This window comes from Sebastes fasciatus, chromosome 3, assembly GCF_043250625.1.
Source record: "Sebastes fasciatus isolate fSebFas1 chromosome 3, fSebFas1.pri, whole genome shotgun sequence".
NCBI classification, from domain to species: Eukaryota; Metazoa; Chordata; class Actinopteri; order Perciformes; family Sebastidae; genus Sebastes; species Sebastes fasciatus.
In genome coordinates, this window is record NC_133797.1 from 17080077 (window position 1) to 17224255 (window position 144179).

The 144179-nt window shown below is 40.2% G+C and overlaps 7 protein-coding genes across 16 annotated transcripts; 2 read left to right on the forward strand and 5 right to left on the reverse strand.

Moving 5' to 3' along the window:
- Window positions 1-35292: 35292 nt before the first annotated feature.
- LOC141764284 (calcium uniporter protein, mitochondrial-like) lies at window positions 35293-55006 on the forward strand. 2 transcript variants are annotated; one of them, XM_074629354.1, is made up of 8 exons: window positions 35293-35830; window positions 51260-51329; window positions 51515-51682; window positions 52637-52741; window positions 52900-53057; window positions 53218-53421; window positions 53972-54088; window positions 54706-55006. In XM_074629354.1, exons 1-8 carry the CDS (start codon window positions 35720-35722, stop codon window positions 54781-54783), a joined length of 1011 nt encoding a protein of 336 aa, XP_074485455.1. In that variant the 5' UTR covers window positions 35293-35719; the 3' UTR covers window positions 54784-55006. The 2 variants fall into 2 exon arrangements, with proteins under 2 accessions (XP_074485455.1, XP_074485454.1); XM_074629353.1 differs by having other exon boundaries at window positions 35297-35830; window positions 52897-53057.
- A 713-nt stretch (window positions 55007-55719) lies between these two features.
- On the reverse strand, window positions 55720-63470 carry LOC141764285 (caspase-6-like). 2 transcript variants are annotated; one of them, XM_074629356.1, is made up of 9 exons: window positions 63369-63470; window positions 63052-63093; window positions 60526-60568; window positions 60261-60410; window positions 60069-60145; window positions 59264-59439; window positions 58981-59125; window positions 56242-57705; window positions 55720-56163 (listed from the first exon to the last, which is right to left on the reverse strand). In XM_074629356.1, the coding sequence occupies exons 1-8, from the start codon at window positions 63397-63399 to the stop codon at window positions 57470-57472; spliced, it is 900 nt and encodes a 299-aa protein (XP_074485457.1). In that variant the 5' UTR covers window positions 63400-63470; the 3' UTR covers window positions 55720-56163; window positions 56242-57469. The 2 variants fall into 2 exon arrangements, with proteins under 2 accessions (XP_074485457.1, XP_074485456.1); XM_074629355.1 differs by having other exon boundaries at window positions 55720-56158; window positions 56225-57705.
- Window positions 63471-64697: 1227 nt separating this feature from the next.
- Window positions 64698-70593, reverse strand: pla2g12a (phospholipase A2, group XIIA). Its single transcript, XM_074629357.1, has 4 exons — window positions 70151-70593; window positions 69169-69245; window positions 68123-68288; window positions 64698-66074 (listed from the first exon to the last, which is right to left on the reverse strand). The coding sequence occupies exons 1-4, from the start codon at window positions 70365-70367 to the stop codon at window positions 65956-65958; spliced, it is 579 nt and encodes a 192-aa protein (XP_074485458.1). The 5' UTR covers window positions 70368-70593; the 3' UTR covers window positions 64698-65955.
- A 951-nt stretch (window positions 70594-71544) lies between these two features.
- Window positions 71545-83283, reverse strand: dnajb14 (DnaJ heat shock protein family (Hsp40) member B14). Its single transcript, XM_074629346.1, has 8 exons — window positions 83060-83283; window positions 77017-77191; window positions 75243-75388; window positions 74858-75061; window positions 74419-74504; window positions 74135-74244; window positions 72631-72803; window positions 71545-72516 (listed from the first exon to the last, which is right to left on the reverse strand). The coding sequence occupies exons 1-8, from the start codon at window positions 83196-83198 to the stop codon at window positions 72392-72394; spliced, it is 1158 nt and encodes a 385-aa protein (XP_074485447.1). The 5' UTR covers window positions 83199-83283; the 3' UTR covers window positions 71545-72391.
- A 5614-nt stretch (window positions 83284-88897) lies between these two features.
- LOC141764258 (tetratricopeptide repeat protein 39B-like) lies at window positions 88898-94247 on the reverse strand. Its single transcript, XM_074629300.1, has 17 exons — window positions 94213-94247; window positions 93328-93432; window positions 93056-93187; window positions 92791-92867; window positions 91999-92128; window positions 91775-91880; window positions 91607-91672; window positions 91405-91513; window positions 91232-91299; window positions 91077-91136; window positions 90805-90966; window positions 90629-90720; window positions 90426-90546; window positions 90221-90332; window positions 90015-90132; window positions 89227-89343; window positions 88898-89050 (listed from the first exon to the last, which is right to left on the reverse strand). Exons 2-17 carry the CDS (start codon window positions 93420-93422, stop codon window positions 88936-88938), a joined length of 1680 nt encoding a protein of 559 aa, XP_074485401.1. The 5' UTR covers window positions 93423-93432; window positions 94213-94247; the 3' UTR covers window positions 88898-88935.
- Window positions 94248-97589: 3342 nt separating this feature from the next.
- Window positions 97590-104331, forward strand: snapc3 (small nuclear RNA activating complex, polypeptide 3). Its single transcript, XM_074629301.1, has 9 exons — window positions 97590-97860; window positions 98946-99029; window positions 99126-99204; window positions 99300-99404; window positions 99507-99656; window positions 99842-99924; window positions 101769-101927; window positions 103729-103836; window positions 103920-104331. Exons 1-9 carry the CDS (start codon window positions 97625-97627, stop codon window positions 104065-104067), a joined length of 1152 nt encoding a protein of 383 aa, XP_074485402.1. The 5' UTR covers window positions 97590-97624; the 3' UTR covers window positions 104068-104331.
- Window positions 104332-105107: 776 nt separating this feature from the next.
- On the reverse strand, window positions 105108-120035 carry psip1a (PC4 and SFRS1 interacting protein 1a). Of its 8 annotated transcripts, none has more exons than XM_074629307.1 (18): window positions 119900-120035; window positions 119685-119774; window positions 119036-119112; window positions 118157-118295; window positions 117599-117688; window positions 116210-116260; window positions 116090-116164; window positions 114869-114928; window positions 114718-114778; window positions 114350-114449; window positions 113962-114136; window positions 113788-113861; window positions 113405-113460; window positions 112957-113027; window positions 111399-111500; window positions 111075-111276; window positions 107592-107688; window positions 105108-105826 (listed from the first exon to the last, which is right to left on the reverse strand). In XM_074629307.1, exons 2-18 carry the CDS (start codon window positions 119754-119756, stop codon window positions 105796-105798), a joined length of 1533 nt encoding a protein of 510 aa, XP_074485408.1. In that variant the 5' UTR covers window positions 119757-119774; window positions 119900-120035; the 3' UTR covers window positions 105108-105795. The 8 variants fall into 8 exon arrangements, with proteins under 8 accessions (XP_074485408.1, XP_074485407.1, XP_074485406.1 ...); XM_074629306.1 differs by having other exon boundaries at window positions 114350-114452; XM_074629305.1 differs by having other exon boundaries at window positions 116090-116167.
- Window positions 120036-144179: the final 24144 nt, after the last annotated feature.

Here is a 144179-nt window from a genome sequence, read left to right on the forward strand (position 1 = left end):
CTCATTAGGCCCAGGACTCCCAAGCTGGAGCCACATTAAAGAGCAGCCATGCCTTTCAACATGTGCCGGCTGGTCTCCCTTCCGCTTTCTACTCTGCTGGAGCAGTCGCTCACATTTCAGATGCATCCACACACATGCACAAAATGTAAGGGGGGAGAAGGAATGATATGGCGCAGTACGGGGACGAGGAGAACAAGTGGGACGGCATGAGAAAAAGTGGAGGTAATTTAATATAATCCTGGTGTTTGGTGTGACGATTGTGATGTTTGATTTGCCAAGAAACATCATGAAGATCTTCAGCAAACTTGCGACCAATGATGCTCACATTTAAATTCAAAAAGTACAAGAAAAGTGACATCAGGGAAACAATGATGGCAGCGACGGATCCTCCTTATATCCTAGACTTTCAGCGCAGACGCTCCCTTGCGTGCGCCAGCCAGGCAGGGATCCCAATAATCCAGTAAAGCCCTCCACCTCTTCACACACTTGACAGAAGTGGAGGGAGCTCCTCTTCCCTCTGTGAAGTTTGTCTTCGGAGGCTGCACGAGGTCAGCCCCGTTATTATCGTTGTTATATTGATAAAACACTCATCTAGCAATCGGTTCACAGCCCGCCCAGGTTTCAGCTGACAGCCCGGCTCGCCTCTGAGAGGAGAGAGATTAAGTTGCTTCCTTCGCAAAGCGCGTAGAAAGAGTCAAAAGGGGTGTTTGTCGGTATTCAAATTGCTGAGGGAATTTTGCATGTGTTTTCGCTATCTGCGTTGACGGTTTAGACGGGGGTTTTGCTGTAAACAAGCAACCAGCTGTTTGGATGATGTGATAAAACGCACGGCTCTTTAAAGCGCTGGAATCAATATCCCCCATAATCATAAACATGAGGGCATTAGAGAGCGATGTTCGTCTTTGGTTGGAAGGACATACAGTAAGTCATATTAATGCAGTTTAATTCAATTAGCTCTTCGCTGGGCGTGCCGCGGAGGCCCAGAGGGATATTTTGTTGATGTGTGCAGCGAGCAAAAAGTGAGCCAAGAGAGGATTGCCAGTTAATATGATGATATGATGAGAACATTTGGTGCCATAACAAGCAACAAACTGAAAAGTTTTAATTAAGGGCAAAACAAGCCCGCGATCTTTCACACAAAAAGTTGGCTATACAGCCGAGGAGTGAGTCTAATAAAGGGTTGAAAAAGGTTTTTAGATGGAAGTAATAATTAAAATCAGACTCTCAGTTTGTCTGTCTGTTTGTCTGACTGTCAAACAAAGAACTCGTTTTAAGGGTGAAACTCTCTGTGCAAGCAAATTCAAGAAAAAACAGCGACCGTCACCACCATAAAAATAAAACACGACACAAAGGAGAGCCCAAAGGTTTTTCCTCTGCAGCGAGTCCCCGTCACAAGTGACACAAGCAGTTATTTTCCTATTTCCACTGTATTTCATTTAAATTTCCATTCTGTGTCTTGAATATTTGATCTTTTCCCCCCGAACCTGTCACCGATGGGCCTTTGAAGCTACGAGACACCGCATTGTGTTTGTGACACTGCGGGATATACAGGAGAAAAAGATCAAACTCCTCTGCGGAGGGAGAACATGAAATGGTAAACACGGTGTCCTGGCGGTTTACCTGTTTTAGAGGCTTTGTTTCAAATGTTCTGACCGCAAATGTTTAGGGGCAACAGCGTTGTACAATGTTTGCTTTTCTGGAAATGATTGTCTGCTTTAATGTTTGTTTTTTCCCCTTACTTAGGCTGTGTTTGTTCTGTGAATGCTGCTGTAGTTTGCAGAAAAACTTTCTCTTTCACAGTTCTTTATGTTCTGTTGACTTTTCTTGTGTTTTTGTGTTACGCGCCGCGCGTGCATGTGTCTGTATATGTGTGTGTGTGTGTGTGCAGTGGCAGCAACAGCAGCACTCGAGGTCTGCGCGGTAGCAACTTGTGGAATTCCCCTACCTGAGATCAAATGGCAAAGAAAGATATATGGGCTCTAACTACTCGCCAATTAATACTTCACCTGCGTCTACGATAAGATGAAAAGTGATAGCAACAGCGATGGGGACAGCCAAGGGGTTGAAAGAAAGCGTGTAACAGAGACGAAATAAGCTTTATAGGTGTTTTGGAAATCTTGAATGTGCTCTCACGTTGATCAGCAAAACTCCGACGTACCAAGCGTGGAGGAAATATACTCGAAGGTGTGTAACAAAAATGTTGATTCTATGCCCCAGATTATATGTAAAAATAGAGAAGAACATGATAAGCACGGTCTCATAAAAAAGTGGAAATTGAGCACCCTAGTTAGTCATAATTGGCTAATTTTGTTTGTAAGGTCACGATAGCACTTGAAGCCTCTCTGGATCCCTTCCCGCAGAAATGCAACATGCAACACAGGCAGCCCTTTTGTGTGCCAGCGAGCGCTGATGTGCTTTCTGTTTCCATGCCAACTCACTTTCATCTTTCATCTTTCTTACCAGCTCATCCTACGCTTCAGATGAATTAGGTTTGTTGCAAATTCTTTTGAAGTGCACACACAGCCCCCCTATACCACCCCACTTCAGCGAAACAAAACAAAAACACTGAGGAGCTACAAATGTAAGCCAGTAATCTTGCTCGTTTCGGCTCCTTGGCTAACCAATGGCACCACGGACAGGGTATTTCCACTTCATTTCAATTTGGAATATGTCCCTTGCTCCTTCTACCTCTTGGCTTCCATTTTCTGCCGTTGTGAGCTGCTCTGCGCCACACAATTCATTTCCATTATGGAGACGGTCGCTGAGAGGGTTGCATTGTGGGTTGGTAATGATCTTCAATTACACTGATGCCTGTACCTAAGGGGTAAAAGGAAGGTGGGGGTCTCTTAAGGATCAAAGGTTCAGACCTGAAGAGGACTTCTGTGTCCTTGCAGATGCATTTTCTCAAGATGCTCCAGTGAATTCTGCCTCTGGACACAGAAAGGCAATTTCAGGCCCTGGGCTGTGTGTGCCAGTAATGGAGGTGCTGGAAAATCTGGTATCGGCTGGAGCACTGGCCTTTTGAGATATCAACGATAAACACATCAACACCGCTTCCTTCTGATCCTGCATTTTTTCCTCGTATTTTGAGCTTAAGGTTGATAATATTAAAGATTCACAGCTGCTAATCAATATTTTATCTTAGTAATGGCTTAAATGACTATGTGCAATGTGTCGCTCATAGGGACGAATCGCTACGGAGCATTTTAACGTCTGTCAGCTTTTTTTTTTTTTTTTTTTGGCCCAATCACTTTATTGAGCAACCTTTTATTTTACGGGTTTTGCAATTTCTTAATAATTTCCTAAGACAGTTCGACAAAATATGAGGATAATAGAGACTATGTTCTGAGACAGCACACGTAGAAAAACCAGGTATCTTATTTAGATTTTAGGAGGAACAAAGAAATGCGTGTAGTTGCAGTTGTGAAGAGTAAATAAGTAGTTGATTTCCAGAAGAATTGAATTGAAACAGCTAAAAGTCAGTTAAATCAATTTAAACAAAAGTAAATACAAACACATTATTGGAAACTTAATTTTCCATATTTGTTGAATTGTATGCTTGCCCCTAAATTATAATTGCACAGAAAGACTAATTTTAAATTTTTGCAAGCTCAGCTGTGCTGCTGAGTAAAAGCCTCTTTCACACATAATTCCCATTAAATGACTGGGATAAACTTTCCACTAATGATTTTCACTATTCACACATGCACTACATTCAGGAACATTTCCGTCTTTTCACACATGCAATGGCAATGCCGAAATAGACGGGGCAAGGGACGGTCCAGCAGATACTTCTGGATGCCAACCGCCATAAAAACTCAACAGAAAAGAAGAAGATGAGGCAAGGCTGCATGTTGCGTGTACGTGGCGGAATATGCCTCTTATTATTTTCAGGAACATCGAGGAGCTGAATTTGTCCGGTGCCTCTTGAAAATAGAAGCTTGTTTGCAGACAAAATAACTTGTGTTGCTTGTTGGTTATCAAATCATCTGCGAAAGCATCGGCGTAAAAACTAAACCAGAAACAAGTTGCAGAATCAAATACGTCATCGGCGGAGTCTTGCGATTGGTTTGTTCGCTCACATGCTTGTCCCTGCAACGTTTCATTCACAACACAAACGTACCGGCATTTTTCCTGAAATGTTACTAGGTCTGGAGGTGGGAAATTGGTGGTACAGATTTCTCTGAATATCATTTCCTGCTCTCATTCACACACGACCTCATGCAGGAAATGTTCCTGAACATTTCAGGGATAGACTTCATGTGTGAAAGGGACTTTAGTATGTTATACTACAATTAATGGGAATTAATAATTGAAAGTCTATCAATGGAACAAGATATTCTTAACCAAATAAACAAATTCTTAACCGATAACCGACCCTTGTTAACCGATTATTAACCGTTAACCGACAAGATGGCCTCTTAAGGTGGATCAGCTTTTCTCCTTAAAGAGACGAGCCGCTCCTCTGAGTTTTTCTCAGCTTTTTAATTCATTATTAATATTTATTTGAACCGTTTAACCAATAGCGTTAATGAATAAAATGCTTAATGTTGGTTAAAGGTTAAACGGTTAATTATTAACATCCCTACTGTGGAGAAAGAAGTTATTGTTACGTGTCAGCTGCGTCTTATTGGTTCACTCTCACCGCTCTCATACATTAGTGTTGTTTTCAGTGAAAAAGCACTAAAAACTCACTGAATGTTACCTGCAGAGCACCTAAACAGCAGACCGACAAAACATGCAACTAGCTGGTGAACACACAGTCAAGCATTCAGCAGCTAAAGAACCACATATTTTGCTCAGGTGTTGGTGAAGACCAAAAACAGATCTAAATGGAGAATGAATATTAGACTTGTATTCATGAAGTGGCCAGAAACATGAGTCCATATAAATGCTACTAATATTCTGTGAAATGTATAAATAGGCAATTGCTTGCTAGCACATTTGCCAGAATAACTTAATAAGGTGATAATATGTCAATGTTGCGTTTACAGCTTGTTCTGCTGCCCCCAAGTGGACAAAAAACATTTGAATACTGCTTGAAGGAGAAATTATGTTTGCAAGAATATATCAGCTTTAAAAGCCTTGTAAAGTGTGTGTTTAATTTCCTGAGTCAGAGCTTGATTAGCAGTAATTAAAACAGTCTACACATGGTGTTCACAGCCTGTTGTAGATTTACAGCACCATGACGTCGAATTATCAGTTCAAGAATTGAAATATGAAACTGCAGCGGTTGCAACTGATCAAATCTGCCTTTGAAGCAGAGAAAAAGTCATGGAAAACAATTAAATTAAAAGCCGCAGAACTGTATTTTATGGTGGTTCAAACAGGAAACCTATTGCCAGAAAGCCAAAAACACTCTCACAGCTTTCATTCCCACAGTCATTAGTCTCTATAGAGCAACACAGCACCAGTCAGTCTCATTTCTGACTACAGCAGCTGTTTGTCACTGCTGACGTGGTGACTCACAAAAACAGACAAAAGCTTGTTTCAAAGGTCAATTCAAAGATATTATAAATTGAATCTAAACTCATTTCACAACACAAAGACACAATTCTGCTGTATATGATGTACAGTATATATAGTGTCTCTCATATTGAGCTTTTCACGGCACCTTCTCCAAACTTTACATCAGTCTCAGCTGCAATATTTGTCCCTGGTGACATCAAACGTGCTTCACACTATCTGGGCGTTCGTTTGAAGTTCTCTCTCGACTCAAGGAAAAGAAGGAGAAATAAATAACATGCTATCTGGAGCTTCAGTGTATCTGGGAAATGAAGGTACTGATTTCTTTTGCTTTGGAAGAAAACAGAGAAGATGCCAGCTTTGAGCAACTGGAGTCTAAGAGAGAAGTGAAGGAATAAAGAAAGTCTTCAGGTCATCTCACGGTGAGCAAAAAAAAAGAAAGAAAAGCACTCGAGGAAAAATCAGACTGCAAGAAAGAGACTTGTGTTTGCTTGCAAATTAAGATTCATGGAGGTCAACAAATCACAGCACACACTGTAAAAACATTTATAGTCTCCCAGCCGGAGAGACTTCAATCTGTTCATCAACGCCAATGTTGGCAAAGCAGTTTGCATCTCGTTGTCGTGGCTGGTCCCGCCTGCTTCTCTTTGATTTATTCTACTCATAATGTTCAGCCTCTAATTATTTTCCTATCTGCTTTAAAACACTGACAGCATATGGACACGATGGTGAAGCATAAGCATGAGAGAAAGGTAAACGCCATGGCGACCATTGACAAAGCACGCAAAACGCACACAAAGGAGATGCATGTAAACCAGCGAAACGCGTGTATTCAAAAGATCAGCCCGTTTAACGCTCGATAATGCCTGGTAGTTTGTGACGAAAATTCGACAGACTCAAATTCCTTGGTCAGCCTTTCAAAACTGGGATGCTGTGGTAATTTACTTGATTGGAATACAATTTTAAGGGTTCAATTAATTCCAAGCTGATTTAGGAATACATTACAGGAAGACTGATTTATTTAGGTTAAGCTTCCATTGGTGTCGTGCGGAAGAGTAAGGAGGCTTTAACAGAATGATATTTCATAGTACAGAAGTGAAAAATATTCAAGCCCCTTGAAAAGGCGTTAAAGGAGCATGAAAGGAGCCACGGGTGATACTATACCCCTACAACATTTGGTTAATTGGAGATTGGTCACGGGCTGTAATATTTGACTGTAATCTGAAAGGCCTGTGAAAGCAGGAGTGTGCAGTGAGAGAGAGAGAGAGAGATCAGCACAAGCTGTGAGGAGCAGCCAGTGATAAGATTAAACCCATTCACATCCTATAATGAAAAATGAGCAGCACTGGCTTCTTTTTTATCAGCCTCATTTCTTACATCGTCACTCCTCTAGGTTGTTTTCATGTAAATGACTCCACGACAACACGTTACATACTCGCTCCCTGGCATAACACGCAATAACATACATTCAATATGGTGCCGAAACACCAGGAGGAATCGGAGGTGGAGAAATAACAGTATAAATATCAGCCCTGGCCTTATTTTCTCCCTGTTCCTCCGCGTAACCAAACTGACTCATTATGAACTTCAAAGACACAGATAGGAGTTTTAATTAAGAGAAATGCTGCGGAGCAGTGGAGATAAGTCACATCCCCCCTCCCCCATTTCCCCCCGCTCACATCCCCACCCCTCGGTGCTCAGACAACATCATTAGGACAGCACAGAGGCTGGTGGTGCGCAGCAGCCAACCGTCGTCCCACCGCATGAAACCAAAAGCGCCGCGTGGCTTCTATGTGGTAATCCGCACATCACAGGTCCTTTGTACTGATGTGGAGTGACACTGTGCATGTTTCAGTATACACATGCAAACATAAACACGGGATTATCTGGCACCAGCAGAAGCCGCAGCACCGCCGTTTCCACCGGTGTTATCAGTCAGCTGTGCCGTATGTGGAACAGAACCAAGAGGCTCGGGAGGCAGAGAGGTGCATTGTTTTCCAGAGCATTATCTTGTTCAGATTATGTAACTCTGCAAAAATCACTGCTCATCCTTCCTTTCCAAACCTTCAACCAAAGAGGAGTGATCAGATCAGATCACTTGACTTTTAGCCAGTTTAAAGTTGATTATTGAGATTTTAGTGAACATGCTCTTGTCACTGTTTAGCTACCAGCTGTATCATACCATGGAAACAAGAGTGGAGCTGGAAAGATTAGTAGATTCATACATATAAAGAAAAAAATTTGGTGACAATTTTGATCACCAATTTATCATTGAAGGCATTTTTCAAGCAAATTTCCCTGAAACTCTCTTGTTCCAGCTTATTAAATGGACATTTGCTGGTTTTAATCATCTTCTATGACAGTAAACTTAAAATCTTTGAGGTTTGAACAGTTTGAAACTAAAGGCCTTTACTCACCGGTAGACGAATAAACAACATGAAAATGTGAAATACTCGCCTGTGAATATTATATGTCCAGAGCTTTTATTGTGAAAGGTAAGAATGGAAGGAGTGGATCTGGTCTGTGCTACCTTTGTGTTGGTTGAAAGGAGTAATAAAATCTGTCATCCTGGTTCAGACTACGGAGCCTCCGTGTTGTTGTTTCATAAATATAGGCGTGTGGAACTACCCGTTCCACACAATGTGATTGTTTGAAGCTTTTATTTGCAGGGCGAAAGCGCAGAAAATCAACCTTGTTCGCCACGTAATACTCACGATCTGTCTCTGTGAGAGTACTCATGACAAAAACAGTTCTAAAAAATATATTGACGTGTGATTAATCACACACAAAAAAGCGTGTAATGGCCTTAAGGCTGCAACTAACGATTCATCGGCCGATTATTTTAGAACATTAGAAAGCAGTGAAAAAATATGCATCACAATATCCAAAAGCCCAAGGTGACTATATCAAATGTCTTGTTTTGCCCAACCGACAGTCCCAAACCCAATAATATAAAATATATTATAATGTAGGACCAAGAAAAGCAGAAAATTCTCACAATTTTTGGGGCATTTTTGCTTGAAAAATTACTTAAACAATTAGTTGATTATCAAAATAGTTTCAGATTGATTTTCTGGCAATCAACAAATCGATTAATTGACTAATTGTTGCAGCTCCTAACAAGACAAACAATGTCAATTTGGGCTCTGGGAGCTTGTGATGCCCGATCTCATTTCAACTTTCTATTTTTATCAAAGAATGATTTAATTCTGAAGGTCAAATACAAATGTGTGTGTGTAATGTTCAAAGTATAATAGATAATATATACAGTACAAATACCTACAACTATATTCATATTTGTACTCATTTGTCTTTCACTGCTGATGTTTGAAAACTTTGCGCCTCCAATCCTGATGTTGTCAGATCATTTGAAGAGTTGAGACTCCGGAGGGGCTCGTAAAAGCCTTTTTAAAACCCATCGGATAATGTCAAAATGCATCGTCATCAAAGCAAAATCCGCACTGTTTGACTTCAATCCTAAAAAAAGAAGTAATGCTTTGCAAAGACAAAGTTTTCACATGGCAATAATGTAGTTAAAGTTCACAAATAAAACTTGTATTTTACCAAGGAGGTCAGTTAAAAGACGGATCGTTATAATGACGAATAGTGTTATGAAAAGAAGGCAGTGATGAGGAAAATAAACATGTCATGACATTACTTAAAGTGCTTTCTTACACTTAATTAGCCGCCGATCACAACTAATCTTACATCACACTATCTACCCTGCCAAGCCAGGTGAGCTGTGCCGTCGCTCATGTCTCAGGTGGATCCCCTCCTGCCTGAGTAGACTGGGTGAGCTCCCAGACCGCCCACACGCCCCCGGGCCCGCTGCGCGGCGGAGATCAGTAGCAGCAGAGAGAAATCTGCCCCCTCTGGGGGAAGGCCTGATGTCGGAGAGATTAATTGCAGACTACGGAGCTGCAGCATGCTGGGAGCACACATCGCTCGCAGGCTCAAATATATTCATCTGCGTACACACACACGCACAAACACACAATCTGCCTCTCCCCCTCACAGGCAGGATCCATCAGCATGTTGAATCCCAGATGAACATCAAACCCCCCCAGAGGTGCTGCTCCTTTGTCTCCAGGTAGCGCTGCCTGGCGCGCTGCCCACCGCCTCCCGCTTTCATGTGGCCAAGGGAATTATCCTTCCTTTTGTGTGTGTGTGTGCGCGAGTGTTGGTGTGTATGGTTTTTGCGCTAGAGTGTGACGCCTTCACAGGTACTAGCTTTCATATCTGTTTTCTGTTCTGGCAACAGGCCAGCCAGCCTACCTCACAGGTGGCTGGCTGTTTTTTCCCGGAGGCTCCTGAGCAAGGCAGCGCCACGGCTGAGGCTGCAGCCAGCCGACGATTACGAGAAGAGCAGTCAGAGGAGGGACATAACTCTCAGCCCTGCTACACTCTAGTTAGCGGTAAAGGGTTAGGAAGTGGTTTGCCATGTGTGTGTAGTGTGTGTACGCGTGTACAAGTACAGTAAATCACTGAGGCTTTTTTCATGTACACAGCGTGCCCCTGAATCTAAAAGAGTTTTCCTCTGTGCTCATGCATGGCTGTGTGTGTTTGCGTTCCCCCCCATGTTTAGTTTTATTTGTACAAGGAGAAAAATTGAAGGTACAAACCCACAGTGTGCTCTGCTGCTTATTTTGGGGAAACATAACAACTGGTATTTCCCACTCTTCAAAGAAAGCTGTATAATACTTGGTTTTGCCGTCTTCTGAGCGTGCTTTGCGGAGATCCCCACTGTGAATCCAGCTTAAATGCTTTTCCATCCCGCAAACTCCTCTCTGAGCACAGCGGCTGACTGAACCTTGAAGATGGCTCTAGAGTCTCAGCTAACTTTTCACAACAAGATCATCGGGAGCTTTGGTAGTGCCATTAGGTGTGTGTGCGTGTGAGTAAAGCCTCGTCATCAGGAGCTTTACTGTTATCTTTGGGCCTCTACGAGTCTAGCTCTATGTGTGTGTGTGTGTGTGTGTGTGTGTGTGTGTGTGTGTGTGTGTGTGTGTGTGTGTGTGTGTGTGTGTGTGTGTGTGTGTGTGTGTGTGTGTGGGTGTGTGGGTGGGTGTGTGTGGTGGCTGCAGTCTCACCATTTTTTTTAATTACTCTATAAACTGGTTCAGGTGATTCATCAGACATTCAGACAAAATGAAAAATTGCTCTTCTTAGTAAAGCCATTGCACGTTAATTTTCGTCAAATTGTTGACATATATATATATACCGTGACTTGCACGTAAAGAATGAAGTGTTGGCTAACTGCATATTAAAAAAGGAGTAGACTACTGGGCTGCCAGTTCAGCGTTTCCTGGCAGTGTGTGTGACTCACCGGCTCCCCTCACCAGCGTCTTTACTGGAATCCAGCAAAGCCAATCCTGACATAAACTATCGGTTAAATCAGCACCTGTAGGCCGCAAGAACTGGTTGTGTGTGTGTGTTCAGCCTCTCCCTGATGACCCAGTCCCAAAGCAGTGCAGGTATGTTTATGCTGCAGCAGAATGGGCCTGCAGGATAAGCAGCAGGTGGCCTCTGTCTCTAGTGACTATACAGCTGGGTCCCGTTTGTTGATACTGGGCTGCAGGATCCAGCCTCTCAAACTCAAAGTCCCTACATTGAAGAGAAAAGTTTGAAGGGTGTCTCAATTAATTTATAGATTCAGCCCTGCAGGAGGTTGGTTTTGTTTATCCAGGTAAAGTACACTTACTCAAGTAATAAAATTAGATGGAAAAAGTTGTACCATTTTGAGGTAGCCTATTTTACTTGACTATTCTTTTACTCCACTATATTTCAGAGGGAAATATAATACGTTTACCTTACTGCATTTATCTGAAAGTTATAGTCACAACATACTTTGCAGATTAAGATTTTACATAAAAAAAAAATGAATGCATCAGTAATAACAATCCAGTAATCAAATATATAATAATATAATACAAACAAGACCGATTCTGCATGATGAGTACTTTTGATTTTGATACTTTATGTAGGTTTTGTTGATGATAATTCTGTAATTTTACTTTAGTAAATTTTGTAATGAAAGACTAACTTGTAATGTAGTATTTTTACTTTGTTGTATTGCTACTTTTACTAAAGCAAAGGGTGCTAATAATTCTTCCACTACTGCTTAAATGCAAGGATTTGCTGCTTTCTTCTGTTATATATCATTGTAAATTAAATATGGTCGGGTTTTGGACTATTGGTCTGACAAAATATCCAATCTGACGATGTCATATTCAGCTCTGGGAAACTGTGATTTTCAGACTTTAAAAGAAAATACGGATTCATTTGCAGATTTGAAAAAAAGATTACACCATAATGAAAATAACCACTAATTGCAGCCTTGAAAAAAACATCGTTCACATCTGGTTCTAGTGAGCTATATGCTCAGAGCATATAAAGACAAACTAAGCCCATATCAAGCTCCGTCTTATATCCATCCAGGAGAAATTGCCAAATAATGCAAAACAAATCCAATTCATGTTTTGGCAACCAAAAACGCCGCACCTACCCCATGATGGTTTAGGATAGTTTTATTTAAAGAAAAAAAAATCAATTTTTAGATTCTGTAATATCACATAGGATACGAAAGCTGGACGCCTCATCACTTTAGTGCCTAAAGTCAATATTTCTTCCAAAATAGAAATCCATTCTCCCACCCCCAGCTCCCTTTGATGTGTGGGTGTCTGGGTCTTACATCAGACATCAGGGTCAAAGCCTGAAAAGGCAAGTCAATTTACAGACGGACATCAGAGGGAGAGGCTTCTCCTGCACAGGTAGAGCCAAGAGAGCCGGGGCTGCGGCTCCACAACCTCCTCATCCGTCAAATTTGAATGGAACAGACAGCTCGGACAGCTCGGCTAAAGCAGCCTCATTGTTACGTTCGTTACACACATCGATTTTACGAGCAAGAGCGCAAACAGTTCAGCTCGGGGTCCTGAAGCGTGGGTTGACTACGGTGTTGTCTCCACCAGCAGCCATAAAGGTTTGTATGTCGGTACATCAAAGCCCAGAGAGAGCGCGCTCCAACAGCCAGTAAACTGCTTCATGGTATTAGCAATTTGCCCATGTGCCTTTATCTTCATGGCTCTTAAATATCACTGAGTTCATTCACAGAGGCATGAGAAGGATGACAGGAAGTGAGAGCTCACTACAGCAACAGCGGTTGGTCCAGAGTGGTTGATTTCTAACTTGATGTAGCGTAAGGTACATTACACAAACAAAGCAAATCTTGTTTACATGCCTGCGGGTATATATTGGAATTTGAGTTTGACCAAAGTTAAGATTTAACTTTTCTGCTTTGATCTGCATGAGGAGTATTCAAACCACTGTAAGCGAGAAAAAATATAACATATTTTGCTTTGAACTGCATTGAAGTCAAGTGTAATATATGTCTTTGTATGAGGAGTTGTCAGACATCAAATAAATGCAGGAGCTAGTAATAATACTTTTTTTTTTTTTTTCTCGAATCAGCTTCAGTAGAATGTTTTAATCTGAACCCCACAGGAATGGAGGCTGTTTCAGAGAATTAATTGCTTTGACTGTTAAAAAATATTTAATTTCTTGACCAAAGCTCTTTGAAAATATGAAATGTGCACGCACGAAAATCTCTGAAATGTTTGGCAATATCTCATTTCTGTGCACAAGAAAACTCAATTACACACTGCCAGTTAAACATATTGCTGCATTCATTCATAATTTCCATTTGTTGATGCACCCAAAGTGAGATTGCATTAACATTTCACAGATTGTGTGCACACATGTCTGTTATTTCGAGTAAGCCGGGGTGTGAAATTTAAATATCTCAGTGTTCAAAGCAGTTTTTCCACACGGTCTCCTTTCCTTGGGGGGGTCGAATGGGCAAAGTTCTTCTCTTGTAGCTGATACAAAACAAATATGTATTATTAGTTGCCGGAGGCTTCATATAAATCTATTGATTGCAGTTAACATCAACCTCTGTGTGACGCAGATTCTACTATATAAAAAGGAGGAGAGCAACACATCCACTACCAAAAGGCAGGTCCTCAAATAAACAACTCTCCCTGCAATCTAATGATCTGGCAGGCACACATCAAATACAAACATGGATGAAAGACAGAGGCAAAGCACCTCCAACACAGCTCCTGTATGTGCCATTACATGCAGCAGAGTTCATTAAGCTGAGTATGTGCGGAGAGATAAAGGCCCCTGTATTGGGGGATTTCCCCCTGCTAGCATACTGTCTGAACATGACTGCCAGTGTCTTTGAATACTGTACAGATGCATGGCTGAGGGCGTATTCTCGTCAGGCCTCAGATCCCAGATCCTGTCTTCTTTCCACACACAGATGGAAGTTCCTTCTCTTTCTGTCTTTTTTTTACTAGCATGCTAGTTAAACGGTACATACAGCGATTGAAATATGCCTTTGATAAGGATGAAGAATTGATTTATGGCCATACTTTTATCATCGCTCGCTCATAACCCGCTGCCCCGAGCACTCTATCCTGTGGAGAGGTTTTTGGGGAGGAAACCACCTGCTTTGATTTATAACCCCCACGGATTGGATGTTGTAGTCTGGACTGCGGTGTGTGAAATCCCTGACATCTCTTCTGGGTTCAGTCGCACTGCCGGGCTCTTGGTAGTCCAGACTTTGAGCCTGATGGTCTAAATTATGAGTTAGACTTGAATATGGACAGATAATGTGAAAAAAAAAATCTACAAAACTGACAGGGTCTGAAATTAGCTGTTTTTACTGCCTGTCACAGTGTAAAATGTATTTTTTTTAAATCTGCCACTTCTTAAATTAATGCAATAAATGAAGGAATAACATTTCAGATCTGATGTCATTCAATGTTCGATATATTTTACACAAAAAACATTATATGCATGTTAAATTCCAGTGTTCGAATTACACCGTAGCTTCTGGGGGAGCCCTATTTTTCAGGGCCATCTATAGTGGTTATTTGCATAAAAACACAAAATTGAAATGATCAGGAAATAAATGATAGGGTGAAAATAGGGTGCGCCCCTCAAGAATATTTGCAGCGCGCCTTTGAGCGCTTTTTTTTTTTCTCTTCGCCATGGCCCTGGTCCCTAACAAACTCAAATATGACACAGCGTGCGTATGCCGTTATGTCATTGTACATGCGGAACTGTTGGAAAACATCAGTAAGAGGAATTGATAGTCATGGATGCATGAGATGCCAAGAAATTGGACAACTAGGAACCGGTACTCAATGGAAACCAATTCTCTATTCCCATGCCTAGCGTTTTCCCTGTTTGTCAATGTGGCGGATGGCCAGACGATTTTAGCTGCGGGGGCTAATTTTAGACCCTGCAAGTGGTAAGAATTAAAGATATTGTGCGATACAAATCAAGGTGGCAAATGGTTGTAAACATTAGGAGTGATCAAAAAACACAACCTGTATACTAAAGGGCGGGAGAATACAAAGTGTGCCAAAAAGGGATAAATCCATCATGATCTTTTCGCCATCTGAGGGTGCACATAACTGCATGAGCCAGAAGGCTTGGCTATAAAACATAACATTATAAGAAGTAAAAGCATATCCCATAGAGGAAGTCCTGCTGTTTTGATAGAACAGATACAGACAGACTGGAAGTAACTGTCTAGACTCCAACATTTAGAAAAAGAGAGGAGGGGTAAGCTGAGACTTTTAAAAGTTGCTGTGAATTTTGACTGAACTTGTCCACATATTATATATTTTCATATGAATCTATATGAAGGTTTCTAAAACTGGTCCAACAGTAAATCTCTTTATCTTTAGTGAAGAGAGGGAAATCTGTGAGAAATCTTGTGCTGCACATCAGGATATTGTAGACATGTATACTGTATGCGTATACGTATACTGTACTGTACTCATAATACATCATGTAATATCAATAAACTAGCTTTAAGCTTTGTTTTGTCTTTGTTAAGTCAACAGTTGTTTGTAATACGGAGCTACAGATGGGATTTCCTCCAGTGAAACACACTGGCAATAACCCGACAGGGGCTTCCGATACTCTGGCATCTGCATTGGAAATGCAGTTCGTCTCCTAGGGCTACAGGCCCTCCTCCATTGTTTCACGGCTATCTTGACACCCACTCACCAGAATGGAGGCATACCGCAATGAACCCTGGGATCTGTGATCCTGCCACCGATAGGCACAGCAGTGCCACAGATTCCATTAAGCTCCAAATTAAAGCAGGCACATCAAAGGGCCTGTGTGGAGGCAGCATGGAGATGTGACAGTGAGAGGGGGAACGAAAATGAGTGAGGGGAGAATAAAGAAAAAAAAGAAGAAGCCTCATTTACGCAATCCCCGAACGTGACAGAGCCTAATCCAAATCAATATCTGTGAGTGGTAGAGTGTTGTTACAATGCTAGTGTGGAACATATTAGCGGAAGATGAAAGCATCAAAGTGGTTAGCTAGATGAAATTATGTATTTTATATCACGAGAAATAATTGGAAAAATCTGGGAGAGCTGGCATACATTTTCGCCAACATGCAAATGTTCTAACTGTATGTTCCACCGACCACATGTGAACTGGAAGCAGTAGCTTTCTTTGGCTCCAGTGACATTTTGCAACCAAAGTTTCAATGATACTTGACTCACAGCTCACAGTCAGCCAGCTCGCACGAAAAGGCGAATGAATGACACGATAATGTGCCGGTCATTTATAACGTAAACGCAGCTGCGGGAAATATGCCAAGCTCAGAGCTAGTACTGTAGAATAAAAAGCGAGAAAGTCTGCTTAAGGCAGGCGGGTGGGGAGGTGGATGGGTCCAACAAACAAACCCCAACGCATGGAGGCACCCTTTAGCAACAGTGTGTGTCAAACCAGGCTTTCAACTAACTCCAATGTAAACCCACCGCAGCGTTTTTCAACGGTCGGAGCAAGTGACGTAGTATTTATAGCATGAGAGTCAGCTCAGAGCGGGAGGGAGGGTTGGTGGATGGGTCAAACAAACACAGGACTTTCAACCAGGAGACCACCGTTCGTGTCCTGTGTGAAACTGAGAGTAACGTTGACTGATTTTGTCATGTCAGTCGTTAGTCCTGTGAGTCGTCGATATCGTCAGTCCTGTGAGTCACTAGTCAGTGAAGTTAACGTCAACCACGACCGTTTCCTAAATCTAACTAAGAGGTTGTGTTGCTTAAACCTAACTTCCTGTGAAAACGGAAGTTTATCTTGAAAGGACACTATGTATGTAACCAGCATATATTGACACGCTGAGGGGCACTGACGGTATTTGACGAGTTGGGAGTGAGAATGTGTTGAACAAACGCATGACTTTAAATCAGGAGACTGGTTTTCGAGACCGTTATTTTGTAAGTTGACGTTTTTTTTTAGTGACATTTGTGACGTGTTTTCCATACTTATGTTACGTTGTTTCTGTACATATTTTACTTAGTTTACATACTTATTTTAAGCCCAACCATGACGTTTTTCCTAAACATAACCAAAGGGCCTTCTTGCTTCGACCTTACTGAGGACGTTACTGTAGTTTTGTGTGGCAAAAAGTCTAAAATGCGTCCTCATGGCACAAGGTTGTAATGTCATGCTATTTATAAGCCTTTCCGTGAGACCGGGTTGTCACAGTAGACTGATCTCCTACTTTACCAGCCAAAACAAATAGACATAATGTGCAATAACAACAATGAAATTGAATTACTTGACGTGAAGACACGCCCACATTTCCACACATTTTTTTGACAGCAGGCTGAAACATTTATACAATAGCTTTGTCCCAGACCTATACAGTACATCCAATTGTACTGTTCATGTGATCCATCTCAGAAGCCGTCATTTTTTTTTTCAGTCGATATCTGAGAGGCTTTATCTGTGTCCTCCATGCTGCGGGTAGAGTACGGGGGGACCACTGGGATCATATTGTCTCTATAGATAATCTGTATTTATTTTTCTGTCCAGGGTGGAAAATTTGCAACGAATCCCTCGGGTTTCTGCAAGTGTTTTATCACTTAGAGATTCTCCACGAGATGTTACTTGTTATTGGGGCATGGGAAGGACTCTACGTGATACCGCCCGCATAATTCCCAAGGCCTGTCCAGGAGCGTCCGCTGCTCACAACAACACCCAGGGAGCCTCGGAGTGCTCCGTACGCATCTCTCTACGGCTTCCAATGGCAGAAGAAGGGCAAAGAGGGTTATTGGACAGGAGGGGTTGTGGAGGGGGGGGGGGGGGGATGCGGCCCTACAGCAGTCTGCCTGATTGCATCGCCACACAAGCGTGCCTTCAAAGCCTTCCCCTCCCCACCGCCCAGTTTGACCAGATAAGGGCCCCCTCACGCTGTGGTTCAGCTAGGGGACAGGAAGACACACGGAGGGGTCAATGGTAGTGCCATCTGCTCCCCATGTACAACAAATACTGTACATCTACATCAACAAACTGTCCAAACACATATCCTGTCCTATATGGACCGGCTCTTCAGACTGCAGCTTTGATCACTCTATAGGCTTTATATTAGGGCATATACTGTGTAATACAACCAGGATGTTTATCTAACAAGTTTCATGAGGACAATGTCGATTGAGTCAATATGTTTGTTCCTTTATTTTGTGTTTTAAGACAAACAATGGACTGTTCTTGTGCCGCAGAGAAGGCGGTCCGTTGCCGTTACAGTGTTAACGATGTGTATTAAGGTCACGCCGATATGGGTCAGCTCGCCGTGACATCACATTCCTGTGTGTCGCTAACTGAGAGGCACAACGCACAAGACGTCTCATTCACCGAGCGAGTGGCACGTTGGAATGCAATTTAATCTGCAAGTAGCAATTCTAAAAATGGAGGATGGTGTATCATTTGCCTTGTGGCATTTTTTTGGATGAGCATGCCAACCCCGACCCCACACCGCCACACAACACACACACACACACACACACAACCATCCACACTCCCATAGTTCTTTACTGGTTCCACAAGCTCCGAGTCTACACATCAAGCAGTGTCAGCAGCTGTCACGGAGGACATATCATGTTGCACACAGGCAGCCAGGCCAGTGCCTCCAGGTTAACTTGGCTTTTACAACAGCTTTTCATCTTTTTTTCTTTTCTTTTATACCTCCTTGATATGTCTGTCTATCTGTCTTCATTCTCCCTTGCTCTTCTGTGCCATGAACGGGACGCTGGCTCCTGTTGCTAACACATTATCAAGCCAATCAGGAGATAATGACTATCATCTGGATCTACGCTTAATTAAGTAGTTTCCAGTACGTTCTAACAGCACACCTCTGTTTCCCCCTATCCTCAATCTTCCACCGCAAAACTGCTCTCTCTCATGACTTCACCTGAGAGAAAGGTGCTTTCCACTGTTTGGTAGGTAAGACCTGAGGGAGTTTGCCTCTCAACAGCCCTCCCAGAATCAGTGATAGTACTAAAAACTTCAATTACATCTGTGGTTCCAACAATTTGACGAATGGATGGTTTGCTTGCCGAGACAACAAAGGAGGTAGCTGGATACAGTCACCACGCCGGGTAATAAAAAACGGGAAATATCAAAGTGTTTAGTCAGTTTAGAGACAAGCAGGAACTCTGGCGTACAGTATGAGCTGTTCCCCGAGCATGAATCTCTGCAGTGAGTGAAACTGTCATGTGGGGCCTTGTCAGGGAGCCAAAGAAAACAGAATCAGCTTTGCATAAAGGAGAAAAGTTACACAATAGAGCCTGTAATACCTGGTCAAACAAACCTGTGATTGATGCATTTGAGACAATGGAATAGTTCAAGAGTGAATAGGCTCATGGGACTGTGACCAAATAGTCTTTAGATCATTTTTTCTGGGAGAGGCCTAGATGCGGTGAGTGCTTCACCCATTGGTAATCATGTTTTGTTTGGAAAACCCTGCTTTATGTTGCAGCTAATGGGAAACAAATTGCCCGAGCATGTTGTCCCCTCAAACTGAGGGATTCCCTAATCCAAATCCACAACCGATAGAGAGACAGCTTTAAACCTCATAACTTCTTCTGTTTGGTTTGGTGGGGAGAGATAATGACTAGGAAGATCCAGAGTACTGGACTCGTCTCCTGGCTTGGGAACCCCCCAAAACTGAATAAGTCACATTATAATCCATGACACCACAAGGAGATGAGATGAAGAAACACTAAAGAGGGCCAAGCATATGGCGGAGAGAGGAGGAAAATGAGAAGAGAAAAGACTGAGAGACCACATTCAGACAGAGCAGAACAATGAGGCTCTTTCATTGGGGTTCGATGATGAAGGGAAGATGAGAGGGAAGAGGATAGATGAGGGTGAAGTGTCAGTGCAGCTTCCACGTACAGTGCGACTAAGATCCGGGATCCCGAGAGACCACTGAATCAACGTCAGGCATGGATTTAGAGACAATGTTTCTGCAATCTTGCAAATCTTTGGATGTGGTGAACATATGGTTGCTATGGAGTACAATATGCGGGGATTGATGACGAAATTACACACGTCTTTGTGAATGTGTGTGACTATTTATGTACACACACACAAGCACGAGTGTGTGTGTGCGAAAGGGAGTGCGTGTGCATGGTGAAAGGGTGGGGCATTGAACAGAGGCCCCTCTAGCCCAGACTTGAAAAGGCATTCTTTCATCATTGCTAATCTCCCAAACATAAACATGAGAGCATCCACACAGTCTCTCTCTCTCTCTCTCTCTTTCTCTCAGGGCCGAGGGGTGACCCTCCCATGACTGGAGACGAGGGACTGTATGAGTGCAGGACTGTGCGTGCTTCTGGCTGTTTGTGTTAGGGAGAGTTGCACCGACTGTATCAATCAACATATCAGTTTTATAACAGTTGTTTGTGAACAGAGATTTTTTTTGTGTGTGTGTGCGTTTACGACTACAAAGGATGTGTGTGTTCCTGTGCTTCTGGGTAAATCAGGTTCGCAAACCAGGGCGCGACTCGACATGTGAGACAGTTTCATCCGCAACAACCGACAATTAGTTATTTTTTCCGTGTAAACCATAATTGCATGTGGTTTCAATGGGAAAAAGTATGTCAAAAGCACCTAATTCTCAGATATAAGTGGGATTTCATTAATCTGGCAATTGAGAAACCTTATTCCAAGAAGCAAATCGCCCCCTGCGCCCAACCAAAGAGGGAGAAATGGAAACTGAATCACCCAGTGTTCATTTTGTTAACTAAAACTATGACGAAATATGTTTGTCAACAATCTTTTTTTCTATGACTAATGACTAACGGTGACAATATCAAACATTCAATATCATTGACTAGATGAGAATAAAATGTAGTTAATAAATAAAACCTTTACCAAAATCTCTTTTCATTTTTGTCACCTTCCACCATCTCTTCCCCAACCCGTGCTGCAGCGGCCGCTCTCAGTCTTTCCTTCTTGTCTCACACCTCAGTCCTGACTTGTGCTACGATAATGTATTAAGTTGGTGGTTTGTGGGTCGGGTTCAGGTGGTGGATTAACGCATATGTTTGCATCTTGGCGGTGCGGATCGACTCTCATAACGGACCGGTGGGTGCCGCGCATCACTAAGGAGCACAGTCAGGAAGACTCGGAGTAACTGCAAAGCTGCATTGTTAATCATTCAACCTGTGTTTTCCATCAGATAATTATACGATAAAACTGTATGTGAAATACATTTTTCTAAAATTACAAAAGGATTCGTTTTGGCTAGAACAGATTGACTGAAATATTCAATATAATTTGACAACTAAAAAGGACATTTGACACAGGACGAAGACAAAAACTAGCTATAACAATTTGACTAAAAGTAATGGCGTGTTGCTCTGCTCTGTTTGGCGACACCTGGAAACTGCTTGACATCTCCTGGATCCATCCTCTCATATATGTTCACATAATATGTATTAATTTTTGTCATATGGATTGTCTATGTTGTATTGTTACTCTGTACACACAACATATATTGCACATCTGTCCGTCCTGGAGAAGGGATCTCTCCTCTGTTGCTCATCCTGAGGTTTCTTCATTTTCTTTTCCCTGTTAAAAGTTTTTTTTGGGGAGCTTTTCCTTATCCGATGAGAGGGTCGTACTGTAAAGGACAGAGGGTGTCGTATCCTGTACAGATTGTAAAGCCCCTTGAGGCAAATGTGTGATTTGTGATTTTGGGATATACAAATAAAATGGACTTGACTAAGAAGTAATGACTTCGTTGTCGTTGACTAAAACTAGACTAAAACTATGAAGGATAAAAATGACTAAAATGTGACTAGACCTAATAAGCATTTTCATTTTAAGATTAAGACTAAATCTAAAATAGCTGCCAGAATGAATACTGGAATCACCTGAGAATGGCTGTCAGGCTCTCGGGGAGCCAGGAGGGCTGGGATGTGAACTAGCACAAGGTGGCACTGGACGTGCTCCTCTCTATAACGGGAACACTTATTTCTCAGGCCTTTATGGCTGGCATGAAATAAGCTCAGCTCACATGACACACACACGCACGCACGCCTGCGTATGCGCACACATCCAAGCTCGAACACCGCACGATTCCCTGTATACAAGCCAAAGCTGTTTTCGCAGAGCATTTAAGAGATAAGGCCAATGAGTTAATGCAGACGTACTGCCATAATCCAGTTTCCCACCCCCCTTCTGACTCTCATCCCCCCCTCTCCGCTCTCCTCTAACAGCTTCTCTGCGCTTCAGCTGTATCTGTGACAGATTAGGGCAGATCACCAAGGATTACCTCCACCAGACACAGCCTCTACACGCTGACCATAGACGCCCCCTCAACTCCCCCATAAAGAGAGGGAGAGGGAGGGAGCCAGATTTAAATTTAATATTGAATAGTTCAATTTATTGATCATGTGTTGGAAGGTGTTTCTTTTTATCAATCTATATTTACAAAAGTAGAGAGGTTATTTGTTTTAATCACATGCACTCTCCCCATCCTGGAGGAAGTTAATGTATTGCCAGAAGGTTGCATGATGCCCGGGTACCTGTCGTTCCTTTGGGATGCTGCTGCAGCGTGAATATAGGTCAGACCTCGTTTTTGTTGTTATTTGCCTTTGATTGCTGGATAAAAGGTGTCGACAGTCCCCGTTACTCGCTAATGATCACCCTTTACTAAGAACTCTGGCAACGCTCTGTACCCAAAGCCAAATATCTGACAGAGAAATCATTACTTTATTTTCTTTGTTCCAGACTCAACAACTTCATTTCCGTGCGGCGGCACATCTCAGCATCACCTGGTGGTCTGTTTGAGTACTGCACACTGCAGGGGTGGGGGGAGAAAGGGGAGGGAAACGTGCAGTGACGGGTTTATCTCATGGATTTGATGCGAGCGTGAGATAAAACGAAACTGATATCTTACCACTTTTAAATGTGTTGCTTTTGGGCATTTTAAGGGCGACTTGAAATGCATTTAAAATGAGGGGGAAACTTTCTGCCCAACTTCCCCCGAAGTTGTTCACTGTTCTAGACCAGAGAGAATATTTTACCCGTGTCCATGAGAAGAGAGAGCCTGAATAAATTAGCTAAATCCTTTATCCTTCCTCTATGCTCAGCAAGTTGACAGCAGTGATCTTGTTTGTAATCAATATTACATGATTTAATTAATATGTATATATATAATATGTATATATTAAGTGCAGCTCCATTTGTATGTCATAGAGAGACTCGAAATGCCTTCTTATATGTCACTGAATTGAACCAAAGGATCAAACAGAATATTATATTATATATTATATATATATATATGTACGGTGTAATTAACATTATGGAAGGGGTAAATTAAGATTTGGATTGCAGGCACCAATCTGATATTAAACAAATCATTTTGAAAATGCTTAAAAATGCAAAATATGAAATGACTCTTTAATCTGTGTTTGGATGTATGGAATCAAAAAGGTGTGTGTGAGAGTGATGGAGCAGGTGTGTGCGAGATAGGCAGATAGGGGGAGGAGTGTGAGCAAGAGCGGGGGAGGGGGTGACTGAGACCCCACCTGGACTCAGAACAAGCGGGGAACCGACTGGGGACGCGGACGCTACACAACACACACTACAAAGGGCTGGCGGGGCGAGGTGCACGGACGCCATAACACAGCCAAAGTCCCATTGTTCTATCCCCGTTTCATCTCCCCTCCTTCTCTCCAAATATTTGGAGGAACAGCTCTGAATAACATACTGGTACTGAGAATATTGCACTCTGTATATTGTTGAAAGGAACTTCGGCAGTCTGAGTTTTTCGCTCTTCAAAGACGCTTGCTTTGTTTTGTTTGGGTTTTGTTTGCTCCTGTATTTGAATTGTGTACCGTGGATTTCGTGGATATCTCATTGTTCCAGGATTTCAGATTGTTGGACGGAGAAGCACCCACTGGCTCATTTATTTTCATTGCGTCATGTGACTCATTGTAATTGCAACACACTGGGAGGAGAAGCAGGCTGAAATGATGCAAAAAAAAATAACAACTGGCCCCTGTTTCCCACTGACACTGCTGGGGAGCTGTTTGTGAGAGAAGTTGCATTCTCCTTCATTATTAGAGTTTCAATAAGACGGTTCCTATATAAGACTTCCAGGGTGCACATTACCATACCCGGGCCAATGGGAAGTCAGTGATTAAAAATACAAGACCGCAGCTTTGCATCAGAGTGCGGAGCTGTGCTATTAATCATGTGATCAATGGGGGATGAGCGTGAAGCTCGACGATGCGGCGTTACAGCATCGTCTTACAGGGTCGTTTGATGGCCCTTTCCTGGGGACCCCAACATTGATTGGGCCCTGAGGGTGCCCTGCGGCGCTGCCCCGTTGCCAGGGCCTGACTGACAGCTCTAATGACGCCTGCCATCGTCGGGCAAGGGACCGCGCCAGAGCAGGCACTGAACTTCAATCGGCCTGTGTGACGTCCAAAGAGTTTTGATTTCTCAGCAGTGGTGAGGGGGTAAAAAGGAGACCCCTGTGGGAGACAGGCAGCACCCGGCCTGCCTTTGAATATTTCTCCGTTTACCGCATGTCAGTTCTCGGTGTTGGAGACGCACAGAAGAGAGATGTAAGGGGGTGGCTGCGGTGAATTTTACATAAGAGAAAAAAAGGGGCCCCACAGACCCATGGGATTAGGTTTGGATGCTGTCATATGAATGCAGACTTTGTCATTATGTGCAGCTGTCATTGTGTCAGCTTACAATAGTGTTTTCTAAACAAAGTTCTGGTGATGTAGCGGTGTGAAAAACATGTCAGGAGGCTGGACGGAGAAGTTGCAACTATCAGTGCTCTCTCTTCATCTTTCTCTCTCACAGCCGTTCTTCCCTGCGATGGAGGGATGTTGAAGAGCAGTGGAACCTCAGAAGACTCATCCTCACTTTGTTCTATTATTCACCATCTCTGGCTTCAGAACTCTCTAGGATCTCCATGGGGTTACACTCTCTATCCTGATGGAAAGACTCCTATGCCGCTGAGAGCCTGTTTACTCCCAGACCCAGCGGCCCACTGGAGTACACAACCAGTCCCTTTCACTTCCACGCTCACATCAGAGCCATCAAAAATAAATGAAAAACAGACACGGTGCAAGCCATTTGTTAATCTCATGTTCGCTGGCACTTTTTGAAACCACTTGCCGAATCAAAAAGCGCCATTTCCCAGATTGGCAGCCCCCTGCTTAAATCAACCGGCGATGATGACATTCTGGCGAACGTCACAGAAAACAATTTACTCTACCGTACCACTGTCTTCCTTTTGTTCTTTTTCAGTCAGCGGGAATCTTTACATCTTCGCCCACTATGATACAATATGATCCCCTCTCCGAATGCTCATTTGTACCAGCATAAATAGTTATTTGAAAGATAAAAGCAAACATGTTTGTTTTTTGTTTGTGTTTTTCCCTCTTCTCAACTCCCCGAAGGCATTTATGAGCACTTTGGTAATAAGGACCAGAGAAGGATTTAGCTGAAGAAGAGGAGCATGGGATGCTTTGATGTACTCTTAGATTAAGTGAAGTCTACGGCGATGTCTACAAAAATACATGCAGTGTATACACTGAGCTCGGCTAGACGGATTCCTCTCTGCTGGCCCTTCCTCTCTGGTCCCAAACCACCACAGCATGAAAGACAGTCTGTATGCTCCGTGGTAGCAGGAGACTTGTATGGACCTTGTCGACAGCTTCAGATGAACCATTCCCCAAAGAAACACAAACTGGGGAGCAGGGCTTTTTTCACAAACTTGTTTTTTTCCCCAACCCAGAAATTTCCCCCAACAAAAAAAAAAAAATCTAAACTTTTAAAAGACTGGGTTCAGAGTTGCTTTGATTTTTTGATTTATTGCTCTGCTTAAAAGAGATTTAGCAACTAGGCAATGCTCTGAAGACGAGCATTGCCCAAGCGACTCGACACAGTGCCAGTGTTTGAGTCTGAGGAAGACTGAGTGAAAGAGAGAGAGGGGAGGGGGTTGGGGAAACAGGGAGAATGATTTTGTAACTTGTTATGAAACAGTCAACATTTTCAATTTTAAAGTCATCTTAAAATTTTAAACACTTGATTCAGAGTGATGAGCTATTCAGCCAGAGCCAAAACAAAGTCTCAAATCTAACCTTTTCATATTTTATGTATTCTAATCACTCGCAAACTAGTTAGTAAGCAGAAAGTGAACAAGGCGGCCAGTGGGTTTTGGCGAGGATGTGAGATTCTCAGTAATAATATACAGTAAGCAGGTTTACAAATCAGCAAGCGGGCATTTTCTTAAGAAAACATTCCTTGGCATAGTGTGACTGTCATGATTCCCTCTATGCTGCTGTGCAATTTGTATTTGTTTAGGGTGTTAATGAAAGGTTGCATGAATAATTTAACACAAACAAAGCATGCGATTCCAAATTAGCGGCAGTCCTACTAACACATGAAGCATCTCCCACCGTATGTGGTGGATGTTCTGGTGATCTGATGCTGACCTCTACTGGACGGCGCTGCTGCTGAACGCAAGATTGTTACCAGACTAACTCAACAGGCACCACCACATGCTAGACCTAGAACTAGAAATTACTTACAATGTCAGTTTGATTATTATTTTTTTGTGCATTGATTTTAACAACAGTAAATGATACTTGTATAACCACAATCATCTTTATATTCTAGCCCCACCGACACTGGATTTTTGAGGCCGCTACCGATATTTGAGAGTGTAAAATAGATATCAATATTCATACTGTTTTACATATGAACATAACACAAACAAACATTTCTTGATAAGGATCTCTTAAAGTGACCAATATATATACTGAGAGGCACATTTTATAGCTGAAAAATAAAGTTTTTGGTGCTCTCTGGTGGATCACCTATCTACCGTTTCTGCATTACCTCAAACATCTAGTGCAGTTTCTTGGATTACATTTATGACTCTACAATACATTTATTGCAGATATATATTGGCAAATAGCTGTGCTTTATATTCACATTATCATTCACTAATCAGTCTCTACAGGGGTCTTTTTGTTATTTATGAAAGTGAGAGGCAGACTGGAAACAGGGAGAGAGGGGTACGACACACAACAAAGTTCACACAGCCGGAATTGAATCAGGGACGTTGCGGTTACATGGCATGCGCTGTAACCATTCGGCTACTGCGGCGCTCCATCTACAGCAGTGTTTCCCCCAAAAAAAATTCTGGGGACCCACTTCTAAAAAATGACAAACCATCACACCCCACTTCACAATGGGCCTTATCTATAAATCTGGAGAAGAGCAAATTTTTTGCTTAAATGTATAAAGAAGTATAAAGAAATATATACGTTTGAAAACATACATAACTAGAATGGCACTCGGAGAGCGCAGACCTCCGCCAAGGTGCCTGACTTTAAAAACAGATCACAGCTCACAGCTGGCGGTACCGTGAGGTGGTCGGCTTATTATTAACACGGTGTGTTTCCGTGTAACGTATCGGCGGATGCCTCTCTCATTCAGCAGCCTTGTTATGTCTGTATAACATTACACAGCGTTGTCTCTCATCCCGTCATCTACCGCTTTTTTCTTTCTCACCGCGGCGGCCAGCAGCTCCCGCTGCACCTCTCGCCACACATCCACACACGCATCTCTCTGCTCGAAGAAGGCGGGGTCATGCGTCATCATGGTGTCATCAACGCGTCATCAGTTACACTGCGCATGTGTTATACCCTGTGGTCTTAAGGCTCAGGCTGATCAGAATTCTTAAAAAAAATCATGAATCCGAATCATGATCGCCACCAAAATCGAATGGATTGTTCATTGTGCCACAACCCCCCCACCCCCTCCAAAATATTTCATTCAAATCCATCGCAGACTTTTGGAGTAATCCTGCTAACAGACAAACAAACAAACCAACAAGCCAACGCCGGTGAAAACATAACCTCCTTCAAGGCCATAGGCCTGTATGCTAGCCTTTCATATTAGATTCAATGTTATAAGTAGGCAACAATTATCAGAACAATACGAATATACAGGCTCCCTCATGTGGCTCAAAGGTGTACTGCAGATGTAAATGTTAAATAAAAGACTGGAAGAAATTCTGCTAATTTATAAGGCAACCCTAATAAAATCTCCTGCGACCCGCCTCTGGTTCCCGACCCAGTCTTTGGGAATCACTGATCTACAGAGGTCTCTCTATAGGTTTCCCCTATCTGTACTTTCCAGTAGGGCTGCAACTAACAATTATTTTCATTATTGATTAACCTACAGATTATTGTCCCTATCATTCGATGTATTATTTTGTCCATAAAACTTATAAAATAGAGCCTAAAGTGCCATCATCATATTGTGATCAGAAAAGTAACAACTCCTCTCATGTGAGGATCAGCAATTTGGTATTTTTAGCTTGAAAAATGACTAAAATTCTTAATTAATCATCACAATTGATTACTTTTTTGTCAATTGAAAAGATTGATTAATCAACTAATTGTTTCAGCTCTACTTAGCAGACTCAGAGCTTTCTCGCTTAAATGTATTGCTAGTTAAATATTAAAAATGTATTCATTTACCTCCCTTCCTTTCATTTGTAAAAACAGCCAAAGAATGATAATCCCGACATTATCAGTGAGCTATGTGAGGATTAAGAAGAGCTTTTCAGACCTTACTTCCGATCATAACAAACTCTGATTGATTCCCCTCTCTCACTCTCACCCACCCACCCACACACACACACACACAAACACACACACACACACACACACACTAACAGTAATGTCCAGTTGCCCCAAAGCCTCATCCCTATGGACAACAAAACAAACCTTTTCCCTTTTTTGTTGCGCTACAAGTTGAGGAAGGCCCACTTCCCATTTCCTCCCTACCTTTTACACCACCCCCACCCCCCTTCTTCCCCCACACACACATTCACACACCCACCAGCGCTGCCACTGCACCCAGCTCAATTAACACTGCGGGTCCAAGGGTGTGAATTATTTAGCGATGAATTATTAATAAATAATAACAAAGGGGCTCGGGGGAGACGCAGCCCGGTCAATTAGGAGAGAAGGGAAAAGTGAAGGCGAGCAGCAGGGGGTTGGACGCAGGGGATCTGCAGCTGATCTGATCTGCGCCTCATCATTATCGCCGCCCGTCAGACACAATTACCTCGGCTCTGCACTCCCCGCTACTTCAAACAACAGCCCGTCCCTCTGACTCTGACAGCCCTCCACTTTCTACCGCCTCTGCTCAGCCAATACACACAATACACATTCTTCAACTATCTTGGATATTAATCATAAATTGTAACATGGCCACAAAAAAAACTTTCTGATTAGCAGGTATCCGCTAAAATAATATATCCGGACACTTCAGACATGCAGCAGCTCAGGTCAATAGTTCAACTACTAATATGGATGAGTGAACAAGGTACGGTGCCCATAAAACGTGTTCACCCACTTGGAAGTTTTCATGTTTTATTGATTTACAACATTGAATAAAAAGGGAATTTAAAGTGGCTTTGATCAACGGAACAAAACCTTTAATGTCAAAGTGAAAACGGAAATTTAACAAATGAAATAAAATGAAATAATTACAAATATAAAATGCAAAATACATGTTTGCATAAGTATTAGTGATACAAGCAAAATTTCCCCTTGGGACAGTAAAGTATATCTTAACTTATCTTATCTTATTCAATGATCACGAGTGCTACCAATTAAAACAAATAATTAGTAATTAGTTAGATTGATATCACCAGTGTGTAGTCAAGGGTTTCAATTGATTACAATATAAAAACACGTGCATCTGGAAGTTAGTATTCTTTCATTTAATGTTGCAAGACAATATGACATATAAACATCCAAGGGGAATGAATAATATACATGAAACTACAGGTAACTATAGCAACAACCCTGGTTTACACCAGTTAACTCCCAGTGGTGAAACAAACCGAACTAGGAGTTATGGTGCCTTCAAATGGGGTCATGTTCACGAGAAGAGTCCATATGAACGCCCCCCCTCTTGTGGTGTTCACGACGGTAAGAGAAAAGTTTCTGAAAGCTCCAAGTTCAGGAGATGTGACGTGTGTGTCAGAAATGGCAGAGGCCATGGAAGTTCATTTTATCGGTGCATAATAAGTTCATATATTGTCATTTTATTCATATATTGTTTTTCTTCGTATTTTTATAATATGTCTTAGGAAACTGTTGATATTCCCAATGGCTTCATGTTGTCATTATGCCTTTGCATTTACCGCATTATGTTAGCCTCTGTGGCTTCTAGACGCCAACAGTAACGTTAATATTGCTGTTGCTTAGCAGCGGTTTTCTCACGACTTAACTACTTGAACGCCAAACATATCGTGTACACGACTTCCCATGTTGTAAACACAACCTCCCGAGTTTCATTTGAAGGCACCGTTACACTGATGAAAAAAAAAACTGTAAAAAGTGGATGCCGACTATCTAAATACCAGAAAAGTCCTGTAATGTTACAGAGACATTTGATGGCGTAAGACACAACCCACCGGGTGACAAACTGTAGGTACAGTACACTCTGAGTGAAAGAATCGGTACATATGAAGATTATACAGTAGTTTTCTGGATTTCTCTCTGTGTGTGTCTTTCCGTCTAATTAACTCAAATGGATTCGACTTGTCATGGTTCATCTATAATTTCCCGCAAGCCTTTGATATTCAGTCTGCAGATATTAAAGATTCAGGGTTAACTTGTCTCTAAGCCTGTGTGCCTCTGTGAACACAGGGGTTTGGGTTAGATGTGATATGCAGACAGAACTGCAGGAAACTTTTTGTGAAAATCTTTTTTAAAGATATTATCAATAAACTTTAAATTAAATTGGTTTGGAAATGTATCAGCTTTTGAAACTGTTCATGCTCCTGAAGACGGAATGTTTTACACAGACATCCACTTAGCTTATTTCAGACATTGTTACATCATTTTTAATCTGTTACTGAAGTTGAACATATTCAGAACATCTGACTGTTTGATACCACAAGATGGTGCTAAATGTAGCCTCATAGAGAGTACTGTTGCTCTTTTACTCCTTTCCAATCATTTAAACAGCAATACCTCAACAAGGTTATATGTAGATTGTTGCGGTATAAAAGTGAATCCTGTTTTTTAATTTGTATGAGTTCAATGCCTCTATAGTAGCTGTACAGAGTGTTTATTTCTGTGAAGTATTCATTGTGCATTATGGTTTTGTAATGCTACTCCACGTGCACAAGGGGGCAGCCTTTGTCTGTTGACGAAGATAGACCCCCCAAAAAAGATGACGTAAAGTGTACAAACTCACCCATCAAGCAGTTTGTGTGAGTCTGCTGTTTAGCTGAGCAGGTTCATCCAACCTGCAATATAGACCAGTGGATCAAATACTGTATAATGTAAAAACCTCATAAAAGCTACAACAAATCCATACTATAGTGTCGTTTACAATCTTCCATGGAGTCTTAAAGAATGTATTTAAGTGTTTTTTTTTATTCTTAATCAATATAACCAATGTAGAAAACTTGAATGGGAGCACATTAAAGTACTACAGTAAAACCAAATATGGTGATTTAAGATTCAAAGAGTTCTGTCATCACAAATATAGAATCACTGCGTGCATCACGATGCTATTTGATAATTAACTTACTGGACGAATCTCTACGCCAGCAGATTTAGTTATTAAAGTGCAGCATCTCTCAATGGCCTAAAGCACACTAGCCAACTCATTAGAAAAAGATACTTGGTACACTTCCCATGAATGATTTCATTAGGCAGAAGAGCTGAATGCGGTCGTACTCAGTCGGCTTGTGGCCGATATTAGAGGATAAATCTAGCAGCGGGTGATGGATAATTGCTGACCAGAAAAAAAAAAGTAACAGGGAAGAAGATTTTCTCTGCAATTTCATTAGAGTGCTTCTAACAAGGGAACCATCCACATGATGATTGACATTCATTAATACTAATGATGCACTGTTGTTTAGTCAATTTTATTGTGTACACTGATGAGGCAACATTTTCTTTCTACAGTTTCTCTGTAAAAACATTTAAAAAGATAAATCTATAAAAGAAATTTAAAAAAAGAAAGTAAGATTCAAAAGGGAAAAAACAACCTCCTTGCCAAAAGCATATTGATTGCATCCAGCCGTTCTGTTATCCATCTTCTCTCAAGGAATATTGATGACTTTTACCAATCATACAGGATTCAGTGCACTGCTCTCTGTAGGGTAAGGCATACAGAAAGGAAGTCTGACAAATGACCAACTGCTCTGATGAATAATACTTTGTCTCCTTTGTATCTGTTTTATTGGAAGAGGTATATCTTTTAGTCTGGGTGGTTCAGAGCGGGAACTAATGTCTCAATTTGCATCAGCTCGTTTCAGGAAACATGCTCTTTATGGCCCTAAAGGGCATAAACATAAACACAGCTCCACAGTTACTTTCCCATCACAACGTACCTCACAAACAACAGATTGGATTGTAGTATATTGAACATATAATGAAAAACTACACAAATGTTCTCCAAAGTAGACACATAGATCATCTTTTTTTTTCTAGAGTGAGCTCAAAGCAGTTGTCTAGTTTTGTTGGGCTTGAAGTCACTAGGTGAAAAGACAATCAGATAGCATGCTGTCTGTTGAGCTCAGTTACACAGATCTCATTAACCAGTCTCAGCTTGCCCACTGCACAGCTTATCTGTGAAAATGCTTAAAATATTAATGAGCAAACTGCAGTCACCAGAATCAATGGCATCTTAAATGCGATTTTCCAGACTGGCATTTTGTCCACCATATGATGGCCGGTCATTCTGTGAAATGAGAGCCATGGACAAATTACTCCTGGCAACTATTGACCGCACAGCTGAGGGTTCATTGATTAGTTTGGAGGCTAAAAACTAATAAGTCCATACCTATAAATCAGGAAAGGGTTTGGTAAAAACTCAAGTCATCAATAAGACTCATTAAATGATGCATGCACAAACACTCTGTGCCAATAAACATAAACAAGTATTTAATTAAAACTAATGTGTGCTATGTGACAATTAAAGAGAGAAGCTGAATTTGCTTCTGTTTTTTTCCTCTGACTGTCACACAAACACTTAAATTAAATACAAAAACACAAATATACAGAAAGTTGTACATATTTCTCAGTCAGATATGAAATACAATATGTTTTATTTCCCTAAAACTTGTTTAAGACTAACACTGCATGTGTTCCTTCTGCTTTAGTTTGACATCATAACAAAACTGAGAACATGCAATTACCAAATTAACTTGTCATTCATTATGTTAGGGTAAGTTCAGTCTAGTTCTTCCCAAAGTCCAGGTCCAAGGTCCAAGGATCAGAAGGGGGCTTTGAGGGGAGGATAGTTCATTTTTCCTTAGACTAAACCATGAGAGATTTTACGTTATTGTCTTGCCAATACAAGCGAAAGTATTGCAAGCGAAGTGAATAAAGTGAAATCTCAGAGTCAGATTAACCCTGTTTAACTTTGCATGATTAGTCAACAGTGTTGGTGACTAAAAGTAGAGAATACTTTTTCACTAACAAGTAGTGTAAGAGAATTACCAGTAGTCACTAATCCCACTAATGCTTTTTTACACCAACATTTTATAGGGGGGTTAGCTTGTTTGCTGCAAAGCCTAAGGAAAGGAGGCTGGGTCACGGGCGGACATGGGTCTTGGGGTATGGGGTATAACACATGCGCAGTGTAACTGAAGCTGCAGTCGTACGTTGCGATTGGCTCAATTTCGGCTAGATTTTACCACGCATGTGTTCTACCCCCAAAGATATGACGCGTTGATGACGCGTGACCCAGCCTCCTTTCCATTGGCCTTGGTTTGCTGTCTTACCAGGTGTTGAGTGGGAGGGTTGATGTATGTCCATCTTCACACCGACTGGTCAGGTGTTATGTTGAAGTCTGTTCCCCCGTCGAATAGGGTTCCCCTCCTGTAAAGATGATAGCGCCCCCCCTCGGTAGTTAGGTTGGTTCAGGTTTAGGTAGGTCATTTTGGCATGGGGAATAAAAGACCTCTTATATATGTTTCCGGCTCGCCTTTGGGACCCTAAATCAAAATTCCAATAAAGTTGCTTATTGAGCGAATATTGAAAGTGCAAAAACATCGAAAGGCAGGTTTACTTCTCAGCAAATCCTAATAATTCAATGTTATGCTTAGACTATGTTAACTAAGTCACAAAGGTGTAATTTACCTTGATGGAGTTACATTGTGTAACAACATCCGGGATATTTTGGCTTCACCTTTGTACAGTGGGAGGGAGTCATGGAGACACGTCGACCATCTTTGTTCTCAATAGTGATGGGAATTCCGTCTCTTTTTAGTGAGCCAGATCATTTGGCTCAGGTCACCAAGAAGAGCCGGCTCTTTCGGCTCCCAAACAGCTCTTCATTTTACCACTTCTGCCTTTTATAATTCAGCCAAATTTAGCGCTTTTTTGACCTATGATTAGTATGTGTAGATACATATCGCTTAAATTATTCAATATAATTATACTAAACCTTATAATTTCCAGAATACCTTAATTTTACATGCTGCTTCGTTTCCGACTGTCACTCATCTTGTCTGCTATTTGCGCACCACACTGATGGTATGATACTTGTCTGTCATCACCTGATTGGTCGCACAGACGTCAATAACACAACATTCAGTCACAGTCAGTGCATGGAGTGCCCGTAGCGCGGAGAGGATCGTCCTATCATTCTACCTTGAATTAAAGGGACTGTTTGTAACTTTTTACACGTATATATCTACCGGGTCGGTTTCCCATGCGCGCTCGCATGTGGTTACGCTGTTCAGACCGCTCCTCTGCCTGCCTGCTTGTCTTCACTCACACAACGTGCTCGTTCTCGCTCCACCTCACGTTCATGCGCGCACACTACACACTGCAGAAGAGTTAGTTTAGCTCTGAGAATATCTAGTGAATGTACAGTGGACGTTTTTTGCAGAAATAAATGCTGCAGCTCCTCCAGACCAACAGAGGTTTCCCAAGTCTTGTGAAGTGACGGGGCTCTGCAGCGAGAAACGTTACCGTCTCCGACCAAAACTCCGGTTTCTCCCTATTCACTCCGGCCGCGGTCGGAGACGATAACGTTTCTCTTCCTGCCCCGGAGGCTGAAGCAGCGGGGCTGAAGCAGGAAAAGCCAACACTAGGATCAGCATTGATTCATGGAGAGACCTTCGTCTGGTCAGCTAACATTACTGCCAAGCAGGTGAAATATAGAGTGATATTGTGGTTGTAGCTGACGTGTGTCACCTCACTGTTTTGAGCGATGCTTGTTCATGTCTATGTAGAGCGAGCAAGCGCGAGCCCGACGCTGACTTTCGTTGACTTACCGGCCACAGGTGTCGCTGTTAACAAGCATTTCTGAAAGTTACAAATAGTCCCTTTAAAAGAGCCGGCTCTTTGAACCGGCTCGTTCACGACCAACACATCACTAGTTCTCCCCAGGTCAGAGGGGGTTTGCATCCCCCCTGACCTCTCTGAGGGTCCTCCAGCCTGCCAGGGGGCCAGCCTTGTTATGATAACTACATGTCTAATGCATGCGTATTAACACTATATATAGTTGGGGTGTGGTGTATTGGATGTGTTGGTTGGGACGTTCAGCTGCTCCCTGTCGGCTGCTTCATGTAAAACATACCAACGAGGAAGAAAAGGGGGAAAAGGAAGCGGAGTGTGTCAGGGTTGTTCATGTTGCTCGGAGGAGGAAGTGGTATGCAGCTCAGGCGGGGCTGTTCCTCCCTCTGTCCCGCAGCTATCAGGCAGTCTCCTCTGTTTATATTTACACAGACAACATAGGCTCTTCCGAGGCTCGTATTGTGGAAGTATCTCTCCCCGGTTATGCCCCTTCGGCTCAGCTGAACACGGTTAACGGCTGACTAACGGCGGACTAACGGCGGACGATGGCTTCGGTGCGGATGGTCGCCAAAGTTACGGCGAGACTTTTGGGAAGTATTCAGCCTCTCCACTGCTGCGGACTGAAAAACACCCGTCCGGTTACGTTTCTACAGCAGGTAAATGCATCCTTTAGCTAATTACTTTACCCGTAGGCTCTCCCATCCTCATACATAAGGTGATTCTGGGTCTGGCTCTGCTTTCACACTACTGAAGTGTGTTTAATACAGTATTCACTGCGTTCACAGGACCTCGTTGTGATCTCTGTGTCAAAAGCTCAGACACAAATTGGGGAAAAGGGCTTTTGCATATTCTGCAGCCTGGAATTTGCTCCAAAATGACCTAAAAATCAAGTATCTGGTATCATTAAATGTGTTTAAATCTAAAATGAAGGCGTTAGAAGCAGACTCTATGGCATGCCAATGTGTTTAGCTCCCTTGTTGTACAGCTGGCTCCCAGAAAAGTTCATTTTTGTCCCCCCATTTGTGTTTTAGATAGTTCTCTTTTAATGCAAATGTTAGTGCTTTTAGTGTTTGTGAATTGTATTTGATATCTCTATTTGTGTCTGCAACTTTGTGTTCTTGCTGCTGACCGTCTTGGCTAAAGGTCTCCCTTGGAAAAGAGGTTCTTCATCTCAATGGGACTAACCTGGTTAAATAAAGGTTAAATGAATAAGTAAAATGAATAATTCGTCGTAGGTTTGCTAACGTTTACAACACAGTGCAACTAGTTAACTAAGAAAGCTCTGGTTTCCTGCTTTCTGTGAACGCAACACGGTGTACTTTGGTGTAATGTGGTGGATTTGAATAGCTAACTTTAATCATTTGATGGTGTCCAAAGAAGGATTTCTCTTTTTTAACACCCTATTTTATGTAACATCAGGCTTCTTGAGCTGTCAAATCAGATGTAAACTTACAAACTAAACTTACATCAAAAATGTTTTTTACTTGTGTTTGAATATGATCACATTCCCCCCTACTGGAGGTATTTAAACTATTGAGAAAGACAACTCAATTAAATTTTTTTTTCAATTAAATTTGCTTTATTGGCATGACTGTCAGGTGAACAATATTGCCAAAGCGTCAATTCAATAATAAATAAACAAAAAAGAACCAAAAAAACATATATACAATTCATTAAGCAAATTACAATATATAGATATTTAAAAAGAACATGCATGTAAATGGAAGAACACAATAAAGAAGTAATTAATGTTTGTTGTGTCAATAAAACAAACAAACAAAGAAAAAACAATTAATAACAATATATTGCAATATCAAAGGATAAATGTAAAAAAAAAAAAATGAAGTAGAGGAGTAAATAAAAGGCAGAGTGTGAGTTAAATCTATTATGTGTTGTTGTTGTGGTTGTCTCTTAGGCTGTGACATGCACTGACATATCCTGCAGCTGACACTATTTTCTCCAAGTAGATGTTGTGTTTTATTTTGGTCAGAGAGGGAATCAAAATCTCTCTCTGCCTCTGTCTGTCACTAACTCCTCTCTATTTCTGTGTGTTCCTGTAATTGTCATCCAGGACTTATAGAATAACAAATAGATAATTCAAGTACCATTACCTAGCTCTACAGGGGGGTTTAGAGACGTGACTGATCAAGCCATCGTGGCCATTACTGTACATTATCTCATCACTAGAGCAGTGCTCATTAAATTACTCCTTAGAGGAAGCCGTTCGTGGAGAAAGAGACCGTGATAACGCTGCTAAATATACTTCCAAACTTTAAGTAGAGACTGTCCTTGCCCTTCACAATCCCAAGAGAGACCACTTACATTGCTATACTCTGCAGCTGTAGGTACGTTCAGCATAAAGGTCAAATGTTTATTGTATCATACGCTGGAATTGTGCATCATCAAGCTTGTCTGTATATATATATATATATATATATATATAGTTCAACACTGATCATCATGGCCAAGCCATAGTCAAATGGTAAATGTCTGTCTGCACAAATTGATGAATGCACAGTTTTGAAACCCCACATGGCATCAGAGCATCACCAAGAGGTTTCTGTGGTGTAGTTTTACTCACTTATTTCATTAATGAACTGTGAAATTGGCCAGTTAAATGTGTATTTTATTACCCATTTTATCATCCATTGCAAAAAAAATTGCAGAGGTCAGCTAAGTCGTGAGCAGGCTGATCCCAAGCGGACACCCCTTATCTCTGCCAGTGCAGGAAAAACAGGGCCTATACTGTATTGCTAAACGCCATGATGGTCTCCATACTGAGTGAATATTGACAGACAGTTTATGGGATTGAGGAAAAAAACATGGGCACGCTGCCATGAGTCACTCCTGCATGCAAGAATGACTAAGATGAGTTCTATTTTTAGACTGGATCATATATAAAATCGCAGCTGCAGTGTTCCGCTTTTCAAATGACATGCTGTAGGGAAAGTCGTCCTGCAGCTGCTCACGGATCAGCTAACCCAATTTGAACCTCAAAGGGTAAAGACACACTGAACGCAGCCATTGTTTCAAGAAACAGACCTGGTCCTACTCATCAGTATGCTCAGCATGTTCCAACATAACATGGTTGAGGTCACTTCTTCTATGTTGTGCTGTTCCCCTCTTTTAGCATCTGACAGTACAGCAGAAGCAGTGTATTTAGCCTGCTTGAATACATGCAACAAGGGTCCCTGCAATTACATTGTCAGCACCTTTTTTTTACGATTTTGAAATCTATTTTTTAATGCCAGAATCAATATATTTGCTTCATTTGAGTCTATGCGGAGGTAGAAGTAAGTTACCGCTTTTATTGTTCTAGTCTGAATATTGGAACATCATATCCGTTCCGTATCCGCCAACCAAAACAAACCGCAGTCGGTAGCAACGAGCCGAAACAAAAAAGTAGTAAACGGCGGAGGTTCGGCGTGGATACGACCTGTACCGTCAAATTTTAAGTCCAAACGTGGTAAACACTACACAGACAGTAAATTATGGAAACACTTTGGGTTTGACACATTACCAGGAAAAGCAGAGCTAGACATTACGGCTAAAGCTGCATGCCATCTCGGTCATGGACAGGAAACGTTATCGTATTGCGGTATCGTTCGGTCAAGCAAGCTGTCACTCGCATCTCCGTGGTCAAATCAGCCGACGCTACAACTGTAGAGCACCCATATACTGACATTTATGTTAAATGCATTCAAACGGTCCCGATGAAGTTAGCGGAAGTATACACGTGTGACTACATCCCGTTTTCAGAATAAGGTGTTAACAAAGGGATCTGTACATACAAAATACATATATGGAAATAAGATTGATTGGATTATATTCACAAAAAGTATAAAACATTACTCTACCCTTATCAATTAATAAGAAAATACCACTAATTTGTGAGGGAAATGTTTTTATTCTTTTTTTTTTTGGGCTGCTCTAAAAAGTTTAATAAATAATCCCTGACAAAGACTGATATATTTGACTTCAGGACATCTCTGACTACATACCTGCTGAAAATCAAACATTTTTACTCTATTAATTTAGATATTTTCTAAAGTAGAAGTCCCTAGAAGTGTATGATTCAACTTTTTCCCATGGTCTAGTGTTAAAAAAGTGACCAAAAATCGCAATAAATCGCAATATCGAATCGCAATACTTGTAAAATCGCAATACATGTCGAATCGGCACCCAAGTATCGTGATAGTATCGAATCGGGAGATAGGTGAATCATCCCAGCCCTAATGCAACAAGGGTCCCTGCAATAACAGGGTCAGCGTCTTTAACCCCTACACCACCAAGATGCCCCCCATAACCTACAGACAGGATAAAAGTCCTGTAATCAAACAGGCTGATTTGATCCTATGTAATGTCCTGACCCAGGTTGATCAAAAAGTTTCAAGAGTGTGTTTTTAAAGGAGTGGCTGCAGCACAGTTTGTTTTGAACAGGCTGGTACAACGCCTGTTACAAGAGAGCCATTGACAAGACAGACTATATACGAATACTGCTGCAAACAAAACCAGTTTTAGGAATCAGAGAGCAAGTTTATATGAGATAATCTAGGAAGCAGTATTAGCCAGTGAAATAGCGGGGATCACTGTCTCCAGAGGTTGAGGATAAGCAACTGAAAATGCATTTCCTCTGATTTTGACTTAACAGATGTTTGCTATTTCACTGCTTCTATACCCCCGCATAACAGCAACTTTAAACAACCAAAGTCAGTGCAAGTCGACATTAGTTGAGTATCGAGCGCTCTTGCGGTACCGTAGTCGGGTAAGGTGTCATTTATGTCACATTTCATTTAAAAGATTGTAAAATGAGACATCATCCACTGAGAGTCCGCAGGAGATAAAACCTCCAGCAACATCTGCTGTCATTTTTATAGCGCCGTCAGCACTAAAGATCATATTCATATCAGAAGATTGCCACTTAGGAAGTATTATGGAGGCAAACATATTCACTTTTATGAGCGGAGCTTTAGGGAGTTTTGTCTTTTATGCCGGTGAGTGATGGTGCTGTCGGATAATGTTCTTATTTTCTACACTCCCCATGCTCTACAGGTATTATATGATGGATCTTGTCTAATACTAAGCAGGGCAGGAGTGCTGAGAGACATTTGAGAGACCTGCGTCCACCAGTCACTGCCTAGTAACACATAAAAGGAACAGTTTGACATTTTGGGAAACACACTTGTTTGCATTTTTGTCCTGAGTCAGATGAGAAGATCAATATCAGTTTAATCTCTGTGAATCCAGTGTTGAAAGCTTCAGGAGGCTAAACAGGATGAAGGGAAGACATGACAATCAGCATGCCCAAAGCTTTCTAACTACAGTAGGCTATCTCCTTTGTATCCAACAATATCTCCTAAAAAGAGATGCAATAGTTTTAGGATCAGTTGTAATTTGGGACTCATTCTGCAAATCACTGTGCACAATGACTCTTTATGTGATGTTAAGATTCCTGTTTTCATAGTGGGTTGCCAGGTTTGTGCACTGTCATAACTGTGCTCTGAACAAAACCCCTGTGACTCCTGGATGTGTTGGTGACTACCCGGCTGGGTGCTGTTACAAGAGACAACGGCTGCGTTCCAAATTGCATACTTTTTTATTTTTAGTACATACTGCAGCTGCCCTTACAAAGTATGTACTGTAGCATGCAGTATGCATACAATTGGGATATACTACTTTGTCATAGCATTGCACCTTGAACTTTGACCCTCTTGCTCATATATACGCTGCGCAGAGGATTGTGGGTCAGAATAGCATGCTGGTTTACAAACTGCAAAATGTGAACGGATGTAGCGGTACATCCTGGTATTTTTGGCATACTGCATTTGAATGTATTGGGACATAGTTAATCTTGTTCTGGCATACTAAATAGTATAGTAGTATGGGTATTGGAACACACAACAGGTGAAACATACACCTCTGGAGTTGTTGAAAGGCATATTGTTTCCATGTTTGACAGAGGTAGGGAGTAGCAGCAGCAGTATACTCACCCAACATACTGTACCTTTGCTTTGCATGCACAGACATGATTGATATGGATCACTTCATTTGATTGCGGGTGTGATTGCAAACCAGCCTATTTTCCAAAATATAACTCAGTTCCTTTTAAGCATGGAGTGACAACGCTGCACATTGTGAAAACAACAGGACCGAATCATTATGTTATGGTCATTACTTCACATATACATTTATATATTTGTACACTAAAATATAAGAACATATATGCCTGTAATAGAGACAAATTCCAGAGAAATCGTAAACCCCGAAACATCAAGACAGCTGGTACAAGAATGCCTTTGTCACTGACATTTCAGTCTGACAGCTGGCTCCATCTGCTGCACCTCACCGTGTGGCGCGGCATTATAATGCAAGATGGAAGAGGTTTCATTCCAGCAAGCCTGACTGCCGGTCTCTCAGTATCAGGATGGGATATGCCTGGCCTAGAGGCTGTTCTTTAGTAGGGCAGCATCCACAAGAATAGAATAGAAATGAACCCCTGGAAGAAGCATGTGGACATCACCCGTAGGGAGTCTTTCAGACTTGTGTTTCACTCTGTAGATGTCAAGGTGCTGCTTCAAATTCCTCAGCAGAGTTGTAGTGGGGGGAATTAGTGTAGCAGAGACTCCATTTACACCTGGTATTAACATGTGATCTGGGTCAAGAAGCATGTCCTATAACCACAGCGTCCCCAGTTTGATTCCAGCTGGGGACTTTTGTTGCATGTCATTCTCCCCTCTTGTTTCCTGGCTGCTTCTCTACTATCAGCTGTCCAGTAAAGATGAAAAATGCTGGGAAAAAAACATGCAGATTACACAGATAAGGGAAAAATGCATGTTAACGCAAAGTGTATGAATGCAGAACCCATCACAGTTGGAATGCTATCAGATATATATAACACACGCGGAGGTGGTCTGACTCGCAGTGTAATCGGATCGGAGCCCGCTGTGAATGCAATCAATAAAGTTTAAACACATCTGCCCAACAAGGTAAAAGGTGCCTTAACTCTGCCTCTTCCTCCTGTCTCAAGCAGGACTGGCATACAGCACATAGACAAGCCCCTCTCCTCTACACATGAACACTAAGTAGGGTCAGTCAATACTTGCTTCCCTTGACTTGACTGAGAGACATTCCATGTTTATTAATGAGTCAATCTGCCCAAGCAAGTCAATCTGCAAATTGCGTATTGAGATAACAAGAACACGTATTAATACCAGATATAATGGCAAATACAGCTCTGTCCTTTTTTTGGAGTAACTGTACTCGTCTCTAGATACAGATCACAAGGTAATACCAGGTGTGAGTTCTTCTTCAGTCTTTCTCAAAACTTCAAAATGACAGTAAGAAACTGTTATGCAACTCTCGGAGTATAGTATAAAAGTTTAATGTGTTTCCTGAGCATCACCCAGAGACATTTGGATGTCTTTTGTCTGGCACAAGCTTTAAAGCTTAGACTCGCAATCTGCTTGAGCCAAGTCATTATTGATTCCTTGTAGAAATGCGCATAGACGGTATAAATCAGTGTGTCATCTTGGTATGTAAGTGTGTTCATAGGACCGAGGAATCCTAGAGAGTCTTAACAGTGAAACAAGACAAGTGAATTCATTTGCAGACTTTTGCCTTACACTTTGCCTATTGAGTGAGTTCAAGGTTGTTTTTAATCCAACAAACTAGGTATCCATGGAGTGCACTTCCTGCCCTTGCGTGACCTTGTGATGAGGCATTGCTCAGCTATGTGTGACCAAAGGCGGAAAATGAGTCACCAAAGTTAGCAGAGGCAAAGTTTTTGTGACAGCTTTGTATTTTAAATCAGGACTGGAAGTTTTTTTTTTTTTTTTTTTTCTTTGGAAGAGTTGTTTTTGCTCTGTTTAAATCTGACTTTTGCAACCACCACATGGATTCCTAAGTCAGTGTCCCTCTCTTTTTAGTATTCAGCTCCTTCATTGTGTGAAGCTAGGCTGCAGGGTAAAGAACTGTTTGCTGATTTAAGGGTGGAGTATTTTGGCTGAGTAGTAGTCCTGCATAGCCAGCCCTATCTCCACAGTGCTGTGTCAGCGCTAAAGAAAGGTCTGGCACTATTATCATTCTGATATTGAGGGAAAAAATGCTTGAGCCAAGCCCACATCTTGGGCAGCGAAAAGCACAAGATGCAGCAACGGCGCCCTTGAAAAATAGATAGTTAGCAGAAGGGGTCATGAGATACGCGGCCGCTTATACCCACCGTCTACATCTGGTGAGTTTGACTACCGTAAGAGTAAAAGTCCTACTCATATAAGTATGGTACATAGGTGCAGTTTGAACTTTAAGGTTGGAGGTTCACAAAAAAAAAATCAAGAGGAAATGTAATGTGTACAACAGAGGCTCTTTTTACACCAAAATTATTTCTTTTTTGGGAGCACCAGCATCTTTCAGTTGTTCCCAATGAGGAGAGAGCGTATGGGGCCAGAGAAAAAGCACTGCACCCAGCGTCTTTTTTCAGAGTGCTCCGACTTTTTTTGTGCAGCCGAGCTCTTCTATTTGAAAATCGCTGAACTTTTCAGAACAGCGCTGGTGTCATCACCGTGGATGAATCGCTCCCCAGCACCTTGCAAGTGCTTTTCTGCCAGAAAAGAAATAGAAAAACCAAACTCGCACAAACCTCTAAACCCCACAGTAAACCAGATACAGATCCCAGCTAGAGTTTCTCCAGAGATGAGCCTCGCAGGCTCGTTGACCTTCCCCATGGCGTCAAGCCTAATATGAACCTTAGATTGTGTTAAAACACAGAGAGTTCTGTAGTGTATTGGGATCTCCTCCAGGTTAGGGATGTTCATAATTAACCGTTAACAAACATTAAGCATTTGAACCGATTAACGCTATCGGTTAAAGCGGTTAAAAGAAATATTTATAATCAATTAAAAAGCCGTGCGACAATCGCTATCGTCACACCGGGCAGACACACAGCTGACACCCTGCTAAACTAAACGAAATGTGCGATGGAGACTTTTCGATGGAGACATGCGGCCACTCGGAAAGTGGCCGAATGACCGCATCACTACACGCAGCAGCGTGGCTGCTAAGTTAACGCTCCCGGACGGTGAACTGGGGACTCAGTTGTCTGTTGTGCTCATACACTGCAGCTGGCGAGAGGCACAAATGTTGTCGGTTAACGGTTAATAATCGGTTAACGAGGGTCGGTTATCGGTTAAGAACATTTTTCAAAATGAGCATCCCTACTCAAGGTAAATAAAAAGACCATAAAAGTTATCTTGTTGGTTTCTTATTCTGTGTTATTGTAAAAAATATAGCCTAGATAATATTTAAATCCTTACATGCATTGTTGGCTACGGCCACAAGGTTGGTTCAGTGAGCCCCCTGAACCAACGCAACCTGTGGTGTACGGTATAGACAAATTAAAGTCTTGCCCCTCCTTGTCATCCTGCATCCGTCCTGGTTGTAGTGAAGACACAGCTGAGAAGGTCTTTGAAACCCTCTGCTCATGGCTGAATAACTATTTGGAAAGCGGTCAGGATCTTGTTGGACCTGCTTGACTAAAGGCCATCTTCACATTCCCAACATGAATTGAATTCATTAAATCTGGCATTCGATTTGGAGTCATACTGTGTATCCACGGTTTTCCTTTTTAATCCCTCGATGAATTGTTATTTTGACATTTTTTTTTTACCGTCTGTTTTACGGTTTGATTTGACCAAACATCTTATTTGTCGTATTGGCATGCAAAGCGCTGTATAAACACAAACCCTGTCTTTCCACCACCTTCATGCCATCATACTACAGTCATCTTCATCCCGCTGTACATGTATTTCCTCTTTGTCCTCCTAACCCGACTGCATCAGTAACTGGATAGCGCAAGACAAATGCTTCAATGCAAATCATTTTCACGGTACAGTGATTCAATTTCTCTTCTTGGCAGCCTTCATTTTTTACCCCAGCCTTTTAGGCTGTTTATCACCCTCACACATTTTCCTTTCCTCCTGCTACAAGTCGTGCCTGCAAGATATTATAAGTCGTTACCTTATTATCAAGTGTGTGTGTGTGCGCGGAAAAGCCACTTTCTCTCCCCTTGGTGGTGTCAAACCCTTGACGAGAGTGGGAGGAGATATCTTTAGGAAGTCTTGATGCAACAGGCCATTTGTGACAGGATTCATAATGGAGCAACCTGCTGGGAGACTGCAGAGAAAATGAGGCTGCTTGTCACCGTGATAACCCCGATCATTGCTGGAGCGGAGAAGCGCCGGGCCTGCTTCACTGCAGAAGAGGGAGATGGCAGTTTGGCACCATATTGCTCAGGCTTCTCTCGTTCCTCTCTCCCTGTTGGCGTGGCATAAATAAGAAAACGTATTGCTCAAGGGGTAAATATTCCTTCAGCTAGCTGATTGTGCCCATAAAGAACAGTTGGAGGAAATGATTTGAGGAGCAGGTGCGCAGCGTTGTTCCCTGCAGCTCCAAACTGACTCCTGAAATGTGTGAAGGACAATGGATAAACAGCGACCGCCCTGCATTCTGAATATTGATTGGCGGTGTAATTAGAAAGTGTGTTTTGTTTTGATAAGCAAACAAATGTTGAATTGAGAAGCGAGTGGTGACGCTCCTTCCTGCAGGCTGTGTTCGAGTCTTGAGACATTGGCATGATCACATGGGGCGTGATCGGTTTGTGTTTGCTGTGTATGGGCTTGTTCAGGCATTCTTTAACCTGCAGTGTTTGCATGTGTTTAATAATCTATGGGTGTGTCTGCCTCTCTGCTTGGGAGTAGCCCCAATGAAACCAGAGATCATATATATATATATATATATATATATATATATAGCACTGAGGTTGGACATTTTTAATTTACTCCATTATTGGTAGCCCTCCAACACACTAGCTGACCTTTCTTGCATTTGGGTGCAAAGCTTGTAATCTCTGTCTACCTGTAGGGCTGTCAATCGATTCAAATATTTAATCTTGATTAATCGCATGATTGTCCATAGTTAATCGCGTTAATTGCAAATTAATCGCACATTTTGTATCTGTTCAAAATGTACCTTAAAGGGAGATTTGTCAAGTATTTAATACTCTTATCAACACGGGAGTGGGCAAATATGCTATATTTATTATTGGAAATCAATTAAGAACACAAATCATTAACAAATATTGTCCAGAAACCCTCACAGTTACTGCATTTAGCATAAACAAATATGCTCAAATCATAACATGGCAAACTCCAGCCCAACAGGCAACAACAGCTGTCAGTGTGCTGACTTGACTATGACTTGCCTCAAAACTGCATGTGATTATCATAAAGTGGGCATGCCTATCAACCTCACATCTCGCATGTCTAAACGGGTACAATTTATTGAATAATCATCATGCGAAAAAAAAATCTCAGCATAAAAGGAGTATGACCTCAATGTCTCTTAATAGGATCAATATTACTATTATCACTATCACTTCTGGATTTTATGTTAACATAATCTTGGTCAGTGCCTGCACTGATGAGTCTTATGTAAGTGAATAAGCAATAGAAAGGGATGAATGATTAACAATACTTTTCCTTTCATTTCACCCACCTACTGTGTTATTTCAAGCACCATTAGATGCAGGGCTCTTGGTTGGACCAACACTTTACTCCAGAATGAAATATTTCAAATAAAATACATCAGTAAATATCCCACTCTTGAATTTTGAAGCTTTTACGTGTCTTAAAAAAGGCGGTTGCTAACAAGTGGCTAAATGAGACTACAGTAACTAAACATCATCATGCCGACACGTCTGCCTTTACAGCCTCCTTGTGTATACTCGGGCTCATGTGACCGCGGTGTTCAAGGGGGTGTTCATTTGTGAAGATTATCTTGCTGATCAAAACATGGAAGTATCATAAACGTTTGTTTGCCGCAGAGCTTATTTTCTGCAATAATCCAAAACCCAACGGAAAAATTCGATTGGCTTGTTGTCGAGGGAACCAGGGCGATTCTAACTTCCTGGTCGGCCTACAAAAATATGTCACCCCTGCAGCACTCTATTAGATGGATTGCCATAACATTTAATTGCCTGAATTTTATACTAAGTCCAGATTTTAATTTGTTCAGCACTTTGGTTTATGACCAAATACCTGCAAGACAAGTGATATTCAGCTTAGCTGCACTAGCATGATCCTGCACCCAAGATGACGTCCTCAAATGTCTTGTTTTGTCCACAACTCAAAGATATTCAGTTTACTGTCATAGCGGAGTAAAGAAACCAGAAAATATTCGCATTTAAGAAGCTGGTATCAGAGATGTTTTTTTCTTAAAAGTTACTCAAATCGTAGTTGGCGATTCATTTAATAGTTGACAACTAATCAATAAATCGTTGGCAGCTCTAGTGCTGACGTTTGCATGTAGGTCAAAGCACTGCTGTGCTATAGACCCACTTGAATAATAAAAGATTCTCTTTATTGGTTGCCAGTAAGTACGAAGCACTTAGCAGTCAGATTGTCCCCACCAGGCACATAAAAAGTATTAGTGCACTTGCTCCTTATGTGTCCGTCATGGAGTGTAATGAGGCCAGGGCGCTTGTCCGCTGCTCTTCAGTAATAAAACACTCAACTCAAAGGGTCATCTGTCGCATAACACTTCTCCCCTTGAATGTGTAGAGAGTGTGTTTGCTATAAACTTACATGTTGCCAAATTGTTCCTTAATGTTATTGTAGTGCTGCGTAAGGTCATTTGTAACTGCCACATGTAGGCGAGAGACGTACTTATAATGCATTGTGCTGCAGACAGTATAACACAGGGTCAGCAGCGTGTGGGCTATTATTCATCTCACAGCTCTCAGGCTGTATTATGTGCCACAGTGGTCACGTTCTGATGATTTAGAACGGGACAGGTGTGTACGCACGAAGCATATAAACCGCCAGGACTCAGCCAGCCGTTGAATTGACCCCCTCGATGATCTCTCTCGCACACATGTTCAGCAAGGAGACAAATAGTCCAGCCCTCGCCCTCGATGCTTAGCTCCAGATCTGCTGTTCTCACATTAGCAATGTGAGCGCAAATGTTGCTCAACTCTCTCTCCTTGTTAAACCACTTTGACGTGAAGTGTCTGCGGGACGAGATGGACATGGTCTATAGGCGTTTTATTCTCATACACCCATTGCCAGCGCTTGCACCACTCAGTTTAATGAGGCGCTATGGCAGTGGGGGAGGCTTATAAGATGCTGCTCAAGGCTGTTTGACACACTGGTAGTGTGTAAAAAGGAAAGCATGGTTGTGCACAGCTGTACTACAACTAACCATTATTTTCAATGTCGATTAATCTGTCTATCTGTTTTCTCGATTAATTGATTAGTTGTTTGGTCTATAAAATGGGGGGAAATGTCGATCAGTGTTTCCCAAAGCCCAAGATGACGTCCTCAAATGTCTTGTTTTTGTCCCCAACTCAAAGATATTCAGTTTTCTGTCAAATAGGAGTAAATAAACCATAACATATTCATATTTAAGAAGCTGGAATCAAAGAATTTTGACTTTTTTTTTCTTAAAAAATGACTCAAACCGAGTAATCGAATATCAAAATAGTTTGATAATTGACAACTAAACTATTTATACCGTGGTAGCCGTGCCTTTTAATTTCTCTGGTTGTTACCCCTTAAAACAAAGCAGTGTCTACTTGCAACCCCACGTTACAGGTTATGGCCTCAGTATGGACGAGAGCAGTTCAACTGCGAGTGATTTGTCCTTCTCAGATTGTTGTATTTGAACGATTTTCGAGGACTTAGGTATACTAGTACTGTGCCTGTTCGACTGATGGCTTGACCTCCAGTATTGCTGCTTGCAGCTTTCTTTAGAAACCGCTCATCCAAACCACTTGACATTCAACACTGCTCTTCATTGGGTCCTCAGCAATACACCTGTCAAGTGTGAAGTCAATCGAATGTTACATACATACAGTATGAGTAGAAAAATATTCCCCAGGTTGGGGAACCACTGACTATATAAGGTCAATGTAGAAAATCAATAAGTGGGAGTGTTTTATGGGAGTATGGATTTTTTTTTTTTTGTGATGAAGTAGCTGGCCTGTCAGGTATTTAATTTGCAAATTAGCCGGAAACTGTCCATAAACTATTTCTTAATTGATTTTCTAAAAATGAACAATATAAAAACACACACACCGGGAGAGAGGACTCTATCCTTCTGTACTGCATCACCACTTAAAACAGTATTTCAAAAAAAGAGAAAAGCCATTATCCCTTGGTAACCGTAGGCTGCAGTCACACCAGATCAGGCGTTGCAGCAATCCGCCGCAGGGTTGTGCGGCGATGTGGGAGAGTCACTTTAACGGCCCACTGACTGCGACGATAAACGTCTTTTGTTCCCTCATGGCTGGGTTGTACAGCTCTGGATCGCCGGTTACGTGATTGGACACCACAGAGTGACGTTTGGTTGCCCAAAAGCACTACCCACATTCAAAATGAATGGGAGGATTGCATTTTCACTGCACCACCGGATCTGGTGTGAATGCAGCCTTATACTTCTTTCAAGTTATCTGTCATGATTTTGGATGCTTGTTTCACTAGTATAGAAGAATATATACGTATATCCCCTAAAAATACATTTTCTCCCCTTGTCCATGGGGAGCCGGTGTGCTGAAGCGTAGGCGGTAAAGCTCTGTGACAGCTCTCAGCTGTACAATAACATCTGGAGATCTCACTGAAGCTGAACAGCTTAAATTGTGTCTCATTGGGATCACTTTGTTTGGCCGTTTTTCGGACGGAGTATTTATAAAATCCCGTCGTCCTTCACAGTGTGGTGCACACTTCAATTTAGTATGTAATCTCCAGACAACAAAAACATTGTCAAGCTTGCCTATGTGTCTTTCTGTTTCACCTCCTGGCTCCAGCCACTATAGTCCAGTATGGGCTGTGTTGTCTTCATGGTTCATGTTACCACAAGCAAAAGCCTCTGGTAATGTTACTCATTTTCTATGCGAATGTTGATTGTCCTGTTAAAGTCCCACCTCCTAACCAGCGGAGTGTGAGGGACGTCTTTCTGCACATCTGGCTCCATCGCTGTGCCTCAAGGCCTGTCTGCTTTCTCAGCCTCGTGAAAATGGATGGCTCCCTCATTCCTCTTTAATGTGATATTGATCGAACGTATTCCCAGCTGGGGGACGAAAGGGTGGGAGAGAGAAGCTGCCACAAACCTAGATGTCAGTCGGACCCCTCTGACTCTGAGCTAAATAGGAGATGCTATGGAGGAAATCTGTCTTTTAGGATCAAACAGCCAAAGTGTTTAAACACCAGGAAGCTAGTGCTCAGAGCTTTTAGTAGGAAACTGGAGGACATAATATGAATCACTACTATTCTGAATCTGAACATATAATTGTTATTAATGCTGCTATTATGATTGCATTTAGTACATTTGTGTTTTTGGAGATATTAAGCTGACTGACTACACAGTATTGTTCTTTGTTTGTGGTTTCATGCTAATAGCTGCCTTGTAGTACCTGCACATTCCAGTGGCTTTAAATATTGAGTAGAAATATGAGTTTGCATGTAAACTAAAAAAAGACGACACCCCAAGAATGTCAAGTACGGAACAGAGAAGTACTACCCGCTGACTAGAATAATGAGCAGTACCCTTTGGATGCCCTCTTTCTATTATCAGGACTGTGGGAGAGTACAATAGTACTTTTTATTGAGAGACACTCTGGCATTTCATTTAAGCATTAAAGGCAGTAGCCTAAAAGTTAATGGAAAGTTGTGCATCAGCAACAAGGAGCTGGTTTAATCAACATCTAATCTGGTCAGATCAGATTACACACCATTTAGAGAGGGGAGTGTAAAGCGTTTCAGAAGCCACCCATTGTTGCTATTGAAGAAACTCGTATTAGTGTAAAAGCACTCGGAGCAAAACCAAAGCCCTGAACAACTCAATTAATGTCGGCGGATTGTTTTTGTTCTTTTCAGGATGCTCTGGATCTGTTTACTCTTTTAATGTCAGACAGTTTACCAAGGGAGGGATGTACTTTTACAGAGACCGTGCAGAGAACAAACTAAATAAGATGATAATGATCTCTTTGTTTTTTCTTTTCTTCCTTCCTTCCTTTTTTTTCTTTTTTTCTTTTTCAGGTTCAACAGAGGCCGTCTCTGCTTGGAAATTGTCCAGCTCCTTTCTACAGCACCCTCGCACCCTCCAGTGGTAATATACAGTTCCTACATCCACATGATGATGAATTGCTTTATGTCACACAGCTGCCCCCCCGTTTGTGACCTTATAATCACTCCTGCTGGGAAAAATAATGAAATGTGTCATCTTGGCTTGATGATCCGTGCACATCAACACATATAGCATAAAAATCATTTTCCTCCCCTTTTGTGTTGCAGACGTGTCTTTGAGGTACAAATATGGCCGTTTGGTTCTGGAGGTCCCGTTGCCCTCCAGGAATGAGAAGTGTCTGTTCTTCCTCAGACCCATGCTGATGAGCGTGGGAGACCTGATCGCAGATCTGCAGAGAGAGGACTCCGGAGCCCAGACCTCCATTTTCTCCAAGGGTAGGAGACGACATGCGTAACGCACCAGACCGATCACATTCTTGAGGCTTAACTCATTTCTCTAGCACACCTGGTTTGGCAGGTTTCTTTGTGTTTGCAGTTGAATGCTGAAGAGCAGCAGAGTGGTTTGGCATGATGCCCGCAGATTTTTCCATCTGAAGTGGTTTCATTTGAAGGATTTTTAGAGGCCTGTATAGGTATAAGTATAGGTATAAGTATAGGTATAGGTATAGGTATAAGTATCCAGTATTTCATAAGAAAAAAAAAAAAAAAAAAAGATAGTTTTCGGCAAAATAAATATTTATATTCCTTTTCTTCCCTTTAATCATCTTAGGATCCCGCTGCAATAGGTGATGTAGTGTAAATGGCAGATGTAAAGTACTTTAGCTGTCCCTGTTGGGCCATAATGCAACGCCCCTGCAGTGCTTTTTCAATACGGGTTTGTGACTCACATTCTCCTGACTGGAAAAACATGCTTTTTTCTATAGCAATCAATCTGTCCATCTACACCACCGTCATTGAATGCAACTCATGCAGGCACATTGTTCAGAAGCTGCTGAAGTGTATCCTGATATCACCACCTGAGGCAGGCTGACAGGTTGATTTGTATCATTTCAGGAAATGGGCTCGTTAGAACGGAGGTGCACAGATTTGATATAATACAACCATGGAGTCCTCCTTATTCCCCCCTTGTGCCTCATTCCTTTTGAATACCTGTAACTTTGCAGTGATGAATAACTGTGTGCAGGCTGTAAATTATTGACTCACTTGTTTTATGGGTGTATGCAAGGTGATCTGTTTAGCTTTTCATTATGTGTTCGTGCATTTTTTATCTCTAGTTTCTGTTTTAATTGAGCTTATTTGGGCAGTCTGTCACAAGATCTTTTTTTTTTCTGGGCTATAAAAGTATAAAGTTATATGATAGCAATAAAAGTATTTGTCCTCTTCTGACAGATGGAGAGCCTGTAGCCAACACCACGCTGATAGACGCCCTGCTGGACAAGGACTTCCAGCTCGTCATCAATGATTCCGTTTATAATGTCTGCGCTCCTGAAAAGGGTACACCGTATTTCTCTCCGGTCATAAATGCTCCTCGTGTTGTCTGCTTTCGCAATTACAACTCAGGCCTGCAGATAAAATAGCAGCGGTTATCTCTCCAGGCAGGACTCATTTCACTTTCTCATCCCCCGTCCACCTTGCTGTGCCCTCTGTAGCAGTGTGCACCAGTGAGGATGCCATGGAGCTGGAGGATATGAAGCATGTTGTGCATCTGCTGCACACGGCGCTCCACCTGCCTGAACACCACCTGCTGAAAGAGAGGCAGCTGCTGGAGAGACTGGACAACCTCAAACAGGAGCTGTCACCTCTGGAGAAGGTACTGTCTCAACATCTGTATGCCATTGAACCTCACTTTCTCCCTCATTACATCCCATTGACAGATCTGATTTAAATACTGTTTCGAACAGGTGACATTTCCCGTTAATTTTGCTGGCTGGTAACCCATCCCTTCTTGTATTCTTACCTAACCCTGACAGATGAAAGCCCAGCTGGCCCGTACAGCAGATTTCCACAGCTCCAGGATCGTCTGGACCGGCATGGCCCTGTTATCCGTGCAGGGCGGCGCTCTGGCCTGGCTCACGTGGTGGGTCTATTCATGGGACGTCATCGAGCCCGTCACTTACTTCATCACCTACGCCACCAGCATTGGAGCCTTCGCCTATTATGTCCTTACCAGACAGGCAAGTCTCAGGGTCAAAAAGACTAAAACCTCTGTTTAGTTCTTTTCCAGGTGTGGACTTTAACTGATTTGATATGAAGGAACAGTTTCACATTTTGGATAATTAACTTTTTTTGCAGAGTTAGATGAGAAGATCGATACGACTCCCATGTCCCGTCCATTAAATAGGAAACTACAACCAGCAGCAGTTAGCTTAGCTTAGCATAAAGACTGGAAAGACTGGTTCTGTCTCATGGTAACAAAATCCGCCTACCAGCACCAGACAATTTGTGTTTTTATGTGGGGTTAAAGTGCTGAACTATTTACCGGCTGGCCACAGTGACTCCTTGTCTCCCCGTTTCCAGTCTTTATGTGAAGCTAACTGCTTTCTAGCTGCTGTGATTTCATATTTAACAGACTGGTACAACAGTGATATCATTCTTCTCATCTACTATTCCTTTAACATACTTATTTAAACCTGAGGTTCTGTTTGTACAAAATTATGCATGTGTGTGCAGACACGTTTTTTCCTCCCCACATTAATAGCAATCCCACTTTATTCTTTCCCTCAGGATTACTTATACCCAGACGCTAAAGACAGACAGTTCCTGAATTATTTCCATAAGGCGGCCAGCAAGAAGAAATTCAACGTGGAAAAATACAATGAACTGAGAGATGAGCTGGCGGAGGTTGGTTGATTGGTTCAGTTTTTACAATCCCACAGATACAAACACTTTATCTACCTTAATAACCGACTACGAAAAATGTAGGAAGAACATGTAAATTGCACATGCTACCATTGAACTATTTCAGTGCTAAATGTAAGAGCAAAAATGAAAGAAGAACTTTTGTTGTTTCTTAAGATAACAGCTATGTATATTAGCAAACAAGACTGAAGAATCCATACTTGCAGCTCTTTGAGGCTAGTGCTTTGAGTTAAATGCTAAAATCAGCCTGCTAACTTGCTCACACGACGATATTAACATGCTGATGTTTAGCAGATATAATAGCACTAAACACAAAGTATAGCTAAGGCTGATGGGAATGTCATTCATTTGGCAGATATTTTGTCATGAACCAAACAAAACCTCGTGGGGGCACTAAATGAATAGTTATGGACTCACCCGTTATTATAATAATTCACCCTGAGGTCAACATGAATGTCTTAACCAAATTTCATGGCAATCCATGCAATAATTGTCGAGACACATTTCACTCAAAACCACAAATGTGAATCTCAAATCAAACTGCCTTCTGAAAATCCCGCTGAATTAATTGTTTGTGTGACTTGTTTCCTGTGCGTCAGGTGGAGGAGGATCTGAAACGTCTGAGATATCCGACTGAATATCAGCTACCGCTTGAACAGCTCCAGCCAAAGCCATGAACGAAGCAATGCCATGAATAATGATCACTCACACTTAAAACACTCCAGAGCAAAAACAAGTTTTCTGCTTTATTTTGATAATGGTGCCTTTTTACCAGGAATCCATGTCATTCTGTGTTTGGTTTACAGTCTTGATAATGATGCCAATTATGTCTTTAAGAAATGTACAAACACTGAGGACTATTGAAATAAAAAGTATTTCCCGAACATCGGGAGAATCTCCTGTCTGCCTGATCTGTCTTATTATGGAAAGGTGTTGTGTTTGTATCCGCTTCTGCACGACAAATAATAACCCTGTTCCTTTAGAGCAGGGGTCTGCAACCTGCGGCTCCGGAGCCACATGCAGCTCTTTAGCCCTTCTCCAGAAGAAATTGTGGAAATTAATAACTTTCTTTGTTTACATTTTAATTTTATTTATCATTGTTGTAGGTCTAGGGTACGACGGTACGACGGAGTATTAGGGCCACATTGAGGAAAAAAAAAAAATCTGAGATTTCGAGAATAAAGTCATAATACTATAAAGTAGTAATTTTACATGTTATTTTCTCGTAAAGTTATGACTTTATTCTAGTAACATGTCTTTATTCTCGTAATATTGTCTTTATTTTAGTAATATTATGACTTTATTCTAGTAACATTGTCGTTATTCTCGTAATATTATGACTTTATTCTCGAAATGTTTGATTTTCTTCCCCTCAATGTGGCCCTAATAGTCTTTAGTACATTTGCTCTTTGTCCCTCACTGCATTAGACTTATATACTATATACTCAGACTATAAACTGTGTTACCTTCATCACAATGCTCAAATGTTTTGCAGCTCCAGACAGATTTCTTTTTTTTTTTTTTGCCTAAAATGGCTCTTTGATAGTGAAGGTTGCTGACCCCTGCTTTAGAGGATGGAGATGAAATGAAATAGAGACATCACATGAATACAGTTTTTGCCACAAAAAGAATGTTTTATAAAACACTATGGGGAGCAAAACAGTACCTAAAATGTCACACGGATTTTATTATACAAAGTCACAACAGTAAGACCACAAAAATACAAGATCAATGTGTGCTGGTAGCTTAGTATTTCCTGAGTCATAGATCATGCGACACAGCTAGAGGTGTTTCAGGTTTACAGTACAGCTTAAAAAAACACCTCTCCTCCCTGAGGGTCTTTCCACACAGGTGTTTGTTGCCATGTTGGGTGCAAATACGCATTATGAAATGTCGTACTGTAAACTGCTACAACACAAAGAACAGCACAAACATGAATTCCCTTTTGGATGGAGTGAGCTAGAAGACAAACAGCATGTTTATGTGGTGCCTGAATGTGAGAGATATAACTTGGTCATTGGTGCTTCTGGAGAGATAATAAAGTATTAAACCCTGACGTGAACAAAATCATTAGTGACCTGGTTGTCATGCTGTTATGTCACCTGCCTCGCGAGATACAGTTAGTTGAAAAGTATTTTTTTGGCTTGTAGACATTCCTGACACTGATTTGACATTTCCCCCGGAAATGTCAACTTCTCACCTTGTCAAGAAAAGTCGGCTGCAGAATAAGGCAACATTTGTGTCGTACCACAGTAGTTTAAACTGGATTTAAAAAAGCATGCAAACATGTGACAAAAGGCTAAGAAAAGAACACAGATTGTGGTCCACATTAATCCTGCAAGTGCAAAGTGTGTACTGATCTACAGGGGTTGGACAAAATAACAGGAACACCCTAAAACATAATGCAATCTAATCCAACAGGACCATACATCATGGTCTCAAAAACTACCCTCAACACATAAAATTCACATTATATTCTAATAATTTATTATTGGATATGAAGTCATCTTCATGCTGGACTTTTGGGGCCAAATTGGTTATCAGAGAAATAAAAGAATTATGGTAGATATTGGCAAATATATTTAAATATGAATTCAGATCTTCCCCATAAAATAGTTTATGTAAGGTTGTGAGCCACCGTGATCCTGATGTTTGTCATCCCATGATCAATTTAGTCAGTAAATGACAGTCAGAATATATGACATTTGCTGTGTAAAAGTGCCTCTGCTATTTTCCCTAAAGGTTGATGTTTTATTTTGTTAAATTATATCAACTTTTATTATGTTAGAGAGGGGTTTTTTTTCTGGCATTTTTTGCCGAGATCCTTCACATTTGATTATCAGAGAGTTATAACAGATATATACTAGATATAAGTAATTCAATTTTGCAGAACTATGAATACACATGTTTCTTACAGACTACAGTGATATAGTTCTTTGCAGACTCTGCCAAGTCTGCTGAGTATTATAAAGTTTTGAAACCAGCTGGGCTGTTGTGTTAGATTGCATTATAATATCTACTGTATGTTTGCATTCACACAGGAAACCAGAGCAGTGGAAACCAGTAAATCAAATACTGTAGCATGATTTCTGCAAATGCAAAAGCGATAAATGAATACACAATTTCGAGGAACGTGAGGTTTAAGAAGTGGAGTGGTCAATACAAGTTGTTCCTGTTATTTCATAACTGTAAATACTACAACTGCCAATTAGCTGATTGCTCAATGCATTAGTGAATAATAGTGTTCATGAGAAAAACACAGTGTAGGCCTAGAGAAAAAAAATCTTTAAAATCACCCAGGAGACTCGGTTTCCCAGGTATTAATATAAAACCAGCTCATCTTATGACTGAGGTCTGAAACGGTTACTGTTTTGGTCGTAAGTAGAGTTTCTTGGTGAGCATTGAAGCAAAGCAAGGTACTTGCTTCTTCCCGATGGCGTTCCGGTCACTACTGTTCCCAACGCTCCTCATTGACACTTTCCTGTTGACCAGCGTCAGTAATTCTGTGAATTCAAGGTGGTTCCCATACTTTTGAAGCAGCTCACACAGATCCTGGACATACCAGGAGCCGTTGACGGTCTCCCGGTGGGAATAGTATCCTAACAAACAACACAGGCGACAGGATAGGATAGTTAGTGACTGAACAGCAAAAAAAAGGACATTTAAAAGTGGAGTGTGTAGGATTTGCAACCAACTGAAACTTCTCCCGTGTGCCCAGGGTGTAGGAGAACTATGATGGCCGACGCTAAAACATTGAAACCCAAATGGCCCTCTCTAGAGCCAGTGTTTGTCTGATCTGGGCTACTGTAGAATCATGGCGGCCGGCTGCGTGAAGAGGACTCACTCCCTATGTGGATATAAACGGCTCATTCTAAGGTAACGAAAACACGACTCTTATTTTCAGGTGATTATACACTAAAGAAAAGATACTTATTAATATTATATTCCATTTCTGCCAATAGATCCCCCTAAATGTATGTAAATGACTTAAATATACGGTGGCCCTGAGAGCTCAAAGCACGTCAAATTTAAATGCAAATAGACAAAACACCAATTTGACGTCACATGGGCAGCCTTTATAAAAAATACTGCAAATAGAGAAAACACAACCAAAAACAGAATTGTGATGCAAGTAGCACAGACGACAACAGAAACTGTTTCCAGAGGACACTAAAAAATTATGAGCACACCTGGGACACGCTTGTTGTTGCCATGGTATGTGGCTTATGAATTTATTGAGCTGACAAAATGATTATTAATAGTTGTTGTCAGAAACCGTAACAGGGGACAAGCAACTACTGGTCAGGTAACAATGATGAAACTGCTGCCTGTCCTCTCATTGCAGAAAGGATATGTATACATTTTAAAACCATGGCAACAACAACTGTGCGTTACAATACCCATACTACCGTACTATTTAATATGCCAGAAGAAAAAGATTGTCCCAATACATAGTTTGTCAAATGCAGTATGATGAAAATATTAGGATGTTCTATTACATCTGGTCGCATTTTGCAGTATGCAAACCAGCATGCTTTTCTGGCTATTCTGACCCACAATCCTCTGCGCAGCCGATACATGAGCAAGAGGGTCAAAGATCGAGGTGCAATGTTCTGACGAAGTAGTATGTCCCGATTGTATGCATACTGCATGCTACAGTACGTACTTTGTAAGGGCAGCTGCAGTACATACTATAAGTAAAAGAAAAGATATGCGATTTGGAACGCAGCACAACTGTCCCCTGGAAACAGTTTGAGTTGTAGTTTGTGCTATTTGCAGTGCGTTTCTGTATTTGCTTGTGTTTTCTCTATTTGCAGCATGTGTTGCCTGCGACAAGAGCAGACTAAGAAATTGAAACATCCCCGCCGACTCACCTTCAGCCACAGAGTAGCACATGATGAAATCGGCCCCAGCAGGGAGGGTGTGTACGGCGCTGGCGTCCACTACCACCTCATTCAGCTCGCTGTCCACGGCATCACAGGCAGTCACTGGTTCATCGTGCTTGTCTCCGCGGCATGCCTAGTGACGGACACAGCCACGTTCACTTTGACTCTATTTATAAGAACTACGGATTCCCAAGTAAAGCATTAAAAAAACATGTAACGCTGCATGTTGTCATATGCTGATGGATTTGACTGGGGTTTCTTTTGCGTGTACCTGTAATATAAAGATCTTCGGCTTTCCTACGAGGCTTCTGCACTTGTCTCCTTTGAACAGGGATGTGATATCCTGAATGCTGATCTTGCCATCGTAGGTGTAAACGTGATCATTCTCGCCGTGGCTCAGGAAGACGAGCAAAAAGCAGTCTGCGTCTGAATGGTTGGCCTCTGCGGCTGGAGGGACATCAGGTATTTGTTAGTTGTTAAACTACAGTACTGATGTTGTTCTGCCTCGTGAATATACACCGATCAGACATAACATTAGGACAGCATGGGCACCCTGATCGATCTGCGGTTACGCAGACCCATATGCAATGTGTTCTGACACCTTTCTATCGGAACCAGCATTAACTTTTTCAGCAATTGGAGCTACAGTAGCTCTTCTATTGGATCGGACAACACGGGCCAGCCTTCGCTCCCCACGTGCATCAATGAGCCTCGGGTCTGACCCTGTCGCCGGTTCTTCGGTTTTCCTTCCTTGGACCACTTTTGGTAGGTCCTGACCACTGCAGACCGGGAACATCCCACAAGAGCTGCAGTTTTGGAGATGCTCTGACCCAGTCGTCTAGCCATCAAAACTTGTCCCTTGTCAAAGTCGCTCACATCCTCACGCTGGCCCATTTTTTCTGCTTCCAACACAAAGTTCAAAGTTCAAAATGTTCACTTGCTGTCTAAATAACCCACCCGCCATTGTAACGAGATAATCAATGTAATTCACTTCACCTGTCAGTGGTCTTAATGGTATGGCTGATCGGTGTATATTTAGTAATTTGAGTGTCATAAGTGATCATGCACGCGCTTACCTTCACTGATTTTATCCAACACGTCCACCTGTTTGTAGTTATCACAAGCCTGAACATCAAAGTTGAGATCCCTCAGTCTAAGAGAGAGGTGAAGGAAAGTCTTACAATCACTGAACAAGTACAGACAAGTTCATAAACACACAGTAGCAGAACGTAATGTTCCCTCTCCAGCGGGTGGCTAGGAAGTAATACCTTTTCTCCAGGTTGTAGCGGTCTGCATTGGTTCCATGCCGGTCATTTAACCCCAGGCGCCAGAAGAAGCGCTCCTGGTTAAAGATGAGTGCAACGCCTCGGTGTTTGTTGTCCATCTTGTACTCCTCTGCAGGATCCAGAGCTAGAGAGCTGTTTCATGATGAAAAAGAGCACAGAAACAAAGACAACATTAGGCGGAGTGCTAAACCAGAGGGAGGTGTGAATTTCACGCTGATAACCACACAAACAAGAGGAAACAGTTTACCTTCTGATGAAGGCATCAGTCTCTGTTAGGTTCTCCATGCACGCTATAGAAAACAAAACATACATGAATAACCCATGCAACAATGTGGAATATACTAAACAATGCACTGAAAAGTCTGACTTTACAGCTTTTTTTTAAATATCACAAATGTGTGGTTGAAGTTGCCAAAAATACAGAGGAGGAGGATTGAGCTTTTCAGGCTTCTTTGTTAAGCAGCACAACTACAGGTGCATGAGTTGCTCCACTGCTGCTGGTATATGGGGTCAAGCAGCCATTGTTCCACCAGCTTTAGAGTCACTCATGGCCTTCAATAGCTGGGTGACAGGTGGAGAAAGATGGCAAAAGCTGCTAAAAGAACAGAGGCCAAAAGTGACACCTCCATATACCCCACCCTACAGATATGTAGGTCAGACTTTGTGTGCTAAAGGCAGCAGCTAGGTTGTGTTTGACAACTTGGAAGATATTATATGACTTTTAAAAAACATGTAAATCAATATTTGCACATATCTTAGCTTGTATATAACCAGTTTTTGGCAGTTTATGAGTTACACAAACCAATAAAGTCACGCAATAAAGCCCTACCTTCATAAAAGGTTATAATGTTCAGTTTCTTTTTTTACTGAAGTGTATATTCAACCTAATGGTCATTTTGGATGCTGTACACTGAGAGGTGTTTCTAATTGAAATTGAATTGAATTGAATATATAAATATATGTACTACTTCTTTATGCACACTACAGTCCTGTTTACACCTCTGTATATGTATATATATATATATATATATATATATATACACACTGTATATATTTTAGTACTTCTCATTATTACATACTACATGCCTGTTTACACCTCTGTTTACATATATTACTTTTCATCATGCATATACATGCATCCTGTTTACATTCAGTTTTCCCATCTGACATACTGTCATCAACTAAATTACAAATGCACATTACTATTTTATATTTAATTAAGTCTATATTTAAGCTCTATATTTTAACTGCACTATCGTATGCCTTACATTATCATTTTTACTTTTACATGTGTGATTTCTCCTCTTATATATATATATATATATATATACACATATTTTATGAGTATTGTTGAAGGAACCTGAGACCAAAGATGTTCATTTCCAATGACTGCTTTGCTGGAATTGACAAATCACAAATAAACCTTGCAGCAGACTTTAAACCTTAATAATTAGTGTACCCTCATTGACAAATAAATTGGGTGGACAAATTATTAGAAATCGTTGTCAATATAATATAATACAACAACAGCACCACAAACACAGCCCTCCAATGGACCATACAATTGAATCAACACCTCTGTAAAACAGCTTTTGTTCCTTTTAGCAAGGTGCACCTTTGATACCCATTCCACCCAAAAAAAGCATATTTTAGATCCATGCTGATCAGTTGTCTAAATGGCAAACGATGACAGTATATGTGGGGAAATGACATCCTGTCTTCAGCAATAATCGAGGCAATTTGAGTAAATGATTAATCTCACTCACTGTAAATTGACTGTACTTTGGCTTCACTGATAATAAAACCTGCTTTCTTTACATATTTACCCTGTTTTGTTTCACTTTTGCTTTTTGTTAAGAGCAAAGATGATTCACCAGAAACTTGAATAACACTACACAAGCTTTAAACAGTGGTAGTAACAGTGTAAAATACTGTCATCAACTAAATTACAAATGTACATTACTATTTTATATTTTTAATTAAGTTTATATTTAAGCTCTATATTTTAACTGCACAATTGGATGCTTAGATTATCATTTTACTTTTACGTGTGTGATTTCTCCTTTTATATTTATATATGTGTATGTGTATATGACAGGATATGTGGGGAAATTACATCCTGTCTTCAGCATAATCGAGGCAATTAGAGTTAATGATTAATCTCACTGAATGTAAATTGACTGTACTTTGGCTTCACTGATCATAAAACCAAAATTATTCTTTACATATTTACCCTGTTTGTTTCACTTTTGCTTTGTTTTTTTTGTTTTTTATATATATATATATAATATATGTTTATTGGGTTTTCTTATTTTCACAAACACAATAAGAATAATAATTAAAATTAAAAAAACAACAACAACAAACAAACAAACACTGGTACAGCTCAGATCAAAAAATGTATATAGGAGGTCATAGGAAATAGTTCATAGTGCAGGGAATACAAAGGATATATGAGTTCATGTCCAAGAGACTCCTTGTGAGATAATGGAGGAGAGATCAGGTCCAATATAATTCAGATATTGTAGATCTGATCTACTTTGGCATGTATAATATTTGTGAGATATTCCAAAGGGACCATCTCAAATATGACTTTACTCCAGCTTTGAACAGAGAGTTTCTTATCACTAATCCACTGTAGTAATATATGTTTTCTAGCAGCAAATGTAAGAAAAATAAACGTTTGCTTTGGTTCAGAGCAAAGCGGATTGAGCAGAAGCTTTAATAACACTACACAAGCTTTAAACAGTAGTAGTAACAGTGTGTAACTCACCCGCCCTGTCTGTTTCGGTCTTGTTGCCTCTAGCAACACTTCCTGGGAAAGTGAGAGAAACAGAGATAAAGTCCTGACATTGAGAATGACATTACAAACCTGTCAAACATGTTGTACTGACGTTGTGACTGACTTTAATGAAACCAGACTGATAGTAAAGGTGAGATAACTCCTCTGTAAGAACACAGTAAACGATAGTAAACACAGAGCTGCTACATTAACAACATGTATTGATTTTTCTAACTTTTAAAAAGTCGCACACAGAAGTCCACAAGTTATATCTACTTTTAATTAACACATATAAGTGGATTCCTTACCTCTACCTCCGTCTCCTGCCGTGTTTGACATGTTTACAGGTTGTCTGTCTTCACTCCGACTGACTCCACTGAGAAATGAATCTGCTTCGTCAAGGCAACACCGACGAGTCACCACGTAAGCCCCTCCCCCCTCGGAATCTCATTGGCTGAAAGTGACAACCGGAGACCACGATTGGCTCTCACTGCCTGTCAATCAAAGGTCAACAGCTGCCAGGACTTCCGTGTTTGCCATAAAGGCCTATAGAAAGGAGGCTAGGACATGCGTCATCAATACGTCATAGCTCGGGGGTACCACACATGCGCAGTATAATCTGGTCTGCACTAGCCAATCAAAACGCACGACCGCAGCTTCAGTTACACTGCGCATGCGTCATACCCCATACCCCAAGACCGATGCCCACCCGTGTCCTAGCCTCCTTCTATAGGCCTTGGCCGCATTGCAACCTTGCAACAGCGACTCATCAAACATTTAAGTACAGGGATTTAATATATAGTAAACAACAAAAAAGTGAGATTAAGGTTAGTGCATCCGAAGAAATTACGAGGTTTTAACATCTAATCCACTCTTTTCCAGTGTCTTTCAATTCAATTCAATTCAATTTGCTTTATTGGCATGACTGTCAGGTGAACAATATTGCCAAAGCGTCAATTCAATAATAAATAAAAATAAAAAAAGAACAAAATAAAAACAAAAACATATATATACATATATACAATTCATTCAGCAAATTACAATATGTAGATATTTTAAAAGAACATGCATGGAAGAAAACAATAAAGAAGTAATTCATGTTTGTTGTGTCAATAAAACAAACAAATAAAAAACAATTAATAACAATATATTGCAATATCAAAGGATAAATGTAAAAAAAAAAAATGAAGTAGCGGAGTAAATAAAAGGCAGAGTGTGAGTTCCATCTATAATGTGTTGTTGTTGTGGATGTCTCTTAGGCTGTGACATGCACTGACATATCCTGCAGCTTCTATGGCGATGACATTATTTTCTCCAAGTAGATGTATTTTATTTTGGTCAGAGAGGGAATCAAAATCTTGGAGTTTACATTTAATTTTTGTAAAGATTTTTTTCCTAATTTCTTCATATGTGCTACATTGTAACAGGAAATGTTGCTCTGTCTCCACCTGTCTCTGTGGACAGAGCTTACACAGCCTTTCTCTCACATGAATAACTTCAAATAGATGTGTGTTTTTCTCTTGGGATCAATGGAAGCTGAGTCACAGATCCTCAGTGGTCCCTTGACTCCACTCTGAACGCTTCTTACAAGAAACAGTTCATACAAAAATGTCTAAGATGACAGCTGACACACAGAATTATCAATAAAAGCATGTTTATTTATTTTTATGACAGTTTAACACAGCTTTTCTCTACAGTGTTATCACATTGGCATCAATTGAGTGCACCAGTGCATTCCCCATCATGTCATATTTTACAAATATTTTACATATTTTCTAAAGGGAAAACCACCATTGTTTTTAGATGCTGTAGAAACAGATATTATTGTATTATTATTCATCACATGTTCCTATTAGTGTTATGGGTGGGGGGACGGGCAGTAATGTTTTATTTTATGTTATTTCCTAAATAATGTATTGAGAGTTTCCTGGACAGAACTATATAAATGTTGTGCTAATACAGGGAAATAAAGACAAAGGTCTGAAACTGTTATTTTAGTGAAATTATATTGTTATGCTGTGTTTAAAAGCTGTTAGTTGGTCTCCAGTAGCGCTGCAAGGATTTATCACTCAGTTGTCAACAATTGAATTAATCGCCAACTATTTTGATAATGGGTTTGAGTAATTGTTTTTAAGAAAAAGAAATCAAAATTCTCTGATTCCAGCTTCTTAAATGTGAATATTTTCTGGTTTCTTTACTCATTTATGACAGTAAACTGAATATCTTTGAGTTGTGGGCAAAACAAGACATTTGAGGACGTCATCTTGGGCTTTGGGAATCACTGATCAACATTTTCAGCGTTTTCTGACACTTTATAGACCAAACAACTAATCAATTAACCGAGACAATAATCGACAGATTAATCAACAATGAAAATAATTGTTAGTTGCAGCCCTAGTCTTGAAAAGAACTTCCGAAGTACAGCTCAATTTACATTGTCTGTGTTTTACCAAAAATCCGTGCCAAATTCCATATTTCTTGTTATTTATTATGAAATTAATTAATTTCATGAATTATTAGGAAGTTACAAATCCATAAAATAAAGTGTTGGGTGTTACCCAAGCATCCAAAAGCCAGGGAAACCCTGAATACCCAGTTTCCAGTCCATCACAGGACAAACACATTACACAGTAATAACAAAATATAAATAATTAACTGCAGGAAAGCTATTAACTGTTAACTGTCCTCTTGGTATTTTCACATTCACTTTGTCTAATAGATGGCTACATACATACTACAAACTCCAATAAAAGGGCGGTGATGAACACAAGTCAGTGCAGGCCAAAGATGTTCCATCCCTGAGACAATCTGAAAGGGATCTTTATTGCTGGCATCCCTCGGTCAGTGTTGTTCTTATGAATCAGTCCGTTCCCCAGTCTTGATCCTGCGGCGGTGTCACAGTTCCTTTTTCACTTCATACTGACACACACAAGACTCTCTCTGGCTGTCCAGGTACGGCTTACATCCCATGTGCATAACAGCGTCAAACAGCAGAGTCACCGCTGACTCACAAGCTGCCAAGAAGGACAAGAGAGAACAAGAAGACAAACATGAGGTAATACACAACAGGGGAAAGGTGAGCTGCTTTAAAAACATGCACCTGCTAACACCTCACTGTAAGTGAGTCAAAAACGGTTTTGTGTGTATTTAAATATAGCATGCATTATTGATCAAATACAGGTTTTATTGTAGATTAAAGTCGCATTTAATGTTTACTTTTGTTTTAAGAATACAATTAAAATGCAGCATAGAGAGCCAAGTGGCAATACAGGTTTGATTAGAATTTAATTTCATGCTCAAATATATAACTTGTGATATTTACGAAACCGTTGTAAGGATGAGACCAATACAAATATACTAATTTAATTCATGATCAAAATGACAAGCTTAATGTTGTGGTTATGAGTCAAGATTTACAATTTGTAAAAAAGTAGCTCTATCTTACCATCTGCTGGGCATACTGTGTTTTACAACGACACTTGCTCACTTAACTTGCACAAGCTCTGTATCTTTCCTATTTATCCTTGAACTACAGCAGAAATTAATTTGTTGATTTTATAAGATGTAAATGTAAAATTTCACAAATGTCTACCACTGAAGCACAGCTTCTTTCCTAAACTTTGTTCTAAAAGTTTGCCGTAGTCCACCGCTTTTTAAGTAGATTGCATTCTCTGGTGCACCGGTCCTACATTCGATTATAATGTATACTATAGACCCTTTTCACAGCAGCCACCTTGACATGTCATTGCACGGTGAACGCAGGTGTAATTAATAACATTAATTGTGGAGCTGGTATTGTACATGCTAGCTCACTGGAATGGCTGTGACAATAAATAAGATGGGGCCATAATTAATTTTAACATTTACACCTGTTTTTACACTGTAATGACAAGTGGAGAAGGGCCTGTTGTGGAGAACTAACTGTAAATATACAGTATCTACATGTTGCTGGCCCTGCTGACTCAGTACAGACATCACAAGGGGGGGTTACGGTATACAGAGCACAAAGTATAGGCTTCTTTCACAACAGACATTTGACTTGTCATAGTAGGAAAATCACAGGTGTTACTGATAACATTAACGAAGGCTCTGTTCTATTAAAGTGTCCCAGTAAGCAATCAATATTATTTTATTATTTACACCTGTGCTTTTCCTACTATGTCAACACACACGCTTACATCGGCAACATCAGAACAAAAGAAAAACTAAGAATGCAAAAGAACTTAATGTTTCACTGCCACACAGTGCCTGACACTGATATGATAATGATAATGTGATAATCATGATAAATTAAATGTATTATTTGATAAGACATGATAATGTACAATTATCTAAAGGCCATCACCTGATTCTCGTTAATCTGGTTCAGAATGCAACCCCATCTCATCCTGCATCTAATTTGAACATGATGGCCCAAACCCAATGTCCCCTCTGAGGCCTTAAATCCTGAACCCTCAGGGACTTAACTGACATCACCTGGTAAATGGCTGAGTGTGAGAGGCTGCAAGGGCTTGAAATGGTGTAAATATGAATGGGACAGCACTTTGCGGCGACATATCACATTTCCTTGACGACGCCAATTGTAGGTTTTTATTTGATGTTTTTACGCCTGATTTGAACGTCTTCCAGGCTCTTGCCTTACGAGACGAGAGGTCAAATAATCAATTTACTTGTTTTTGTCAAACTTCATTAAGCAAAATGAAAAATTAATGGTTGATGAATAAACCAGGTGAGTAATATAGTCTAATGCTTTCATTTCTCTGATTTTATTTGTTTTTTATGTACCATCTTAAGCCTTTAATGTTAATGTGAAAATTTTATATAATTAATTAATTTAATGTCACAAAACTATGAATTGTGGGTAATTCCCTCAGGCAGAGTTGGCAGAAATGCGGACTTACGGAAAGTGTTCACAAAAGGCTCAACATGTCTGCGAGAGAGCCCCTCAAGTACTTGATGATTTGACAGTGGGTCAGCCCTAAACCCTCAACGGAACATGCCTCAAAGTGTGTGAGTCTGTGAGTGTGGATATTGAGATCAGGCCACTGGCTCAGCCTCTTACCTTGGACACTCTTGGCCAATCCCAGAGTCTTTTGCACATTCCTGCAGATGGTCTCGAGGCAGTTCTGGAACTGGTCATCACAGTCGTGCTTCTCACGGCCGCAGGTGTCATAGCAGCGGTCATGTTGGTTACAACATTTGGTCATGGACGGGATGCCTATGTCAAACTGGACAAAATTTGTCACTCTTTATAATGTATTTTAGAATGACATTCACATGATAGGAGACACACATTTCCCTCAATTCAAAAGATGTGATAATGGTTCAGTGATTTGTTGGTAAAATCTGAAAAATAATGTTTCAGCAATGACAAAAGGTACAACTCACTAGTCCAAGTAAGTTTTTTTAAACAATAAATGAAACATAGCACAATCGCAAAGAGAGAACCATTCCTGTCCATCGCTCAAATGTGTGAAAAAAGATGAGGAAAATATAGATAATCATTTTTAACAAAGCCTGACTGATGCTGGTTTTCTGAGCCCAATACCGATATCAATATTTGAGAGTTAGAAAAACCTATAACAACACATTGGCCAATATCTGTTTTTGTATTTTTTTTATGTTAGCGCATAACATAAAGGAACATTTTTATATATGGATCCCTTAAAATTATGTTATTAAAGAGTTGTGCCCAACATATGCGCTAAGCGGTAGATCTTGAAAAATAAAATTACAATACTCTTGGGTGTGCCATCTATGGAATGGTGACACTGTTAATAAATTATCTCAAACATATATTTGGCATGTCTTTACTGCGATTTCTTGTTACTTATCAGCCAATATAATGCCAATACCAATATATGTGCATTAGACTGATATCAGCCAGATACATATTATTTTATACTTTGTTATAATAACGTGTACAAACATGTTGTATAGTGTGTGTACACATACTTTTGCAATAGAAAAAAAATCCACACATCAAACTATAAAGCTAAAATATTAGGCAACAGTCAATGTACAAGAATAATGCAGTTTGGGTTGCTGTGTATATCAGGAATGTTGTTGGTGTAAGAAATCTCCAACCTCCCAAACTGTCAGATCTACCTGAAATCCAAACAGCGGGGAGCCACATCCGTTGGGTGGTGGGTTCTTGTATCCAGGGCGAGCTGCCGGCTTGTAACCTTTGAGAGAGAGGAGCAAAGGTGAAGATGTTTCCTGTTCTGTCAGACAAGTTATCTTGCTGTCAGAGATAACCACATTAGTACACCACTATTAAATGGCTTACTGTGCAGCTCAAGGGGTGATAATGTATATCTTCTGGCTCCCAGGTGTTATATAAACTCAGCATTCTTTCTTTCATATTGACTTGACACATAGCAAGAAAAAGCACAGGTATGAATAATATCCTTAATATATAATATATCCTCCTGAGACCCAGCCCATTGACATGTGTCCTCTGTAGTGGACATATCCTCTTACTCTTTTGACTTACTCTATCAACCCCTGGTGTATTGTTAAGAGGACATCATTGGCTTTCCAGTGATATGGCATGTGTTTTTTTTAATCAAGTTAAATGTATTCTTGGTTTAATATCACTCTACGGCCATAATCTGTTCATTTTTTTAAGTCTTTTCACACTGAAATTTTCCTGTGGTCCACTAATGGCTGTAAAATAGAAATTAAAGTTTAAAAAGCCTAAATTGTAAGATTTTCTTTTAACCCTAAATAGGAAGGAAATCACACACAAAAATGTAATTGAAAGACTTTTTTTACTCTGTTCCCAGGAGGATATATAATATAATAATATCCTTAATATATATATATATATATATATAATATAATAATATAATAATATCCTTAATATAATATATTATATAATATATATATATATATATATATATATATATATATATATATATATATATAATATAATAATATTCTTAGGTGTGTACTAGTAAGCCAGCTTGTATGATACAAGGCACTCCTAAATGAAACACTATTAGTGTTATTAGTTACACATGTGTTTGACAAAATCAACTGTTCCCTTGGAGAAAGAGAGAATAAAGAAAAGCAGCTGTCTTATTACCATCAGCGCACTTATAATGACAGAGCCCGTCATCTCCTCCAAACAGGTCCAGTGCTGCGTTCAGGTACGTGTCGATCTTGTGTATCCCGTTACGGATCGTCTTCAGAGTCATCCTCCAGTCTGGAGTCTCTGGCTCTGGTTGGCAGGCAGCGCGGTGGAGACATCCACAGCAGAGCAGACTCAGCAGGTAAACACAGGTGTGACTATAGTAGTGCATCGTCCACTTCACGTTCAGAGCCAGAAAACAGCGTTTCCCGGCACATTAGTGTAATTAAGGCCGAATTATTCCTCAAAATGTTGTCTTGGTAGCATCTTAGGTTTCACTTCTTCTGGTTGTTTTCATTTCTTACAGTCACCTGGCAGGTGAGAACCAGAAAGAGCCTATACCTGCCGACCTACAGCAACTGTGGGTGTCGTTTCCGGGTTTGACGCTGCCACGTGACTACTGATAAACCAATGAAGATGATGTCACACGTTGCAACGTCAGCAAAGACAAAATAAAAGTCTAATAAATAAATAGAAAAGTCTGTCTCTAACAATTTGTCCCGCCCATTTAATGAGTAGACTTATATTAGAAAGACCTCTCAGGCAATATAATTCATCATCACCACAAACTACAACCTCCAAAAGGACAATAAACAAAAACATATTTATTGCAGGCTTATTACACTGCAATAATCTGAGCTATGTGTATCTAATAATGTAGAATCTGAGTGTGGCTGTCCATTCTGCTCCTCTATTTAAGAAACTCCAGATTCTTACTATTTATGATATCAATATTTCTCAAATATGTGTTTTTATTTATAAGATACTTCCTGTTGACCCAGTCGTCTAGCCATCACAATTTGGCCCTTGTCAAAGTCGCTCACATCCTTTTCTGCTTCCAACACAAAGTTCAAAGTTCAAAATGTTCACTTGCTGTCTAATATATCCCCCCCTCTGCCAGTTGTCATTGTAAAGAGATAATCAATGTTATTCACTTCACCTCTCAGTGGTCTTAATGTTATGGCTGTTATACACAATATATTCCTCTTGTGTTGTTCTTTCACATAACTAAGACTATTTAGGCTATGTGAGATTATTACAAGGGTAATACATGAGAGGTCTCCACCAGTATATTCTCTATACTGTAAGGGGCTCTTGTGGTTGGCTACTCACAGCACTGATAAGTAGCTATAAATAGCACTTAAGAACAACACTCGTGCAAATGTACTTCAGTTACATTCCATCACTGTGCGACGTGTCAACGTCTCGGTTACTCAAGACTTTGTACAAAAGAAACAGTCCCTGTTTCCCAATTTCCATTCACCTCCACTGTAGCAGCAGAAATCTCAGAAATGACTAAACTTTTGCAAATAAAACCAACACCATCTGCATGGCTATATAGCACTTGATTTAAGTCAGAAAGTGTTTATTTTGACCCTTTGACATCTGAATCAGGGACACAAATACATCCAGTCTATGGTAATAATTTTACTTTATTTAAATGATTAGGCGAGCACTGAAGAAAAACTTTGTTTCTTCTATAGTTTCTTAAATAACTGCATAAATTTCAAACATTCAAAAATGAAAATGTACAACCATTTATGAATAACAGTTTCAATGTCCTTCCAGGTTTAGTCCCAACCGCCTTCACATTTTGAAGATGACAACATGAAATGTTCTCTGGTAGCAAAATCACAGGTATCTCTTCATGATCCATTGATCTTCATCCACACTCGGAGGAAAGTAGGAAGCTAGAAGAAGCGTTGTATTATTTTATTTTCTTGTTTTTGTTCCTGTGTTCTTCACAAAATGGATTTGGCTGGAGGACAGTATCTCCAAACAAACCTCCCAAGTCTCTCATCTTATATTTATGTCAAGCAGATGATGCCGAAAGCAGTTTGTTGATCTTAAGACAGTGATTTGTTTGGGTTCTCACTACTCAAAGCACATGCCTTTACAATCAAGTGTCCTTGTCCATCTGGTTTCCAGGAAAATACAAGAAAAACGGAGTTTAAAAAAAAGGTCTTTCTACAGTGTGTGTAGATTGCTTCATTAAGATGTAACAAGGCGGTTCCTGGGGTCAGGCTGGAGTGAGGAGGTTGGCGGAGGGGATACAAGGAGAGGGACATTTTTAAACTTCAACAATAGAGCTAAATTATTTCAGTAAGTGTTTGCTCCTAGTGTAAAGACTCTTTCTTAAAAAAACATGAACATACATCTATTCATATACATTTACACAATCTAAAAGCGTCCAACTCATCCTCCCCTGAATAGGTTGTTTAGTCTGTCCAGCTCCCTGCAGTTATCCATGGTCATAAGTTCTGCCTTCTTGCGCATTCGGTCGTCCCTGTATACTTTAGCAGCATACAGCAGGTCTGTTTCTGGATGAGACAAGCAGAAAAGCAACGTGAGTGATAAAAACAAAAAGGAGTCCAGGAAAAAAAGTGAATTCAGTAAGCTAGTTCTGAGGGTGTATTATAACCATGGTTACTCACTTGTCTGTCTCTCCTTCCAACAGTTATTTCTGACATTAGATACATAGTCCTCCTCCACGTTTTTCTCAATCTGGTGCAGCGCTGAGCCTTTAAACTCCGACTTGAAATCTCTAGAGACGTAGTAGTCGACACGCAGGTTTTCTGTCTGCCGTTTTACGGTCTGACCCGTGGACCTGGATGACATGGAGGAAGTACAAGGTGTTGTGAAAATGCTGTCAACTGTAGTAATTCCCCACATATGATGAAGCCTGAAGGTATTTTATAGTATCAGGTTTACTGAGACACCGGGATGTGCCAACATTTCATAGTACATGTTAAAAAGCGATAAAGGTGGATACTTTTTAGTTGTCAAACCACCTCGTTGACGAGACATCAATTGTGATATTACATGTTGTAAGCAGTTGTAAAGATCGGAAGTGAATGTGACATAAACAAGTTGTGATTATTGCTGCCTTCAAATGAAACTCGTGAGCTCGTGTTTACAACATGGGAAGTCGTGTACACGATGTGCTTGGCGTTCAAGTGGTCGTGAGAACACCGATGCCAAGCAACGGCAATATTGACGTTACTGTCGGCGTCTAGAAGCCACAGAGGCCAACAATTTAGCAAGCTAGCAAGTGGGTAACTTAATGCACATAATACAAAGGCATAATGACAACATTAGGCCGTTGGGAATATCAACATTTTCCTCAGACATCTTATAAAATTACGAAGAATTACAATATACGACTAAAATGAAAATATATTCATGTATTATGTACTGAAAAATTAACTTCCATGGCCTCCGCCATTTCTGACAACGTCAACAAACATGTCACAACTCGTGAACTCAGAGCTTTCCACTTACAAGGTCGTGAATACCACAAGAGGGGGGCGTTCATATGGACTCTTCTCGTGAACCCGGTAAACACGACCCCATTTGAAGGCACCATATCTACCTACAATTGACCCTTTGCTAAGCCCCGCCCCTCAAACGCAGACTAGCCAATCATAGCTGTAGCATCGCCAGCTCTGACCAGGGTCCAACAACGACACGACTCTGCTTCATAGACTCTCATGCAATCGTTTCAGATTTTCTCCATTTTCAAGCTGGTTTTGTGGATTTCGAGCTAGTCATGGCTAAACTCATTACCCGCAGAGGAGATATAAGTTTCAGTTAACAGAGTACGTTAGCACATCATTAACTAGTGCCAGCACTATGCTACGCTAAACTACTGAGGGCATACTGAATGTATACACAGGCTACTTTGCTTTTTAATGATTGTAACAGTGAATATAGACCTACCCGGCTTTACAAGAACAGTGTTGTTCCTTAATTTCATTGTCTTCTGTCACGATATGCAGGTGATGTGTGAGTTCTCTTTTACACTGATTTGTTGGCTGAAATCTTTTTTTTTGTTTTTCCAAAAAATGGCTAGATATTTATTCAGGGAGTGCAGTTAGTGACTGTGTGTGTGTGTGTGTGTGTGTGTGTGTGTGTGTGTGTGTGTGTGTGTGTACGTACGGTCTAGAGTAGAGGCTGTAGGGTGGAGGGGACACCATCATCTGGCTCAGTATTGACACTAAAATCAGGACCACGATGGGCATCAGCTGGATAAACATTGAGAAACCCCCCTGGAGGCAAAACACAGTGCAATGAGTACATTTCAACAACACACACGATAATGAGAGTGAAAGCATGTAGTTTCTAAAGGTGCATATTAATTCAAATTATAATGTATATCTGCAAATAAAATGTTTCATATATTATTTAAATACAAGGTACAAAATCTGAACCCATGTACATACATCTCCCCTTTCTTCTGTCCTCTCTTGTCGGGAATCCGTCTGATTGCTGTAGCTCGTTCTGCTGTTGTTGAAGGTGTGTGTACTTGCTGTAGACAAACATATTATGACAGAGGTCAGATATAAGGAATATGTCACCTACTCTTAAAGATCAGTATTCAAAACTACATGATCATGCTGTTCTATCTTATGTAGAACATCAAGCCTGGTGTGCAATTTTAGGGACAGGGAAGAGGAAAGGGTGCACTAGTCACCAAAAAACACCAAGCTAACATGGTTGTATTTCTAAATTAAACGCTCCATCTAAATCAAAAGACAAGATCATTGACTGCTAAATTAATAACATGTGATGTCACAAGAATATATGAATAAAATCAATATATTTGGATAAAAGACAAATCAAATTTAAAAGGAAAATAATGCACTGTATGTGCTCACTTACAGGAGGGGAAGCCTCCTCCAAAGAACATGTTGAAGAGGTCCTCGGGAGTGATGTCGGCCTCGAAGCCCCTGTGGAAGTCGAAGCCTCCTCCTCCTCCTCCTCCTCCATGTGAGTGACCCGGGCTGCTCGGCTCCTCTCCTCCCGTCAGGTCGTACTGCCGTCTTTTGTCTGGGTTGCTCAGCACTGCATATGCATTACCAATCTCTGAAGGAGGACACAGTTGATGTATCAAGGAGGGGTTAAAGTTAAAGTTATGGACATTTATCATTTCAAACAGATTTTTTGTAGGTGTTAAAATATTTTTGGATTATTTTTGGAGTATTCTCATATTAAATAAACATTTAAAATAGCTTTGAATAGATCAGTAAAAAAAAAAATATATTACTTTTAAAGGCCTCTGTTGCTCCAGGTGCCTGGTTTTTATCTGGATGGAATTTGAGTGCTAGTTTCCTGTAGGCTTTCTTCAGCTCTTCCTCATTGACTTCTTTATTGACACCCAGCACTTCATAGTAGTCCTTACACCGCTTTATTCTGAAACACAGGGACAGAGAGTGAAGCAGCTGAATACAATTCTGTGGATCATTTTTGATCACTCCAACAGAAAGGCAGTTGAGAAAATGTTTTCTTGTCCTCGAGTTCACCTTCAGTATTACATTCATCTTCCCTGTCACCTTCTGAATGTTACGTTATGTACATTAAGGACATGCACATACATTGGGCACATACACTGGCCTGGTAGGGCTGGGCGATATGGAGAAATTCAAATATAACAATATTTTTTAAGAAATACCTCGATATTGTAGGGTTGGTGCTTTCACAAAATATTTACAGAATGAGATTTTTGATAACCATCAGTAATGTGGAAATAATGAATAAGTGTGTAAATGCAAAAAATAGGACAGCTTGAACTGTCAAATGACATCACTGTACTGTAATGCAGCCTTTAAAACCAGGAAAAGACAACACTTATGCCATTGTACGATATTACAATATCCAAAAGCTAAGACGAAATCTAGTCTCATATCACAATATTGATATAATATCGATATATTGCCCTGCCCTACTGTGATGCATATTCCAGTCTATCATTAGGGCTGAGCTATAATGTTACAAAATTAATATTCATATTTTTCAAAACAGCAAATGTATGAAAAACCACATATAGAATAATTAAACTGATGTTCAATTATTTCCCTGCTATACATCAGACATAACTCTTTACATGTGTAAAAAACAAACAAAAAAAGCCATTTGGTTTGTTTGTTTTAATGCAATTTGCCGGAAATCCTTAATTTGGACAACAGAATATTATTAAACATTAATGATATGATCAAATCATCATGATGTATTAAAAGTCGATAATATTGAGTTATCGTCCAGTCTACCTGTCACTGATCACGACTGGAGGAAGACTACTAATGAGGTCACATGGGAGACATTTTTAATGTAAACACACAGCTGGTCTTATATGTGAATGAAAACTCTGAGATTAACAGTTTGAAAACTGTATCTTATTAGATAAAACAGAAATTGACAAACTGCATAATTTGCAGTTGAAAATCACAATAAGATTGTGTCGTGACGCCTCTGGTGAATCCCACCCCTAGAAGACATGATGCAATATTTCAACACTGAAGCTTCCCCAAAGGATTTCATATAAGAACACAACAGAATACAGCTTTTGTTTAAGTGCAATACACTGGTAGGATTGCGTAATGACGAGCAGCATTTTTATCCTATAAAAGCACCCAAGTTGATATTTGCAACTTTCTAGGATATGATTGGAGGCCGTATGCTTTGGATTAAATGCACTACCTCTCTCTCTCTGTAGTCCTATCTCATGGTCTAAAATTAAAGCATGTAGTGGTTACCTAGTATCTAGTTCACACCGCTAAATGTCTCTCACTTTATCCCCTCATGGGCAAGACACCAAGTTCACGGGGTTCCCATGACAATTAGCTGTGTTTGCACAACACTGCGGAGACTACAGTGTCCTCCTTCAGCCGCGGATGACAGGGCTAATCAAGTGTGATAGAAACAGAGCTGCTGTCACTGGGCCAATTGTAGGAAAGCACCAAAATAGAGATGGAGCAGAGTAAAATAAAGGAAAAGAAAATACAGCATGAAAGAGAAGAACCAGTGAATCCTAAAATTCTCACCTTTGCACACCTTCAACCTGCTCTTTGGTGAAGCTTTTAGCAACGTCGCCTACTCCAGCCTCTCCGCCTTCCCGTTCTGGCTGTGGACCGGTGCCCTCTGAGCTATCTCCTGGTCTCCTACGATATGCTCCGTTACCCGCCGAGCTCCCATTCTTCGTTAGTGCGTCCAACAAAGCTGAAGAAGAGAGGATGAGGTTAAAGATGAATTAAACGACAAATTACAAGTGTCCAAGCTTTTCAAATTGTATATGATTTGGGATTTTAAGATCATGATTCAATACAATTTTGATACAAAGCTGTGAATTGTATGACATATTTACTGCACAGCTTTGCTCAGATGCAAAAATGCAAAGTACTCAGTTGAAAGGTTTTCAAGTAGGGCAAGTTAGAAAGACAGCACTCAGGCACGTTGTCATGATGTGCTGTTAGGTGCACTTTCACCTAACAAGGTCCAGTTGGAACAATGCCCAATAAGACCTTTGAATAGCTCTTAATTCAAAGCTTAGTCAATAAATTAAAAGGCCTCACTTGAGCCAGGAAAAACAGCCAACGAAATCAAATTCCGTACGGTGCAAGGAAGTACTGGCTTCAATCACCCAACAAAGAAGCTTGCGAGTGCATGGAGGGAGAAGATATGACATGCAAGTACATCAAACTAAAAGGAAGAGTCAAACTAAAACTCAACATTGTACACCAGGTCCAGACAACTATTTAGGTACAGTGAATAAAGGGCATGATGATTTTCAGCTTTTGCATACTGCAGCAACTGAAGCCAAATGAAAACCTTGCAAACCTGTCATTCTTTCTGCACATACAAATGTGATTTAATTTAGGTTATTGTTTAATTACTATGTTATGTGTTAAAGAGACAAGATTGTGCATTATCAGCATGTGATGCAATGTGATATAGGGCAATGCAAGACAAGTTAACGTTGGATGTAACCTGGCATTACAGTGTCGTGGAGGCAGCTCACTTCTAACCAAAGTAGATTACCACAGTAGTCAATGCTGCAAAGTCAAGTGAAGATGACCACATCAAAAGGAAATAAAAGCATAACTTCCCACCAACCACCTCGCTAAAAAAAGAATCATCCTAACACAGTACAGATTTCCAATTTCAAACTTTTTCATGTCAAGGACCCCTAAACTGACACAAATTAGACCCCGGACCACCATATAATAGGATTTTTGCTTTAATATGTTAAGTGAAAACCACTGAAATAAATTACTTAACCTGAACATAGATGCAATGTTGTACACTAATCACAGGTTGAACCTTTGTAAGTGACAATAGTGATCAAGTGCACACAGTGAATTTTGTTTGCAGACCCAGTTTTGTCTTCCATAATCAAAATCATTTCAATCCAGTTGCCAATTCCCAACCAGCATGTAGCTAGTTGACCATAACCAAGTTGTCAATGATCAACAAAATTGTTGTTATATATTAACAAAACTAAAATTCTTTGACAGGGTCCCTTTGACAGTAACAAGTATAATCTAGATTACTACAACCCTAGAGGAGACCCTTTGTGTAGACTATTGAGATGATGATTTGTATTAATACAAAATATACTCACTGTGCCCTATTGGCAGGTATTGATAAGACTTTCACTTTATAAACTTGAAATATGCCCCCTGTATTTTATTCACAGTGTGTCACAGAGACCTTGATTAAACATTTATTTTCTTCAAACCTTTATGGATCTCACGGACTATTCTCATGGACACTATTTGCAGTGTCCCTCCAGTATGTTCAAGTTTGCTATCTACATGTAGGAAATAATATGATCAGTGATGCAAAAATACATACTTAAAGACAGTAGAGAAACAGTAGAGCAGCCTAAACATCTCTCTCTCTCTCTCTCTCTCTCTCTCTCTCAAATGCTTTTAACTGTTCCTTATATGTTCATTGTGCGGTCACATGTAACATAAGCACAAATCTACTGCCTCTTGCACAACCATAATCCCTCTTTCCCATAGCACTACTTAACATGTTGACATAGTCCACAGCATTTCTCATGCTAAACCGTATGTTTTTGCAGCTGCAACAACCTAATTTGTCCGTACTGATAAATATATATCAATCTGTTGTTTAATCTATTAAATGTATCAGTCGCTATATTATATTGAGAACTTGTTACAATCTTCCCTCTTTAATGTGAACACATTCACTGCAGACTGGAAAATGCTGGGTTGAATGACCAGTTGATAACCATCTTACTGATGCCAGATAACTCAAAGACAGTAGGACAAATATGAAAGTGACTTGTGCTACGGGTACAACCCACCGTGTGGCTGCCGTGATCTAAACTACTACAAGGAATGCTGGCGTACAGGTGCTGTCTTGGCCTGCCTTCTTCTGTCAACTCTATATGTGATGCCGATGATGATGTGATATGTGTGATGGATTGCAACATACTAAGACTCAGAAAGAGGACTGAACTATAATCTGGCAAGGGCCCAAAACTCGGGAACCCACACAGTCCCACTACACCCCTGTTCCTTTCAATACACACCTAAATGTACACATTTTTCCTGTGTAATATTTATTCTAACCCCTTCCACTTTATAACCCATCCTCTTTGGCACATTGTTTAAAACCTTTTCTTTATAACTTCTCTTTTGCGTAATGCCTTTTTATATTGGACATTTTGTTTGTTTTTTATTAAAAAATTCTTGGTTGGGCGTCACTTAACATCTACATCCTGTGCTGTGCATGTGTATGGTAAAAATCCATAACGTTCCTTGATGATTGGCTCAAATAACTGAAAACTGTTAAGCGGAATTTGCATACTTTAACTGCAAATTGTGTGTGTGTGCATGTGTGTGATACTGAGTGCCGTTTAGTTTTTTCAAGGTCCAGCCTTGGAAAAAGCCAGTTATCTATAAGCTTCCTGTGGGAAGCTTGGGAACTGTCATTGCCACTTTATACACACACACCTAAACCTGAGGGTGCAGGTGCATAATAGACCTTTTTCATGGCAGTCATTTTGATTTGATTTTTTATTTGGTAGGGACGATGCAATTTAACATAGTTCCAATACAGGGCATGAAACTGATGTGCTGCAAAGAGAGTTTATAGCTATTGCTAAATTTCAACTCTTGTCCCTAGTTGGGCTTTTACATGTATACAGTGTAATTAAAATATACAGCTTTCTGTATGATAAAACCACAATACACTACAAATATGGAAATACAATAAAATACATAATACACTAATACACATACACACTAATACACCTTGGTAATTTACAGTTCAATTAGCTAAAAATGGGTTCAACTTTTAGCCAGCACTTGCCCTTTGTTGTAAAGGACTTTATATCTGAAATGAATTGATTTCAGTTGGTAATGTGTTCCAGAGTTGACAGCCCTTTATGGAGAGAGCTGTAGTTAAATGTAGTTAATTCATCACGCTCGTAGTTACTCTATTACTGTCTTGTCTTTGGATATATATGGCGAGAGGCTCTGGGGCTAGACTGTTAACACCTTTAAAAACTAATATGAGAAAATAAAAAAGAGTAAAGCTCTTAAAGCTAAGTAGTTTGTGTCTTTTTAGTATGTGACAATGATGCCATGATGATGACGACATGTCATAGTAGGAAAAAGCACAGCTGTATGTAAAATTGCATACATTACAATTAGTGATGGCTCACTGGAAAAGCTAACTGGGACACTTAAAGGAACTGAGCCATCGTTAATGTTATGAATTTCACCTGAGCTTTTCCTACTATGACAGTTCAAAATGTCTGCTGTGGAAAAAAGCTCCATTATGCAGACAAAAGGACACAGTTGTACATTTAACTACTTTTAACTGACAAGTTACAGTTTAACAACTGAGGAGCTCCTGGACATCAATGTGCATGTTTATCTACCCGCTTACACAGTCACTCACAATCCTGTATTCAATTCAATATGCTTTCATGGCATGAATGTAACAGGGAACAATATTACCAAAGTGTAATAATGACATTTTAAAGACTCATAATCCTGTATATTAAAGAGCCTTTTAGAAGTAACGTTAACTATTTTTAATAGTCGTGTATCACAGCTGTTACCCTGCACTATATTCAGTTTTAACAGTTTTCTTCATCTCCTTGTATATTTTTTTGTACTTTGTACTTTGCACTACTAACTTTTTTACTGCCTTTTTACTAACATGTTTTGCACTATGGAACTGTGATGCTGGAAACTTGAATTTCCCTCGGGATCAACAAAGTTACTACCTATCTATCTATCTATCAATCTATCCATCTATCTAATCCGAAGCACGTTTGGACAGTCCCATCCTTACTTAACCTAACACCTGTTTACGTTCATGTCACAGACAGTTGTGTATCTCGGATTAGCCTATACTCCGGGTCAATCATTCAATTAAAGGATTTGCAGTCTGCTGGCCAGCACGAAGTCCTATTGCCGTGACTACATCCCTCTCCAGGCTACACTTGTGTGCTCTAGCTGTCCTCACTGAAACCCCATACGAACCCTTTGAGATAAGATAAGATATTCCTTTATTAGTCCCGCAGTGGGGAAATTTGCAGTGCACAGCAGCAAAGGGGATAGTGCAAAAAACAAGATGCATCATCTAACACAGTAAAAAAAGAGCTAAACAAAATATGATTAATTTGAATAGAAGGAAGTATAAAAATAGGAGCAGTATATAAAGTATTGACAATAAACAGACTATTAACAAAAATTGCACAAGTGGAAAATGATATTGCACAGTGAGAATGAATGAATGAATGAATGAATGGATGAATGAATGGCTGAATGGATGAATGAATGAATGAATGAATGAAATTCCACCTGAAAATATCAGGTTACTGTCAGTTTTTTGGTGTGTAAGTAGTCTACTGGGAGCAATGCTGGTTGTGGAGTCTGACAGCTGCAGGAAGGAAGACACACCTGCATTTTGTATTTTTGTGTATGTATTTGTGTATGTTTATTTATTTATTTGTTCTCTATTTACTTGCTTTAAGCCTCCTGTGGGCAGGTAGTCAATTAAATGTACGTACAATTATAATGCTACTATGATGTCCATATCAAATAAACTAAACTAAATTATTTTTGCACAATGAGTAATTTTACTTTTGATACTTTGAGTATCTTTTTAATGCTAATACTTTTGTACTTTACTTGTAAAAGAGTATTTCAACACTGTGGTGTGCTGTCTGCTACTTAATAATATCAGGTTATGTCAGTTTGTTGGTGTGTAAGTGGTCTACTGGGAGCAGTGCTGGTTGTGGAGTCTGACAGCTGCAGGAAGGAAGACACACCTGCAATCTTTCACACAAACAGCATCAATAATGTAGGTTTAGGCCAAAGTCCATGCTTTAAAAGGGTCAGCTAGCTAATCCTCAAGACAATGAATGAAAGCTGTCAGCCAGCACATAACCACTGACTCAATGACAGCTTCATCATGGATTGTGTTAGTTGTTTCATTACTGGTAGCTCCCAGAAGTACAGACTAACACTTATAACACCATATATAACCCCTATATGTTTTTCATATTCAATTAAAGTAATAGACTTTTGGCCAAAGTCCATTAACTTGAATTGAAAGTGAGATGACAGCGAACACTAACAAAGGTCAGCTAGTCGTCCAGACAATGAATGAAAGCTGTCAGCTAGCATTAACCACTGACTCAATGACAGCTTCATCATGGACTGACGTTTCACGATAACTCGTGTTAGTTGTTGCACTACGAGAAGGAAGTACAGACTAACACTTATCACCTTTTTATCACGTTTTATACCCCCTATATTCACTGATTAGTCTCCTACAGAGGAGCTAGGCTAGGCTAGCTAGCATAAGGCCCCTCAGTCAGCTAGCTAATGCTAACTCGGATTGCTTAAAGCTGTCTTAAAGCACACAGTTTGTTCTTGACTGAAAGGTTAATTAATGGTGTATAAATGTGTTATACAGTAGTCGTTATGTGAGCTGCTGTGAGGTTAGACAGTGAGTGTTAACAGACGTCAGCTATGCTAAGCTAACAGCAGTTTAACGGTTATCGCTGACCTCGGTCTACGTCACTAACGGTCGTACCTTTGGCTCTGTCAGTTGGATACAGCTTCTCTGCTTTGATCAGGAACTTCAGCGCTTTCTCTTTGTCTCCGGCTTTCACGGCTCGCGTCGCTATATTTATACATTTCTCAGCTTCGTCTCTGTTCCCTTCCATCTTCATCTCTCCTCTCTTCCTCCTCCTCCTCCTCCTCCTCTCCGGCAGAGTCAGCTGATCATCTGACTCACCACGTGGTCAGCAGCAGCAGCAGCAGCAGCAGACTGACAGCTGAGAGGAGAGAGATAGAGATGATAGAGATGATGAGGATGATGGAGATGATGATGATGGAGATGATGATGATGATGATGAGGGGAAACAGGTTGTTTTCTTTTCAATATATATTTAATATCAATATAACGTCAGGCTGATGCGTCAACAAGAAGAGGGGGATTAAACCATAACGGACTACAACTGTGTTATTATTAAACTAAATGCAAAATCTTGTAAAGGGGCATCTCAATATGATTATTTATTTTTTTATTTTTTTACTTTATTTTTTCCCTTTTTTCGAGGTTGTTTTCATATATATGCAATTTACAGTTCGTAATTACAATAGTTTATAAACCATTTTTTTAAGTATTTGAGCTTATAGACGAACTCATTAAGTACACTAGAGAAAACAACTTCAACATTCAAAATTGAAATAAAATTAAGAAAATAAATAATAATAATAATAATAATAATAATAATAATAATAATAATAATAATAATAATAATAATAATAATAATAAAAAGAAAGAATAGAATTAAAAATTTAAAAAATTTAAAAAACCACACAAAAAAACAATAATACAAAAATAAGAGAGTAATAATAATAAATAAAATAAATAAATCTAAACGTATTGATAAGCTGCAACATGAAACATACTGAATTATTTTTTATTATTTTTAGAACGGTTCGATTATTGCCAATTAATTTCAAATGGATGGGCCTAGCACATATAACAATTCGAGAGATTTGTTTAAAGGTCCCATATCATGCTCATTTTCACGTTTCAGGTTTCAGGTTACTTGTGTTTTGTGTTTCTACTAGAACATGTTTACGTGCTGTAATGTAAAAAAAAATAACTTTATTTTCCTTATATTGTCAGCCTGAATATGCTTGTATTTACCCTCTGTCTTAAACACTCCGTTTTAGCGCATTTCGACGGAAATGCGACGGAATTGCAACAGGATTGCGTTGCTAGGCAACAGCTTGGGTTTATGTGTACTCCCTGTCAGCTGATGACATTCACATACACTGCAACCAGGAATAAACTGGGACACATTTAGAATGTTTATGTTTAAAACTGTGTAAAGGGTCTAAATATTGTATATTCGTGACATCACAAATGGACAGAAATCCTGACAGCTCGCTTCAAATGCAGAGTTTCTGAATACGGGCTGTGTGTATTTCCCTGTGGATTGAGCGTTTCGATACTTTCACAGTATTTATATAGAACTTAAGCCTGCTTCATAATAAAAAGAAAACACGAAAATCTCACTTTTTTATAATATGTTCTCTTTAAAGGTCACATATAATGAATGTTCATTTTCAGGTTCATACTTGTATTTTATGTTTCTACTAGAACATGTTTACATGCTGTAATGTTAAAAAAAACACTTTATTTTCCTCATACTGTCTTCCTGAGTATGCCTGTGTATGCCGGTATCTACCCTCTGTCTGAAATGCTGCGTTTTAGCACATTTCAGCAGAATTGTGTTGCTAGGCAACAGCTTGGGTCCATGTTTACTTCCTGTCAGCTGAGGTCATTCACATACACTGCAACCAGAAATAAACTGGGACACAATGTTTACACTTAAAGCTGAAGGAGGTGAGATTGGAGCCAATATGATTAAAAAAAAATCATTTTTATAAAACGGTCGCTATATGGTTACAGTAGTAGGGGAGAGTGGGGTAAGATGAGCCAGTGGGTAAGTTGACCCACCCCCTGTATCTTGGCAACTGTGATTATGTTTTGTCATGTGACCATAAATTCAGGAAGTACCCATCATTTCTATCTTGCTGTGATGAAGTGAAGCACATGGGAGAAGTAGTAAGTACTTTTTTACACCAAAAACAGTTTTTTCCCAGTCAAAGTAAATTTTCTGCATGTCAGGAATAATGAATGTTAGGTCAAAGCAAATTTATCCAGGTCTAAAAAAATATATTATACACGTTGGTGATTTACTAAGATATAACACCATGTTAATCCCTTCGCTAAAGATTAGCCTGAATTGCTAAACTGGGCCATTTTTTCCAAAATGGTAGCTATGGGGCAAAGTGAGCCAAAGGCTATGGGGTAAGTTGAGCCACTGGCTCACTAATATTCTACTATTATTCCGAGCCACTGGCTCAATTTACCCCACCATAAATTAACCAAATTAATTCTCTGATGTATAAAATGGTATTACCGTTGAGTGTTACACAACTTGGTTTGATTTTTTTATGTGTTAACCTTTATAGAAGAGGGAGATAAAGGAAGTTAAAACAGTTGGTTATAGTGGAACAGCAGAGGCAAAGAGGGTCCTCACAGAGGAGGTAGAGAAGGAACTTGCAGACCATATCAAGAAGCTGGCTGAACAGTTCCACGGCCTTACTCCAAAGAAATGCTGTGAACTGGCATTGGAATTGGCAGAAAGAACAACCTTCCTGTCCCCAACAACTGGAAAGAGCAGGGTTTAGCAGGTAGGCCTAGGTCAAACCAAAGACCAAGACGAAAATCACAGCATACAGCAGTTCTGAGGAGAGTGTGATGCCATCCCATTTGATGACACTTCTGAGCATGAGAGTTCTAATGATGAGAGAAGTGAATCAGACATCTCAGATCTGTCAGTTGGTGACTTTGTCATAGTAAACTTTGTATCCAAAGGCAGAAGCTACGAAGTGAGTGCAAGATTTCTCAGAAGAATCCGGGGGAACACTTGACGTGAGAAGCCCACCTTTGTATTCAAGGAAAAGGATGAGGCATCTTTTCCACTGAGTGATGTGCTGAAGGAGCTACCTCAACCTCAAAAGGCTGGAGGAACTGCAAGGAGGGAGCAACAGTTCATATTTCCCTGCAACCTTGACGACTGGAATATTGTCGAATATTGAATGATATTTTGATTGTTCAATGGTCTTGAAACTCACAGGTGGTTTGTTCTCACAAGTTCATAACTGTGAAACTGTTTGTTAACACACTTATGCTGAGGTTTAAACTTAAAAACTCAGATGTTCAGTTTACCCCACGATGGCTCAACTTACCCACTGACTTGGATCAACTTACCCCTTACCTGGGGCAAGTTGAGCCACAGGAGCACTTTTTTTGGGAAGGTAATTTTTTCCAGACAGCTTTGTGATGGATGCATGCTGATCATTTCATTTGATAGGAGAGATCCTGAATTTAAGGTTCAAGTTTTCTTTCTGCTTCTGTCTCATTTTTCCTAACCTCGAGGACAGCATAAGTAAAAATTGTCTCATCTTACCCCACTCTCCCCTACATGAAACAGGTAACCTGAAAAAAAATCATGAGCCTCTGTGTCCTCCGGTGTCCTCCGGTGTCCTCCGGTGCTCCTAATGGCATCTGCGAGATTTCACAGACTGGAGGAAAACAAGCAGTAAGAGCTGATCTGAGGTCTGCTGTCCATCTGCTGTCTATGAGAGCCGGCTGTCAATCACTCGCGAACTCCGACCAAACGGTCAAACTAGGCAGCGCTTTTCTAATATGAATCAATATTATGTTACTGTAATGACTATTTCTCACCTCAAATGTTTTCAGAATCATCTTGTAGTGCACGGTTTAGCTGTAAAATGAGAAAGTTTGTGACGCCACTGCCATTGTGAAATCTGCTGAAGGAACGCCAAGTTCCGGTCACATGACCGGAGCACAGCCAATAGAAACGCTCTCTCAATGAAATGACCTGTGATTGGTCAAAGTCTCCCGTCACGGGCTAGATGTTTTAAAGCCTGAAAACAGAGCCATGATAAGGTGTAGATGTAGAGTTTATGAAAGTCTAGTTATCTCTCAGAACACTCGGATTACGATATGCTGAAAGGTTATTATGGATTTTTTTGCCCAATGATGCCAAAAATATACGGCCTACTGCCACTTTAAAACTGTGTAATGGTCTGTTGTATATTATTTGTGACATACAGGCTTCGTCCGAAATCACATACTATGCACTACATACCCAATATGTGTACTATTGTTCAACATACTTTTGTGTGAATACCAGTGGTATGTACCTTTTCGGACACACTGAGCAGTAATTTACATCCCCACTTTCTGCGAGCCTCCTTGCGGTTGGGTACCCCGTGCCAACCTCACGTGACCAAAACAACGATTTGTGAGAATCAAAGTCTGAATTAATTTAAAATATTACGCCTAGCAAAGTGGAATCTTATACTTACACTTACATTAAAGCATTATTGACGTTACAGAGTTGACGGTCAACATCCGTTATGAATGTTGTCGTTACTACTGCACTGCATTGTGGGATATTTATGCCGCTGTAGTGTCCAGCATTTCATACTGTAATATTTCACAGGAAATAAATAGTATGTAATTTGAGTACTATTGGTTCCATACTAAGGTTTCGGACATACTAAAATATCTAACATACTGTTTTAGCGTACTAAATAGCATGCTGGTATGGAATTTCGGACGCAACGACAGTATTTGTGACAATCAGTTTCTTAATATGGGCTGTGTGTATTTCTCTGGAATGATCGTTTATTCTTTCTCACAGTATATAGCACTTAAACCTACTTTATAATTAAAAAAGGACATGAAAATCTCACTTTTTTCAATATGGGAGCTTTAATTAAATATACAAATGTATTATCGGTAAAACGTAGGCTACTCAATCTCAAAAAGTAGGGCTACTATGACAATTTAATGCGGTGCACATCAAGAACTAATCAGTGACACTGGCAAAACCTCCATAGTACCATTGCATATGATGTCATATATGTCTGAAAATCACATTGACACCACAGACATCAACCTTCACTCAAAATACAATAGAGATAATCAGCATTTTTCCAGGGTGCTAAGGCAAGTATATTGACATTTGTTTTCCACATTTAATCTCACACGCACTTTCCACAAAAACAAAAAAAGGGATAGTTACCAGCCCTTATTTGTATATTTCTCCTTATATACAGGATGTATGAATGTTGTTGTTTAATCAAGGGTTCATTGTTCAAATGTATCAACACCTGGCATATGCCTTACATTTTGTGCCACCAATAAATAAAGGACATTATTTCATACATATGCTTTATTTTAGGTAATTTATCAAAAGCAGACAGACAGTCATACTGCACAGAAAAAAAGACAGCTATTTACAAGGAGGTTGTTAACTGTAGAACAAGGCTGAATTGCACCGGAGCATACGATTTGTAAAATCATCAACATCCTTAAAATATTGACATGTTAAATTTCATAAATAGAAACAAGCAAGACAAGTGAGATAGTCTCAAACTGGATACTACATTATTGGAGACTTCAAAGAGCAAAACGTGTTGAATCCAATAAAAGTCATATGTTTTCCTCTCGTCCCGTCTATTAACATTTTTTCCATTCTTTACACTGCCCTGGTTCTGATAAGCTAGTGCAATTCAATGGAAATAACCAAGTCATCTTCAAGATATTCATACAAGTCGCCAGCAGAGACTACTTCACTGTTGCTCTAGATTCAATTCAAAAAATTAAAAAAACTACTCAGGGTTGCAACTCAACGTTTGGATGTAAACAGTACCTATATCAAGGAGCTGGCAGCAAGATGCCCATCTAGAAGATTTCAAGTCAGAGTTACAGCAAAAGCAGCAAACAGGGTTGAAAAATGTTTCTGGTTTGTTTCTGTTTTTTTGATGAGCTTCCTGCCATGGAGTTTCTTAAGCTGGCGTGCGTGATGGGGGAAGTTTGGCTGCAAAAGTGCCCATGGTGTTGAGTGCTGCGTGGATGCGGAAGTGTAGCCTCGACTCCATGTGGTAGTCTTTGTAGTTCGTCCTACAAATGAGATCACTTATCAGCTCTTTATGTATTATTGCAGTTTGTTGGGCAGACATATTTCTTCAAGGCATTTGGGGGAAGACAACATCCAGAAGAAAACTTGTTTTTTTTAAATAAATACAAATGTGGAACTAAATGAACCACAGGACTGTGGCTGGGCTAAAAACACTTACTTGATATTTTCCATCATGGCGATGGCTGTTTTGAAGTCACCTTTCTGCTTGTGCAACAGGCCCTGCTCATACATGGTAAATGGCACCAGGTAGTTGTAGTGCTTGAGATCATGTTCACTGCAAAGAAAAATATTAAAATCACTTCAGTGGGTCTATTCAGTAGTGTTCAAAAAAACTGACAATTTGTATTTCAGTTATGCAATAACTCCAAGTCTCAACACCAGACTGAGATCAAATTATGTAAAATATGCATCATGTTCTTCAAGACAAGGTTTATGGAAAAATTAAGAGAGCGATATAATGGCTTCAGTTCCCCATCAGAATGGGCTGTCTGATGGCAAGGTAAAGCGGTGAAAATATTCTAAACATAGCGTACACTTAAACTGATAGTGATATTTTTTTTAGGTTGCTAAAATATGTTTTTCTGCTGCTCCCATCCACAGCTGCTTTACCTCGCTGTCCGTTATATCACTGTCTTCACAGCCACCAGACTCCATTTACGAAAGCAGTAATTTTACCTCGCAGAGCGCAGGAGTATACAAAAATCCCAAACTTCAAACTTGGCGTATCTAACTTTGACTCAGCTATCTTCAATTAGCTTATTTTGGTAACCTACGTCATTGCTTATTGCAACGGTTGAGATGGCGTTTCCATTTGAAAAAAAACTGAAGAGAACCCATATGGACCTGCCCACAGTTGACCAGTGTTGAGGGACAGTTCAATGTGTTATGTGTATGTTTCAGTTTATGTTTAACCTGAGAGAGTTTGTTGCGTTTAGATGGCCTCACCTGGAAATGACATGATTGAAGCAGAGCTCGGCCTGGACCAGATGCCCCAGCTGTCTTAGACACAGGCCCTTCAGCAGCTGGACAACACACTGGTCATCCAGGTGATACTCTGACGGGTCTACACATTGAGATAAAATGCTGTTAGTTTAAAAAAAAAAAAAAAACATATTGGTTAATGCACTTTAAAGTTCTGCTGTTCTGCTCACCTGGATCCTCTCTGAGCTGCTCCTCTGCTTCCTCTAAGGTGGTCAAGATGCTTTTAGTCAACTCAGGTCTTTTGCCGACTACTGTGAAACCATTCCATACGTACATCATTTCCTGTGGGGGGGGGGGGGGGGGGGGGGGGAGGTTGTCGTCAAGCTTGAACTCATTGAGTCACTGAAAGTATAGGAGTGCATGATGTGTCCTCACCAAGGCAGGCACGACTAGTTTCACAGGGTTAGCAGAAGAGTATCGCTGGGCCTTTTTTGCTGCAAACTTCTCTGTTGGAATCGACTTCCCAGCAATCCTCAGTCTGAGACTATCCACCTGCCTATAAACAAACCACATGATTCACACTTCCTGTATGATGATTACAGAACTCATACACAAATAAAAGGTTCTCTCTCGCACACCTGAATATCTCCCCCGCATTTTCTCCCAGTTTAGTCACTTCCTCCTCTGGTAGCATGCTCAAGATGGCAGCTTTCTGGAACGCATAGGTGGCCTGCAAGAGAAGAGCAATCAGCTTGTCATATACATGAGCAGTTTTACAGCAGGGCAAAGGGAGGAAAGGTTATATATTCGTTACCTGGGACCACTTGCTCTCTTTGCAGAGCAGGTCAGCGTATCGATACGCCTCCTTCCAGTTTTGTTCGAAGGAGTAAGCCCACATCAGCTCCCAGTAACACAGGTGGTGAATCTGACGCCACTCCTCCTGCGCTGCGATGCATGCCAGGAACTTCTCCTGGGCCTGCAGAGAAACCCACACTCATAAAGGATTTCAGTTCTTTTCAACAACATGAGCTGCATTTAAAAAAAATCAACATTGAGCCACTGTAGAGCAGTTAGACCAGTACTCACAAATGTGAAGTTTCCTTTGAGCAAAGCAATTCTTGCAATGTAGAAAAGGATGAGAGCTCCCTGTGCACAAAACACACAAAAAAAAAAATGCTATTTCACTGAGGGGGGGGGGCAATAAAATAGTGAAATCTGCCATTAAATTAAACGCTGCTCACATTGGGGAACTTTTCAATGTAGGGCTCCAGCAGAGCTTCAGCCTCAGCGAGGTTTGCTTCACCAGTACCTGAGGGAAGAGCATGAGCAGAATAAGACTTTTCTGACAATTACAAATCCTAATATCATGAGAAAATGCTGTTTATCTACAAATAAATGAGGGATTTAAATGTACCCAGAATCACTGTAATGTAGAGATGATACATCATCAGAGTCAGGGTGCTGAGAATGGAGCGCAGGCTGTTGCCGGCTGCTCCCTCTCTCAACTCTGACAAACCCATTTCCTGTAAGATAATTAGCAAATTATCGTTACTATAGAAACACTATTAGCATATCATGAATTTCACTGGGGGGAAATAGTGACTGATATCACCTACCCGGTCTCCTGAGAAGCCCAAAAACTCCATCAGTCTGAGGACTCTTGATGGGAACAGAGACAGCATCTACAAAAAGATAAGGTTAAACGTTGTTTAGGCTCATTATACAACTTAAAAGCAATACTATGTTCATTCAGCAAAAACCCTTAATTCTACTGCATGACTCACCAGATTAAATGATCCAATGCCCATGTTGACACCACCCCTAAAATGGATGTGAGTGCTGCTCTGTTCATCTGTTTCTTTTGTGGCATTGACCAAGATCTGGCAATCCCTGGTTGGGGAGACAACATATCATTTAAAAATATAATTAAATACAATATTTTATTCATTTTCTCTGTGTCTGCTTATGGCATTGTGGTCCCAACAAAACCCCCATTCAAGCTTCTTACTTGAAAATCTGATAACTGTTTCGGATTCTCATCCCTCCCTTGATGAAGCTGATTATGCTCTCATCCAGGAACGTGAGAGACGCTTTCTGCAGCAGCACTTCAGCGTAGCACAGCTCTGCATGCATCTCCTCTGTTGAGAATAAAACATCACATGCTGATGGTGAAAACTTTCCAGAGGTGCAAAAAAATTGTTAAAAGACAATACACATTGACATTTTATATTACAGGCTGCATTAAACTGCATCCTCTCATATTGTCACTGTGAATTTAAAACTAATCTGTGCCCTGGGGTGACAACAGTAATGGATGTAAAAGTTTGTAGGAGAACAAAAGAATACTTTATATGTGCAGGCCCAACTGTAACCACACTTACTTTTTGTGCTACTCATTTATGCAGATGTTGACTGATCCTTGTAATTTCTGGCTAAATGGGTCATTGCTTAACTTGCTATGCATATTAATTTCCTGTATGTCAACATAGTGATCATGTCATACAGGATCAAGTATGTATATTTTTACGACCCCTCCCTTTCTTTACACCTGCACTGCACTAACTTGTCTTCTGCTGCAGTCAGGGAGAGACTGTTACTCAGATTAAATGTAAACCTTTTCACTGTTACCCGATCCAGCTATCTGAGTCAGTATCGGCCTGAGATCCCTAGATACAATTAGTCTCCACACCCTATGTTCACCTTCTGTATATATTATCGTATTTATTTCTAATAAAACAATTAATTGGCACTTTAACATGGCTCGTCTCCCCTCCTTACAGTCTGTTAGCTCATCACTTACCTTCTGTCAGGTTGTCAGCTGGTTGTCTGTACCACAGGCTGGTTAAAGTCTCCATTAATCCAACTTTCTTCCGAAATCTAAGTTAAGGAACACACAGTATGGTGCCTATTTAATAAAGACAATTTTTGCAGGATGGTGTCTTAACTCTGTATGACGACGTGATCAATGAATTCTTCTGTATATGACTGTAATTTTATTACTCGGGAATGTACCACCATTGTTGAAGTGGGAGCTTAAATCCTAAATGTTTATGAAACTTCCATACCTTTGGCATGTCTGCAGGGATTCCCTCAGTGACGCCATGGCAGCATCCATGTCCTTTGGGTCAAAGGTCATGCCTGCCTGCATCACCAAGATGCTGCTGTAGCCCATTGCGTGGTACATGCTCTGACTCTTCCTGAAAGGGACAAATGCAATGATTTTTTAAAAACTGCATATTCCAAGTGTGAAATTAAAACAATTAAATTAGAGTACAACCAGCAGTGTGAAACAGCTGGACACAAAGATGCAGAGTCAGCTGGAGATTGTGTGACTCACCAGGGTTTTAAGAGAGCCAAAGCATCGGAAAACCTGTTGTTCAGAAAGAGGTCCAGGGCGCCGCAGCATTCTTTCAGTGCAGCCTCTAAATCCATTTCAGGTGATCTGAATGAAAGATTGGCAAATTAATCTACACTTCTACATCCCAACAGACATACATACATGTGACATCAAGTTGTGCATAAGTATTTGGGAGCACAGGAGTATCAAAGACAAAGTGGCACTCTGGAAAACTTCAGGCTTAACTTCCTCTTAGTCTTATGAGATGAGATGTAAAATGTATAGCATGTTAAAGTATTAAAGTAGAGTATGCTGCACAATTAATCAATTTTATCAAAATAACAATATGGCAATCTTTGTTAAAAGGTGAATTGTCAAAATATAATTTTAGATTGAATATTGTGGTGCTGCAGAGATGTCCTGGCCTACACATCATATTCTACAGACTTAAGAAAACATCTTTGTTTGGTACAGATCCTGGCAAAAATCACACCATTACTTAATTATGTTTTTCAATGAAACGAGAATAAGGATGTAAAAATTATCATTCCCTTTAATATCACAAATCATATCACAATATCAGTCAAAATAATCACAATTGGATATTTTAGTAGTATAGGTAAGTAAAAGTATAGTCAGTATAGGTATGCACAAAGTAGTATAAAGTATCAGTGAGATATATCTGACCTCTAGTGGTTGTGAGTGTGTAATGCATTACGATGAGTGGATTTCATCATAAAACAGACATCCCATTTGCAAGGATAAAGGATATTTCTAGGATTCTCTGTGATTCCTAATTGCCCGATTATTATTTACATTAGGTGCCAATCATAGAAAAACATGCACAAATCCCTGTAAAACCTATCAAAATAAACTTTCACTTACTCACTGATTCCGTGTAGCTCCACCTGAAAAAGGGGGAAAAAAGAAGGGAAAAAAATCTAATTTTATGCCAGTATTTAAGGTGAAACTGGAGTCTTGTGATCTTTAAACTGTCTGGTGAGAGCCCGCTTAAAATGCCATTTTACAGCGTATTTAATTTATTTCAAGTAGAGTCAAATGTGACTACATCAGACCTCTGAACAAGATGCATTAAAGGAATAACAATTTAAATTACTTCCTCCCACCCTCCTATCTTACACGTGAACGATTCAATTAAGAATTAAGGATTAGAGTAAATTGAAAATAGCTGAAATAAATAAAAAATTGTTAGAAAACTCAAACTCTGGCCATTAAACACCTATAGGCCTGGAGCAGTTACAGTGAAACACCTACCTGTTGCAGTAAATTGTCTTTATTGGTCTCCATTTGATGCTTGAATTTGAGTCAGATTACAAGGAGCTGATGAAGAGCCTCGGTGTGTGTCCTGTCTGTCCTGTCTGTCCTCTGTGGGAGTGGGAGAGCTCTGAGATCTTCACTTGCAGACAAAATGATAGTTTGGCCTCCCAGGATATTTATAAGTTCAGGAGTCGGGAGTGGTCTTGATTTGCAACGCCAGCCCTTAAATCTCTCTCTGAAGTTGACAACCCCCTGCACTCTGATGACCTTAAACCAGGACTATTTATATCCAGACTTTATAAGCTCATCTAATTTATTGATCAAACAAACTGGTGCACGTGGAACCAATGAATGTGCGTCAAAGAGCACTAATTTTATCAACTGGATGGAATTATGATTGTAGTTCAATAGCCTGATTGTCTTGGTAGGAAGTGTAAAACTAATTTTGTAGAAATGAAAATGGAAGAAACTGTCGACTACCAGAGATTAGTGCGATGCAGCTGCAGCAGCAGACACTGTGATGACACGAGGAAGGTGCGCAGAACAACACCTGGTGAACAGGTGGTGGATGGAACAGCCTACTACTCACCTCTTTCATTTAGGGAAAACTACCAATACAACAATGTGGAAATATACGAGTAAAAGTCAAAGTCCAAAAGTATCATCAGCAAAACGTAGTTAAAGTATCAAAAGTAAAAAATCGGCTTCTCGTTGAATAGAACATATCAGATTGTTAATATTGATGTGTAAGTACACTGTTCCCAGTAAAATAACAGTAAAGAACTGGCAGCAGGGTTGCCTTTATGTTACTGTAAAATTAACATTATTAAACTGTCGCTGAAATTTACAGCTTTGTACTGTTAATGAAAAATACTGTTTGAACTGTTTTTTTTAAATTAATTTCACAGTATTTTACAGCTAATTTACTGTTTAAAGATACATTATATAGCTGTTTTTCACCTTTCTTTTACATTATCTTACTGATTTGTTTTAATGCACTATTTAGGTTGTATTTTTTACATACATTTTAATAAACATAATTTTTTTGCCTAGAGGAATAGTCTTAGCAGGTTACAGACATAGTCACACTAAATACAATTAAAGGCACTTAGGAAAAAGGCTATAATAGACTTGTTGACACTTTTCCCAAAATGTCTGTCTCTAGCTGGCTACAAGCACAGAATGCAAACCAGAACAACATGTGAGTGAAGAACAGAGCTAATTCACTGATTTTACAATCATGTACATTGTACGAGCCTCACATGAGCAGATCAGGTCCCAGAATTAAAACAATACTGCATGAAACTGTTGCTGATGATACTTTAGACAGTTGATCAGCAGTAAAGTGATGTTTTTTAAGAATGCATTATAGTTCAGTTAAAAAACGGCTTATGAGCGTAATTTAACAGGTTTTCTTTTGTATTAACAGTAAAGCACTGTTTTTAGCAATAACAGGTTAATACTGTTGAAATCCTGCTGTAAATTAACAGCAATTGTTTACAGTGTAGTAATTCCAGCTGTCAGGTAAATGTACTGGAGTAAAAGTACAATATTTCCATCTGTAGTGAAGTAGAAGAATAAAGTGTCAAAAAAGGAAATTTCTCAAAACTTGAATAAAAAGTTAACACCACAGGGAGAAACAAGGGAGAGTGGAAGTATCATCGCCATCACAAATGACAATATGCCTTCTGGGACAAATTCCTCGAGCAGCTCCTTGTCCAGTCAGTACTGGTTTAACTCCACTCTGACAGCACAAGGGCTGTTTTACGTAGTTTGGTTACCATTTCTGGTTACGTGCATGCATGTGATGACCCTGCCGAACTATTTATTTCTGGTGGTTTGGTTGTTTCCGCTGCTGCACAGCACTCTTTAGTGTCTACTCCTTTCAGCATCTTTATGACGCTTTTACTTTTAACACACGTCATAGAAAGGATGTGAATGAGCATTAGTTTTCAAAAGCGTATACAAGCAAATGGGGCATCTTATAATAGGTTACATTCTGTGCTGGGGTGGATTTTCCATTTTCCCTTATTTTTGCACTATTGTAAAGAATGAAAAAAGACAATTCTTCCAAATAAATTTTTTTCCTGGACACAATTAAGTTTTTCTTAGTCTATTATACCTCCTATCTGGTGCTAACGTATGAATGTGATTAACACATCTACCTACTATTGCCTTCATTCTTCATATAGAATATTAATATGATGATTAAATAAACCATTGAACTTACTTGTAACTCATATAGTCTATTTTAACCACAAGGTAGCTCAATCAAGACGTCTGTCTTATGGTTGATAAAGGGTTTATTGCTGACTTACGAGGATGAAACCAAAAACCACGGAAAAAATATATTTAGCAATAAAATATATTTTCATATTTTTACTGAAAAAAATAAGGAAAATCGTTTAATATTTTATTTCATATTTAGAGTATATATTTAGTCATAAAATCAGTAGGATGTGGACAATGTGGGTATTGGGTGACTTTTATGTAATAGCCTACCATATATAATATATCTTACAATAATAATGATAATAATAATAATGTATTAAAAATCTTTAAAAGGGAAATATATATATATATATATATATATGTATGTGTATATATATATATACATATATATGTGTATGTGTATATATACATATATATATATACACATATATATATATATATAGATATATATATATATATATATATCTTAATTTTAATTGCCTGCTGCTCTTTTTTAAGTATGTGAAGTGCATTTTGTAAAATCAGGAGAAAAAAAATCGATTACAATAACAATAATAATAACAATAATAATAAATAAAAATAATAATAATAATAATAATAATAATAATAGTGATAATTTAGTAGGGATATATATATATATATATATATATATATATATATATATATATATTTATGCATAACCTGTCCTCTGGTAGTTTTGAAGCCTTCAAAATGTCCCGTTGCCACTTGTCTTTAAAACTACATTACCCATGATCCTCAACGCTCAGATGTAGTCATTGAGGAAAACATGGCGTCGCCAGCAGCAGCAGCAGCAGAGCCGAACACAAACATCCCAGACTATGAATACACTGATGTTAACACCAAAGTCTTTCACATCGGCTCCTTCAGAGACGAGTGGCTGAACAGACTGAAGCCCAGTGAGTACTCCTACCAGGAGGAGGACGAGGACACGTTTGATGCTGACTTCTCTAGAGAGATGGGGATCAGCAGTGAGACGCTGACTGACGTCAAGTCCATCTGCAGGTAACCTTACTCCGACGTTACACCAACGCACCGACGTTACATAACCGGTTAGCGATCATTATCACCAGGTTTCACACTGCAAACATGAACAGTGTCTCATGAAAATGTTTCCTCTAGTGGCGTTTTCATTTGACTGTCTTTCTGCATGTAATAATGTGTATAAAACATCACCAAACTGCACTAAAGCACTACAACTACTTAATTGGCCAAGTATTTGTGGTGGAAGAAGTAACGCTACTCAAATTCAGCAGCACACAGCCCAACACAGTGTTGAAATACTCTTTTACACGTAAAGTACAAAAGTAAAATTACTCATTGTGCAAAATGGCCTTAGTTTAGTTTAGTTTATTTGATATGGACATCATAGTAGCATTAGAATTGTACCTACATTTAATTGTCTACCTGCCCACAGGAGGCTTAAAACAAGTTAAAATAGAGAAACAAATAAATAAATAAATAAACAAACACAAATACATACACACACAAAAATGCAAAATGCAGGTGTTTTTTTGCACTATCCCCTTTGCTGCTGTACACTGCAAATGTCCCCACTGCGGGACTAATAAAGGAATATCTTATCTTAGGTGTGAGAACAATGGTCAGGTACTGCTGGTTAGCTTATGAATTTCACTAAGGGATCAATACAATCTTTTCCATAATATATCATTATTTATTGATTATATTTTTACTAAATGTAGTGGAGTAAAACAGTACAATATTTCCCTCTAAATTGTAGTGGAGTAGAAGTATAAAGTAGCAGCAAATGGAAATACTCAAGTAAACTACAAGTATCTGAAAATTACAGTACGTGAGTAAATGTACTTTCCAAACATATAGCTTTTATGCAAATGCAAGTGGACATGAAAATAAAACACAGAGGTGGTTGTGTGTTGACTATGTTGGTATTGCAGCGTTTTTTGCACAGGACTTGTGATGTAAAGCTGGTTTTGCACACTGCTTACTGTGCTACAGTATACTGTAACAAAGGAAATAGTATTTTGTTAGTCAGTTAAATGTTTTCTCGCCAAAATTGACCATGTTTGCAAACTAATAACATTACATTGTTTTCATATTTTCCTTTCAAGTCTCGATTCCCTTCGTTGCCATCCTGAGGATGAGCAGCCTGATACAGACGTTGTTCCTCCAGATCCAACGCTGAAGACGCTAGTGTATGACTCCTCCTCGACTGTTACGATTTATATTGTGTCTCGGATAAATCAACAGCATGTAAACAAATGAAATGCGCTGTGATTTGTTTTTAACAGACAAAGAAAAAGGAGACAAGATCACAGAGCGACTCTAAAAGTCAGCAAGAATAGACACGACCTCTACGCTGATGAACTGGTGGGTCCATTAGAACATACAACAGATATTGTTCTGTTTGACATGTGCAACCTCTCTTGTATCTTAATATAATATAATCTCTGTGTGATTTCCAGGGGCGTTTGACTATCGGTAGGAAACCAGAGTCAATAGCTGACTTGGTCCCTGAAGGAGAACTCATTCTAACCATCAACGTCTACTACCCGGCTACTTTTGAGAAAGTGAGCTTTCAACTCTCTCAGGGTGCCAGAAACCCTCCATTTATATGACCGTATGTTGTTCTCCATGGTACTGACATTTCCCTTCCACCTCTACCCCCTCAGTTTTGCTACGTCAGACCCCACATAAGTGTGCTGATGACGGGCTCTCACAGCTTGGCAGAGCTCAGGGACGCCATCTGCTGTGTCAGCGACTTGCAAGTGTGCGGAGAGTTCAGCAACACGCCGGATATGGCTCCAGAATTCATCAGCAAAGTGAGCACACGTACAGTTCATTTGAAATTGCAAGCAAGATGTGAACATAATAATAATTATGTAACGCTCAATTTAAGAATTTTATATCAAATGCATGTATTGTATGGTAGTAATTCTGTCAATATTTGCACACAAGACCAACTCTTAAAAACCTGGTGGTAATATTTTCATGTTTTCTGTTTCAGGATCATTACAAGTCGGCTTTCTTTTACTTTGAAGGAGTTTTCTATAATGACATGCGATACCCTGAGTGTCAGGACATCAGCATGTAAGTTTTACCTCCTGATAACTTGAATGATTGGTTAAGCCAAACTCCTCTCCCTGTATATAGCTGCTGAAATTCCTCTTTGCCATATAAAGGTCCAGTGTGTAGGATTTAGGGGGATCTATAACCAGAAGCATAGAACAGACAAACCAATCACTGGCTCTAGAGAGGGCCTTTAGCGAAGGAGTATTAAGTTGGTTGCAATTTGCAACCTCACTGCTAGATGCTACTAAATCCTACACACTGCTCCTTTAAAGGAATAGTTCAACTTTTTGAGAATTTCACTTATTCCAGGGTTTACTGCTAGACTTTTTTTTTTGACGGCTAATATGGCCAGAAATCCGGCCATAGAACAACTACCGGACATGTGTGTTTTTAAAAGCCATATAACAGCCTACATTTGACATAACTTGAAAATAAGTTAAATGAAGAAACCGTCTATAAAATAAAATAATAGGTTGGTCGGTCCAATATCTTCGTTTGTCAAATTCAAAATAGAGCCTGTGGCTCGTAGGGCTGTACGTACCGAATAGTATGAAGCTTCATTCATTGACATTCAAATTATTATTAATACCTTACCGAAACAGTGCATGCAGTCCACCGTCTCTTCCCCTTTCTGTCTCTCTCTCAAGCACGCACACGCTCAAAGCGAGCGCGGTGCCACGCTCCTTGTCTCTGTAATTGTCTCAATCCAAAAGTCAAAATGTATTGAAGAAACATAGATGTAATAATTATTTATATCATCATTATAGTGGCTTGGTTTGAGCCACTTTGTTTATTTTGCATTTGCACAGTCAGCTGGCTGTGTATGAAGACCAGAGCACACGCAGAACGAACAGCCAGCGGATGGTGATGAGACATTCGCTGAATTTTACAAATAGTATATTGGATTAGCATCACAGCAGAGGCATATAAACGTTTGCATTAATATAATTTTATGTTTAAGTTGTCTTGGCAACATATCTTATAATATTAGGCTATTTAATATGCTATTAATTGATTAATTTATTTGGCATATTTCCCAATGAACATTTTGGCTGTTGATCATTTAATCTGCCGGACAACTACACATGATACCGGCTAACGTAGACCCTGACTTACTGACTTTCTTTCACGAGCTACTGCCAGGAGGTGATTAGCTTATCTTAGCATAAAGACGGGAAGCAGGTGGAAGCAGCTAGTGTGGCGCTCTCCAAAAGCTCTCCAAAGTTAAAAGAAATGCTGAGTTTAAAGCAAATCAGTTAATCAAGTTTCTTTGTCAAATAAATGATTATTCTGAGGGAACTGAGTATTATATTCTGGTGGTTTTATGTAGAACATTTGCCTACATTATAACCACAATTTGTAATGGCATAATCATATTTGTGTTGATTTGAAGTTTACACCCTGAATGTGCAAGAAGAACGTCGTTTTCTTTTTAAACTTTTCCACATAGTGAGTCTAGAACCTATGAACCATCATCAAAATGCCTTACCAGGTGTCTGTTAACAGCCAGTGTGCAATAATACAATATCTACAGGCTCATACTGGAGGGCAGGCCATGAGCTCAATGGACAAAAGTTCAACCTAAATCTATTCTTTTTAAAATATCACTGTGGCTCTATTGTGAACACTGCAGCTGCTGATGGCAGCGTGAATGTCTTTGCCTACTGGAGTTACAGCCCAATTTACTGAAATAATGAATCATGCTTTTAAGCAGAGCAGAGACGGCGGTTAGAAATATTTGGAGCAGAACATTAAACTTCCACAGCCTAGGTATCGAGCTATGAGAAACTGGAAGTTTCGTGTCACATGTAACTTTAAAATGAACAGATAGAGTATGTCTTTGATGTGTGTTTATGATACAGGACTACCATTGAATGGGCAAAGTCTCGTAACTTCCCGTCCTACAGCCAGGCCAAGATGGAGGACACACAGTTCATGGACCTGAAAGTGAAAGTGGGCTTCCCGTACCTCTACTGTCATCAGGGAGACTGCGAACATCTCGTCATCATCACAGACATCAGGTCAGTGCCGTGTGGTTTTTTCCTCATTCTTGTTCAACAGCTGTTCAATTCGATGATCCGGCTTCTTTGCAAGACCCGCCCAACCTCTTACTAAATACTGTAATAAATATGAATTCTACTGTCCCATAGCAGAAATAACTATCATATCTCATGTGCGGCTATTTACCAAAATGACATAAGACTTTACTCTACTACCCTAACTTATATTGTTTTATGATTTGTATTTTATGTTCTGCTTTAATCATGTTTTTATATTCAAATATACATTATTGTTTTTTTAGTATCTTATATTATTTATATGTAGCCACACTAGCGGTATGGCTCTTTTGTTCAGACTTAAATGTCTCAACATTTCTGTTTGATGGATTGCCGTGAAATTTTGTACAGACATTAATTTCATGGTCCCCCGAGGATTCATCCTACTGGCTTTGGTCATCCTGTGTCTTTTACTCCAGTGCCCCCAGCAGATCAAATTGTTCACTTATCCAGTGAAATATCCAATAAGATTAATTTGCACAGAATTTGGTACAGAGTAGGGCTGTCCCGAATACCACTTTTTGGGGCTTTGATACTTGAAGCTTTGACTGGAAGTGGTTCACTACAGGCTATACGGTACAGAAATTGGGCTTGAGCCCCTGTAAGCCTGTGCATTAAAACGGGGGTGGGAGGGGGACCACAACAACAACAACAACACGAGCTGCTAACTTTCCTCAAACTTCTGAAATTTGGCAGAAAAACTTCCACTTGGACTCAAAGATCAACTGATTAGATTTCGGTGTTCTAAGGTCAAGGTCACTGTGACCTTACGTCTATCCCATTCTTGGGATATCTCAGGAATGCCTTGAGCTAATTTCTTCAAGTTTGGCACAAATGTCCACTTGGACTCAAAGATCAACTGATTAGATTTTGGTGGTCAAAGGTCAAGGTCACTGTAACCTTAAGTCCGTCCCATTCTTGTGAAAGCGACATCTCAGGAACGCCTTGAGCGAATTTCTTCAAATTTTTTGCACAAACGTTTATCTTTGTAGCCATAACTCAAGAGATCATATCCTAATAATGACAATTTCACACAAATGTCTATCAGAATAAAATGAAGTGGTGACATTTTGGACAGACGTCGATGTAAACTGCAACTTGACTAGTTGGCGAAGGCATACAACCGCGAGGTGGTAATTCTAGTTCATTAATCAAACCTAACGCATACCTCTGTGCAACTACATTTATTTGTGCAGCTTGCTCATCACAACAATGTCAATTTTTTCCTTTACCTGCTGTACTGCCAATATGAGATACAGCTAGACACATACTTGTACAAGTACTCGTTGTCAGGTTCATTCATGAACTTCATAAAGCTCTGTCTGTGAAGTACAGACTTGCCACATCATAAAATACCGATGCAGCTATCCAAGGTCCTTTTATTCATGAATTAGGTGCTTGTTTTGAGTTGGAAGCACATGCTGTATGGAAAATGTCATGATCAAACCCCTGATCATACCCTCCTCTACCTAAATAAACTATATCACCACAGCAATTATATATGGTGGTTTGATTAATGCCACATAGCCTGCAACATGATGCTTTCTGAATCTCTGTATTATCAGCACAACCTTTAGAAATAAAGCATTTGGTTGTCAGACAGGATCTGACTGCTCTCACAAGACTTTATAGCACTAATCGATGAGTAAATGTCTGAGCCGATTTACTGTACGCATGAAAGCAGCTCTTAATATCACACGTGAGAGACAAATCTGTGTCCTCATCACTCACTCTTAAAAAAAAATGTGCCTGGTCCTCTTTACAGACTGACCCATAAGAACGACTGCCTGGACAAGAAGCTGTATCCACTCCTCACACACAAGCACAGGGTCGCCACCCAGAAGTGTGCCGTCTGCCATGTCTTCATTGGAAGGTGCGTAAAGACCAGTGATGCATACACAGCTTTTTTGTATTCTCAAACTGTGAATACAAGTTTAACAGCCTGACTCTTTCCAGATGGTTTACTACCAACGACCAGTTTGCTCCGAGCGACCCGTGTCTCTTCTGCGACAAGTGCTTCCGGATGCTGCACTACAACGCCAAAGGCAACAAGGTGGGGGATTTCCTGGCCTTTCCCTTTGTGGACCGTGGTGCATTTAACTAGCCCTTTTCTTTGGATCAGATCACTGATTTAGTGCTGTATAATACAGTTAAAGGTTTTATATTTCAGAGAGAAATGTTTTGACATTTGGGAAATGTACATTTTGTTTAAAAGAAACAGTTTTTGGACAATTATGTTGTCTTGTTTGAAATAAACGGTAACATTTACTGGTAAAATGTGATTTACTGGGCTGTGAATTTCTTCATGTGAAAGCTTATTTGCATTGTTTAATTTGTAAATTCATTAAAAACTAAGATGTAATCATTACTAAGCAGTGGCATCTATCCCACTGTGAAAACCATGGTTTCAAATTTTACACATTTCCCTATAATATTCATTTCATATAAATATTCATTAGGGCTGCAGCTAATGATTATTTTCATGGTTGATCAATCTGTCGATTATTTCCTCCATTAATTGATTAGTTTGATCTATAAAATGTCAGAAAATGGTGAAAAATGTTTATAAATCAGTGTTTCCCGAAGCCCAAGATGACGTCCTCAAATGTCTTGTTTTGTCCACAACTCAAAGATATTCAGTTTACTGTCATAGAGGAGTAAAGAAACCAGAAAATATTCACATTTAAGAAGCTGCAATCAGAATTTAGACTTTTTTTTTTCTTAAGAAATTACTCAAATTGATTATCAAAATAGTTGGCGATTAATTTAATAGTTGACAACTAATCGATTTATTGTTGCAGCTCTGATTCATTACAGCAAAAACATCAAAGTTATAGTTTGGAAAAAAGTCTTGAGTTGTATTTATTAAGAGTTCAAATACTGAGCTAATCTGTTTCATCGAGCTTATGGAGGAAATTGATCTCAAGTAGCTAACAGAACAAATGGACCTGTGCAGTAATCGTAACATGACACAGCAGTCATAACCCCGGTGGTGAAACAGGCAAAGTCTAGTAAAAATGTCAAACTTCATCAATAGAGATTCAAAGGAAGAAGACTGGAGTTCAGATCTTTTTGAGGTGCTCTATACAACACATGATTTCTGTGCAATCAATGTAAAAATATGAATAAAAAGACACAAAGGAGTACTATATGTTCTACTTTATTATTGGAGGCTGAAACAGGTCATCAGACAGGCAGAAAAATACTCTTATTTACATCTACGTTAAAAACAAAAGTTTTAAAACAGACAGTTGAACATGTTTGAGAAAGTTTGGCCAAATACTGTGAACTTTGGCAAACTGGGGAATGTTGCAGCCAATATGATTAGACATGGTAACGGTGCTTCTAACCACGACTAAACCTCTGCATTTCACATAAGCTGTAAGTTAAGATCAAACTGTTGATTCTGTAAATGCCAAACACTATTTAAATGCAATGAGTACAATGACAAAATAGGAACAGATGGTACTACTCTTGTGTCTGTGAGCATGCGCATTAAGGTCTAAGTTCTTGGTGCTGCAAATCTACAGGTTCTTAATCATTACTCAAAATACAACAGGTGTGACACAAGCAGTCTGAAAGGTAAAGATTACACACAAAGTAAAAAAAATAAAATATGCAGTCAGTCTATCTCGGGAGTGGAGGGGTTTGACGTACTGAAACGATTAAGCAGCAACACTGACAGGAACAGTAAGTAAACTGGAAACCAGTGATCATGATCAGTCATCAAAAGGAACTGGGCAGAAGATCCCAGTTGGTCAGCCCAGTCTGGACAAAGGTTGTACGAGTACAGCAGCAAATGTCTTCTCTTTTCTTCAGGCGTGTAGGACACTCAAGTGGACTCTTCCTGAGCTTTTGGGGCACTGCAGTCAAAGACAATAAAGAAATAGGTTAAGATGGTATTGGCTGTCTGGTGTAGCTTCTTCTTCTGAGACATAGACCTCTAATGTTGTCCAAAAGATATTAAAAACACTAATGAGCCACATGTTCCTTTAGTATAATGAGCATGGTTGCTGTAGTGCATCTTGAGTCAAAAATTGAGTGCAAAACCGTGATAACGCCGTTCGCCTCGCTCAGAGGACATCCTTACCATAACAACACTACTTTAGGAGCAGCGGAAGTCAGACAGCGGCTGGCGGTACAGTGGAAACCGCTTATAGTGATCACGTCTGTCTAATTGATCACAGTGGATGATTATTATAACAATTTTTGTTGTGGATTATTTCTCATGCAAATTACCATCTAAGTGACATTTGTATATTTATTACATGAATACAATGCAATGAAACGGACCGCTTTGCTATTTACTGGCTCGCTGCCAATTCTTCTGCCTTTTCAGTTGTTTTTCCTTAATTTTCTCGTCATGATATCAATGTGAACGCAGCACACGTATCCAGACGGTCTGCAAGGCAAAGCATCAAGGGAGTAAAACATAGTCTAACGTAGTTTTAAAAGACCCAAAATGAACACTGTAAGTGGACTACTTCATTACTATAAGCAAATTATTTAAACAGCGTTTGCATAGGAATTATTTTGTCCCGAGCTTTTTGATCACTATAAGCGGTTTCCACTGTACCACGGTTTTGCACTCCGCAGCTCACGTTACCGCAGTTTCACAAGCGTGTCCGAGAACTAAGGTGGCCTTCAGATAACGTAAAAACGTGGAAGGCTCTCTCAAGAGCCAGTGTTGGTTTTCTTTCTGTTCTGGGCTACTGTATGAACATGGCGGTGCAACATGGTGGACTCCGTGAAGAGGACCCGCTCCCTATGTAGATATGAAGGGCTCATTCTAAGCTAACACACAACGATTCTTAGTTTCAGGTGATTATACACTAATGAAAACATAGTTATGAATATTATATTTCCATTTCTGCTAATAGACCCCCGAAATTTTACACACTGTTCCTGTAAAAGATGTACGTCTAGAAAAATATAGCATGATGCCAGCTTTACTCTTTAAGATAGTGTTTCTCAGCCAGCTAAAATGTATTTGCTTTGTATAAATGTACTATAATAATAATAATAATAATAATAATGTAGTACTTGAAGGGAACGCCAGACAAAACTACAGAGAGGAAACTAGTTTTATACAGTTTTGGTGGCTAATTTTAAAGGTCACAGTAAAGGTCGATGCCACTGGCAGTTCATTTTGTGCTTCTTTTTGAAATCTCACTTTTTCCTCTATGCTTGTATGTTGTCGCTTTTATACTATACTATATTAATTATTTTCTTGCCATATTAAAACCAGAATTAGAGCCTCGCGGTCGTATGCTTCCATCAAGTTGCAGTTTCCATCCATGCCTGTGAAAATGTCATCTCATCATCAATTTTTACCCTATTAGACATTTGTGTGAAATTGTCATAATAAGCAGATGAATTATTGAGTTATGGCCAAAATACCAAAATCTAATCACTTCATTTGAGTCCAAGTGGAAGTTTGTGCCAGATGTAATGACCCCCCCCCCCCGAGGCGTTCCTGAGATATCACGTTCACGAGACTGAGACGCACGTACAACCCAAAAACATAACGTCTCCGGCCACGACTGTCGCCGGCGCAGAGACATAAGAAGAGACGGAACAGAATAGATTTGCACCAGTGTTGTCCTGTGTATGTGTCGGGTAAACTACCTGTGATTTTCTCCCACTGAGGTGTCTTCAAGAAGCTTCTCTCTCTCCGTCTCCTGCCTCTTCTCTTCGGGGCTGATATCACCATTTGTCATCTTGTCTTTAGGCGGTGCACACAGACAGAGAGACACACAGACTCAGACTCAGTCAGACAGAACATCACGACACAACCTAAAACACCGCAGAGAGGAGAGCTCACAGGCGCATGTGATGACACACGCTGAGCTCCCGACCTTACGGAGATAAACCCGATTTTCCATCCATTTGACATGCCTTGCTGGAGAAAGAGACCTTTCACAGAGACAACTCACTTTAGTTGAAGTATAATACGTACATGGATCAAGTGAGGCAATACAGCATGGATGTGGCTGCAGATCTCTGATCACACTCCGTGTCTCTACTGAGAATGCTAACCACAGAGATCCTATGATGCCTTCCTGGAAGGGATGGAAACTCAAACTTCAATGTCTCTGTTGTCTTTTTGGTTCATATTTGACTCGGCTGGTCATACTTGATTTATCAATAACTAGCAGACACGCCTTATGACTACTTTATCACCTGATCTAGCCCTCTCTCACTGCACCAATGTGCTGAAATACTAAAGGTCTCATAAGAAACTTTTGCTCTTTCTGTACATTTGTATAAAACAATTATCATGAATAATCATAACCAGCAGTTCTTAGCATTATAAAAGTGTTATTATTACAATATATGGTGAATAAGACAGCCGGTGCATGTGTTAAATTGTCAGACCCATAATACAAGTGTTACTGTCTTTCTTTGTCTATATAGTGATTATTCATAGCGATTAATAGTAATTATTATACGTTGAGACTGACCTAAAAGTGTCCTTAAGTATTCAGTATTGAAAAATAACAAGTATCAAAAGTTGGCATCAGTTTCTAAGGTTTGTTTACCCTCTTTGATTCAATATTTTTTAGGATTTGATGGCATCCAGCAGTGAGGTTGCAACCAACTGAAATTTCTCCCCGTGGGAGAAATGCCGCACTTCGTCACAGAATCAAAGGACTGCTGGCTGAGCTCGGGAGCGGCTGCCGCAACTTTTCATAGACATTGAATGGCGGCTCGGCTGCATGGTGGCGCGGTGTCGCCTCACAGCAAAAGGTTCAAATCCGGCTTGGGGCCCTTCTGTGGGGAGTTTGCATGTTCTCCCCGTGTTAGCGTGGGTTTTTTCCGGGTTCTCCAGTTTCCTCCCGCAGTCCAAAGACATGCAGGTTAATTGTTGACTCTAAAATGGCCCGTAGGTGTGAATGTGAGCGTGAATGGTTGTCTGTCTCTATGTTAGCCCTGTGACCCCAGTCTGGATGACCTGTTCAGGGTGTACCCCGCTTTCACCCTGAATAAGATAAGCTGTTAATAGATGGTGGATAATGGATGGATGCATGGCAGCTCGCCGCAAGCCGCACTTCGCCAATGCTCTGGTGTGAATTCAGCGTTAACGGCTCATTCTAATGTTACGGAAACACAATGATTCTTATTTTCACGTGATTAGACACTAAAGAAAACACACTTGTTAATATTATGTTCCATTTATGCCAATAAATCACCTGAAATGCTACACTGTTCCTTTAAAAATCACATTTTTGACAGTGTTTTATTTAGGCAAAGCTCTTTTCTTAACAACGGTGCATTGCACAGTTTAGCATACTTTGTTAAATGAAAAAAGGTTGTGTTTTCCCCAACAAAGTTATTGTTATACGTGTATATTATAGTATCGTAACGAAACCCTGGTATTGTATTGGCACATATATTGAAATTTTTAAACTATATCAAGCCCTGGTGATAAATATGTGCGGGTTAGATGAAAAGCTGCAGGCAGCAGGCGCTCACTTCAGTCTGGGTAAACTTCAGAACTCCAAACCTCCAGCACTAATCAAGGTAAGCAAAATCTTGAACTGCACTTGTCACTATATGTTCACATAACAGGCTCTTAAAAAAGACATACAGAGGATTCACAAATACTTTCAAGATCAAACTCTTTACTTGTTCACCTATGAGTCATGATCATCCCTTGGACACCCTATTATGATGAGCCATGCAGCCATGTGACCAAAAGTTGAAACAATCAGCTCCAGTGAAATAGAAAGGTCCCATACATGACCAAAGATTAAGCAGAATTACTGATAGCTTGTTGCACTGGCATAAATATAATGTCCAGAACATCTGACAATAATCAATGTGAGCGGGTCATTATTTTATGTGATCAGATGTATTAAAAGAGTCTATTGAAGTTTACATCCGGAACGGGCCAATTGCTCGGCCTACAAAAGTGCTGCTTGCAGCGTAATTGAGAACCGTGTTACGGCTGCTTGGACTCGCCAAGTGTGAAGCTGATTGGACGAACGGTTCTCGAGATATGTGAAGGGCAGTCATACATATACACAGACAGACGGAGAATACTTCCTTTATAGTTGGATGATGCTCCTACAGCAACACCTATTGGCCAAATGGCACCAAATTGGTCACTGTCACTCAGACATCATATCTACACATGTCCACCAAATTTGGTCACAATAGCACAAAGCTTTCAGGAGATATGACATTTTTTGTAATACAAGTCCTGCCCTCGGCTTTTGCGCTAACTGTGAGGGCCAGCTACAGCAAAACTGTATGGGACATAAAAAAATCCAAAAGGTAACTTTTTCCAGCTTGGTCCAGAGATGCACGGTGGTGCAGTGGTTAGCACTGGCGCCTCACAGCTAGAGGGTTGCATGTTCTCCCCGTGTTAGCGTGGGTTTTCTCCGGGTACTCCGGTTTCCTCCCACAGTTCAAAGACATGCAGGTTAGGTTAATTGTGGACTCTAAATTGCCCGTAGGTGTGAATGTGAGCGTGAATGGTTGTCTGTCTCTATGTGTCAGCCCTGCGATGGACTGGCGACCTGTCCAGGGTGTACCCTGCCTTCGCCCAATGTCGGCTGGGATCGGCTCCAGCCCCCCCGCGACCCCTAACGGGATAAGCGGTTGCAGATGGATGGATGGATGGTCCAGAGATGTTCTGTACCAAATCTGGTGATAATTGCTCAAAATTCTAAATGGCGGAAAATCAGTCTAGATGTAAAGTTCATTGTTATAGCGCCACCTTCTGGCCATATTGCACCACATTGGACACTGCACTGCCTTGGGTCCTGAGCAATACACCCGCCAAGTTTGAAGTCTATCGGATGAGTGGTTCTTGAGATATACGAAGGACACATACAGAGAGAGATTCCTTGATCTATAGTTAGATTGTATAATGTGCCTACTGTAATTAATATACTAATTCTTCAAGGAAAAAACTATTAGGTGAAAAATGTTTGTATACAAATGTCTCACACATCTGCAATTTCTACTGAACAAATCATATTTGTACACTAAGAATAGTGTACAGCATGGACAAACTAATACCGTCCCGTCTACAGTATGAGATTAAGCGAGTTGAAAACAACTTTAAAAAAATGATTGAATGTATTTATAATAAAAACTTACCTGGGTTATTTTCCTTGGCTTGTTCCACTCTCTTCAGCGCTCCTTTCTTGGCCTCCTCGTGCTGCCGTTGTTCAGCTATAGACTTGTTGAGTACCTGGCTGAGCACGCAGTCGCCCTCTCCCACCAGAAACATGCTCTTGAACTTGTTATACAACATGGTGGCCTTGTCCATGACGTCCTGGCTGGCCTTGAATCTGCGAATCTAGAAGGTGGATAAAAACACACCACCACTCAATAAAAGTGCTTAGAAACATACGCTGGTGTCATTTGATTGTTCAACTTGAAAACAGTTGTACTCTAAATGGATTTTGGATGTGTACCTACCTTTTTGAGTGTGGAAATCAGTTCACTGTGTTTCTGCAGGTTTTGGGTTGTGACCTGAAGGGCACTAATCTCATCTAACGCCTCCATGCACTTCTTCACATCCTGGGGAGGTGGGAGCGGCGAGCGGCGAGGGCCGTGGACAATAGGAGCAAAAAAAAAAAAATGCACACAATTATCAAACTTAACCATGATGTATTAAAAACTACATATCTGTCCTTTGTGGAAGACAACTGATGTCTCTGTCATTTTCCTAGAATCATGTTTGAAACAGGGCTGCACAATTAATCAATTTGATCAAAATTGTTATATGGCCTACTGCAATTTTCAAATAGCAGGATGTGGAGGAAATCACAATATTTGTTAAAGGTGAAATATGTGTCAAAATAGCATTTTAAATTGAATACTGTTGTGTTGCAGAGATGTCCTGGTCTTTACATCATACTCTACAGACATACGAAAACATCTAGTTTCATGTTTGGTACAGATTTTTGGATTTCCAATTAAGAAAAGGGCGTTGTGTCTAAAGGGTAACCCCTAACCTCAACCATCTCAAGAGAGTTTTGCAATTTGTGGGTTACCTTCTAGACACGACCAAAAAAAGGGAATTTGTTTTGAAAATGTCCAGCCTTCTTTTTCCTAAAAAGTTCAAACCATAGAAATAGAATGAGAGTAGAACGGACATTGAACTGATTGCCGTGGTCAATTGATGGCGTTCGGCACTGTGCATTGACCATAGAAATAGAATAAGCTAGCGCGCTACAATGGTGACGGTACACATAAAAATGGCCGCCGCTCTGACCATCCTGCTATGTTGATTTGAATGTGAATGTCCGTTCTACTCGCATTCTATCTCTCGGGGTCGCTGACACTGCGTCACAGATACCAGCGTCTCGACTCTCACATTGCAGAGTTCCCTCCATGACACGGTTTCAGTAAAAAATCATAACAATGACCAGCTTCTGTGCCAAAACTGTGTCACAATGAATTTGCTTTGTTAATACTTTTAAGGTCACGCACAGACCTGAGCCCCAAATAATCAAAACTCTGCATACACAGGGAGTGTGGGTCGTCTGTGGCTCAGGAGACAGAGCGGGTCGTCCACTAATTAGAAGATCAGCAGTTTGATCCCCGCTCCTCCAGTCCCCATGTCAAAGTGTCCAATAAACTGAACCTCAAATTGCTCCCGAAGGCTGTGCCATCGGTGTGTGAATGACCATGAATTTAGATCCCGATGGGCAGGGTGGCACTCTGCATGGCAGCCTCCGCCATCAGTGTGTGAATGCATGTGTGAATGGGTGAACGCTGACATGCAATGTAAAGCGCTTTGAGTGGACGGAAGACTAGAAAGACACTATATGAATGCATTTACCATTGAGTGGATGTGGGATTCACCGAGTTCAGCGGTTTATACGGATGATAGTCACAGGGTCATTTGCCTTGGGAAATACTATCACTTTTTTGGTCATGGAAATATTGCAATACAATCACAAAGTTGTCAGTGGAGAAAGATGGACTTGTAGGAGACGTTTATAATCCGACAGTGTTTCGTAGAACTCACAGGGTTGTCAATTTTCAGTGAAATCTTGATTTCACTGTGCAGGCTCTGCAGCTTCAGGTCAGTTGACATTTCTGCAGACAGGAAAAGAATTCCAATGATTACGATGGAAACGGTTTTGCTTCAAGAAGTTATTTTTAACAGAACATTAATCAAGTGTGAATTTAAGAATTATTTCGGTCTCAAAAACACGTTTTTGGATTTGCAGCGTTTTACACTTCAAATTTGTTTTCGGGCTACAGCTGCCTTTCATTGGGCAATTCTGTATTGAATAATAACAATGAAGCTTCGCCTTTTCACCTGTTGTTTTCAACTCTACTGATGGTCGTCATCTTAACAATATCTTTTATTTCATTGGCTTCAAATAAGAAGATTTTAAGATTGCCTTATTCCCTAAACGTGCTTGAATTCAACACCAATTAAATTCTAATATTTGAACTATAATACTCACCCTTTTTCTTGCCTCCTGTCCTGTCTTCATTTTTCTTCCCATCATCTTTGTTTGGCCTGCGATACCGAATAACCACATCATGTCAGAAATATATCCATTCTTCTCATAATTACTTTGTTTACATCTTAAAAAGTGTCATAAATAGTATAAAATGAAATGATGATAAATGAAATGAAAATGTATTTTGTTATTCTATTTAAATTCAAGTTATTTCTCGAGTTAAAAGTACCTATAATGTAACAATCTCTGGTTATTCCTTCTCAAATTTTAACTTTCCTCTTCGTATGACTGTAATTTAAATACTGTTGTCTGTCGGTGAGACCAGAATAAACAATACGAGGACATCATTTTAGGTTTATGTTGGGCATCGCGTGTATACGTACTCTCTCAATTCATCTGCTTTCCGTCGCCGCACATCTTTGTCCATTTCTGAGTTTTTCTTTCTGCCTTTGTTTTTCTGAGATTAAAAGAAATCAAAATCATGTGCATGAAAGCATCGTACTGATTGTTGACATAAATTCCTGATAAGGAGGAATCATGTTGGACTGGACGCCTGCCTCTTCATCATCAGAGCCTGAGGAGCCGTCTTCCTTCTTCTTCTTCTTGGCTTCAGGCTCCTTCACCTCTGCTTCCTTTCCTTTGCCGTCCTCCTTCTTCCTCTTCTCCTCCTCTCCACTCTTGGACTTGTCCTCTGCTGCCCTCTTTCTCTTTCTGTCTGACTCAGCGGTGTCCCTAAATGTGAGAGAAAAGTTCCGTTAAGAGGCTATTTATAGTGCCAACTTGACAAACGTGTGATCAAAATGAAAGAATATTAGCATTATTTCTTCCTTGCAGGAACGGATCCATTCAGGGCCCGCTGCCTGAGGCAAAGATGGTGCACAAGAAACAGGATGTAAGGATTTTACATTGTGTGTGTTATTGTTGTATGTGTGTTCATGTACTTACATTTCATTTCCTGAGCCTTGCTGGTCCTGCTGCTGCTGCTTGAGCAAAAGTAACTTCTCACTTTTGGGCTTCCTGCCTCTTCGTTTAGGAGCCTCTGCTCCTGCTTACATGGACACAAAAACATACCACACACTATAAATGCAGTTTATGCAAAAGGATAGCTGAATGATAAGAACTCAACTTACAGTTGAAATAAAATAAGATACAGTGCAAATGTCCTACATTTACACAGTGCAATATGTTTCTCAGTGCGATTAATGTATTTGTTGTAAATGTATATATCCATCTTGTGTCTATCTGTACCTCTTCTTAATAGCACAACGTCATTAATCTGCATTTCGAGTACCATCACAGGGAGTACGGCTTACCTGAGGGACTAACGGGACTAGCGGGAGCATCGTGTTTTTCAGTCTCCTGCTCAGCATCACTCTGGAAAAGAAGAAGACATACCATCTTATAAAATGTTTTTCTACAAACCATTATAATAACAAAGTAAACCCATTCATAAATACTACCAACCTTTTTCTTTCTTCCTCTCTTGGGTTTAGGAACATCCGTGGATTCTTTCTGTGCAGAACCCTAAAATGCGACATCCTTTTGTTAATTTGATTTCAGTCAATAATGTTGACTTTTAACCGTCTTTGTAGTTCTCTTTAATATAACAGCAACAGATGCTAAAATGAAAGCCAGCAGGTATAAATGTCAAGTGGACAGTTTAGCATTCAGTCCTTCTTGGATGATTTGATCCGTCCCACAATTAAAATTTCTGGATCAATAACACCATCTAGTGTGTAGTTATGATAATACACCCTGAGAAGTATTAAATGTGCCACTGTTGCATTAGCAATAGCTGCGTCCAAATTCCAAACACTAATTGTACATAGTATATACTGTTTACTATATGCTAATATTTAAAGTACACCGTGTTTGAAGTACACAAGAAATCAGCATACTTAACTGTTTAACACTAAAAAGGAAAATAAACTGCCATTAAAATTGAACTATAATACTTTTTTTTTGTTTTCCGAAATTTTGGTGGAGCGATTTTGTAATTTTTTTGCAACTGTGAGCTTTGTTTTAGCATTCATACATTTTGGGTATACTTAATGTACATTGTAAGGAATTGGGACACAGATTATGCCTTGTTAAAATATGGCAGAGAGCAGCAGGGGAAGTGTCAAAATAAAGGACATAAAAAGAGAGCCCGTCTCCTCCTGAAGAAAAACACATAAACTGAGTAGTCACAACTTACCTTTCTCCAAAGCACACAGAAAGCCATGCAAAAATAAAACAACATCAACTAATTGCAAACAGTATTTTATGAATAAGTGGAGCAGGAAATGGAAAGCAATAACACAAGCTGTCAGGGTGGTCTCAGAGAGGTAAAATAGAGAAGAAGAAAACATATTTTTTTGTCATTGTCACACACAGAGTTTATGTCCCAAACCTAAAAATCAATTTGATCAAGAGCCAGCTGTGCTTACTGGATATTATTTAATCTTATAAAACACAGTATCTCAGATAATCACCTCAGTGGCGTAAACACAGAAAAACCCAGCAGACCAGGCACTCTAATCAAAAGCACCAAATGCAAGTTTGTGGCCGCCGACAAGAACGTGGAGTCAAACAGAAACAAACCACCAATTGGAAAAACCACCAAATGTCACATGCTTTCCCACGGGGGAGGGAGTGAGGCGACCTGCGCCGCTTTATGGTATCCCAGCATGCAAACGTACGTACATCCTGGTTCTGAGGACCCTGCTCAGAGATCAGAGACCCTTCCTCCTCCTCCTCCTCCTCCTCCTCCTCCTCCTCCTCCTCCTCCTCCTCCTCCTCCTCCTCCTCCTCATCCTCCTCCACCTCCTCATCCTCCTCATTCTCATTCTCCTGCTCAGCCTCACTTCCTGGAACCTGAATGCACCCAAGACACAGCATAGGACGCAGTGCGGTGGGGTAAACAGGACTTGAAAGGGAGAAAAGTTAGCGAGTATCCTTCTGTTCCACACACTACTCTTAGCGTACTATGACACTATGAATTTAGTAAGCTATGGCCTGCACTGATACGTAATTCAGTATGAAGCAGACACACGTTACAGAAAGAAAGATCAAAAAAAAGTTTGGAAATTTGTGTTTGGTGGATTATTTCTCTGTTGTTACAATGCTACTTGGCATTGTATTTTACATCGTTGGAAAGCCTGTTTATTTACCTTCACAATGATGTCCAACTTGTAAGGATCATGCATTTGTCGGATGTGCAGCACAGATGATTATGTGGGTAGCGCCCAAGAAAAATTTGCCAAAATGCCACAACAGCCTGACACCACCTCCTCATGCTGGTCACCAACCTGGTCACACGTTCCATTCCTCAACCAGGATTTGTTGCAGTTCAGCCAGTGTGGTTGTGTGTTCCCTCAATAATTTGACTGGCAAAACAAGGCTTGTCATCATTGAAGGCCATCTCAATGCAGTGAGATATCAGGATGACATTCTGCAGCCAGTGGCGATCCCATATCTCCACAATCTGGGACCTAACTTCATCCTCCAAGAAACAACGCTCACCCCCACAGAGCCAGGGTTATCACAGACTACCTCCACAATGTGGGAGTAGAGAGAATGGAACGGCCTGCCAAGAGTCCAGACCTCAACCCAATTCAACACTTGTGGGATCAGCTTGGGCGTGCTGTACGTGTTAGAGTGACCAACACAACCACGCTGGCTGACCTGAAACCAATCCTGTTTGAGGAATGGAACGCCATCCCACAGCAACGTGTGACCAGGTTGGTGACCAGCATGAGGAGGAGGTGCCAGGCTGTTGTGGCTGCGTATGGATCTTCCACCGCTACTGAGGCTCCTGACGGTGCATTAAATGAATATAGTGTAAAATAGCCAATATGTCTTGTTTGTTCCTTGTTACTGATAGAGAGTTCAATCATCCAATCCACCAAATAACTCAAAACAAGACTCAGTACCAACAGGAGAATACACTGTTTACCATTGGCAGAGCATTTTGGCAAATTTTTCTTGGGCGCTACCCACATAATCAGCTGTGCTGCTCATCCCACAAATGCATGATCCTTACAAGTTGGACATCATTGTGAAGGTAAATAAACAGGCTTTCCAACGATGTAAAATACAATGCCCATTAGCATTGTAACAACAGAGAAATAATCCACCAAACACAAATATCCAAACTTTTTTTCCCCCAGTTTATATTTACATGAGTGACCGATTTGAAGAGCAAAAACTTACTTTGGGTTTTATCCCCTTGTCTTCTGCTTCCTCTTCTCCTTCTGGGCTGCTGTCCGAATCCTTTCCAGTGAAAGAATCAGGGGCGACCGGCTTTAAACAACAAGAACAAATAAATAGAATTAAAGCTAGTCGGTTATATTTGTTGAAATTCTAATTACATCCCGACAGCAATCAATAAATCATTGAAAATAGTCATGTTCGTTGTTTATGTTTATTATGATAATTGTGGGGGAGTAGCTTTGGAGTAGGGCCTGAACGGACGGACTGTAATGGTACGCGTCCACATGGGCGTTTTTGGACGCAAATGATCGCCTCGCTGTAAATGAAACAAATTGTCAAAAACATAATAACTAGGAAGCCTCGAACCAGCTATTTTTGTTTACCCCAACTTCTCTCAGGTAGTTAAAAACTAAGTGCACTCACAAAAAAGCTGTCCAACTCAGGGAGGTACAGTATATATCAGGATCTGAGGTACAGTCAATCCAAGCTAAGGTCAACACCTGGAGGATAAACACTGTAAACATGTCTTCAGAGGAGACAGAGAGGAAGAAGATGTACCTTGGGTGCAGTGAGCTCAACTTTAGGGTTGTTCTCTATCTCCCACAATCCTTCATTGAAGCCTTTCCTCTTGTTGGGCTTGGCGTACTTCTCTTTGTTGAGCTGGTACGGAAAGATGTCTTTTGGGCCAAGAAATGCTCTGTTTGAAAGAAGACAATCTGTATGTTAATACTCTCTTAACTATTAAAAATGTAGCGTGTGTGTTTACTGTGAGACGGAGCAGCAGCACACAGACACAGGTAACTCTACTCAGCCACTCATCAAACATTTATGTAGTTAAAGAAACACCTTCAACAGAGCACAATGACAACTCAATAAACAAACCTGGATACATAAATGCAGCCATTTATCATTTAAAATCATTCTCATGTCATGAACTCACTGTTTTCTGAGTGCCTTAAAGAGGACCTAATATGCTTATTTTCAGGTGCATACTTGTATTTAGGGTTTCTACTAGAACATGTTTACAGCTGACTCACTCTGTTGTGACTGGTCAACAGAACCAAACTTCTCAGACTCTGCTCCAGCTCTGCTCTAACGAGCTTAGTTTGAGGGTGTACCAAACTAGCCGCTAGACAGGTATTATGCAAATGTCTTACTTGGTGACATCACCATGTTACGGAAGAAAAGGCGGGACTTCAAGCAAGACGTTTCAGGCAGTTCAGGAGCAGTGTTTCTCCCTTTGACCTGGACTTTGGGCTTTGTAACTTTGCAGACCTTTTACATGCATAAAAAATTATATAACACACTAAACTAACGGAAAGAGAAAAAGCTTAATAGGTCCTCTTTAAATGCAACTTCACCTGAGTAAATGTGAGCCCATCAAACTACAGGAAATAAAGATAATATGAGATAGATTGTCAACGGTCGTTTACTAACGTTTCATGGGTGCCAAAGAAGAAGATGGGCAACTTGATATTGGATGGCTTCACAGCACCGTCTGGGACTTCATCGATCTGGTATAGGGAAATGATGAAAAACAAATTATATTTACTTACAGCCATGAGCTACAAAACCCACATTGAAAAGCAAACTGAAAGCTGTGTGCTCAGTTTGTGGTTTATGTCTGTGGAGGGTGGAGGGTGGATGTGGGTTATATTTGCTGTCTTCTGGTGGATGGGTGTGTTTTTTGCACATGTGAAGCAAGTTTAATTGTAATAAAATATTCTATATTAATCCATTTAACTGTACAACATCTCTCTAGGGAGTGGGGGGGGAATATTCATTTTAAGTCTCTTCTGCACTATATTCACTTTTTTAATAGTCGTGTATCACAGTTGTTACCCTGCACTATATTCACTTTTAACAGTTTTCTTCATCTCCTAATATTTTTATATCTGGTATATTTTTTTGTACTTTGCACTACTAACTTTTTTAACTGCCTTTTTACTAACATGTTTTTGCACTATGGAACTGTGATGTTGGAAACTTGAATTCCCCTCAGGATCAATAAAGTTACTATCTATCCATCTATCCATCTATCCATCTATCCATCTATATATCTATCTATCTAAAGCTCCATACTTACTCTTGCAGGCCAGTGTGGATATCCCTTCATCTTGGCAAAGATCAGATCACCAGGTTTCCAATCTCGAGTCATGCTGAGCACCTTACCAAGCTGTAAAAAGAAGACAGAATTAAGGTATAATATGCTATAACCCATATTATGCTTTAATCAATATTGAGACAGGCATGCAAAACGTGCACACATGCATTCAGAACAACAACAACCAGCTCACTGACCTCTAGTTTGTGCAGACGCCTATAGGAAACAGTATAATATGTAGATGTGTCTGTAAGGTGTTATTGCAGCAGGAACACAGACCGCTGCTCTTCCTTCTCCTCACAGGCGGACGCACGTTTTCCGCTCCCGCTCAGGACGTCGACGGATTGTACCACTATATGGCAGGACGGGGGGGGAGAGTCTGTTTCAATTACGTTACCTGTGTTGTTTCTTTTATAAAAAAGCAGAACCAAAAGCTTTAAGGCACCTCTAGTAACATACTGAATGCTTGTGAAGCTATAAAGTGAGTCACAATGTAGCCAAAATTGGAGCAAGTATTTGTTGTGTTGTAATCGAGTTGGAGCATCCCGACGCTACAAAGATCGTCTATTTTGGGTTGACTGACGTGTTTGAAAAAAAGTGGGCGTCAACTTCCACGCATGCGTATTTCACACCATAATTAACAAAATAAAGATACAGCCACGCTAGACGTCGTTGCCATAGAAACCAGTGCTATACCGTGACAACCCTTTTCTATAAAACGATTAATAAAATGTACGTTTAGGTAAAGGATATGTGTATTAATCGGTTAGGTGTAAATCTCGTGTGTTCTTCTTGGTACCTGAAAATAGCATCAGAGTGAGAGCTCTGCAGCTGCTCCTCTCTGCTGCTTGGTACTGATGCTGAGGCTGCAGGGTTAACATGTATAGTTCTTTATATGTAAGGCATTGATGTATGTATATATATTTTTAATATTTATATTTTTTATATCTTTTTATCATGAATTTTTATAGTGCTTACTGTAATGTAATGCATTGTTGTTGTTTTATTCTTTTTTCTTATCTGGACCTTGAGTCTGCAATAAAGTTTGAATTGAATTGAATATTCCTGCTCAAATCATGGCTCACATCTCTGTCAAGGAAGTTTATTTTATTTGTTCAAATATTAGTCAATGAAATTATGTAACCTATGTATGACTGTGTCAATAGTTATCATTTTATGGAAAAAAATATGTCATATTTTTGGACTCCATTTGGTTGGTATTCAGTGACCTCTAGTGGTGAGATAAAGGCCTAACATATGAAGTGTAAGCAAAGCAAAATGATGGATTGCTGTCCAGGTTTTGGTATTTGCTCCATAAAGTAATGACCGTAACAGCAAGCTCACGTTATGCTTTGCCTGCATGTTTTTTATTTAATTTTAAAAGGCGTTGATAAAAAACTAAAAACTCATTTGAATTTATTTTTACTGTGATTTTACTACAGTGCATCTTACAAACTATCAGTGTGAAGGGACTTTTTTTTATCTGCATGTCCTGTAATGTATCTTATCTCTTTCCACAGCTGATCTATTATATTGTCTAAACTCTGGGTTCATCTCCACAATCTCATGTTACAGTATAACATAATTATTTTAAATTCTAGTTAGGACAGCAACTAACGATTATCTTGATTATCAGTTAATCTGACAAATATTTCCTTGATTAATCATTTATTCTATTACAATGCCAGACAGACATGTATGTATCTCATGAAATTAGATACATATACATTATACATATTACCTGATGTTAAGGCAAGAGCGGTGGCAGCAGTGGGCATTTGCTTTGTTTGCATTTAACATGACAGTGTGTGCATTAATTGAAATGAGGTTTAATGTGTTTTGCAATGTTTCAAGAATGTATTTTTGCTTATTTACAGTTGTTTTGTAATAGTGTGTATATATTTTCTTTTCTGTTTCAAAGGTTTTCACCTAATGGCTAATGGCGAATGCTAATTCCTAAAGCCTACAAAATAAAAGGAAATGAAAAAAAGGGAAAAGCTGTTTGGTCATTGAGTGGGATCCAGTTAGAAAATCTTCGGGTAGATGCATCAATCTCTGTCAAGTGGGGAAACTGCAGATGGACTGGAAAGATAACTTGACAACTACTGAAAAACGACAAATTGGTATCTTCAAATATGTTGTTTTGTCCAGTCCAAAACCCCCAAAATATTCAACGCAAAATGCAAAAAGTGCAAAAAAGCTGCAAATACTCTTATTAGAGGAGCTTGAAATAACACAACTTAAATGAATAATCAAATTTCTAAATAGTCGATTAATATTTTGTCAACTGTTGTTTCAGTTCTAATCATGATTCAAAACGTTCCCTTTATAATTGTTTGTTTAAGGTTTTCTATTTAGGCTGAAAAAACATCAGGGGATATATAACAACGAGTTTAAGAAGAAAATCGCACCCGATTCGACTGTTTTCAGGCCATTAAATAGGTGTTATCAGTCCCTATAAGCACCATAGATGTGGGTCATCAGGGGCCTACTACGTTGTAAAAGTGAAACTTAAAAGCAACACCTTCTAACATGTTGTAAAACTGAAACACCACCTTTTGAACACAAAAAAAAGGCTCCTTTAGGTTTAGGCAACAAAACCACAACTTCACTTCTTTTGGTTTTAGCAACAGAACCTCAACTTCTTTAGGTTTTGGCAAAAAAACTACAAATTCTTTAGGTTTAGGCAACAGAACTACAAATTCTTTAGGTTTAGGCAACAAAACTACAACTTCTTCAGGTTTAGGCAACAAAATTACAACTTCACTTCTTTTGGTTTTGGCAACCGAACTTCAACTTCTTTAGGTTTTGGCTGAAAAACTACAACTTCTTTAGGTTTAGGCAACAGAATTACAACTTCACTTCTTTTGGTTTTAGCAACAAAACTACACCTTCTTTAGGTTTTGGCAACAAAATTACAACTTCACTTCTTTTGGTTTTGGCAACTGAACTTCAACTTCTTTAGGTTTTGGCTGAAAAACTACAACTTCTTTAGGTTTAGGCAACAGAGCTACAACTTCTTTAGGTTTAGGCAACAAAACTACAACTTCTTTAGGTTTAGGCAACAGAGCTGCAACTTCTTTAGGTTTTGGCAACAAAACTACAACTTCTTTAGGTTTTGGCAAAAAACCCACTTCATTAAGTTTAGGGAAAAACATTGTGTTTTGGGTTAACAAAACTACAAACAAAAAGACAACTGCACATTGTTGGTTTCACACAGGAAGTGAACTCCGGTATCCTGAGTGAATATCCTGTGTCTTGTGTCCCGCCATCCATCGTCCCCGACCTCCACCCCTTATGGAGTTTCAATCCGTCTACACTACAGCACCTGACTTCCGCTTCTGCTCCTGTCACAATTACTACGGTTACTAGAGTCGCTGTCATGTTCTTTTATACCTTCTTTCGGTGAGCTACCATGTAAGTAGAAGATAAAACCTACTAGTAGGTGTAGTAGGCCCCTACTGACCCACATTTATGGTGCTTATAGACACGCCTATTTAATAGCCTGACAACAGTGTAACTGGCTGAAAATCTTTACATAAGTCAGCCACCGGGCTCTAAAGTGCTTTATATTAATAAAACACTGCAGATGGTGAAAGCAAATGAAGGTGACCTCAACATTTGTGGCCTCAGATACAAGCAAGCTTACATAAATCCAAGTCTACCGTGTGTGTGTGTGTGTGTGTTAAAGACAATAGAAGACGCTGATAGTTGAAGGACAGGCTCATCAGCCACAGGGACCCAGAGAGGGGGATAAGGGAGGAGAGGAGGCCAGGATGGGCCAGAGGCGAGCGGATGAGACAAAAGGAGAACAGAGAGAGGTGGATCCCAGGTCCATGCCCAGGAATAACTCACAGGAGCTACCGGCCCCCTGCCCAGCCTGCCAGGTGAGAGACCTTGGTGTTGGACCCCAGCCAGCTTAGTGGGGTTCCTGCTCAGACACACGGCTCTAACAGAGGCCAGGGATGGAGCTATAGAGAGATGACAGTGTGTGTGTGTGTGTGTGTGTGGATGTGAATGTGAGTGTGTATCCTTCACCCTGGCAGACGAGGTGTTGGCAGAACATCCCAACCCACTCTGTCTCCGAGGGCCACAAAGTCCTGCTATCCTTCCTCACTCATTTGTTAACCTGCCTCTCTTCTTTGCGGCGTCCTCGCTCACATGCTGAGAGAAGCTACTTTATATATATGACCAGTGCCATTCAAAAGCACCTCCCTTACTCTTTACTGCTGCCCTCTGGCACATCATGGCAATGAGACAACCCAGAAAGGGGTTCAGGTTTCAGGAAAGGCATTCGCCTTACATGTTCTCCATCATTTAGTATAGATCTATAGAGCTGCTGCACAGATAGATGCTGTACTGCGATCAGCCGAGAGACACACAGACAGGTGAGCTCGGATGTCATAGTAACATGTGCTGGTTCATGCAGAAATGAATAAACAATAAAAACAAGCTCTGTGATAAATGCACTAACCTATTTCATTAGTTTAGTAAACTCTAAGTTGTGTATAGTGGTGGATAGTACATGTAGTTCTATACTCAGGATGAATTCTGAGGCACTTTACTTGAGTATTTCTACTTCATGCTACTGAACTTTGTGCATATCACAAGGAAATAATGCACTTTTTACCCCAGCTACATTTATTTGACAGCTTTAGTTATTTAAGTTATTTTCCAGATTAAAAGTTTACACACAAAACACAACGGGTTTATATAAAAAGATGCATTGTTGTAGATTAAACAAGGCAGCAGCAAATAAAATAGTAAAACTAGCTTCACCATGAATAACTGCAATAGTAAAACACTACTTACACAATAAGAGATGCAAATATTAGTCAAAATGATAATAAAATAATCCTTTTAGTCTTATTTTAAGCAAACATTTGCTGGTTTCAGCTTCTCAAATGTCACAATTTCTTTGTCATACATGATAATAAACTGGATACCTTTGGCTTTTGGATTGTTGTTTGGATAAAACAAGACATTTGAAGACGTTACCTTGAGATGTGGGAAAGTATAGAAGGCATTTTTTACTATGTCTGACATTTTATCGACAAAACAGTGTTGGCAGATTAAAGGTAGGATTGGCAGTGTTCAAAAACTGTTTTGTTATATTTGTTGAAATTCTCATTACACTCCGACAGAAATCAATAAATCAAATGCTCTGACAAAAAGAAGGAGAAAAAAAAGTATGTGTGGTTGTCGCAGGACTGTAATAAACCCGTCCGATCACTTCACTCCGGCCTGTCTGTTTACGTTCATAATGATGACTTTGGGGGAGTGGCTTTGGAGGGAGACCTGAGGTGACGGACTGTCAGTGTTGCCGACTTGGCGTCTTCCTATCTTTATTTAGTGACTTTTGGAGCTAGTGCTGCTAGCTACTTTCACTGGAAGAGAGTTGGTAACACTGGGCTGGTTTTAAAATCTAGTGTACTCTTGCTAGTTTCTCAGCATTACCGACCCTAGCTTTAATCGATAATGAAATAAAATGTTAGACGCATTAATGCATCAGTACTAATTTTATGATATAATATGTAAAAGTATAACACATTTTTGCAGAGGACCTTTACTTACAACTTTAGGTACATTTTGCTGATAACAATTACAAACCTTTACTTGAGCTACATTTTCATAGCAGGACTTTTATTAATTTTTTTCTCCTTTTAGTAAAGTAAAGGGTCTTTACTTCTTCCATGACTGGTTGTGTGGCCAAATCAGCGGACTGAAAAAGAGGACCGAGTTTGAGAACAACTTCCAGCAGACAGTTGGTTAGAATAGAATGAAACTATCAAATGTCAATATCAAATATTAATCTAAGACTAAAAAAATCCATATAAAACAAGTTCTGTTTGGGATAAATTATAAAAGCAAACACATATTGTATAAACAATCTCTTTGCAGAATAAAGTTTTGTGTGTAGCCTATACATTAGGGCTGTCACAATATCAGATTTTCACTACACGCTAACGATATTATCATGATATCGATGGAAAATTTGAAAAATAATAATAATAATAATGCTATCAGTCAAATTCCTCTTTAACTTTGTTTATTGTGTGTTGTTGTCTCTTTTTTGGCAAATGAATTACACTCAAAATACGATTGTAGGGAGGTGGCGAGAGAGTCTGTAACCATAACTGTATATGTAAAATAATTTATGAGGCACTGGATTATTTACACAATATTATCATGTGTGTATTACTAACATATTTCATTTTTATATATCACGGTTATCATCAGTACCAGTATATCACAACATCCCCAGTGTACATGCATGTGAGCAAATTCACACACCGTGCAACAACCTTTAAGTAATGTTAAATATTATTTATATTGCCCAAAATCACAAATTTCCCTCAAAGGGCTTTACAATCTGTACAACATACAACATCTTTTATCCTTACACCCTCTTTTTGAATAAGGAAAAACTAAAAAAAAACTCTTAAACAGGGGAAAAGAAGAAGAGAGCTCACCCTAAGTAACCTCATCGGCCGTTACTCAGTCTAACTGAGGACTGATGGAATACTGATGGAAATTTATAAAGGTTTTTCTGCTTCAAACTTTGTGCAAAATCATTGATTTTGGGTTTTTGCTTTCCCGTGTGGCCTCATCTGAAGGGCACCTTCCCTGGACTTGAATGAGCGATGGTGTCCTTGAGCCTGTGTGTGTTTTTTTATGTGTGTGTCATACACATGGATTGGCATCTTTCCCCTTACTGCTGGCAACCCTTCAGCATGTTAGGGGAATGGACGGGGGTGCCACTGGAGAATGATAAAGTGGTCGCAAGACAGGTCAGTACATTCATTAACACCATGGCAATATTTGTTAATAAATACTGCTGAATTTGGCAAGGACTTGGCAAAGAAGAATCTCATGTACTTCTGCGTAGTTGTCGTCTTATAGCACATGTTTGAGGGTTTCCTTTTGCATTATTATGATGGTTAAAAAAACTTGCATTATTTAGGCTCGTGAAAAACAACTTTAAAATAATCACAGCACATATTTAATAGAAATCTGCATGTTCGCTTGTGTAGACTGGCACGGAGGGCTTATTAAGAGAGAGGATGGGAGGAGGTAGTTTGTGGGATTTCTAAAGGAGGCGTCCAAGAGCTTCACACAATCACCAAGAAAGCTCCGAGAGGAAGGAGCGAGGAGAGAGAGAGAGAGTAAAGGAGGAAGATAGAAAGAGTCAGGGCCTCGGACAGCAGGTGAGTGTGTGAAGGCAGGGGATGACAGATGCTTCTGTCAGCGTTCCAACAGTCGCCGCTTTGTGGGAGCAGCGCAGATGCCTCCTCCCCCTCTCCCTCCATGCCTTCCCTCCCTCGCATCCCTCCCTTCCTCTCGACAGGCTGTGATGTGGGGATAACAAGACAGGAGCAGTCCTCTCAGCAGTAAAGTGACCACACTGGCACGCTACTACACGTGGACGGGGGAAGAGGGCGAGGTGATGGAGAGGTCCAGGCCTGGGCCCAAGGCTTGAGGAGGTCTCGGCGGCGGTGGGGGTGGGGGTTATAAATGTGGGGGTCAGTGCGTGAGGACAGGGGAAGGGCTCTCTCTCTGAGCTGTGGGAACCAGCTGAGACATGGGGTCCGTGGCGGTCCTGCCTGTGAGGAAAGCAGATGTTTTCGCTCAGGGGTGTGCCAAGTTTGCAGAGCAACCTTCAGCTGCTTGGAGGTCAGGTCTTTAATAAGGGGGCTGGGCGCGGGACATTTCGGAGGCAAATGCTTCAACTTTGATACAACAACATATTAATTATGACGGTAGACCATAGGGCAGAGGGTTGTAGCGGAACATCCCACCCCACTGGTTTGGAGCCTCCATCAGACTGACATTAGCCAAGGCTGGCTGGCAGATTTACTGCTGTCCCAGCACTAGCCCTCTTTCTCTCCCAGACCTCACCGATGCAGAGGCAGCAGTTTGGGTTGGTTCAATCACAACCGGCTAAATGCTTTGTTTGAGGTGATACCCAAAAGCAACAGTTTATTTGCATTAAAAAACAAACGTTAAGTGTTTAAAACTGCTCTAATCAATATTTTAAATTCAACAAGGATGGCCGCATATAATATGAATGGGGTCACTAATCAGGCTATTCTCAATCACCGTTCGTAGCTAAACCTACGAAAAGTAATGCACTGTAATTTCTTTAGAGTATATCCCACAAAATCAATTATAATCCACGGATCGGGGTGGATGTGTGGGTCAGAAAACACAAGACTTTCGCCATATCCCGTGTGAAACCAGAAGTCAATGTTGATTTATTTGCCACGTATCTTCTGTACTTTAGTTACTTTACTTCCGTTTTAACCCAAACCACAATCTTTTCCTAAACATAACTAAGTAGTTTTGTTGCCTAAACCTAACCAAGTTGACTTGTAGCCTGAACTTAACCAAGTTGTTTCCTGTGAAGACGGAAGTTTATTTTGAAAAGACTATATGCATGTAACGAGCAGAGATTGACACGTGTTGCTGGATATTCATAAGAAAATGCACGAAAAATAAGGGAATAACTTTTCATAAGATATCATACGAACCGTTGTATGAGGATACGTTGCACTAGTTGTAACAGAGAATTATCACCAGACTCTGCAGTTTCTCTCAGTTTTACAAAGCTTTTGATTTTACAGCCCCTAAACTATTTTGTTTTGGTTTACCATCACCGCTCTCATTATCTGGTTTCAGCAAAAGAAAAAAAAAACACTGTATGATACATAGCACCAAACGCAACCAGGCGAGGTCAGCGACACTAGCATAGTTTAGCCGCTAAAAAGCCAAAGTTTCCCCTCAACAGTTGCTAGAGACCAAAAACGGAGCTAAAAGGAGAGTGAATATTGGACTTACATTCACCAGGTGGCCAGAAACAGGACATCAAATAAATTATAATGTTGCTGCATGTCTGCTGGACGTGTAAATGGGCAGCTGTTAACTTACATGAGCTAACAACATATGTCAATACAGCTTGGCCCCAAGTTGCAAAAAAAAAAAAAAGGGTTTGCGCAATATTTGTTACTTCATTTTGTTATGTTAATTACCCAAGACTTAGATAGGATGACAACATTTTACTCACTTTACTACTCCAGTTCTAATGGTTTTCACCAAACCCTCCATATAAATTGTGGGAACCTGTTAAAGCAAACAAGCTCACACAAGCCAACTGTATGATACCTGCCCAGCATGAAATGGCAGAGAGCCAAAATAAATGAGTATCTGGTGAAGAAAGTCAAACACCCAAAAGCCAGAGTGACCCAGATATTTTTCTCAGGAGCTAAACAGTGAGTGAATATTGGGCTGATATCCGACAGGTGGGGTGCTATCAATCGTTGCTCTGTTAAGTAACTGTTTGCTGTCTCATTATCCAATAGCACTTAACTATGTTGCTCTAACTTTGTTTTGGAGTGTTTTTCCTGCCTTAAACACGACTAGCAGCACAGTATCAACACCTTCTCCTTCTGTTTTCTAAGTGTTTTGATAAAGGACATGTTGAAAAGCTGTTAGGCTGCATGAAATAGGACAATTAGTTTCATCATGGAGCCACAATGATTACCAAAAAAGTGATCCTAAGACTTTATCACTTCCCAGCCCGATGAGTTAAGAAGGGAGTTTCACCTCATCTCAACCTTTGCATTGATTTTCGAGAGAGTGGGAGATCTGGGGATTACTTTGGAGAGCAGCGATGAAGACCCAGCTTATTGGGTCTTTTTTGTATTTGGCAAATGGGCTTGACAAAGATGGAGGAGACAAAATCTAGGGCTTACAGCTGCGGCACCCAATCGGGGGAACTTGAAAGCAGCGCTGGGATGGGAAGCTGGGAGAGTGGGTACCTCATTTAGGAGTGGTGGAGTTGGACAGGGGGCATGGGGAAATGCTTAACGTAAACCACAGAGGCCCCAACAATCGTCAGGAATTGAGACGTTTTAAACCTTTAACGGGGGACTGTGATCAAAGCGGCGGCGGATCCTCACTTGAGTGCGAAAGCGGAACCGGAGGCAACAGAGGGGATTGCGGGGGATCACGGCAGGTTGAAAACGTAAAATCAGCACATTAGCTTTATAAGGGCGTCAGAATATAGGATGATCAGGGGATCATTGGACCCATGGGGAACCAAAGAGAATCCAGTATATACCAAGCTGAGCGGAGGAGAAATGAGGCCACTGCTGACAGAAAAGCCTCCCGTATCAAAGATGCAGTTAGAGGGGGAATAATGTTGCTCAATTCCCATAGAAAATAACTTCATACACAGGTTTGAAAAACTGTAAAACTATCTTCAAGTACATGTTGTCATGTGCAAATAAATCAGTACTTTACTGCTGAGTCACATTACAAATGAGCAGCTTTCATCATATCAAACTTTTCTCTCTAAACTTCAGTCTCTGAGCATCATTTCATCTCATCAGAGAGAGAGATGCCTACATAACAGTTCATCCTTAAACCTCCCTATGCCATATATTCTATGATCTGACGCCTCGCAGGTCCAGGTATGGACCTCACGTCTCCTTTCCTTTTTAAACCCACCTCAAACAGAGCACAAATTAGTCAGGTTGGTTCTCCCCCCCCTCTCGCTGCAGCCTCTCCCAGTCGCAGGGCTAATTCAGAGGAGCACTAGCCTTGGGTAGCAGGGGTTCTCGCTATGCTGAATTATAAATCAAAGAGCACTTACATGAAACCACTTGCTAATTACATGTTCACTCGGCTCCTTTTTTCTCCTTACCATGTCACTTTATACTGGCTGTGATCACTGGGAGGTCGAGGAAGGTACAGAAACCTGGGATGATCATGGCTAAGTGACAGAGCGTATTACTTTCCTGTGATAACCCTGTGCTACATTGATGTTAATGCCTGCCACTTGCTCACAGTTTGGGTCTGTCCTTGATGTGCGAGCTCCCCCAGCTAATACACCCAGAATAGAGGCCAAACTGCACAGCTCCTGTGTCTCATCTCTTCTGTACCTTCAGCTTAAGGTATTTTTATCTACAAAATCCCTCTTCTCCTGCACTGTATTTGTGACTTCCTCATCCCCTTCATGTCCTCTGAGTGTCATTCTCCACCCCCCCTCTGTCTGCGAGGCAAACCAATTTATCACCAGCCAAAGGAGGGCCTTCACTTCGTCTGTTTTTTCGAGGCTCTCCCACCATAAGCCGCTCTCCTAATGAAAGGGGGTGCCGCGTCCCGGTCAGTCCGTGGAGACTTCAGGGGGCAAGAAGTCCAGTTCCAAGCCCAACTTGGGGAAGTAATTACCCCTCTGGTGGACCGCTGAGAGGAGCCCCTCCAGCCGGCCAGAGCAACTCACACACTGTGGACTTTCATTTATGGGCCCGTGGCCCGGCCCCCATCGTTAGGGAGGCCCCTGAAGCTGGATGTCATATGACCCGGACGGGGGTGATAGGAAGGGGTCGACTCAGCACGCGTTGGCCCGGGTAGCCGGTATTGGCGAAAGGATCGGAGGACCGGTGCCAAACTCAGCAGAGGAGAGGAGAAAATGGGGAGATGGAAGAGGAGGGGCTTTGACAGGAAGAGGAATGAAGTGTCAGGGAGAGATAAATAACGAGGGGAAAGCGGGCAGCAGGTGACCCGCCGCAGGGCTGCCTCGTAGGGACAGTGACCGGCTGACCTCCGGGCTGGCTCTCGCGGGGGCCACCCACTGGTCACCTACTTCTACACTGTCACTTCACACGAGAGGCTGGGGGCGGATACCCAACATGACGGACTGCAGAGAAGCAGAGATCATGATCGCCAGCAGACGAGCTTTAAAAAATAAATCCGGTGTTGATGAGCTCTGACCAGAGGAGGAGCTTTAGGTCAAGGAATTGGAGCACAGACTCACTCTGCTCCGGACATTTTATATTTAATTTGTGGCCCATATTCCACAAACCACTTTGACAGGCTTGTGAGGACCTTATTCACTTCTTGCCTTTGGTGGACTGTAACTTACTACATTTACTCATGTATTGTACAAATTACTTGTGTTTCCATTTTGTGCCACTTTAACTCAGCTTTAGTTGCGAGTTACTTTACAGAATTCCACACCCAAAACATATAATGAGCTTATGATGCACACTAATGCATCACAATTCATAATCCAATAACATATAATAGTATAACACTCACAGGCGGGGCATTTATCTGCATTATGAGTACTTTAACTTTTAATACTTTAATTATATTTTCCATAGACTGTATAAAATTTAGACGTAGTCTCTGTGACGTCATCCATAGGTTTCTGAAGAACCGTTGTGAAGCTCAAAGTGGGTGCCTCTGGCCATCGGCATCTTGGCAGTGACAACACAGTCTAACGCCAAATTCACACCAGAGCAGCGGCGAAGTGCGGCCTGCGGCGAGCTTATAGGCAATGTTTATGAAAAGCTGCGGGATTCTGCTGCAATGTGCGGCCAAACTAAAAGTTGGGAAAAGTTTAACTTTTAGTGGCGAAGTGCAGCCAGAGAGGACCCACAGCCATTCAGTCAACAGATCCTGTGACTCCTGACATGTTTACCTATGTTACAAAGAATTTTTTCCTGCCTGAAACATATGAACACGCCTCCCGGTCACAGAAAAATGTAATTAGCTATATAATTTATATGAGCTATAAAGACCAAAACCGTTTTTTGTACCGGGCTGTAAACATGTTTATTTCTGCTGTAACGTTGGGCATTTTAACATGGGGGTCTATGGACATTGACTCGCTTTAGGAGTCAACATCAAGTGACCATTTGAAGAACTGCAGTTATGGCTCTTTCGCGTTCATTGCGCTTCATTTTTCAGCACCGTACTTGAGTACTTTTACTTAATCAGAAGATCTGAATGCTTCTTCCTCAATTGCATCCTGTAAACATATTCTATTAATATCACACTGAAGGGAATATGTTGTTGTATAAACAATCATTACCTGTTTTTATAGGGATTTTGGAGGTTTAAGATAACAGATTCAACTCTTTTTCAATACAATTGCCACATTAATCACTATTTCAAACAAAGTAATGGCAGCAAATATAATACACACCCAAATAACCCCCAAAACTGGAAAATCCTCAACTGAAAAATCGACTTCAGACTACAAACGATAACCTGATGTTTCTGGAACTGAGAGTCCATCAATTTAAGAGCTGACTTATCCTGAAAAAACTCCCTCTGGCAGTTTTTTCATCCTTCCTCTACTTTTTTTCATCATGAATCAGTGTCTCAGTTTCTAATGTAATTTACTTCAGTGAGATGCCTGTGATGCCCATCATTCTCTCTATCTGTTCCTGGTGGTATTGATCCTCCTCTCTAACCAATTTGAGATCTGCCTCCACAGGAGCTGTTGCATCCATATCTGCACCACTGGACCAAACCCAGCGTCCGTCCAGCCACAACAGCACTTCTTCACTTATGCTATCAAATGAATTGTGTTTCGGACTTTGGACTCTGTAGTCTCTAAACTCTACTCGACTGCTGAATAAAATGAACCTCCAATTATGTTGCATTATGCGAGTTTAAAAACTGTGACAATGCAATGGACTGGCTCCACATTTCACCACTGATTTAATCACAAGTTACATTACATGATGATACACACAAAGCCAGATGTTCTGACTAACTGTGCCACATCTGCAGATACTGTATCTCACTGACTGATCTGTTATATTACTGTACTGTACATTTGGTATATTCTGAAGTGGGTGTTTTTAGCCTGTTGACACGTAATGTTTATTTTTTGTGAGTATAAATGACTCAGTACTATTTATACGTATAGTTTAACCTACGATTAAGTCTGGTGATGTTCTATATTTTTGTTTTGCAACAACAAATCCAAAGAAAAGACCAAAACCAACAATGAATTCATACCAGCAAGTTTTGGCTCTGCAGCTAAAGTCTGATATATCTTCTTCCTCTGTACCATAGAGCTCCATTGTTGTCCAAAAACTATGAAACAAAAAACATGTTAATGAGCCACACTGTTGCGCTGGGTGACATGTTACTTTATTACAATGAACGTGGTTGCTGTAGTTTATTTTGACTCAATCCCACATAGACCATCCTGCTGTACTCACTTCAGCACTAATGTGTATTAATCCGCTGCTGAAAATAGTCCCCAACAAATGCAGTAGTTAGTCCTGTTTGAGTAACATTTGCTAAAAACTACAGTGCTCAGCTGTGTTTTCTTTTGTTTGAATAATTATATTTTTGTGACCCATTTTAAAAAAATAATAAATAAATGATAAACCCAAACAGGAAGTCAGAAGGTTCTGAGAGACTAAAAACGAATGCCTTGTTGGTTTTGGTCTTAGGATTCATTGAAAATCACAGTGCCCAGCTGTTTTAGGACATTAATCAGCCTTTTCAAATAATGAAGTTTTATATTCATGACATATATTTTTTATATGAGATAAGGTTTTAATGACTCGGCTTGGGACAAAGAAAAGCAGACAGGCCGGGGAAGTCAGGAAGTATTGAGAGACTTCTTGTGCGTTTCAATACCCATAATACCATTTAGTATGCCAGAAAAAGATTTAGTATGTCCCAATACATATGTCAAATGCTGTAGTATGCAAGCCAGCATGCATTCCTGGTTATTCTGAACCACAATCCTCTGCGTAGGGGATATAAGAGCAAGACGGTCAGGGCATACTGCATGCAACATACTTTGTAAGGGCTGTAGTACGTACTAAAAGTAAAAGGAACAAGTATACGATTTGGAAAGCAGCAATCTTTTCATGGGATTTGTTGCAAGTCTGGAATATCACCGCTCTCATCCTTTAACATCCAGCCCACTGTCATATAGATTTATATTTATATAGAGTATAAATGTCTTGTGTAAGTCTTATTTCTGGATATTGTCACTGTTATAGTTGTTGTTTAAATCCTTAATATGTATCCATGTTACTTCCTTTTCTTTTGCAAAAGTGTTTCAAAACTTTTCACATCTTTAAAGCCAATTGAAATGAAATGTTACTACAGGAGGATGTCACTTTAAATGTGGGTCACTTCCTATGTACCTTTACAAAATCCTTTAGCATTTTGGACGTTTCCTAACATTTCTTTGCTGTAAAAAGTGTCAGCGAAGAAGCAATTTAAAGGAACTGACTGATTAATTAAATGTGATGGGTTGCAGTGAGTAATCCGATTTCCTTTTGGATCAATGCAAGAGGATCCTGGAGAGTTGTAGCATTAGTTTGGCTCACATTCATAGTCTTGATTAGACTGTAGTTTGTGGTCTGAAGGGGGCCCCTGGGAAACAGTGGCTCGCTGCTGTGAGACAAGAGGGCCCAGTTAAGAAGTCTATGATTGTGTGTGTGTGTGTGAAAGAGACAGTGTGTATGTGAATGGGGCTCTGTGCGCTCTCCTCCAAACACATCTTTGCCCAAGGCAGTCAAATGAACCGTATCCCATAATAGTCAGGGTTCTGCCCTGAGGAGAGGTGACAGCGGGCCAGGCTGGAGTCGTCATGGCGATGGCCCCGTGTGGAAAGTCGATACTTGGTGAGAAGGGGAATCGAGGGGAGGGTGCAGAGCGAGGGTTGAAGGAAGAGCAGATCAATTTTACTGTTTGATCTTGCACAGGCTCTGAATAAATGTATATTTTAAGATGTCTTTTTTTCTCTCTCTCTCTCTGCGCAAACATTGACATTCTTCATGTTCATTCTTGACTTTTGTGGATAGAGACTTGATGTTATCCAACATCTTTGGACTTGTTATTCCTGCAGTGGTTTTCCTGTACTTCTGCAGCCGGGGCTAAGGTGGCTTTGCACGGGCAGGGCACTGAAGATTGTGGCTACGACGCAGACGTGCTCCTCTTGGCCCGCTGCTGCACAAACACAGACGGCTGCTATTCTGGCCACTGTCCACCACCACACACACACACACACACACACACACACACACACACACACACACACACGCACACACACACACACACAAGCACACCTCTTCATGGCGTCCACACCCAGCCAAAGTCATCTGGACCAGACTGCTATCAAATAACAGTTTCTCTCCATCAGTGACTCCTCCACTCCTGACCACACAGTCATAGATACTCCAAGGCTCTGCTTGCTTACACGTGCAGCTCAAGACACACGCAGGAGACAAACTTTATTTCTTTTATTCAAAGCTCACTGATGCAAGAGTGACGCAAACTGCTCCAACGCTTGGACAGTGCCAAATACCAATGCACAAATGGTAAACAGCGTTGCGTTGGGTTGCGTTCGGCTCCAGCGGTACTATCAGACAAATTGTATGAATGTTGGTGTTACAGTAAAACACAAAAAGCCTCTTAACATGACATTATGAATGGTCTGTATCTGTTTCAATTCACTTGAAAAGCCTAGATTTACTTTTGTACTTTCCCTGTGTGGCCATTAAAAGGTTAGTTTTTAGTTCATGAAGACATTCATGGTCTATGGGTTTAAAATACACCCTCTACAAAGTGCCAAGGGTCTGGGAGGATTTGGCCCATTTACAGCCATCTCCTCCTCCTCCTCCTCTTCCTGCATGGCTATCCATGCTACATCCCTCCATCCCCGCAGTCCTTCTTGTCCTTGATCTGGTTTAAATAACAGCCACTGCTGCCATAATTATGATTTTATCTCATTTAACATCGGCGGATTAAAGTGTTTCAAGGTTGGACAGATTGGAAATAAAGAGGGATTTGAGCGAGAGTTAATGAATTATGCCGACTGGACATTTGTCTAAATTATTTATTGTCTGTATGATATTAAAGCTATGTGGTGATTAGAAATTTAAATGTCTTGGGGGGTGGGGGTTCTATATAGGGTATGTAAAAGAAAATATAAAACTGCCATGCCTCTGTAATGTGTGTTCAAATATTCCCTCATTGCTTCAGATGCATAAATTATGTTGTTGACTGGGTGTGAAACGGTTTCGATTTCTGAAATGTATCACAAGTGCTGCAACACTCAATGCAAGATCAAATGAAGTTACATAAGTTAAAGAAATGTGACATCCCAGAAGCGGTGACCACGGCTCCTCTGTTCAGATTGTACAGTTTATTCAAAATATTTTAACATAACTTGTGTTTTTCTCCACTGACCAGCAACATAGGTTCAATGTCTACATAATTCAATACGAACATGTAATAGAAAATCACAAGTTCTTACTTTAAAGGCACAATCCCAAATTCAAAGTGATCAAAAGGGCAGCTCCAAAAGAGGGAACCCTTTATAAAACTCCCAAATTGATTGGCAGGGCTTTTATGAACTAACACTAACACAACAACTAAATAATAACAGTGCTTTACATAATAAAACAATTATTAAAAAAAATTAGAAATAAAACGATAAAACAGTAAAAACAATGTTAAATGTTAAAAACACAAATTAAAAACACAAATTTACAACACTAGACAATAGACGTGGTGAGATCGTTTTCTCAACTACTGTTTCCAAGGTTAAGACTGAACTTTGAACCTCAGATTCAGGCCAACGCAGGTGAGAAGTCCTTAAAATGCTCAGACAAAACGCAATATGATCAAAAGTTACAGAACCAAAATGGTCCTTGTGGTGAGATTATTTTCTCCACAACTAAATCTTAGTTATAGTTTTATGATGCTGTTTGTTTTAATCACAATGTTTGCACACTTCAGTGGTGGAGGAGTAAAAGTAGCACAATGTAAAAAAAATACTACATAACCGGTAAAAGTCCTGCGTTCAAAATCTTATGTAAGTAAAAGTACATAAAGTATCAAAAATTCAAAAGTGAACTTGACACAGGAATGGTGCCCATACGTGTTAAATTACTATGTATAGTATTACTGGATGGATATTACTGATGCATGTATCTATAAATAGGTAGTTTAATCTAATAATGCATCGTATTTTATAAACTCTGTAATTAAAAATCGTTATTTATAAAGTCTGTTGAAGGTACAGTGTGTAGGATTTGGCGGCATCTCGTGGTGTGGTTGCAGATTGCAACTAACCGCTTACTTTTCCTTTTCCAAGAACGTGGTAAGCCGCAAGTGCAAAGCTGTGGTAGCGTCGTTCGCCTCGCTCAGAGGCCATCCATAATAACACTAAGAGCAACGGAATTCCGACGGCGGCTGGCGGTACCACGGTTTTGCACTGTGTGACTCACATTGCCGCAGTTTTACAAGCATGCCGGAGAACTACGGTGGCCTTCAGGTAACGTAAAAACATGAAAGTCTCTCTCTAGAGCCAGTGTTTGGTTTGTCCATTCTGTGTTACTGTAGAAACATGGCGGAGCAACATGGCAGACTCCGTGAAGAGGACCCGCTCCGTATGTAGATATGAAGGGCTCATTCTAAGGTAATAAAAACACAATTCTTAGTTTCAGGTGATTATACACTAATGAACACATAGTTATGAATATCATATTCCATTTCTGCTAGAAGATCCCCCGAAATGTTACACACTGTTCCTTTAAATAAATGTAGTAGAGTTAAAAGTACAATATTTCCCTTTTAAATGTAGCTGAGTTGAAGTATAAAGTAGCATGAAATGGAAATACTCAAGTTAAGTACTGTATATTTATTCATCTGTGGGTCAAATTCCTCAAATTTAGGCCCAGAAATGGATTTAACTCAAATTTATATGGTCACAAAAATTCAGGATTGGTCCTTTAATCTGTATTTCACTTTGTCAGTAATACAGTAATACAGTAATACCTCCAGAGGATGTGTGTAAGTATATATGCGTGTGTGTTTTTATTCCACCGAAAGACTTAAATCTCCTGTGCAATTGAATTTTAAAACAAGGTAATAAAACTGAATGATCCGCACCTCGAGGAATATTTGACATACGGAGAGAATGCGGGTGCTTATGGGATTCCACTCTGTCAATATGGATCCTAATACCACTCAGCCTTTCCATTTTATGTGTGTGTGTGTGCAAGTTTTCATCCTTTTCTGGGAAGTACTCTCTATGAGTGTTTTGTATTCTACTGTTCACAGCTTAGCGTGTGTTTGTGTACTTGTAGGATCCTCATAGGAGCTGTGGTGGAGGAGCATAGTGTGCGACCTGCACCGGCCCTCGGCAGCATGACTGTGAGCTAATAACGCGGTGGCAGGGCCTGCAGGACCGCCTGTGTGTCGGCCCCTGTGCACCGCGGCGCCAGCGTGCTGCGGCTCTCCCCTGCCTGACCCGCTGACCTCGTCCTGAGCTAATGAGCAGGTAAGACGGCTGAGCTGGGGGCCTTACGGCAGCTGAGCTTCACCCCGGGTTCCAGATGATGACATTTGTCCTCATCACTGAGAGAAGGCGGCAGCTCGGAGTGAATGTTTCTCTCTCTAAATCACAGGAGGCTGCGGATAAACATGCAAAATCACAAGAGCTTGCACACACAAACACAGCCGCATTAATAATTCACTAACATTAATTATGACATGTCTGTATCTCAGTTTGGTGCCTTTGCTGAGGGCATGTTAATGTGACTATGTCTGTGAGGACCACCCCTTCCTTTTCTTCCTCGCCTCCATCCTTCTCCCCCCTTCATGGGACCAGCCACCGCTACCAGCCAGCCGCAGCCACAGGGACCTAATTAACACAACATAAATGATGGGATGCTGATAAAGCAGTCACCGGTGCCATCGCAGGGCAGCACGCCGCTGCGCTGGCTTTCGCTGTCTGCACAGCACACCAACGTGGCCGACTGTGTTTACTTGGTAGAGTGAGTCTGTTTTGCTTGCTTGCAGAGATATGGGGAAGAGCTGTGTATGTGTGTGTGTGTGTGTGTGTGTGTTCATCTATATCTGGCCAATGCCACCTCAGTGAGGGTGTGATTAACTCGAGTCTGGCAGTTCACAGAGGCTGTGCTAATTACCGCTCCACACATTTTAATAATTTCACTGCAGACCTGCCATCCTTCCACCTTCAGTTTTTCATTAATAGTTTTTAGGCATTTATTTTTCCAGTAAGCAAAAGGAAAAACAGTAGTCACTGTTTACGTTCAATTATCAAGCAAATTTTAAGTGAACCTTTTAATTGTCGCAAAAAAGAAAAGCTAATTAGGCGCATTTCCATCAACTGGTTTGGAGGGAATAAACTCGGTTTGTTAGCTACAGCGTAGTTTGGTCAGAAGTTGGCGCTACAGGGCAACGTGCAATACAATTACATATTTCATCACAGACCGGGGGTCGTGCAATACATAGGGATGTAAAAATATATGTCTCATTTATTGATAGATCACGATCATGGACTTTTGTTGACTGTTTGTTTTATTATTATTTGTTTTAATTGTGTCTATATGTACTGTTTACTGTGCTGTATCACCAATTGCCCCATTGGGGACATTAATGCTTTATAAGTCTAAGTAAACTTGTCACTTTTACACAAACGAGACATGACGTTAATTGCAAAATACTTAGTCAAGTCAAGTTTATTTATATAGCATGTTTAAAAATCAAGTTGACCAAAGTACTGTAAAGGGAACGGCGAGTAAAATATCATCAACAAAAGCAACAAAACAACAATAGGTTGCAATTGGAAAATACAAGGCAATTATAATATGTGCACAAATTTAAAAAAAAAACAGAAACAGAATAAAACTTGTAAGAGCATTTTATAAAAACATTAAAACCACTAAGAGCAACAAAGGCCATGGAAAATTAGGTAGGCCTCCTGTATATTCACATCATATTTACCCAGACGACGTATCCTCATATCCTCGTATAATCTTTTAAGAAAAGTTATTCCGCATTTTTCGTGCGTTTACGAATGTCCAGCAACATGTGACGCACGTGTCAATTTCTGCTCCCGTCTTTTCAAATTAAACTTCACAGGAAATAACTTAGTTAGCTTTAGGCAACAAAACTACTTAGTTAGGTTTAGGAAAAGATCATGGTTTGGGTTAAGATAACTCCAGAAGTGGCGTAACTTACAGAAATTACATGACAAATAGATCAACGTTGACTTCTGGTCCTGGATGAAAGTTCAGTGTTTTTGGACCTAACCTTCCACCCCGACCTCCTCCCTACATGGTGTTAGTGGCTCTTTATACTTCCTGGTTCACAACATACAAATTGATTTTGTGGGATGTATACAAATTACAGTGCCTAACTTTAGGGCATAGGTATGAACGGTGTATGAGATCAGTCTGACCCAGAACAGAGTGTTGTGTTATATTAAAGGATATGTTCACATTTTTTCAACCCATTGTTGTTTCAACATTCACATACCCACATGTACATTAAAACAGTTTTTAGTTGCTGTAATTGTTCCTCGTGTCCAAACTGGGCATGTGAATATTGTTTCAAGCTATCCTTTAAATATATATACCTATAATATATATATCTATAACCTGCAGGAACACTTTATGCCTTTCAGGAAATGCACACAAAATAATACGTTTCCACACACAGTTCCCGTCATGTTGCTTGTCAGCCTTTATTAACCCAGCAGCTATCTGAGCAGACGTCGAACCTGTGTGCAGTTCTCACAATAGATGTCAAAACATAAACACAATGCAATATTCAACTCACACAATTTCTTATTTGCCTCTATGGAGAACGCCAAGGTTGGCTGCTCAGGGTTTAAGGGGAGAGAATCAACCTGCTGATAAATCTCTGAGTGTAAAGAGGATGCTGTATGGTATACAATCCAGAAAAGTATCAGTGTTTGTATTTCTTTTGCCCCTGTATTCCCCTCACTTACCTCTGATAGAAATCTTACAGGTGGATGGAAAGTATGAGCTATGGTCTTGGGCTTAAATGAACAGTGAATATCTGTATTGTGTACACAGAGACACTTGCACAGGCAGTATGACTCTCAAACACTTTATTGCGACAATAGGAAGGCCTTCAGTTGATACAAACCCCCCATCAGTCCCAGATGTTTGCTGAACAAACCCAACAACCCACAGTGGAAACATGGTGGCAGTGTTCCTTTGTGGGTTTATTGCACACAAACACTGAAGCCACTCTAGAGTAGGTAATTTCCTGTGAAGCTTGTTGAACATGTTATATAAAAGAAAAAAAAATCCCTTGTATGTTTGCACTTTTAAAGTGTCCTCTTGGTGCCTCTTCAATGTGACCCCTCTAAAAACAAAAGGCCATCTCAACCACAAAAATATATTAATGTTGCATGAACAAGCAAACAAGGAAGGAGAGGGGAAGGGAGATTCACAGTAAAATCCGAATGGCCCAAAGGGCTTCTGTGCCTCCTTTGAAAATACTTCTAAATTGATGTTGAGCAGTGCAGGTCGAAAGGAAACATGTTAGATTATTGCATTTACTGTAGGTTAAAGTCTCCTATGAAGGAAGAGATGGGATTCACTGACCGGTAAAATTATGTCTCAAGAAATGTCTTCCTGGAGCCACTGCGCTCCTTAAACATGTGCCACGCACATTTCATGTCTGTCAGGGCAGTGAACATTAAGTTCAGGGTACAAACTCAGAGGGATTGGGCCAATAATGTATTTTAAGTATTGTAGAAATCTGCAATCAGTATAGTGTCTTGAGGACGAGTTGACAACAGAAGAGTTGTCTCCCTTTGTCTCAAGTGTACAATACAAATACATTGAAGGATGTGCAAGGCCTTATATAACTGCCAAAGTCAAGCAACTGAGGAAATACTGAAAAAAATACAAAGATTATGAAAAAACACACGACATACACTCAGTGGCCACTTTATTAGGTACACCTCTATCTAATACAACTGTTCTACCATAACATCTATCTTCACAGAGCTCATAATGTTCAGGTTTTAGACGGTTGGAAATGTGTAAATTCATAGATATAAGTTGTGTTGTACTGCATTATATTTAAACATCCTTATTTAAGTAAGTAAGAAAAATTTATTTAATTTATGCAAGTCACAAACTGCTTAACAAGGGCAATATGCATACAAGAAAGAAATCATATAAGATGAAGTGCAAAACTAAAAAATATTACATTGTTTTTAAAGAAAAAGAAAACAGATCCTTATTTACCTACATGAAGAGGTAGAATATTACACTAGAAAAACCTCTCAATATAATTCAGCACCACAAACTATGATCTCAGTGCTAAAACACATAATTTCATTAACACTTCTCTGACAGTGTTGGAAAAAAAGAACATTATAGGCATAACAAAAGTTGACTTTATGGCAGGACAGCCAGCTATCAAGACACTATTTTCACAGAAATGTTTGTAATTGTTTATTTTAATTTTAATATATATCTATGGCAACAAATTATTGAAAAATAATTAAAAAAACAAATTGTATGAGGAAATTAGTTATTTTTGGCCGAACCCACTCATGCATAACGGCCCTGCTCTGCACATGTGGCAGTTTGTTAAATTTGCTGGCTGTGTGGCTTCACAGTCCTCCCAAGGATTGTGGGCATCTGTCCCAGACTCCGGTGAGCCCGAGGCCGACCCGAGGTGACCCATGAGTGCTTCCTGTCAGCGACAGCAGGGAGCCAATCAGAGAGGGCACTAACGGGATGGCCCTTGGGTGAAAGTGGCAGTGGATTGGCGCTTTGAGGTTGCTGAGACCCTCACAGGCAACATGAATTCAGAAACATGGTTTAAAGAAACCATGTGTAACAATCAGGAGGATCTATTGACAGAAATTGAATATAATATTAATAGGTATGTTTTCTTTAGTGTATAATCAACTAATAATAAGACTCGTTGTGTTTTCATTATCTTAGAATGAGCCGTTTATATCTACATAGGGAGTGGGTCCTCTCCTGCCGCCATGTTTCACCAGTAGCCCAGGCATTCATTATTTATATAGAAACAAAAAGATGGGTGCACCAGATTTAGCAGGGGCGCTAATTTCCATCTGCATTCCTAAACACAGACACAATAAACACACTACACAACATCATCACAATATAACATCACAGTGTCATGTACAATCCAAAATACAATAAATACATATAACACAATAACAAATATGACAGACTTCTCGCTCCCGTTACTTGCTCCCGTTGCCGCCACTCTCTCTCTCTTGCTTCACCACTCACTTCTCACCTACGCACTGGCTCTGCTGCAAATAACTCTAGAGAGGGCTAATTGCGTTTTCAGGTCGGCCACCGCAGCTCTCCAACACGCTTGGCACACAGGAGAGGCTTCAGTTGGTTGCAATCTCCTCACCTCACCACTAGTTACCGCCAGATCCTACACACTGGACCTTTAAGTCTCCATATATTGAGTTATAAACAACAAAATATTGCATTTATATTCTTTTTTTTTACTGTACACTTTTTTAAAAATTATCCTGGTTCCAGACCTCTGAATTACTGCCCACATCTCAGATTTTTTAAATACTTTTCTTTAACCTGGAAAGCCTTATTGTGATTAAAAAGCTCTTTTCAGGTGTCATGGCCAAGATAGGCAACAATAGCAATGAGTTACAGACAAACAACAGAAGACAGATAATACAAAATATGCCACAAAATCAAAATTAAACAAAGGTGTGATTATTAAATCATCAATAAAATCATGCAAAAGATTTCATCTTCAAAGCAACCTAAACAGCACCTTAAAACAACCCTAGAGCTGTCTGTCAAAATAACGTTTTTCAGTAATTCAAATTGATTCCAT

Excerpts from the sequence above, each read along its gene's own strand:
- LOC141764284 (XM_074629353.1), top strand. The coding sequence starts at position 35,720 with ATGGCTTCGGTGCGGATGGTCGCCAAAGTTACGGCGAGACTTTTGGGA. Across the intron at positions 51,330-51,514 it reads CACCCTCGCACCCTCCAGTG|ACGTGTCTTTGAGGTACAAA; the intron begins GTAATATACAGT and ends TTTGTGTTGCAG. Across the intron at positions 53,058-53,217 it reads AGCTGTCACCTCTGGAGAAG|ATGAAAGCCCAGCTGGCCCG; the intron begins GTACTGTCTCAA and ends TAACCCTGACAG.
- dnajb14 (XM_074629346.1), bottom strand. The coding sequence starts at position 83,198 with ATGAAGATGGAAGGGAACAGAGACGAAGCTGAGAAATGTATAAATATA. Across the intron at positions 74,505-74,857 it reads TGGAGGAGGCTTCCCCTCCT|CAAGTACACACACCTTCAAC; the intron begins GTAAGTGAGCAC and ends GTTTGTCTACAG. Across the intron at positions 74,245-74,418 it reads GGACAGAAGAAAGGGGAGAT|GGGGGTTTCTCAATGTTTAT; the intron begins GTATGTACATGG and ends TTTTGCCTCCAG.
- psip1a (XM_074629302.1), bottom strand. The coding sequence starts at position 119,756 with ATGACTCGAGATTGGAAACCTGGTGATCTGATCTTTGCCAAGATGAAG. Across the intron at positions 119,113-119,684 it reads ATCCACACTGGCCTGCAAGA|ATCGATGAAGTCCCAGACGG; the intron begins GTAAGTATGGAG and ends TCCCTATACCAG. Across the intron at positions 113,862-113,961 it reads CAGGCTCTGATGATGAAGAG|AAAAACAAAGGCAGAAAGAA; the intron begins GCAGGCGTCCAG and ends TTTTAATCTCAG.
- snapc3 (XM_074629301.1), top strand. The coding sequence starts at position 97,625 with ATGGCGTCGCCAGCAGCAGCAGCAGCAGAGCCGAACACAAACATCCCA. Across the intron at positions 99,405-99,506 it reads ACCCGGCTACTTTTGAGAAA|TTTTGCTACGTCAGACCCCA; the intron begins GTGAGCTTTCAA and ends CTACCCCCTCAG. Across the intron at positions 99,925-101,768 it reads GAGTGTCAGGACATCAGCAT|GACTACCATTGAATGGGCAA; the intron begins GTAAGTTTTACC and ends TTTATGATACAG.
- pla2g12a (XM_074629357.1), bottom strand. The coding sequence starts at position 70,367 with ATGCACTACTATAGTCACACCTGTGTTTACCTGCTGAGTCTGCTCTGC. Across the intron at positions 69,246-70,150 it reads TCATTATAAGTGCGCTGATG|GTTACAAGCCGGCAGCTCGC; the intron begins GTAATAAGACAG and ends TCTCTCTCAAAG. Across the intron at positions 68,289-69,168 it reads CCCCGCTGTTTGGATTTCAG|TTTGACATAGGCATCCCGTC; the intron begins GTAGATCTGACA and ends AATTTTGTCCAG.
- LOC141764285 (XM_074629356.1), bottom strand. The coding sequence starts at position 63,399 with ATGTCAAACACGGCAGGAGACGGAGGTAGAG. Across the intron at positions 59,440-60,068 it reads GTTGGATAAAATCAGTGAAG|CCGCAGAGGCCAACCATTCA; the intron begins GTAAGCGCGTGC and ends ATGTCCCTCCAG. Across the intron at positions 57,706-58,980 it reads GTGCTACTCTGTGGCTGAAG|GATACTATTCCCACCGGGAG; the intron begins GTGAGTCGGCGG and ends GTTGTTTGTTAG.
- LOC141764258 (XM_074629300.1), bottom strand. The coding sequence starts at position 93,422 with ATGGATTTAGAGGCTGCACTGAAAGAATGCTGCGGCGCCCTGGACCTC. Across the intron at positions 91,881-91,998 it reads AACAGTTATCAGATTTTCAA|GGATTGCCAGATCTTGGTCA; the intron begins GTAAGAAGCTTG and ends CTCCCCAACCAG. Across the intron at positions 91,673-91,774 it reads GCATTGGATCATTTAATCTG|ATGCTGTCTCTGTTCCCATC; the intron begins GTGAGTCATGCA and ends ATCTTTTTGTAG.